Raw genomic sequence first — 107,530 nt, forward strand, 5'->3', positions numbered from 1 at the left:
AGCAGCAGGGACGGATCCTTTTGTTGCCCTCCACCGACCGGCAAGAAAACACCCGCACAACAGGCTGAGACCCCAAGCGCAGACGAGGCACCTGAAAAGAGGGCCGGGAGCCATGGCTGCTGCGGCTGGGGCCAGGCAGATTAACTGCAGGAGGGACCCCGAGCAGCTGAAATGGAAGCAAAAAAGCAGCGGCAGCTCCCTCGCAGCGGCTCCGCTCCTGCAAGATGGAGCAGGGGCTCATTTTGTATGGCAGGGAGCGCGCATGGGAGGCTGGCAGCTCCTCCTGGAGAGCGCTGCCTACACCACCGATAATCCTCTGCCCGCCTTGGCACGGCTGCGGTTCGGTCCTGGAAGCGGCTTCTGCTGCGACACAGCTCGGGACCCGCTGGCTTCCTTCACCTCCCTGCCCGGGTGCCCTCGCTGAAACGCCAAACACAGCCAGGCTCCCCAAATTACACCCTGCGAGACGCAGCGCAGGACACGAGGGACGAGCTGCTCGCAGGGCCCGGCGCCTCCCGTGCCCCAGCACAGGAGAAGTCGCACACGGCCACGGCGCAGCAGCCCCTCTGCCCAGGACCAGCAACCGTCTCCGCGCTACGGACCACACCACAGCTCCCCAACGCGTGCCCGGAGTAACACACGCAGGCGCTGCTTGGATAGAAAGGTTTTATCAAGTTTACAGTTTTAAAAAAAGGATCCAAAAAAAATTATTATTTTTCTTTTTTCACATGTACATTACAAAAAAAAAAAAAAATTTGCAATTGGGATTTTCATCCAGGGGTTACTGAGTTGATTATAAAAAAAAAAGAAGGTGCAGGAAAGCCTGGCTCACACACCAACCGGCGGGGAAAGCCAAGAGAGACATCACAGGGGCAAAGAGAAGGCAGCGAGTCTGCGCCGGGGTGCGCAGGTACGGGACGGAGCGGGCTCCGTCCCCCCCCCCAGCAGCAGCCCCCTGCCCGCTGCACCGCGCACACGAGGCCGCAGAGTCCCGCCGCCAGCGCTTGTTCCGCAGGGGTGAGCAAAGCGATTGAGCCTACGGCATTCTGCTCACGAGGTTGGGTTTTTTTTTTTTCTTTTTTTCTAAGCAGAGTTTCACTGCTGAAACTCCTTTGGTCTGAAGCGGGTAACCCCCCTGCACCCTGAGAGTATCCGTCAAGCATCGCCCTTTCGATCCCCGGCCTGGCTGGGTCCGGCGAGGGCACTTCCCACCTCTCCTCCCACCACGGCTTCTGCTCAGCAATAAACCCCCCAAGATACACGTGGAATAATTACTCTTATAAATATATTTATATCATGTAGGAAAATAAGGCACTTCAGGAGGGTTACAGCTCGTCTAATTCTATGACATTCTAATCAAGAAGAAAAATGGGTTAGTTTTGGAAATGAATTAAAATGAATGTTAATACAGTAATAAAAACATTGGATCCACTTCCCACTTCAAGGCGTTCTTTGGAAAAAAAAAAAAAAAAAAAAAGAAGAGAAGAAAGCACCCCCCCCACTCCAACAGCAACGAAACCTGACCTGGGGCAGCTGCACCCGCCCCGCGCCGGGCCCTGCTCCCCGCCAAGGGCAGGTACTTCCAGAAGCGGCACGTTCAAGAAGTCCACGGACTCAAAAAAAGGAGAAAAAAAAAAAAAAAAAATCCTTTCCCTGAAGCGACACTCGGCAGAGTTTCTCGGCCATTGGGACCTCCAGGAGCCCCCTCCCTCGCTCTGGTGCTTTGGGTCTGATGAGGAGCGGAGAACGCAGCGAAGGTCACCGGCTGCTGCGCCCGGGGAGCTGGGACCAGGCTGTCCCTGCGAGAGCGCGGAGGGGGGCGGCGGGGGAAAGGCTGCGGGGAGCAGCAGCCAAGCACTGCGGGCGAGGACACCGGGAGAATGTTTAACCAGGAGCGCGGCGCCGGCGAGGGGAAGGCAGCGACGGCCTGCCCAAACCTGCACGCCCTGAGCAAACGGCTCGCCGGCCGGGTGAAACGGCCGCTCCGGCTCTGCGTCTCCACACGGACGCGGGTCGGGATGGAATGGAAACATGGGGGCTCCTCTCGGGGAGGACCCCAGCTGCCAGCTCTCGCTTTTGGCTTTGGGAAATGCTCGAGGCTCACCTGCCGTGCTGTACAGCCCAGCCTCACATGGAAAAAAAAGGGGAGGAAGGAGCAAGTTAACGCAAAACGACAACGATGGCCGGGGAGTCCAGCGCAGGCCCGTCGGTCGACGCGGGGCAGCAGCCCTGCAGTTACAGCGCAGCTGCTCTGTCCTGCAAAGGTTGTTTTTGGCACCTCTCCTCCTCCCCGACTGGTTTCAGAAATATTGAGATTATTTGGTGGCCCAGCGCTTTGCGATTTTGCAACGATACTCGAAGATCGCCACTCTACACCAGTTGTTTCTCAGGGATCTCTGCGCTATGCTCATACCACCTCTTCTTGCAATCAGAGGAGATTTTAGGAAAAAACAACCAACCAGGCTTCCCTACCCATCCACAACCGTTCTGTTTAGGATCCAGCAGTTTTGATTCTCACCTGGGGATGCGAGTTTGGAAGCGGAGGGTGGTTGCGGCAGGCTTGCACGGACAGAGCCGCGTCGCTCCCGCTGCCAGGAGGCCCTTGCGAGCAGGCGAGGCAGTCGGAGGAGCCGGCTCCACCCGCAGCCATGCCGCATTGCCCACGCAGCACCCTTGTGCAACAGGCAGAAGGTGGGGCAACGGCAGCCCCGACGCCCCGAGGCATGGCCCTGCCCGACAGACCGTCCAGCTGGGTCACCGAGAATATGGCACTTTTCTGGATTTCACGTGACAGGAATACTCGCTCCCCTTTCCCAGCGGGGGCCAAGTCCAGTTAAGGCAATTTAAAATTAACCCAGGTTTGGCATTTGCGCGCTCCTCGCTTCCCTGTGTGATAATGCTGTCAGGCCGGGTTAGCTTAAAGGTCTGTTTTCCCCAGGAACCCGTCTCCGAGAGACGCCAGAGGAGGATGCTGACCGAAAGAGCAGAAAAAACAAGCAGCAGTGACTCTGGTCTAGCCGCCCTTACCCAGCTTGCAGCAATCATCAGTCTGCATTTCCAAGTCCCTCCGCCGCATGACGGCTCCCTGGCACTCAAGGGGTTTGTTCCCTCTTCCAGAGCCTGGAACTAGCGCTGCTCAGATGTTCCCAGCCCACTGGGATGCTTTGCCGTCTACGCCCTCTGCATCCTGCCTAGCAGCTGCTCTGCAGACAAAATCTGACGGCGTAGCAGTCCAGTAAATCTCTCAGGGTCGCGCTGGATCTCAGCTTGATCCGCACCCCAGAAAAGCCCATCCTCCAGGCCCTCATCTGCTCTTTCAAAGCTTAAAAAATGCAGGCGCACACACACAAGAAATCAGTAAGAACTGGATGGCACAAACCGAAGCCATCGATCAAACCCCAAGGAGGATTTGCAGCGGCCTGGCAGCCTCGGGCTGGGCCTGGTGTTCCAGGTATCCGCAACATCATTAAACGAGGCAAGCCAGAGAAGAAAGAACAGGCACAGGCTGGCAAAATACTACAGGAAAGGCAAAGAGGTTGGAGAGTTGGTCGTAACGGGACAGGCAGCTGGTCCCACCCCACAACAGCTGGACCCACAATCTGCAAAAAGCTTTGGGATTGCTTTCTTGCATGACCCTGACCGAGAGTCACGGCCAAATTAAAACAGACGTCTGTAGCATCGGGGGTATTTGTTTCTCGATTTCCAGGATATGCTTATGTTCTATGTAAGGTAATATAAAACAGCAATAAAACCTAGGTCAGCTAGTTCAAGTTTACCATTTTCTCCCCCTACCAGTACTGTATCCGTAGTGAGCAGCCTGGGAATTTGTAGGGTTAGTGAGGAGAAGAAACGTTTTCTTAAAATTAACTCATGAATTATAACAACAAAATTATGGAAAAAGACGTAGGTTAGGTCTGATGCAACTGATGGGCAACTCAGTTCACACACTAGTTTTTTTTAGGCACACAATCTCCCCTCCTTCGGTGGAAGGGAGGAGGAGGCAAAGGTAATACCAGCATTTTCTGCGTCTCAAGTCCCTGTGTAATAAGTATGGTCACCCCACTAGAAAAAGCACCTCTTCCAACGGACTGCAGCATTGCCCTGAACCGGCCAAAGACCCCCAGAGTGCCTGGTGTTCAGAGAACCCCTCCTCACAGCACCTCCCCGCTTTAGGCACTTGTTTGTTCTTTTTTTAAACACAATCTCAGCATGAATTGGAGAAATCAGCCACGCGGAGTTTCGCCACCGCTCTGCTGACCACACAGATGCATCTCCGTGGGGCAGTGGCTCGGCTCTCCCAGAAGCAGGAAGCCGTGCAACCGTTCTGCCCCGGCTTTGCATCCCTTTGTGCAAGTCTCCTTTGGCGAAGCAGATTTGAGGAAGGTAAAAGGCAGCTTTAAAAATCAAAAAGTCCCTCCTCACATTGCACCCAACGCGCTCCACAGCCCTAGAGCCAGGCAGCGCACCCCACGCAGGGCAGTCTGGAAATAATACTAAGGGGTCAGAGGGGAAAGAACTGTGCATTATTGCCAAAACCTGATTACCTGACAGTGGGATGCAGCAGAGAATAGACATTTAAAGCCCATTTTCTTGCAGCACTACCAGTATTCACTGGAAAGGAAGAGCCATCAGATCAACTGTCTGCTGTTGCAATGAGAAAACCAGCTGAAAATGTCCTTCATCTGAAAGGCCACGCGGCCGTGCCAGGCTCATCCATCTTTACTTTAAAAATCCCTCAGGATGGAGGGTTTATGTGTGCTCTGCCTGGTGGCATCGAGAATCTGGAGGTTTAGCGCTCTCTTAAATAAGCAACCGTTCTACCCCATCCAGCTAAATCCTAACACCACGTCCTCAGTGTCCGTGAGGAGACCTTTCGGAAAGGCAGAGCACAAAGTCCTGCCAAAGCCGGAGGGGGAGGGAGAGGGGAGATATGCTGCTGGTTGTCTGAAAACCCTTGGCACATCTTTGGTTACGGGATGAAAAAAGGAAGTGGTGGAAGGTTTGGCCACCTGATTCTTTAAGATGTTAACCGAGGAGAGAAGGAGAAGAAGGGGACAGGACCGTGGTTAATCCGACCATTCGTCCTCATCAAACTCCGAAGAGTCGTCCTCAGAGTCGCTGTACTCCACAGCGATGCGGCGTGACAGGATTGTTGCCACATCATTGCCCACAACGTCCCGCTTCTCCTGCTCCCGCTGTTCCTCCACCTTGCGGAGTTGGAAGCCTGTTGGGAAGAAGGCAACGAAGGGGATCATGCAAAGGCTTCGGTCACACTAAAATCTCCAAAGCAGCCATCCCTTTGACACAATCCTGTGAGCAAGGCAGCCTGTCCTCTGCCAGCGAGCACTGGGCACGCTGTGGGGTAACACTGGTGAACGACAGCCAAGACGGGCCGGGTGGGCAGGTGGAATGGGAAGCGAATCGTTTCCATGCTGCTTTCAGGGGTTACACCACTGCTGTTCAATCCACCCGCAGACTTGGCCCACACCAATTCCAGCACTCCATCTCCAAAGGTGCAGGTGGAGGCGTAAAACCCAGCGAGGTTGTCACCAGGGTGGGCAGACAAGCAGGGAGCACAAGGGACAGGTCTCAAGCGGCGAGGCAGTCACATCGCTGCTCGTGAGACGGCTCCCGAGTGCTCTCGCTTGGAGACCGTGGGGTTTTTCCAGAGGCAAAGGAGAAAGTCGGTATTGAAACAAAACCTTACCTTGGCGAATAGCTGAAAGCAGATCGCTCCTGGCATCGCTAACCGCAGGCAAGGATGACTTGGGCTTGGAGGCGGAGGTGTCTGAGGGTGGAGGAGGGGGTGGGGGGCCATCCAAGCCACTGGAAGAGGGAGGCGGTGGGCCCGGAGGCGGCGGCGGCGGAGGGGGAGGCGGCGCGCTCCCACCGCCCGGCTGCGGCAGCGGAGGTGGGGGCACGCTGCCATATTCGACTGCTGGAGGGGGCGGTGGCGGCGGTGGGGCAGCAAACTCGGGGTGAGGAGGGAAGGAAGGGGGCGAGGGTGGCGGCGGGGTTCCCGGGGATGGGAAGCCCATGGGAGGTGGTGGAGGGGGGCTGCCTGCCATCAGCGGCGGTGGTGGAGGCGGCGCCGGAGGGGGGGCAAAGCCCGGCCTGGCTGCTGAGGGGGATCCGATCGGAGGAGCTGGCGGCGGGTGACTCGGGCTAACCAGGCTGGATCGTTTGGTCCCTCCAGAACCAGAACCTCTTTGGTTGTCTACAGGATAGCTGTTGCCACAGAGAGAGAAATAAGGCTATTAGCTATGAGGCCAGATTAGACTGTGCAACCTCAATGTTAACGCAAACCGTGTGTGCTTGTTGCAGTCCAGACAAAAATCTAAATTCCAGCTTTAACTGGTGTTTCCATGAGACCTCACTCCTTGGTTTCAGTTCCCTCGCAGTGTTTCTTTTGGCCTACACCACCAGAACAAAGGAAAGCTTCTGGGGCCTGGCAGAAATGCTATCATCCAGCCCATCTCCCGGGCTGACAAGAACATGAGCCATCTCACCTCTCCACCAGAGGCCAGGCGTCACGTCTGAGCTCCGAGCAGCCTCCTGGCTCGAGAGCTCCTGCAGCAATGCGAGCCACTGCCCCTCCACGCTGAGGTCAGACTTACGACACGCCAAGCAGGGATGTCTACCGTGATAAATCGCACAAGGACTGGTGGGTGTGCCAGGAAAGCATATGCTCTGAACACCTGCTAAGAACAGATCTCTTCACCGGATTCCACGGCTCAGAGCCGGAGTGCAGCAGCCATGTCTCATCGCTCGCCGTGGGGAGTGAAGAAGACGAAATGGAAACCCAACGTGCTCTTAAGGAGAACACCGATTCACGAGTGACCGAATCTCCCATTTATGGAAGCTATGTTTATATCAGAGAACACTACTGCCCGTAAGATACGGTAATATCATACATACGTGCAAAGGAAGCCCTAAACCGACATCTCCTTCCATGGTAAAACACAAAAATCAGGTCACAGCTTTTAACAGTGCACAGTGCTGATCCAAGACAGACTACTGGAGATCAAACCTAGCTCCCAGGATTCTTTAAAAACAACCACCAAAACAAAACCAGAGAGGGGAGATCTCTGGCTAGGCAGAGATCTAAGCAACTGCATAAGGCAGCGTAAGCTTCATCTGAGAGCTCGTTTCTGCTCTGCCCTAGAGGAACATGCTGCAGAGCGGAGTGCTTGGTCTCTTTGACACATCAGAAGAGCCTTTTCTGCAGCATTGCTGCCTTTGGATAAGATGGAGACAAGCTAACGCAGTCCTGTCTATCAGACATACTTCCTCCTATTACTCCTGACTCTGTTTTACTGCCTTTAAAAAAAAGCTGCTCTCTTGTTTCACCCTTTCTGTCTTGAGCCACTGCTGGACCGTAATTCTCAGCTCTAGAGGTGACTGGAAGGCACCATTTCATCCGATACAAAGCAGCTGCCTGAGCTTGCACTGAAGTCACTGGGAAGGAGTCAACTGGTGCGCTTAAGTCCTTTCAATTTAACTACATCAACATCTTCAGCACCCACGTCATGCATTTGTCAAAGATCATAGGACAAATGGTAATAAAAAAAGAGGCAAAAAGTCATTCTTTGCAAAGCTCTCTAACAGGAACGTAAGTCTACACGCTCTGGAACAACTGCATTGGAAAATCCGTGCAACGAAGCCAGACCATTCACTCTTTCAGAAAAAGAAATACGCCTGCTCTAGCTCTCGCCCCAGCCCATCGTCCCCTTCCATATGGGAACGATGACAGCGGCTGGGATTGACGGAGAGCTGTGCTGCCTGGGCCTCTGTCCCTGCCTGCAGTTGCGCTTCCCCTCCAGACAGGAGCATTCTGGTTCCCCTACAACAACCGTTAGGAAGTTATGCTGAACTATCTCAGCCTGTCTCATGTCATCCTTTTACACCACCTACTACTCCTTGGTGACAGAAGGGATCCCGTAGGCTTACCTAAATTCCACCGGGGGTGGAGGCAGGCTGTCATCTGGGAATGAAGGAGGTGGTGGCACAATAGAGTCAGTCTGCGGCGGCGGCGGGTAGCAGTTCATGTCCATGCTTTCATTTGAACCGATGCTGCCGTTCTGATACACCATGTTGGAGGGGTACCTGAGCGAAAGCGAGACAAGCAATCTGTTTAAACAGTTCAAGGCAATGTCTAAAGCTCATTTTTTCCCCTCGCTCATAAGAGCTTTGCCTCCTGGAAGGGTTACAACAAACAACTGCGCAGCAGCTCAACCACCGAACGGCAGTCGTATCAACCAAGTGGATGGATCAACCTGCAAGGTTTAGAAACGAGGTTTTCTAGCAGGAATGGCTTTTCCCAGCACAGTGGGACCTGCCTTTAGGTTGGACCTTATCAACCACCACAACAGGACACAGAAAACAAAACCTTAAAGCAATATTTAAAAATAAAAGTCTCTATTTCTCAAAGGATCCTATATGAACAACCACGTACAGCTGTATTCGTTTGCTCTGCATAATTCTTTGGCTAGAATCCGCCCAGATGCGTCCGTGTTTGTTTATTGCTACCACATATCAGAACAGCATGCGTATGTATTTTAGTGAGCAAAAAAACACCACAATAAAAAATATGTTTCTTAACATCTGATTAAAGAAAAAACATTCTTAAGAAGGTACTTTGACTGGTTTGGACTTGCAGGACTCCCTGTTATGCCAGGTGTCATCAGTGGCAAAAAAAGAAGAGGTACTCAAAGATGATAAAAAATAAGCTTGAGAATAGAATGTCAAAAAGAACCCACGAAACAGCAATGCCATCAAAAGCAAGTATCCAGAGCTGCAACAGCACTGCAGGAAGAGATCCCTCTCACCCCCAACTTTCAATGAGCTCATTTCACTGGGGGGTGGTAGAACCTCCCTGTTCTCGGGGGCTCTGGACATGAAATGAATGCAAATGCATGAACACGCTCAGCCGAGAAAACAGAGGAGCAAGGAAATGGTGCTGTTGTGCTGCTCGATTCCTCGGCTAGAAACGAAACCTGTTCTCCTATTAAACTAAAAGCAAGTTTTATTTTTAGCTGGAGAGTGTGATTTAAAGAGAGATTTTTCTTATATGAAAGGAAGCTGCAAGGAGCGAGCAAGTGAGAAGTGCATTGTGGGGAATTCGGTCTGCTTCCAGCCTCGCTGGTGTCAAAAGTTAAATGAATTCCCAAGCCAGAAGTGCTAAAGAGAGATCTGTAGCTTGAAATACTCGGATGGGGACAGCCCCCGCTTCAACTTTCGGGTGTGAAGAGCCGTTTGTGAAGTGTAACAAAGCAATCGCACAATACCAGCAAATGCCACCCCACTCCTCAGCGTAAGGCCCAGAGGCTCGGCGTGACGGGAAGGGCATCGCGACGGCGTCGGGAGCCAAAGCTCTCAACGCTTCTGTGCCCACAAGACACGCAGCCGAGAGCAGACTTGCTGCCGAAGCTGTTCCTGCCACCTTGTTCAAACCGTGTAGCTCCCTGATTTATTTAGCAAATTTGAAATCAGCAGACGGATTTACTTTGGAGAATCTGATTAGTGGCAGTATCGATCCGCGCTGTGCAGCAGATCTGGAGAAGCTGCAGAGCAGGGTGAACTGCATTACAATCGACAACGCCCGCCCGCTCCCCCTCGCTGGGGAGCTGAGCACAGAGCCCCAGACTTGCTTACCCGGCAGGACCGTGTTTGTCCTTCAACTCCACAAATTCTTGTCCCATTTTCAGCTTCTCCCACTCTTCTTTCCGGGTTTTGATTTTCCGCGGATTCACATTTCCTCGGTTCGGGTTCTCCTTTTTCTCTTTCTAAGGGAGGAAGAATCAAACAGAAGCCTTATTTTGCTTTAAACTGACTGGGAATGGGGAGGGATAGGGCAGACCTGCAGCAGCTTCCAGAAGATACATTCTCACAGAGGGCCAGGATTTTTAATTTACTTTCCTGATCGCTGCAAGCTCCAAAGATCTCCCATACAAAGAAGCTGGAGCACAGATAGCATAAATAAAAGAGGAAGACAGCATCAAATTTCCCCAGCGCAGCCCAGACATGATGCCATCATCACTCCCTGGCGTGACCACCTTGAGGGCAGAGTGAAAGCTCAGCTTCCCACATCAATTCAGTTTCTGGCCTCTGTGTCAAGACTGCCAAATCTCACCACCGTCACCTTGCTGGTGTTAAGTGCTTTGGGTGTGCAGTATGGACACTCACCCACAACGAACTGGGCTTTAGCTAGCCTCGCTCTGTATTCTAACACACCCCAAATCTCTCCTTTGTTATTGTAATTGAAAAATCATGATCTGTTTTGATATTTAATACTCCAATTGCTCAAATGCTAAATAAAGTATGCTCAAACTCCACCTTTTACGGCGTGAGTTTCAGTGTTGGTAAACATGGTTCCAAATCCCCAGGCAACCAAACCAGGAACTCTACCTGGCATTTTCAGCTTAAACGGTTTCATTGAGCCTCCCGCTTGCCCCTGATTTAACATTAGGGCCTGGTTTTGCACTCCTGAAGGGACATTTTCTCCTTCCTTTATTTTTCCACAGCAGAATTTATTACACCACTCAACACTGCAGTGCTGGGGCAGTGGGACTTGCACTGCCTCGACAGTGAACAGACCCCTCTGCAACACCAGAAGTGCAGAAAAGACTCTGACACAACTTTCTCCCCTGCTGACTGCACCAGCACTGTGTTTGAGGACTACCACTTAAGCCATTATAACCATACAGAGACAGTGGCATTTGGAAAACAGATTAAGGGTATCTTTGTTTTCTTTGTTTTTTTTAATTAACAAGGATGAGAGTAAACCAGATAAAAACCTCACTGAATTGATCGCTAAAGAATTTAAGAGAGCAAACCTGAATTTTGGGTAGCAACTTTGGAGTCCAAGATTTATTAACACTTCCCACCTCCTATTCTTCCCTGCCACGCCTCTGTTGGCAGAGATCTCCCATTTCCTCACCCTGTGTTTCCGCTTCTCTTTCATAATATCCTTGGTGTCCTGAAGCATTTTCTCTTTCCAAAGGTCAAAGAAATATGAAGGATCAGTGTAGAATTTAAGTGCCTCTTTGCCATCATCCCTAGAACAGTGAGGGGAGGGGGGGAAACAGGGACTAAGTCACACATTTGTTTGAAGCCCAAAGAAAACACAAGGCACAACCCCAGAGGACAGTTTAAATGTCTGCAGTGACAAGATCAAGCACGCTGCTATCGCCCCTGCCCCCCATTTCAGAGCAGGCAGCGGACCCACCGCCTCACTTGTCCTGGCTCTCCCACTTGCCATCGCTTCCGCCCTCACACAAACTCTCCGCTACTCAGCACCCGAAGAGCTCAACTGCTCTGAACAATCACCAAGAGAGCAGCAGGTCTCTCACTTCAACTCCCACTTGTTTGTGTTGTTTTTTTGGTGTGAAAAAAAAAAACCCCAAACATCTCCAGCTCAGGAACCCTAAATCAGACCAGCAGTGTCCTTGAAACTCATGAGTGAGCGGGCACACACACACACTCTCCTCCTACTTCGCAGTGCAGCCGCGTCTGGCAGAAGACAGCTGCCTCCAGCTATCTGTAATTACTTTTTACCTGTTCAAAAGATATTTATGGATGTGGGCTAAGTCTCTGTATTCTGAACCCCTTTACTTCTACAACCTACAATATGAAATCAGAGTGGGACTGCTCACACAGCCAGTGTAGGTCACTTCAGATGTCTTGGACCAGGCACATGAGGCCGCAGAAAGCATCTCCAGATCTACAGGAGCCTGCTGCACCCACCTGGGTGAGAGCCATTTACAGATGTATGCTCTGCAGTTTGCACTGCGGCTTTCTGGAAAGGAGCCACGGGGCTACAGAGAAGCACAAGAAAAATGCATCATCTGCACAACACCTAGCATGTTTATGCAGTGCCAGCCAAGCCTTGCCCCAAGGCAGTCACAAAAGTGACAGCAGGCAACCATATATATAATTATCTAGCTACGCTCATTTCTACAGCCCCAAAAGCAAAGGTTCACGTAATCCAGAGGACGGAGATTTCCTGGTGGATCTCAGTTTAGCAATTCAATTTCCCATTGGAAAGGGCTACTTCAGTACAGCACAGGATGGGCAATGACCTCCTTGGCACTTTGGGAGGAACTCCTCTGCAAGGGAACAAGGGGCCAAGGCAGCATCACAGCCATACCTGTAGGGTGACAGAATGTTGAGAGGTGGAGGGGTATTGCAGGTCTTATAGGTTTCAAGGACAGGCACTGGGAGCGAATCTCTGTCGAAGAGCTTCTGGTCCTGAGTAGTGGAGCTTTTGAAGGCCTTCCTGGTGTTAATGCCTTGCAGGGAGACTGTAAGAAAGAAGAGAGAGCAAGTGAAGAACAGCTTGACCCAGGCCAATGACACTGAAGATCAAGTAGCAAACATCTGATTTCAGTTGGAGTTCTTGGCATGCTTAGCACTTCTTAAGGTCAGGTTCCTTTTCCCACAGATCTCTTGGGAAACCCAGCAGATCTCAGACCGTGCCGTGCCAAGCTCTGTTGCTGTGTAGACACGGCTCTCTTGAGAGCTGTTGATGTGGTTTTGAACCCCTGCGACCAAGACTCAAGAAGTGCACCGCCATCAAACCGCTGGAAAGTGAGATTCCACATGGAGACTTGCTAACGAGCACATCTAGACTCTGCCAGAAAGCCTATGCCCATGAGCAGCATGGTGCTTTTTCAGGAGGGGAGGAAATGGTCCCTCTTAGTCCAAGAGAAGACGTTCCAACACCCATCACAGCATCATGCTCATTTTATGGCCGCGAACCAACGACGCTGACTCAACGAGAATCTTTACCACGCTCAGCCTGCAAGGACTGCGCTCCACTCCATTACCTTCTTCCTCTTTGGGATCCAGCTGAGTGACTTTGACTTGCAAGCGGTCAACTCTCTCGACTAGAACGCTCACCCGAGAGGCAAAGGTGTTGGCTTGAGTAAACAACTCTCCAAATATGTCTTCTGCAAATTTACCTGGAATATTAAAGCGTTCGCATTACCCTTGTGAGCCACAGCAGACCATAGTCAGTCTCCCAGCTTGTTTTCTTGAAGAAAGAATGAACAAACCATGCTTCTTTTCAAGTTCGCAGGGCTGAGTTTAACATCCAGGAAGAAAATGCCCTGTTCCACCAAAACCTGACATTTCCAAGGGATCTTCAAGCAATAAAGAAACAATTGAGACATACTTTCAAGTCGTTATTAAAGTAACGAAACAAAGAGGGCTGACAACACTATACTGGTCCGAATCTGGATGGTTTTGTAGGTCCTTTAAGAATCTCTGCTGTTCTGTTTATTAGACAAGCAAATACAGTTAGGGTTTTTATTGCTCTGGAGAATCTCAAAGGCTCCCAAGTCTCCAGCAGGCCTGCCTCCAGGGTAACTGGCACATATTTACAAGCTCAAAGTACTCTGGAACTAGAGAGCAGACCCAGTCCTTGATCCCAAAGCCTGAGCTGTAACCACAGACGCAAGCACTGACCCTTTTGTTCCTTCAGGTGGCAGTGTCTGAAAAATTGATGCATCCACGTTTATTCTAAATCAAAACCAAGGGGGAACTTCTCAAACGGGGATGTTCGCTCCGTAACAGCTTGGACTGCCCAGCGGGCTGCTATGACAAACATCATCCATCGTTTGGACGGCGAGAGCGCCTAGGGGCTTGGATCAGGAGCTCGCCGCACCATTTACAAGCATAACAAAAAGATGTCCACTGTCCTTAAGAGTTTAAAATCTACGCATGCAACAAGAGATGACCACAGGTAGACAGAGATGGGAGGACTGGAAGAAAACCAAGAACTTGCAGCGAGTACTGTCTTTTTGTTCTGCTCTCAAGCACAACCCCACACAGGGAGCCCTAACCACGCCGAGGACAACACTGATGGGAACAGACTTGGCACTGACAGCAGACACAGGCCCATGGAGTTCCCACTGATGGGAAACATTTCCAGCCACGGCTGTTGAGTACAAGGCTGCTCCCAATAAGCAGTCTGGTTTTGAAATGCATCATCATATGGTCAACAGTTTGTTCTGGAATCTGTTACTCCTAAAGATCCTCTCCGACATTCAGGAAAGGATAACCAGCTGGAAGCCTAACTTTAACAGCGATCTTGGAAAATCTGGTTGTCTGCAACGAGTCACATCAGAAAGACAAGGGCCCCTTGCAACAACGCAATGTGAGGGCATCCCCCAAAGCCCAGCTGCACAAATACTTGCAGCTATCTAAACTGACATATCAGCTGCTTGTTCATACTTCCATGCGGCTCTCCTCACGCTGCCAAGCACGGGGATCAGCCAGGTTAAAAATCAACCTTCTCCACCCCTTTTGGTGGCAATGGCAGCTTGAAGTGCTCGTAGAAAGCAAATGCTGGAAGTTAACTTCAATAAACCTCCTCGATAACACAGACTCCACAAATGTCCATTAACAAGCCCAACCAGTTTTCCTCACGAGACGGATTTTATTTCTGGAGACCTAAGGGCCAGGCAGCGGTTGCTACAGCCAGGTTTCATGAAGCACTCTCCATGTTCAACATCAGCACAAGACCAGCACCCCTAATTTGACCAAAGAGAGTGAACTGTTTATCTGTGGGATAATTTGACACCTCCCAGCAACTGCTCCAAAAAGAGAAGTTGTAATTTGGTTTCCACTTTAACGAGAACTGAACATCAGTGCTGAATTTCACGAGGAACTGCAAGAAGCACCAGGGAAAAAGAATAAAGTTTATGGTTTGCAGTGCTTAGTGGTATGTTTCAAGCATAAAATAATCTATAAACAGCATTGTATATATTGGTCTTGACCCCGGATGGAGGAGGCGGGATGGGCCGTATTCCCTTGCCTGTGGACGTGCACCGGTACAGTTATCCTCCAGCATCTCACATACCGTTCTGTGTTTCAGGTATACTTTCAGATGGGGCAAGGCAGAGATTAATTTTTTGGTTTAGTTACTTTGCCTGCAAAAGTGCAGCTTACAATCAGAATTATCTTTGCCATGCACTGGCAGGAAGACAGACGGCATGATTTAATAGGTCTTTCCATCTTTAGCTTGTGGATTCTATAAAATCACACAGAAACGCACAGTCGACTTACACAAAGTGCTACCAGCTGTGATAGTAACGAAGGGTAAACTCACTGGAATACAAAAGTTTGACAAGATTTATGTTTGCATCTTTGTAAAGAGACTGCGGTGCACTAGGCATGGCTGATTATTCACTTGACAGGGCTGTCACAGCCTACTGAACCTGCTTTGCGTTCCTGCAATATTCAACGTACGAGAAAGGAACGGATTTGTTTTTCAGAAGTGAGAGAAAGGAGAGGGGGCAGGAGTTTGGTCATTTGGGTGAGAGCGTCCTGTAAGCGATTAGTCTAAATATTGCTTCATTTGGAATACTGTTGACCCTAGGGAAGCAGATAAGAGATGGTGCTCAGCATCTCCTCCCCACCTGCCTTGCTCCTCTCACAGACAAGCACGCAAGAGCCACCTCTCCCAGTCTTCCCTCCAGCGCTCTCCCCCAGCTATCTGCGATTGCTCCAGCAGCACGCACCTCCCTCCCCACCTCGCCCAGCGAGGCTCCCGGGGTCCCTTCCCGATAAACAAACAGGGCTGCAGTTTGGCTTCCAGCGCTTCACCCTCTCTGACGAGGTTGAAGCAGAGAAGCTTTGAGTATCTGAGCTGCGCAGAGAAGGTCTAAACCTGACGGCTCTCACCACGGCTCTGCCACACTAACCCACCGCGTGCTGTTGGACTGGGATGAGCTGTCTCTGCAGCTGAGATCTGCACGGCTTTACTGTCTTCTTCCTCACCATTTCACATGCACAAGATGGATTTTACTCGCACTCTGCAACCATCTTGGCTACGAGACCTAACAAATGAACAACAAGGGCCAGTTGAATGTGAGCAGAGAGACTGGTCTTGCCTGTGCAGTGACATTTCTACAACCCGACAGCATGCGATACCGACTGGCAGCAAATGCAGGCCCAGATTTCGGTGACAGCCATGGTTTTCGCTGCTGGAAAGAGACTGCACCTAAACTTTCCCTGCCACATTCACGCTACAGCGGAAGACAAGGAGCTGGCTTTGCAGAGCAAGCAGAAGTGCTTGCAGACACCACAGAGAAGCTAAACAATATATTAATTTGATTATCAAAGTCTTGCTTCAAGGGCAGAGGTGGCTAATCAGAATCCAGAGCGTTTCAACAGACTAAGGAGTCATCCCGGGGAGACCACAATTAACTCTTCGTTTCTCCTACAGCACGTAGGCCCGCATTTTCCCCCCAGCCTTTGCAAGGCTACTGGTCAGCCCGCTGGAGAGCTGAGCTAGGCATCGCTACAGCTCCTGCTGCCATTAGAGCGAGCAGCCCCAAACCTCCAGTACCCCAGGGGCAATGCTTGGCTCGGACTGGGGACTTTGGGTCTTGCAACGCAACAAACAGCAGGGGCAAACAGGAGGCTTCTGCGTGTGCACTTTAATTATCTTTCATTAAAAATCAGACTACTGACACACTGTAGATTCAACACAGTCAAGCTCCATTTTAGCAGCGCGTGCAATTACAGGCACATTCTCTGACACCAGATCCTGGCTGCTGGGAGAGCCTCCCATTTTACAAGCCTGAGTTGCGCTCCATCCTTCCATCTGCAGTTTCGCTGCAGCCTCTCACACATGCACACACACCCCCCCCCTCCCCATTTTCTCTTAGATGGGAAGGCAGTGGGACCAGGGATATGAAATTAGCATCAGATTTCTTTAGGAAAACATTTTAGCATTACCCAGGGAAGGCAGATGGGGGAGAAATAAGAACACGAGAGTAGAAAGGGAGCTAAATAAAGAGCACTAGCGACTCCTGAGGGCAACGCGCAGGCTCGCCATGGTACTCACTCAGGCTGCCCAGCTGTCGAATGACATTTGCCAGGGTGATGTTGGTCATGCATTCCAGCTCGCTTCGAACGCTAGGCAACGTCTGACGGCACAGGTGCCTTGGCTCAATGTTCCTCGTTACTAACGGCATGGTGGACCTGCTTCAGGCACTGTTCTGAAAGATGAAAAACAACCCAAAAAAGAAACAGGAAAGGATTACTCAACCGCAAATTCCAGGCACACCAGAGCCATGGTGTTCGTTTTTCCTGCTCTCAAATGGCTTTATTTATAAGCGTTCTTTCCCCTCTCCCCACCCTTATAAAACTGGCTCATCAGAAATAAAGATCCTGCTGTTCTATGCCTTGCAGTGACAGCAAAGTCCCACCAGCTCAGGTACAGAGGCAGAGATGGAAAACTACACATCTTCGCCCACACGCAAGGTGCTGCTGGCATCACCGCAGCCGTTGTTCCCTTCCTACCCATCCGCCGCCTCTGAGCAGTCTCCTTCCGCCCGCGCTCGTGCACAGCGTCTTTCCACGCTCTTCTTCAGAAATATTTCAACCTCGCAATCAATAGGTTTGCTTAAACCGAGAGGATGAAGGCGGGAGATGTTAAAAAAAAAAAAAAAAAGCCAGCAGCAAAGCACAGCAAAGCACGCGTGGTGCCTCTCTCCTGGTCTCCTGAAACAACAGGAAGCGCTTGCAGCTGACCAGGAAACTTTCTGGTGACTGTTCCTTATCCTGCAGGCTGCACCCCTCTTCCCTTGGGAAATCCCCCGGGGCCGAGGTTTACACTGGACCATTGTTCTCCTGCTACGGCAGCTTAAAGCTGAGGGAGCTGCAATGAGGATGCGGGACCAGAGTGCGCTCTGAAAGAAGTCAAGATTAACTGAACAACGGTCAGGACAAACTTCCAGTTCTTTCTTTAAAAAAATAATTAAAAAAAGAAGAAAACATAACTGTCCGGAAGTTATGCTTTTGACAGAAAACGCTTTTACGTGCAGGTCAGTGCCTTGAGCTAACAAAAATCTCCTTTGCTGACAGGCTGAAACGTTGAAGCAACAAACAGCCCCCTCTCAGATCGTCCGCCTCCAAGCGAGAGGAGGAAACCCGGGCAAACAGAGCTCGGAACAAGGAGCATGATACATGCCTGAAATCTTTAAGCCTAAGTGAAAGCAAATACACCCCAACTTCTTGATTAATTTAGAAGGGGAAAGAATCACTTTTCTAGGTCAGCTGAGGAGCAACCCAAGAGAAGCAGCCAGCTCCCATGTGATAGGCATGCTGATCTGCTGGGGCTGGGTGTAAAAATAAAACAGGAAGCTAACAGCTTGGGGAACATGGCTTCCTGTCACCAACAGCAAAAACCCAAGAACCATAAAAAATCAGCTGTTTGCTCTTGACTTTGAGCCACCCTTTGATAGTCTCTGTGGCAGCTGGCAGCTTATCTTTGAGGTCCAGGAGTCCTTCCTGGATGCTTTTCTATCAGGGTGTTAAGAGGAAGAAGTGGGCATTATCCCTCCTAATTACCTCACAAACCAGATTTTGAATTGCTAAATTTGACCCATTAAGGCAGAGGAGTTCAAGAGCTGCAGCGTACCGGGCACACAGATATCTCCCAGACAAGCAGATGTAGGTTGCCATTTTGCAACGCCTCTGCGTGCGGGATTTCACGTGCTTGCCCCTGCGCAAGAAAAGGGTGCCCAAAACCACACACCTTATAGGAGAGGGGAGCAAGATCTGCATCCAAATAAATAAAAGCAGAGACTCTCCAGGGACCGAAGCCTGCGCTGCTCTTCACTGTGTCCAAGCACTGCAGCAGCCATCGGTAACTGCTGGGATATTTAAAGAACAGGGTGAACCAAGGAAGGACTCTGACCTTGGCTTCTAAACACCCCGTGTTTTATCGATTACAGCCCAAGCCCTACAATCTTTTGTCAGCTTTAGTGCTTTACGCCAAAGTTTCCCAGCTCCCCTCAGACTGCAGTCTGCACCACCAAGCAGCTCTCATAAACAAGGCAGCATTTGCAGGCTGCCTGCATCGAGCTGCTCCCCGGTGCTTCCCCAGGGCTCGGCCAGGGAGCACACACGGTGGGATCTGCGGAGCCAGAGCGGGCAGCCCATCCAGCGAGCCCAGCTGGAAACCTTCCCAGGTGCAGGGCAGACGGAGGGAAAACAGCATGAGGAAAAATCAGCCTGTAAGGGGGATGAGACGTGAGCATGCATGTGCAAAAAAGACAAAAACAACCCAAAAGATGATAGGTATATGCCAGGTTAGACAGATGCAGGTAGCACTAATCTCTACAAGTATGGAGAGAACAGGGCAGAAAATGGACCAGTGCCCCAAATACCCACAAATAAACCAAGGCTCAGAATACGCTGTCTATATACAGCCCCCCAAAAGTGTTTGTCTCCAAAGCATGTTTTGAAACTCAAATCAAGGAATAGTGGCGAGAGTTGATTTTATTTTTTTTTAAAGAAAAATAACAATGGTACAGCATATTATGAATTTGCACCGGTGCAAGACAGCAGCGATAAGGGCTAAGAAAAACACTCCCTTTATAGCCTAGCTCATCCTGCCAGCCACCCCCACCCTCCCAGCACAGCCTGCCACACTCCACTGCAGAATCAAGAGTTTCGCCCTCGTGATTGCTTCGACAGCCCTGTTTGCAGAGAGCATGGCAGCATCGCTTCTTCCCGAGGTGACGGGACGGTTCTGCTCTGCCCCGCTGTTGCTCCCAACACCAGTCAGCATCCAGCAAGAGCAGTCAAACTGAACGAGGAGATTAACCCCGTGGAGCACCGGAGACCAGCAAGGCAGGGAGCACACGACGGGCTGTGGACAACCACTCTTTTGCTCCCACAGCAGCCAGCGGCCTCTGGGATAAAAGGCATTTTAAAGCAAAACTTCCTGTCCTCTGAGCGGAAGGACAAGGAGCTTCAAGGTTCCAAATGTTTTTGCAGGGTGGAGGCAGGCTGATAGGAAATCTGGGACCTACAACCAGAGCTCGGTGCCAACATTAGTGAAAAGAGCAGTCGATGCCCACACAAGAAAGCACTTCGCTGTTCGACCTCGTTTTTCCCGGTGAGTCTTTGGAGGGTAGGTGCAGAGATAACAGCTAATGGGCTCCCGTAAAACCTTCATGCCTCGTGAGTAGGTGGGACAAAGATTAAGAGTCTGGATTGGAAAACAAGTGGTGTATTTCGAAAGCAGCAGTCAGGTGGGGCACAAAATCAAGTGTGGAGAAGGGACAAGGTATGAGAGCAGAGGGAGGAGGAGGAAGCAAAACCCTGCAGACAGCACAAGGCATACAGCTGGGGGCAGGGAGGAGATGCAGCAAACGAAAGAAGGAAGGAACAGATCTGAAAAAGCTTTCCAGGAGGCTCTTGCTTTTATTCTTTAAGCGAATCATTAAGAAGCCGATTGACAGCAATGCTGCCAAGCAAGGGCCATCCAGAACCACTTTACTTTCAGTGGTCAGGCCGTGACAGCACAGCAGTTTTCCACCCCAGCTAGCCAGACTGGTCATCCGGCATTAGTCACTGTCACGTAACTACCGCACACCGTATATTGTAACTAAATCCTACCACTCGGAAGCAAATTCAATGAATCACAAGCCCCAAAATCCTTATCTTTTGGGCAAAGATAAGTGTTTCCACTTGCTTACTAATGCTGAAGACTCGGTTTCTTTCAGCAGTAGAGTTTGGGGAGCACACACTGTTTTTATGAAGCTGCAAGAACGGCCGTCATGGGCACAGAGGACCTGCCCCAATGCCACTGTGACGGGAGAGGAGATCAAGTATGGTAAAAGGCAACTGCCTCCAAGAAACAAAACTGTCTGCAAGAGATTTCTAATGAATACGGAAAACAAAAGGCATTGAACTGAAACACAGCACTAGCTATGCGAGGAGAGCAGGTCCGTGATCTCTGCCGGTTGCAGGGGAACGCTGGTCGGGAGAGCCCTGAGGAAATGGGCCGACGCTGAAGCCAAATCCACAAACACCCACAAATGGCACCGCATCAGTCGCCATTCAGAACACCCATCCTCTCAGTCGCCATGCTTCACACCTTCTTCAAAACAACAAATAAGGGCTTTTGTTACGGTAACAAATGATTTTTCTCTCCCACTTGAATCAGAACCTTCCTACCTGCAAGCATTTCCTCTGCAGTCTCCAAGTCACGGCTTGACTCAAAGAAGGCTCCAAGCCTTGTTATGACGGCGGTGACTAAAAGCCAAACCATCCGAAAAGCCCAGCTTCGCCCTGTAGCTCTTTTCCCCTCGCCTCCCTGCAGCTGTACGCTGCCCCACCTCCAGCCGGGCACTGCCAGAATTCCTCACAGTTTCCCCTCTCCCGAAACGCTTACGCACGCGTTGCCGAGCCCTGGCCCGCTCCACAGCCCCGCGCCGGCCCAGAAAGAGTTTGCTGAGCACGACAAAAGCCCTGGACGCTGAGCTCACCGCTCCTACATTCCTACAGATCTTCCAACCACAACGGGCACCTCTTTTCCAGGATTCACTGGGCTTTTACTCAGCATCCCCCTTCCTACCCTCTGCTTGCTTGCTGCACGCACAGCGGTCCTGGGTGCCTCGTCTGTCTCCAGCAAAGCAGGATCCACGCGTAGCGCTTCTGCACGTGGCTGCTGATCCGACGCCCCGCTCCGTCCACAACCAGCTCACACCCCAAATGCCTTGCTCACCGGTTTTTAAGTGGATTCTGACTTTGACAATCATTTCTGTAAATACTCCTGGGGCACTGGGGAACAAACGTGCCACAACACAGGTCTGTAAAACAGAGGGGGGGGGGGGGGAAGCAACTTGCAATTTTTGCCTTTCCAAATCCAGCACTTTGAGCAAAGCAGAAGGTAAATTCAAGACGAGCGTGCTGCTCTAGGATTTCTTATCAGCAAGTCATCGACCGCTCTCCCCATGAGCTCTGCTGTAGCAGATCACTCCGGAATCCCAGTCCTGGATTAAAATCAAGTACAATTGGTTTGTTCCAAACAAGAACTGCCAGTCTATAAACCCCTCGCACAAAGCTGCGTCTTATTGACTATTTTTAATAAATAGGGCTGGCACGGTAATATTGGACAATTGTTATGAACAATACAGGAGACAGACTTTGATTGCAAGTATTGAGAAGCAATACAGGGACATTTCAGGATTGAGTATTTGCTTTCCAATGTGAGTTCTGTCAAGTGAAAACAGCAACTCGGAGCAAATACTCCTTAACAAGCAGTTTGGAGCGGAGCAGAAAACAGCATTACACAGCAAGAGAGGAACCGGCCTCTTTTTTTTTTTTTGTACGGCAGGCAGAGAACACAGTCAACACCGCGGTGCAGAGGAGAAGGCAGGGAGGAGGACTACAAGGCGAGATGCGCGTATGCAACGCACACAAAGAGCTGTAAATAACAGCCGAGTTGGAGGGAGAGATCTGGCAAGGTTCTTCTCGCTGGTATTTGACCAGCTAGCATAGCGTTACTGGGAGTCACCTGGGTAATTCCCCACTCAATGTGACACACAACCTCTTAGATCAGGGACCATCTGCAAATAAATCTGGACCCCAGCAGTGATATCATCTGTCATAGTGTCTGGTGGAACACAAAGCACCTAAGGAGGACAGAATGCATTTTTGGGGAAGGGGAGAGAAACTAGGCTGGATTTTCCAGTACATCAAGGTGACCAATCACCCTGTCCTCAGCAGGGCTCGTAAAATCCTCTGCCTGGACACAAACAAGCAGCCTAGTCAAGGAGACCAAGCCTTCAGCTCGGCGCCTTGGAGAGCAGCCTTCAGGAGTACCCATCAGGGGATCAGACACACCAGCAGGTTTGGGAATGAGGGAGGAAGGAGATAATCAGATCTGAAATTCCCATCAGTATGAAATGAGACTTAACTCAGTAGCTTGCCAATGCAGACTGACTGTTCTTTCTAATGTCTGTGACAACTCTGCTTCAAATTTCAAGCTTCTCTCAGCAGTAACTACTCCCCCATGTAGCTGTAATGGCCAGAAAGAGACTGGCTTTTATGTAACCCCAAAAGACTAGCAGAAAGGGAAACAGCAGCCACACACACGGAGAACTGAGAGGAAAAAAAAAAATTCAGCAGAAGGCTCTGCTGAGTGCTCAGGGCTATATCCAAGCTCACAATGCAGCCACAGAGAAGTGGGATGCAGCAATCAGAAATGCTACAGTTCCACACTCAGAGAGAGACCTAGCAATCAGTGCTGCATCCGAGCAATAGGGAGTGAAATTATAGAGCAAACTGCTATGTGATGCCACAAACTACTCCATCCCGCCAGCTGTAACAAGTATTCATTCCCAAAAAATGCGTCACAGGCTCATCTGTCATTAACAGCCCAGCCTGCCAGCAGCTGAGCAGGAGTCAGTGGTGAAGGGCAGCTGCAGGGCTGCTTCCCTTCACAGTGGTCTATTCTCCCTAAAAGCCACGGGGGAGATGCACGGGTAAAACCTCCCCTGGGAGCCAGGGAAAACGTTGCCCGCCATCTCTTACCAGCCGCTAAGACGGAAAGCTCAGGCTGCGTTTTCACCCGCCATCGCACAAAAGCTTTCCTGAAGCAGGATCTACCCAAAACACGGGGCCTTCAGGAGAACGTGGTCAGCCAGTCGCAAAAACCCACACACAACCCCTCTGTATATTAATAATCCACTTCAATCCCAAACTCGAGAACTTCGCAGATACGATCTGCCGGCATTACGAAAGAGGTGTTTCGGCAACAGCGTGGGGCAAGAGCTGCACATTTCCCCAGCGATGTTCTGACACGAGGAAACGTCAGCCCTCCTCTCGCAGAAGAACGAAGCATTGTACAGCGCACTGTGGAGTCCTTGAGACAACAAAACATCCAGCCCGCCCAGTTCCCAGAGTAAAAATACTGTTGGGTTTTTTTTCCTCCCGTGGATTTCCCCCCCTCTCCAGTCTGCTGGCTCTGAAAAATGCAAAAGAGGCTTAGAAAGCCATTTTCTGTGGTTTTTTGTCTGGCTCATGCATTATCATCATCATTTACTGCCCTCAAGGGGACTGCACAGGTGTGACTGAAAATTTGGCTCTTCCTTTTAAACTTTTGTTATCAGCTTTGCTGAAGATGATCTTGCTGGAATAAACGCCAGCCTGCTCTCCTGGAGGGGGACTGGCTCAAAGCTGCTGGCAGAAACCAAGCTGGGGGTGGAAGGACGGGGGTGTCACTAATGGGGAACGTACAGATCCTCCCAGCTTCTGTCAGAGTGGAAACACAGTCAGCAGTTTGACCTAGACTCTTTTTTTCATTCCCCAAAACCACACCATTGCCCTAATTAATGTTTCCATTCATTTAGCTGAAAAACAAGGTAAACAAAGATGGTCACCTGGCGTTCCTCTCAATGCCTGACTAGGATACAGGCAGAACAAATGCATTTAAATAAAACTCTAGAAGAGATGCGCGAAGAGAAAGACAGTTTAGCTCAAAGAGAGCTGTCACAGAGATTTGACTCTCAGAATACAGAACTATTGATTAAACATGAATTAGAACTCTGAAACAGAAAGGTTTCAAGGTCTTTGCCAGGAGGAGATACATCAGGAGAGAGGCAGGGCTCGTTCAGCACCAGAAGAGCTCTGGCTTTGCTGCTTCCTAGGAAACAGGAGCAGAAGGCTTTCTGTTAAACCTAGGAATAATTTTGGCAAGGATACAAGGTCAGCGACAACACAGATTAGCATCACGAGCTTCAATCAACAGGTAGCTTTGGCACACTCAGGTACAGAAAACCCACTATAGGTTCTCCAGTATTTTAGGAGCATGTGGGGAGCGGCCTGGTCAGCAGACAGGTTTCAGTCCATCAGCAGGAGGTCTCCAACGACGCCTGGACTGAGCCGGAACCACTGACTGAAGTCAATGACACGATTCAAGGAGTCGGACTCAACCCATCCCAGGAGATGGGTCCCCAGGGCAGTACCAACCACCAGGGTTAGCAGTCACAGAATCACAGACTGGTCGGGGTTGGAAGGGACCTCTGTGGGTCACCCAGCCCAACCCCCTGCCCAAGCAGGGTCACCCAGAGCAGGCTGCACAGCACCGTGTCCAGGCGGGGCTGGAATATCTCCAGAGAAGGAGACTCCACAGCCCCTCTGGGCAACCTGGGCCAGGGCTCCGTCACCCTCAGAGGGAAGAAGTTCTTCCTCGGGTTCAGCTGGAGCTTCCTCTGCTTCAGTTTGTGCCCGTTGCCCCTTGTCCTGTCGCTGGGCACCACTGGAAAGAGTCTGATCCTGTCCTCCTGACCCCCACCCTGCAGATATTTAGAGGCATTTGTAAGGTCCCCTCGCAGCCCTCTCTTCTCCAGGCTGAACAAGCCCAGCTCCCTCAGCCTCTCCTCGTAGGAGAGATGCTCCAGTCCCCTCATCATCCTCATAGCCCTCCACTGGACTCACTCCAGTAGCTCCTCATCTTTTTTGAACTGGGGAGCCCAGTCAGAGCAACCCAAGGGAGAGATGTCTACTAAAACAGGATTGCCACTCCGTCCCAGAAGCCAGTCCTTAAAGGCCATGGCTGAGGAGCTGTCATGGGCAAAGTCACCCATTTCTGTCCCAATCCAGGCAAAACAAGCTCTGGATAAAATCACAAGATTTCATCTTCCAAGCTTCAAAGTGTGTAACAGCACTGAATTCACTTCAAAAAGTCTTGCCTGGAAGAGATGCAATTCAGACGGCAAGACAAGCGGCACCGTTGCCCATGGCTTCGTCTGGAGGTGCTGCAGGTACCCGAGCCCCACGCCGCGGGGATGCCTGCGCAGAACCACACGCCAGCTCCGGCAAATGGTGCGCGGCTGCTAAAGCAAACACCGCTGAATCGCTCATTCCCAGGCTGAATTACTGCTAATGAGGATAGCATGTTTTCTTCCTCTCCTTCACACCAGCCTCCTCCAGCAAGAGGAAAGGCTTGTGCCCGTTAGCACTAACAAAGCGCTCGGTGCAAAGCGCAACTCTCACAATACATCAGCACATTTTCATTCTAGGGCAGCACTCGGTAATTAATACGGAAAGAGAGGGTGTGGTTTTTTTTCTAAATGACTTATTGCTGAAGTCTGAACATACTTTAACCTTCCTTTTCAGCAGATAAACTCTGTCTCATTTGCAGCTAAGCTCAGCCTCCCCTCCTTTAACACACACTAAACTATTTTGATTAATGAAAGAGTAGGAACAAACCAGTTCCAAGTGTTTTCTATACAGCTCAACTGCTCTTTCAGTTTCCACTCACGCCTAGATAATTATATCACAGCTCCGAGTGCCCCCACCCTTCTGCTGCACTTGGGGAATACTGGAAAGATAAGTCTTTTCTTAATTATTAAATGTAAATAGCTCATTAAATATAATCCAATTACTTTAATTGTAAGAAAAAGGAAGTAATTACAATATGTACATGTATTCTTGCCTGAACAGTTTTAGTATCTTAAATGAATCTTTGCAGCATTAATATTTTAAGTTAACCTTTGACACAAGGAAAAAAAATAGACACCGACTCCCTGATATTTTCCAGAAGTGTTAAATCTGTTGGGATTTCTGTCACAAAAAAAACAAGAGAACAGCCTTGAGCATCTAAATTAAAATGGTTGAAGAACAGTGTCTTAATAACTTCAAAATAACACACGGGTTTTCTATTGTGGAGGGAAAAAACCCCGAAGTTACACATGATGCCACAGTAAGACTCTGAAAATGCTTTCTGGATCTCAGGAGTCAAGCAAGGTGGATGCTACTACGAACTTGGGAGAATAGACAGGCTCCCATTCCACCAGTACCAAAAGCCACCACGTATCTGGGGTTTTCCGGGCAGTTCTCCTTCCCCAGGCCTACGGCTCGTCCTGTCCAACGTGGAAAGAGGAACCAGGGCTGGGGGAGAAGGCGCCTGCCCCGCGTCTGGGATTACCCAGTCCTTCCATCGAGGTGCCCAGCGAGGCAGCCCCGCAGAAACGCCCAAGCTGGTGGTTGTGCGTGCAGAAGCCATCTGCGCAACACACGGGCACGGCGCATCATCCCGGGCTGCCGGGCGGGATTCGCAGGCAGAGCTGCAGGAAGCTGCGAGTAGCAGTCTTCTGGTTTTGCTCAACAGCCTGACAATCCCTGGACTCACTTTCTCCACCCGTGCAGCCAGCAGGACCGACCAACCTTCCAGGCAGACTTCAGCAAGGCCCCACGGTTTCAGTCAGCCCCCCTGGTCCGACGGAGCAGGGTCAAATTTCAGCTTGGACGTGGTGACAGATGCCTGTGTAATCTCCTTGGGACGGTCAGAAAAATATTCTTTTTAAGCTGTATTTGTTTCCATTTTGCATGTTCCGAGCTGAGCAGTGATCTCACCTTATGTAATCTACAGTGCAAACTCCAGGCTCTGGACCATCCAAAACTATCTCAGAGTGTCTGAAAGCATCGCTTTACTGAACTGATCTTTTCAAGAGAAGAGAGATTAGACCGTATTAGGGACGCTAAAGATGCAAGTCTTTCTATCAAAGCTCACCACAACGTCTATAATAAGCTGCTTTATGGAAACCTCTCATGTGAAGCCAGACCCTAGATGTAACCTCCTTGATACAATATTGAATTCTCAATAGCAACCAAAAGGCTATTTTGTATAAGTTAATTACAGGCATTTTTAATTTAGCCACCAAAAGGGAAGCGGCCAGTTATTTCATGCTGCCCTAGACAGAAGGTAAAGGTTTTACACAAGCTGTGTTTATAGCTATATGCCTTCCCCCAGCAAAGGATCGGCTCAGCAGCTGTTGGTATTGAAAGAACAGGATCTGGGTGTGTGCACGGTTCTCTCGCCTTTTTTTTTTTTTTTTTTTTTTTGCAGCTGCAAGGCCAAAACCATAAGAGTGTGTGCTTTTTCTTACGGTGCACAAAAGCAGGGTGCCTGAAAGGGAACTTGCTTCCGCTCTGGCAAGCACTCAGCGAACTATTTGCTGGGCTAAGGGGTGGTCGGGGAACTTTCACCCATCCATTCAGCCAGGGCCGCTACTCCCCCTCCCTCCCAATTAAATCCCATTTTTTGCACTCCATGCATGAACCGCAGCTACACCAATACATCAGATATTGTGGCTGATAGCCTTCTCTGAATGCCACTTAAAGCCCTCCAGTGCGGAGCTGCCTGAAAGCAAAGCATCATTCATTCTCTGAGCAACAGCAAAAGACTTTTGCTATACAGAGACTTGAAGACTCCAAGAAGTAGCAAAAGGGCACCCAGTGAAAGAGGAAATGAGAAATTAAAACCACATTCAATCTTATTAGTGATAATACAATAGGTCAACCAAGCACTTCGCAAAACTCCACAGCATGTGAACAACTTCTGCAGAACTCGCTCCGATGCGATCCGTGACAGCAGGCCGTCAGGCTGTTATGGAAAAAAAGCAAAGATTGTCAGCGGCTATTTTAAATAGCCCAGCTGGGAGGGGAGATGGCTGGAGATATTACCCCCGTGCCTTGCAGGAGAGCACGGGTACGAGATGGGAACTGGAGGAATATGCCCCCCTTCTTCTCCATCTGAAACATTTTCTCTCTCTAGGGATTTCCAGCATCTTGCAAGCGAAGCCTCCGTGAAGTACCACGAAGTGGCATTGCTCATCATTTCAGTAATGATAGTAAATAAGCGCCCGTATTTTGTTGATCCCTTTTCCTTTTGCTTTACAAACAAAAGGTCAGAGTCATCAGCCCAGTTTTATGAGCGGGGAGAAATGGAGGCTTGGAAGAGGCAAGTTGCTCTGTAACATCATCGGAAGCGTCAGCAAAGAAATGAGACAAGAAACCCTAAGCCACAGGACTTAAGAACAGCCACGCTAGGTTATCCAGCCTCCAGATAAACCAGCATCCTCTGTCCATCGGCGGCCAGACAGCAGATGCGTAAAGAGAAGAGCCCGAGAACAGGGCAAGCACAGAGTGACAATTCTCCCTGCTGTCCTTTCCCGCGTTGCAGCACCCCACCGCACCTCAAGACCACGTGGAAGCAATCACCACCGTGTAATTGTCCTTTACGGATTTCACTTCCATAAACTGGTCTCATCAGTTCCCGAACTCATCTGAACAGTCAGCATCCATGAAATCCCAGGGCAGCAAGCCCCGCATTTATCATCCGCTAGGTGAAAAGACGCTTCCTTTTATGCCCTCCACTTTACAATTAGGAGATTTTAATCTCGAATCCTTCCTAAAGGAGTTGTTCAAATAAATGCATCACCATCCATATTAAACAAGTAGCTTCCGAGAAGAAGGTTATCTGGCTCCATCAGGCAACACACGAGAAGCTCTCAGTTCTTACTGAGCACTTTCAGCAGGAACCATAATAATAAACTCCTGGTTTAGGTTTGATTTACAGCAGCAGCAAGAACAAATTATTTTTTGTGGAAAGCCTTTTGCATGTTCTCCATCCCGTTCTCGACTGTGCACCACTTCCAACAGTAACGCAGGAGAATCAACACCTCCAAGACAACAGGTCGCTAGCAATCTCAGAGCAACTCCTCTGAAGCCACAGCACAGCAACAGCCTCCCATGCAGAAATTTAAGCTCTCGGGAACAAATGTTAACTGCTGCTCCTTCACAGGCATCTCCTTTTTTCGTCTCTTGACATCACAGCATCCTTTAAACCACCGCTCTCCCCAAAACAGGCCTGGGACACGGCTCTGTAAGAGGAGATGACACAGCAGGCGTCGAAGGAACAGAGCTGGTCGCCACTGATCCCACTCGTGGGAGACCGATCGAGAAGCCTGGTCCTTTAAATTTTCTTCTTCAAAGCCCCTGGCAGACGCATACATGAGATATGTCTGTGCTCCACCACTTCTCCAGTAGCAACATAACACCAGAAAGCTTTACTGCTATTTCAAGAATTAGGGTAGGATCTTGAGGAACTGTTTCCCAGGCCCATTACTGCAGTGAAGGGGAGCTCAGGATGGAGAATGCGATTAACGCTTTGCACTGCCTCTGCGCTGCCTGCTCAACAAAATAACGTGGAAATTCCCATTTCAGTTCCTCTGGGAGGGGGCCTCCTTCCTACCGCCTCCCAGGCAGGGGCAAAAAAACCTCCAGATGGAAGAACTAATCTTATACAAATCAGCATCAGGTCCGAATCCGATAGCCTTCTGTAGAGGCTCCTGTTAGCAAGCACGCCCTTTCGCAGCGAAGCCTGATCGGCAGCACCGGTAGCCTCCCCTCCTCAAAAAGACAACACACAGTCTTCTTGTTACACAGAGTTGCAAAAATACAAAGGAAGTAAATGTCACCAGGGTGGTTCTGTTCTGAGCAGTCATTTGCTTATTACCCAGAAGCCACTTCCACATGCCTTTTTTTAAATCCAATGTTTATAAATACCAAAAAATATTTAAATAAATGTTAATCTGCGGTAACTAGGGGCCCGATCTCACAAATATTTATCCTTGCACAGGGAGCATAAATATTCAAATACACCATTTCTTACTACAGATCCTACTGAAAGCAAGAGTGGTGCTGAAAACAGTAACACACCATGAAACAGGCTGGCAAAGTAGTTGCATTTTGCTTTCCCAGATTTCCGCGTAGTGAAAGTGTCACTTTTGGTTTGCCTCCTGTGCCTTTTGTGCAGCATTACTTCAGAAACTACACAAAGGAGCAAGCCCAGTGATGAGCCATCAGACAGCAGCCTGTTCTGGCTCTTTGAACCCTCAGAAGCAGCTTTTGGGGTGCGTGGTTTTGCCAGGTGCTGGCGTCCCACTGCTTATGGGGACAGCGGGAACTTCATACACGACCCGCGCAAACACAATTGCTATTCAACCCTTTTCCTGGTTTGCGACCGACTCACGCAGCACATGCAGCAAGGTATTTTGCTCAGCTGAATGACCAAGGGCTAAGTATTATCACCAAACCTAGCAGAGACCTTGCATTTAAAGTTATTAAACACCTGAGTCCAGAAAGCCCACAGAGAGAAACTATCTAAAAGGATTACAGCCGAGTCTTACACTTGTTGAAATCCTCCTTATTACAGTCTGTCAAAGAAAACTAACCTGATTTTGTGGAAACATTAAGCCTAACAACCTTCTTTGTTCTTCTATCACCACAAAAAATAATAAAACAGGAGATGGATCTGCAGCTGTAACTGTATGCATGAGGCAATCACTGAAGTTTTAACCCCTCCACCCACACTATGCGATTATCTAAGCTTTGTGAATGAAATCAACTTTTCCTAGACCAGCCCTGAAGAATGAGATATATTCAAAGCATGCTGAGAAACTGGGTTGGTAGTTATCATAAAGGTTGTATTCTTTTTAATGAATCACTGCTCACAACTACCGTCTGAGCTGTAACTTAAAAATATACCATTTCTGTTCGCTGTGTCACATTATTCATAAGGAAACCAGTTTTATACTCTGCTTAAAAGAACTTTACTATTAACTCATTACTTCAAACCCCAGCAGCGATATCTCTAAAGACACAAGGGCTGCAGGTGCCAGCCTCTACCCTTCTTCAGCAAGCCACTCGCTTCACAACGCATTTCAAACAGGACTTTTACAAAATAAAGTACCTAGAAAGACACCATATTTCCTTCTTTTTTTTTCCTGCAGCCTTAGCCTGTCTCTTCCTACCCACCCCCCAGCACAGCATTGTAAAACCAGAGCTGAAAGATTTGAGAGGAATGCAGATGGGCCAGAAGCTGAAGCGAGGAAGGGGGAAGGGGGGTGAGCCCGCAGCCCGAGATCAGGCATTGCGGCTCACCGATGATTTTTTGCGGGGCTGGGGGAATGGTGAAATGATGCAGGGGTCTTGACAGTGTCACGGGGCAGCGGCTTGGAAAAAACTGATCAGTGGCAGACAGCTTGGAACAGTTTTATCTTCACAGCTCTGAGGAGGAAGGAGTCTGACAGGCATGAGCCATCAGAAGGTTGGGGTTTTTTTTAAATAAAAAAAATGGAATTTGGGGCATTTACTTTTTGAACTTCTTGCCAGAGAGATAAAAACATCACATTTCTTTTTAAAAAGCAGTGAAAATACGCAGTTTAGGGAGAAGTTTGCATTCAGCGCACCCCTGGAAGTTTATCCTCTTACAACCCATACTTACAAAGGACAACCAGGCTTCACCTTGTCTCAGCTGAGCTACCCAGCGAGCTGCTAAACCCACTCCTCGCCCCAAAGACAACGCGACTTTTAACCAAGCAGAAACCGATGCTTTGGAAGGCAGAAATCCTGGGTTTGATCCCCACCATCACCAACCCACCCAGGGACAATACCAACAACTGCAGCTTGACCAAAGATCAGCATTAGGTCTAAAAAAAGCTTGGGACAAACTTGAGTAAAGCTCTCTCACTCAAACTTCATGTTTTCAAGCACTATCCTTAAAAAAACCCCAAAATGCCCAGGAGTGGAGTGCCCAGCCTGCTCCACCCCACTTCCTGGACAAAGCTTGTCCTTGACCGTGAATGGAAGTGGATTTTCAAAGTCACTCTATCAACACGCTGTCTGTGTTTTCAGTGGGTAGCTGTTAGCTCTGGTTTGTTTTTAACTAAGTTTTGGATTAAACTCTGTATCGGTTTGTGTGGCAAAAACCCACTCAAGGTCAATAAGGGGCAAATCAGAATGAAAAGTGTCGCAACGCAGCATTTTAAATTCCTGCAGCATTTAGTAGCTACTGCTTCTGCAGCTGTTTAAAATGGGTGGAAAACATAATGATTCCCCTTCCTCATGTGACCAAGCATACAGACTTCAGTACTTCCCATAAAGTAACATTTCACATCAGCTTTGCCACAGGGAAGCCCACGCACACACGCCCCACTGGCTGCTCACATCTTTTACTTTCAACTGTTCCATCTCACAAGTCTTTGGGAAGGACACGCAAGCATGAGGGCTACAGGGAGCTCCATCAGTTCTAACCCTGTCTACAGCAGGTGTACTTAATAGAAGTTTTTTTACTGTTATTAATATAATTTCACATCCACTAACACCTGCAGTGCTGAAAGACTCAATTTCAGTGCTTTCTAGCATCTTATCAAACAGGCCTATGCGTGGCATTAACACATCATGCAGTCCCACCAGTGGTCTAACCTGTGAGAGGTGCCCACTTCTGCTATTGATAGTAACGAAACTGAGAGAGTAATGCCAAATGCGAAACTTTCAGCAGGGAAAAAACCCAAAATCCTACCACGGGAAGGTCCTGGAGGTCAAATAACACCTAACAGGGAGGAGCTGCAGTCGCTTACCTTTTCCCAAAGTACACATGCTATTTGTATCCCAAAGGAGTAACCCCAGCACCAAACCGAAATGCTGGTGAGGTACAACCCCAAGGATACATTCCCTAAAAACTTACTTCTTCTCTGGACAAAATTTGGTCTGAGGTCACGGGCAGGTCAGCGCGTTTGACCAAACTACTGGACCATGTCCCGTTACACCCTTCAAAACTTCCTTCCAGAGAGCGCCTGGGGATTTAATATTGCGGAAAACATTTTCCAAAGCATTCTACAACACCCATACAATCTCACCCCAAGCAGGTTTACATTTTGTGTGCCCACAGTTAACACTCCAGGGGCTTACACACATCCTTAAAGCGTAGCCAGACATACCAAGGGGTGCACCCACTTGTGGGGCGGGGAGACAACTGGGAGGGAGAAGTTGCTTTCAGAGCAACGCTCCATGAGCGCAGTCACCAGAACTGACACCAACCAGGGCAGCCAGCACACACCCGGACAGGCAGACTCTGTACACAGACACGCTCACATTTGCACAAGCGCTCACGCCAAACCTGGACAGCAAAGGCTGCAACCAGCCCGGGAAGGGAGGGACCCCCACCCCAGCACAGCACCACTGCCTATCCCTTAGAGGGGACCCTGCAGCAGCCCCCCCTTCTCCCCAGCTCCCCCGAGCCCTTCCCCACTAAGTCAGACCTCTGTAACGGCCCCGGGAGCGCAGACACCGGCAGGGCCTCGGGAGAGCCCGGCAGACCAGCATTCCCTTGACCCAGCACAGGACCCTGTGCTCTCCTCGGGGCAGGCCGGAGCTCGCCCAGCCCCTCCGGCCAGCCCGGCCCGGCCCGGGGCACACACCCCGCACTGAGCCATGGCCCCTGGGAGGGGCTGGGCAAGTGTCAGCCCAGGGACGAAGCCATTTCCTCCTCCCCGTCCCCGGGCCAGGCCCGCCCCAGCCCCCCCAGCCCGGGGGCACCGGGGCCGACACCAGCCGGGGACTCACTATGTGGCAGGAAACCGTGCCCGGCTCAACCCCATAGCTCACTATTTAGCAAGGGCCTAGCGGCCCACCTCAGCTCCTCCGCCTCTCTGCCCCGGGAAGAGGCGGCCTGGGAGGGCCGGGGGGGTCTCCGCTCTCCCCTCTCGTACTCACCCCTCTCCGCTGCTGTCCCCTCCGGCCCCCTCGGCTCGCTACCACCAGGGCGGGCCAGCCCGGCCGTCCGCCATTCCACAGCTCCCCCTCCCTGCCCTGACTGAGCCTCGCCCCGCCTCCTCCCGGCCGCCGGTCCGCTGCGCCATTGGCCAGCCTGTCAATGACTTTGCCACTCTATTGGCTGCATCTTTCTGTCTATCAAAGCCGCCCTACGCCACTTGCGTACGAAACTGGAGCAACAGAAGGACCCCACCCAAGCCGGCCGCGCAAAGAGAGTAAACAGGGAGGAACGTACCATTAGGTAGAGGTAGACGGGGGGAGCCCTGGGTGGTTTTGAGACAGATTCCAGGGACAGCGGGGAGAACCGCGACAACACACACAACCAAGACATTCTAAAAATGTGCATCTGAGTCTTCGAGGGCCAGACCTCGGTGTTCTTGCAGGCGGCTTTGGAGGAAATGTGGGGCGTCTCTGTCCCTTCCGCCCCCCCCTGCGGGGATCTCCCCTTTGGTGTTGCCTTTCGCCTCTATGGTCTCAGGCCCTGCGAGGAAAGTTCCACCTGGGGGAGCGGGGGTGTCACGCCAGGGCGGGCGGCGGGCAGGGGGGTGTGTGGCAGTGGGGTGTGAGGAGGGGTCAGGGGCAGGGCAGGGGGGTGTGGGGCAGGGAGTGTGGGGAGGGGTCAAGGGCAGGGCTGGGGGTCGGGGCAGGGAGTGTGGGGTGGGGCAGGACTGGGGGGCAGAGGGATGGGGGGCTTGGGGGAGGGGGGGGGTGGCAGTGGGGCAGGGGGGTGCAGGGGACAAGGCGATGGCGGCCAGAGCCTGGCAGCTGCCTGTCCTCCTGCCCCAAACCCAGAGGGCCCCTGCCTGCCTCCGGCCCCCCCAGCCGGGACGGGGGGTCCCCAGCACGGGGGTTCCTGGATCTGGGGGGCACGGGGACACCCAGCCGCCCTCCTCGCAGCCGCGCGGGGCGATGGCTGCTGGGTGACGCTGAGGTTGGCCCCCGCCTGGGTTTCTCCCTGTGGCCCGATGAGGCGGGGAGCGGGGTGACGGCTTCGACGAGGCTGGGTAAACGAGCAGGGGAGGGGGGGATACAGGATGAGTCCCGCTGAGCGGGCATCGCGGCGGCTGGGGGTCACGCCGGGGCTCGGAAAAGCCCCGCTCCCTGCCCGGCCGAGCTCGGCAGCGTCCTCCGGCTCAGCGCGGCCCTCGGCAGAGCCGGGGCGATGCCAGCGGCCCCCTCGGAAACTCCGGGAGCAGAGAATTCATCTCAAATCACCAGCACGCGGCATGCCGCCTTCCCGCCGGCGCACCCGGACGTTAAATCTTTCCTCCCTTGCCTGATTATCAGCGTTGAGCGTCGGGTTCGTTGGTACAGAAGGGGGATGAGGAAGCCGGCGCGAGCAGGACGAAGGGCACCGGGCGCAGCCGTCTTATCTCTTCGGTGCTCGGAGACCTCGGGATTTAGACCGAACCGCAGGGAGTAAATCACTGGTGCTGCACCGGGCAGCAAACAAATCCGCGTCAGCGCTGCCGGGAGCCCCACTGGGCACCCCAGCCACGGGCATCGCCGACGGGAGCAGCCCCGGGGGTCGCTCCGGTGGGTGTCGTGCCCGTTCTGCCCGCCCTGGGCAGCCGCTGCCCGCTCCTGGGGTCTCGCCGCCACCGCCGCCATCTCCTTGGCTGCCCCTGGGCGAGACGGGCATCCGTGCGAGTTGCCGACAGCCATTTCTTGCCCGTTTCGCAGCGCTGCCCTCCATGCGCAGCCACCGTGGGCGCGATGCTCAGCACCTCCCGGTGCCCCCAGCACCCACCAGCCCCCCTGTCCCCCCCAGCGGGTGCCCAGCAAAGGCCAAGGTGCTGCTGGAGGCCGCTCAGCTCCAGGTTTTCCAGGCTGCCAGCGAGCCGTTCCCTTGAAGAAGATCTGCTTCTATCTCAAGGTGTCACAGCCTCAAGGGAACCACCTAATCTGTAGCTGCACTGCAACCTTTCTGTCTCCCCGGCTGGGTGAGAGGCTCTGTTTATGGCTGCCGGATAACGCCTGCTAAATTGCAGGATCCAGCCCCCGCCCCGCGGTACCCCCCGACGCTTGTTTCTCTGCCGGAGGGATGCTGTCGCCTGCCAGGTGCCTCCCTGCGTTTTGCCGGAGGTGAAGGATGCTCCGGCCTCCCACCTCCCTCCCGGGTGGGCTCCAGCCATGTCCAAGCTCCTGATAACCCCGCACAGACCCTGGCACAAATTGCTGTTGCCTCCGGCTTCATTTCGACCCCGCTTCCCTCAGCCTGGGCTTTGCTTCTGCCGAAAATGAGGTGGGATCCAGCACATCCAGCCCCATCCTTTCTCTTCGTGATCCGGGGATGGAGAAGGGAGGAGATGGCAGTTTATCGGAGCCCATGTGCCGCCCCGGGCTTCCACAAGGCCACGGCCACGTGCTTGCCCGGGGATGGTGGCCAAGCACCTCTCTGGAGTCCCCCACCCTGGGTGCCCCTTCCCTGGCCAGCTGCCCCTGCCCCATCCCCACCGTCCTGCTCCCCCAGCATCTCACAAAATGGCCAAGCAGTGGCACGAGGGTAGAGAGGCTCCGGCTGCATCCCTGCTCCCTGCGGGAAAGGAGCCGGGACTGTCAGCACCGGCCGTGCAAGGACGTTCCGGAAACGCGCACCCAACCCCGCGCTCCGGGCTTCCGCATCCCTGATTCCACGACACCCTGGCATCAGTCCGGGCTGCGGCCGTGAGTGGGGGTGCCTGGGTGGATGGGTGTACGGGATGCCCAGGGTGCGTGGAGCACCAGGATGTGCCCCAGGGATGCGTAGGTTGCCCAGGTCATTTGGGGTGCCCAGGTTGTTTGGGGTGCCCAGGTTGTTTGGGGTGCTCAGGGTATTTGGGGTGCCCAGGGCACATGGGATGGGTGGTGCACACAGGATGCAGTGGGGCACGTGGGGTGGACGGGGTGCGCAGGGATGCAGAGGACACATGGGGTGCCGGGGTTGCACGGCATGCACGGGTACCCAGGGCACACAGGACGTATGGGGTGCCTGGGGCACGTGGGGTACCCCGGTCGCATGGGGTGCACGGGGTACCCGGGCTGCTGTGGGGCACACAGGGTGGATGGGGTACACAGGGTGCCAGGGATTCCCAGCGCATATGGGGTTCCCAGTGCACATGTGGTGCCTGGGGTGTGTGGGGTGCCCAGGATGGCCAGCACACATGGGGTGCCCAGGATGCCCAGTGTACATGGGGTGCCCGGAGTTCATGGGGTCCTGGGGTGCCTGGGATGCCCAGCACACGTGGGGTGCCCGGGCTACATGGGGAGCCTGGGATGCCCACTGCAGGTGGGGTGCCCAGGGTGCGTGGGATGCATGGGGTGCCCAGGGTGCGTGGGGTTCCCGGGATGCCCAGTGCATGTGGGGTGCCCGGGGTACCCAGCATGCATGGGATGCCCAGGGTGCTTGGGATGCATGGGGTGCCTGGAATGCCCAGCACACGTGGGGTGCCCGAGGTGCTGGGGTGCATGGGGTACCTGGGATGACCAGTGCACATTTGCTGCCCGGGGTGCGTGGGGTGCCCAGGATGCCCAGCGCACATGGGGTACCCGAGGTGCCCAGCACTCATGGGGTGCCCTGGGGTGCGTGGGGTGCCCAGGATGCCCAGCACACGTGGGGTGCCCGAGGTGCTGGGGTGCTTGGGGTACCTGGGATGACCAGTGCACGTTGGCTGCCCGGGGTGCGTGGGGTGCCCAGGATGCCCAGCGCACATGGGGTGCCCGAGGTGCCCAGCGCACATGGTTTGCCCCAGGGTGCATGGGGTGCCCAGGATGCCCAGCGCACATGGGGTACCCGAGGTGCCCAGCACACATGGTGTGCCCCGGGGTGTGTGGGGTGCCCGGGGCGCCTGCTGCCCGCCGGGTCCCCGCGCCAGCGTGGCGGCGGGCAGTTGCTGCGCCGCTGACATTTACTAATCAGCTCTAACCTCAGCTGCACACCCGCTCCGTCTCGCTTGCTGTCTTGTCTCCATGGAGACTCCGCAACCTTTGCTCACTCGTTAATGGTATCTCAGCAAACGAAACTCCAACGCCACCCAGCCTTCCCCTCCCGGCCCCGGGAGAAATCCTCGCCTCTCACCTCCATCCCCGTCCCCTCCCGCCGATGGGGATAAAAGGGACGAGTCCTTGTTAACGAAGGACCCAGCCACGCTGGGCCGAGCCGGGGGCAAGTTCTGACGGCGGCGCGGGGAGGAGGGAGAGCTGCCATCCTCCGCGCCGCCAAAAAAAACAAGGCCGGGGGATTTTATTGCTGCGGCAGCAAGGATGGGCTCTGGCCACGCGGGATGCCGGCCAGCGGCCCCTTCCCGGCTGATTTATTGAGCCACGAGGCTCGGCGCAAGCTGTTGTGCCCAGGGTTGTGTGAACCCCCATCCCAAACCCACCCATGCCCAGCGGCCGTCACCCACCGAAGCCGCCAGCACCCAAAAATCACCCGACGGCAGCGGCGGCTGCCGGGAGCATGCTCCGTCCCCGGAGTCCTGCTCTCGCCGATCCTGTTTTCAAATTAACATGGGAAAGATGCCCATTACCTGCTCCCAGATAATGACTATGATTAGGCAGAGCTCTGCTGCCAGCCGAGATCTGAAGGATTTCTGCGCACTCCAGCAGCGCTTGCCGGTGCAAAAACAAGAGCAATAAAGTGTAAATAAAAGACTGAAGAAAATAGTGCGCTCCATCCGTGGAAAGGGTGCGCGGAAGCCGCTCTAATGACGGGCTTTCTGTGGCGGTGGTGGCTTCAGCCCCTCTACAGGCAAGGCAAAATTGAGGAGGGGCTGCCCCGTGCCTGCACCCCGTGTTTGAACCTGGCGTGGCCTCCGCTTGCGGGAAACTGGGGGTTTTGAAAGAAAAATTCGAGACGTGCACTGGTAAACTGCAGTGTAACGAGTGAGGCTGTCCCTGGGGGACTCCCAGCCCAGCAGACAGGGTGGGGTGTTAAGAAGGGGGGGAAAAAATAATAGCCTGGTCTCCTGAGATGGCTGCACCAGCTCCCGGAGCACCCGGTGAGGTCCCACACCTCCTCTGCCCCACGGCGTGACCACCCTGGCCTGGCACCCGCCGAGCCAACGGGGAGCAGGGCAGGGCTGACCCCTCCGTGCCGGGTGCCCCGGGGCATCTCCACCCCCAGCCCACTGGGGCCCACCGGGCAGGGGACGCTCGCAGCCCCGTGGGGCTCGGGACAGGCAGGGAGCAGCGCAGGACCCGTGGGCACACGAGGGGACAGGATGGGGCACAGGACCCTGCTGCGAGGGGGGAACCCCAAGACTCTGCTGCTCACCAGTACCTGGCTCAGCTGGACCCTCCTCATCCTCCCGCTTACCAGGAATTGGCGTGGGGCTGGCAGAGCCCACGCTGACTTGCAGGGTCTTCCCTGCGCCCTGGCATGCCAGCATGGCCCGAAGCACCCCGGCTCAGCCCAGCCGCCATCCCCTGCACCCCTGGGGATGCCCCGTGGCATGTCACCCTGTGGCACATCACCCCATGGCACGTTGTCCCGTGGCACATCACCCCGTGGCACGTCACCCCCCTGAGCCACTCATCGCTGAGCTGGCAGCGACATCGCTCACCGCCTGCCATGCAGTGGCTGCAGGAGGAGGGTGAAGGTGGCAGACAAGGGCGAGGAAGGGTGGCCGACACGTCCCAGTGCCGCGGAGGGGAGAGATTTGCCCGGAGGGAGCCCTGGGGCTGCCCAGGCACCCATCTTGGCTCCTCCAGGGGCTCCGTTTCTCACCCTGCGGCTCAGGGCTGGGAGCTGGGGGCGGGGGGGTGAGAGGTTGGAACCACAGCCAAGTTTGTCCCCATCCCCGCAGATGCTGGGATGCTGCTGGGGGCACTCTCCCTCATCCCGATGCCAGCCCTGTGCCAAGGGAGGCACAGACCCCTGCCTGTGCTGCCCAGCTGAGCTCCTGCTCCCCCCGAACCTGCCAAGATCCCCCCGCCGTGGCCAGGGCAGATGGAAAACCATGGCCACAGCCATCGGCTCGCCCTCACCGGCAGCCTTCGAGGTGGCTCTCGCCATCCCCAGGGCAGAGCATCACCCCTGGCTTGCCCTGCACCGAACCATGGGGCCATTCCCCCTGGGCTGGGGTGCCACCGCGCCCATCCGAGGGTGACGGTCCCCACGGTCCCTGGGGGAGGCTGGAAGAGGAGCCGCCATTTCCTCCGCCAACCGCTGCGAGCACTAACCGTCATCTCCAAAATCCGGTCCCACATGTGGCTCGCAGGCGAGGTGGCTCCCTGGGGACCCGGCAGCCTGGTGTCACCCCGCTGGGGTCCCGTCGCCGGCGGGACGGGCACAGAGCAGCCCCCCGGACCCCCATCCCGCGCAGGGACGGCCGCAGTCCCGGTGCCGGTGGGAGCCGTCCCAGCCCGGCCGGGCAGAGGCAGGGAGCTAATCTCTGCTCCGATTAGGCAGAGTTCCCAGCAATGGAGGTTTCTTCTTTATTTTCTCCCCCCTCTGTGATAACAAATAATAATATAATCCCCTTAATCCCTCCCCGAGGAGCCGGCGCGCACACCTGGCCGGGAAGCACCGCGCTTCTGCCGCCGCTGATAACTCGCACCGCCGGGGCCCTCGGAAAAACAAACGCTTCGGCTCACGCTTTGCTCCCCAAAACCCTGTGTACTGCCCCTTGGCTCCCCCCCCCCAACACCCCCAGACCCCCCCAAAGCCCCGCTGCCACCGCTCCCAGCTCCTTCCCGCAGGGCACGGCTGGGCAAGGCCACCATGATCCCCAAGCCCCAGCCAGGGGGGACCCAGCTGCCACCTCCCGGGGGGGGGTCCCCCATCCAGGACCCCCCTGGGGATTTTGGTCCCCCAGGTTCCTGCTCCCTTTGCAGCAGGGAAGCCCCTGGAGGCTGAGCCCCGTGGGTGCCCTCCCCTCGCACCCTTCTGGTCCCCAGCGGGTTAGGGGGGACCCCTGGTTGCCCCCACCCCAGGGGGGTCCGGGGCCACCCCTAACACACCCCAGCTGTGCCCCAGCGCTTCGGTTTGGGAGCATTGGTGCGGAGACCATCGCCCCTCACCCCAGCCGGGGCCCCGCAGGACCCGGGAGCGCTGGCGGGGGTCCGGCACCCCCCACCCCATCCCTGGGTGCCAGGAAGGAACCCAGGTGTCCGGCTGCCAAATCCCCCTCCCTTCACGGGGACCCCAGCCCATCCTTTCCCCACGGGGCGGGCACGCAGCCCACCCCCCTGGTGCCAGCACCCCCCCCTCGCCACCATCAGCCAGCAAATATTAATAACAACCCCTGCAACAGCCTTTGCTTTTATTCCCTCGCTTTCCTGGCCCCCGCTCTGCTGATCTCAGCTCCTCCGGCTCCAAAACACCTTTTAAAATTACCGGAGAGCGGAGACCTCTGCGAACGCTCTGCCCCTGCCTCCCCCCTCCGCGCCGGCACCCACGCCGGGGCCGGCAGCACCCATGTGCCGCGCGGGGAGCGGGGTGCCGACCGCCCCGGTTATTTGAAAGGCGCCAGGCTGGGCTTGATTAAAACCGAGCCAAAGCCAGAGCCAGGGCAGAGAGGGGGATTAGATCGCTCGGGGGAATGTTAATGGACTCCAGAGCTTTCTGCCCGGCCGGCGGCTGGGCCGAATCCAGCGCGGGGTGGCTGGGGACGGGCAGACGCAGCCCTGCGGCGGGTGCAACGAGCGCGCCAGGGCTCAGCTGGACCCCGGCGCAGGGAGCGCATGGGGAGCTGGAGCTGCTGGCGGAGCGGAAGGAGGATGGAGGGGGGGGGGATGGAAACAGCTTCCAAAGGCCTGGCCCTTCCTCTGGGAAAAGCAGGGGTGGTCTGGTTCTCCAGCTGGGCTTCGCACCGCCTCCGCTGCCGGCGCAGGAGGCTGATGCTGCGGCAGGGACGCGGCGCGGCGGCACTGGGGAGCATGGCCATGGGGCGATGGAAAACCATGGCCACGGCCATCAGCTCGCCCTCACCGGCAGCCTTCAAGGCAGCTCTCGCCATCCTCAGGGCAGAGCATCACCCCCGGCTTGCCCTGCACCGAACCACGGGGCCAATCCCCCCAGGGCCGGGGTGCCACCGCGCCCACCCAAGGGTGACAGTCCCCACGGTCCCCGGTGGAGGCTGGAAGAGGAGCCAAGGGAGACGAGGACAGCCCGGGGTGACACCAGCCATGGGGAGCTTCAACAGGGCTGCTGGTGGGAAGGGCGGGTGGCCGGTGTTGGGGCAGGGGTGCTGGCGGCCCCCGCCATGGCGATGCTCCCCACCCCGGCTGCCAGATGCACCGGATTGCAGGTCTGACGTGGGAAATCGCCTCCCTTCCTCGTTAGCTTGTGATTAGCATGTCAAGTGGTTGGAGTTGGTGGGTATAAAGGATGCGAGCTAAGAATAATGGCTTCAATTTTCTTCCCGGCACAGCCATTAATTTGCAGGAGAAGGGGGTGTCCAAACCTCCCCGGCGGCTCCAGGCAGCTCGGCTGGCCCCGGCCCTGCGGGGCGAAGGCAGGGTCCGGCCGCTGCCCCCCGGGGCCAGACCCCAGGGCTGGGGTGGGCGACGCAGCCCTGGCCCCGCTCCGGGTGCCGGTACCGGGGTGAGCTCGGCACAGGCGTGGGCATCCCGCGCGCGTCCCCGCGCCAGGGCGATGGCGCAGCGGCTCTGGGCGTGCAACACGTGCGCGTCGACGCACACCGGCCTCTGCCCCGGCACATCGCCCCTCGCCGCCCCGGGAACCGGGCATTTCCCCCCCCTGGCTCCATCCCCACGCGGTGGGCGGGAGGAGAGGGGGGCAAATTCCCCGCCTGGTTTCCAAGGGGATGGCAGAAGTCGCAATGGCTGCGAAGCCGCCCTCCCCCCGGCGCGTGCCGGATCCCGGCAGCAGCGCCATGAGCCTGCTTGCAGCCGCGCTCCCCATGGCACGCGCGGGCAGAGCGCTGGCTCGGCGGCTGCGGGGTCCGCCCTGGAGCCCTCCGCCCGCGGCGCAGAGCGTCCTTCGTCCCGCCGCATCCCCGCGCTCCCAGCGCCGTCGCCTGCTCCGGCATCGTTAGCACGACGAGAGGCCAGAACCGTCCTCCCCAGCAGAGCTGCTTAATTAAAATCATCATTTCCATCCCGAGGAGGCGGCGTGGCTGAGCGGGGACAAGCAGGACCCCAGGACCAGGCTTCCCTCTCCGGTTCATCCCGTGTCACCCCGGGCACCGCGTGGCATCGTGGCCACGCCGGGCTCACCCCGGGTGCCCCCACGAGCCGCTCCCAGAAACCCTCGACAAACCCACGCCGCACAGATGAAGAAGTAGCAAAACAACCATTTTCCTACCAAAATTTTGAAGCCTTTTCTCTTCCCCCAGCCCCCCCGCCCCCACCCCCAAGCAGCTTCTGCTGGCAAAACCCAGGCGAGCGCCGGGCGCGGCGATGCTGGGCTGTGCTGATAAACCCCCAGCAATCAGCCCAATCACGAGGCTTTTCAGCCGCAGAAACGGCGCACGCTGCTTGATAGATTTAATTGAGCCTTAAAAAAAAAAAAGAAAAATAAAATAAATAAAATCAAGCCGCGCTCCGAGCAGCCGGCTGGGCCCGGTGAGGCTGCGGCCGGCGATGCCTCCCGGCAGGATTCACCTCCCGGGGGGGATTTCTCTCCCGGTGCCACCGCCGAGCTCGTGCTCGTTTGCACCCGCCTTACCTGGGTGCTAATCAGGCCACAGCGGATTTTGTCCTCCTTCGACGCCGCTTTTTAGCTCCCTGGGATGAAAGAGAGGAAAAATGGGGGGAAAAAAGAGTAAATTGGATGCTCGTGGGAAGCATCGTGTTGGAGCCAAGGTGGGGAGTGGTCACGCAACCCCCAAAAACCCCCCAGGAGCGGCTGTGCGGGAGCTGGCCGGGGGGTCCCGGCTCTGCGGGATGGCTGTGGGATGCGGGCGCAGCCGCCGCGTGGGAAGGCGCTCCCCTGCCCTGCTCACGTGCCTCGGTTTCCCCATCGAGCGGTGCCATGGCCGGGGATGTTTGGTGCCCACCCTGGTCAGAGCGCAGCATCGGGGTGACACCCCCCCCAGGGGTCCCCTTTGCCCCCAGCCACAGCACCCACCCTGCACGGTGCACGAGGCCCGTGGGAAGGGGTGCTCCAACCCCCACCCCCTCCCCACCAGCAGCCTCCCAGTGCCGTGGCCACCCCGGGGTGGGGGTGCCGGGGTGGGGGGGACCCCTCAGTTGCACCAGGCAACGAGCAGCATCCCCAAGGCCAGCACCAGCCTGGATGGGGTCAGTGGGTGCCCAGCCAGGACCAGGGACCTCACTGGGTGAAGCTCCGCTGTGGGGCATTAGGGGTGCAAGTGCCACCCTCCCCCCCCCCCAAACCACCCAGCCCTGGGGTCCCATGGGTGCCTGGGGACCCCAGGGCGGAGAGGCAGCACCCTCTGCCGAGTCCCTCACACCGGTAGAACCCCCCCAGCCCTACCATCACCCCCACCCACAGCATCTCCCCCAACCTACCCTGCCCGACGCGAGGGGCAGATGAGGGGGGGGCCACAGAGCAGTAATGCCCCCCCCCCCCAGTTAGGCTCTCGAGGGACCCATCTTGCCCCCAGTGGGGACACCCCATGTACACACAAGGCCCTGGGGAGGGTCCATGACCCACCAGCACCCAGAGACACCCCCCCCCCAAGACCCCACCCTGCAGCACTCTGGGGCACTTGCAGGGCCCTGGGGTGGGGAGGGGTGGAAATACAGCCCCCGCCAAACGCCCAAATGCCTTCACCTGGGGCTCGGGCAATGGCAACTGCCCCCTTCTCCCTCCCAACACCCCGGGGGGGCGGGGGGGGGGTCCCATGAGCCCAGCTCCGTGCCCGGCTGGGTGCTCAGGGTGCCCCTCGCACCCTGTAACGGGGGGGGCTGCATCGACCCCAGGCTCCCCCAGTGCCACCCAGCTGCGTGTCCCAGCACCGGGGGGGGGGGGGTTTGCTGGTCCCCCAGCCCAGCAAGAAAGGGGGGGTCCCCCAGCATCCCCCCCAGCACAGCACCGACATCTTCCCCGGCTGCTGCGGCGCTGGCAGCCCGGCTCCCCCCGCTCCCCCCCCCCCAGCCATCAGTATGCACCGTGTGTTCCTCTCCATAGCAACCTCCTGCCTCCCCCCCCGGCCCCCCCAGCGCCGCACAAGCACTGCGCTGCAGCAGCCCTGACCCCGCCGGGATCGCTCACCTCTCCCACCCACAGGTAGCTGGTGTCCCCCCCCCCCCCTCGACCCCCCCCTCTTCCTCGCCCGGAGGATGCTGCAGCCTTCATCTTCCCAGTCCTGGAAGTTGGTGGATTGATTTGTATTTTTATTTTCTTTTTTTTTTCTTTTCTTTTCTTCTTTCGCTCCTCCGTGGCGTCGGCGCTTTTCCCATCCAGCACCGTGAAGCCCCCCCGCAGCCCTGTGTGTGTCCCCCCCCCCCAGCTGGGTGCAGCCGTGGGTGCCCCATGGGTGCCAGGTAGGGGTGGGCACCCACCCTGCCCAACCAAGAGAAGCCCCCCCCAACAACTCGTGCACCCACAGCCCTGAGCATGGGGTGAGCAGGGAGGGCAGTGGGTCCCCGGCGTGCTCTGGGTGCCACCGACCCCCCCCAGGGACCCCCAGTGGCACCCCATCCTGGGAGGGGAGCAGCAGTGGGGTCCCCAGCGTGCTCTGGGTGCCACCGACTCCCCCCCCAGGACCCCCCCCTGGCACCCCATCCGGGGGGGGGGAGCAGCAGCGGGGTCCCCGGCGTGCTCTGGGTGCCACCGACCCCCCCCAGGGACACCCACTGGCACCCCATCCTGGGGGGGGAGCAGCAGTGGGGTCCCCGGCGTGCTCTGGGTGCCACCAACACCCCCCAGGGACCCCCACTGGCACCCCATCCTGGGGGGGGAGCAGCAGTGGGGTCCCTGGCATGCTCTGGGTGCCACCGACTCCCCCCCCAGGACCCCCCCTGGCACCCCATCCTGGGGTGGGGGGAGCAGCAGCAGGACCCCTCGAGCCATCCCGCACCCCGATTTGCACCAAAATTCACCTTTCTCGCTCCAGTTCCCCCCTTAGGCCGGATCCTGGCATCCCCCCAAGTCCGGGGGGGGGGTCAGCCTCCCTCCAGCCCCCCCCCCGGCACAGCCAGGCCGTGCCACCCCCAAAGAGAAGCCAACAAAGCAGCGGGCGTCGCTCAATATATAGGGGTTCTTTTTTTTAATATCAAAAAAGTGCCTATTAAAAATTTCTTCCTAAAGAACACAAAAAGACCAGGCGAGGGGAAGGGCGGGGGCTGGGGGGGGCCGCTCCGGCCAGGGCTGCGCAGGGCAGCTGGGGGGGCACCACGGGGGGGGGGGGGGGAGCTATTTTGCCCGGGTGGAGGGGTTTTTCCCTTTTTTATTTTTGCATTTCACCTTTTTTTTTTTAATTTCTCTCATTTTTTTTTTCATTTTCTCTCTTTGTTCTTTTTTTTCTTCCTCCCCCCAATCCGCAGAGCTGCACGGAAGTTGCCAAACCCTGGGGGGGGGGCACGCAGGGGACTCGGGGCGGGGGGGAGGTGAGGAACCCAAAGCCCCCCCCCCAGCACCCATGCACGCACCCACACCCTGAGCTCATCGCCACCGCCACGCCGGGGGCTGTGGGCAAGCCGGTGGCCCCCCCCTTTGCCGCAGCCCCCCTTCCCCACCAAGAGGGTGTGTGATTGATTGCTCTTTCTTCCTTTTTTTTTAATTTTTTTTTGCTTATTTTTTTTTTTTAAACTTTTTTTTTTTTAATACAAATTTGGATCTTTGGGTGTGTACCGCCAAAAAAAAAACCAACCCCGCCTCGTTCTTCTTCTTCATAATAATAATAAAAATAAAACTCAAATCATCGTCATCGTCATTAAAAAAAGGCAACGGAAACCCAAGGAACCCATGCGGAAGTTGCACACCACAAAACCACAGCAGATGTACAGAATGCAATATACAAGACACGATTTATAATAAAACATTATATACAATAAATAGGTTATTGTTACTTTTTTTTTTCCATTTTTTTTTTTTTCATCGCTCGATCTGTAAATAAATTTTTCTCAGTGCATACTGGGGGGGTTTTTGCTCTTCTCTCCTGCGTATTCGCCTCTTGGTCGCTTTCGGTCTCTGTTCTCTGTCACTTTTTGCCTCTCCCTCCGGTGCGTGGCTCTCTCTTCTTTGATTTTTTTTTTTTTTTTTGTGAATTTTCAGCGTTTTAAAATTTTTTTTTTCCTTAAACATTTTTTTTTTTCACTTCTTTTCTTCAAAAGTATTTACAATTGCTGGTTTTGTGCAGAAAATGAAAATTAATAAAATAAAAAATAAAAATTAAAGAGTCCCTCTGCTTCTGGCCGGGAGGAGAGAGAACGCGGCGCCGGCGCCACGGCCGAGGTGGGGGCCGGCGGGCGAAGCGGGGGCGACGGGGCCGGGGTACCCCGCTGGCGGTGGCCCCCTCCTCTCCTCTCCCCTCTGCTCCGGTGGCCGGGACGGGTGCGGGGCGCGGGGCCCAGGGTGCTGTGGCTGGCGGACAGGCTGGGGGGAGAGGCAAGAGAGGGGTGAGGGTCCCGCCGCCGCGGCCCCTCGGCACGGCTCGGGGTGTCGGGTGTGAGGTTGGGGCTCGGCACCGCACTGGGGAACCCCCTCGGTGGGGCCTGTGGCAACGGGGTGGCAGGGAGGGAGCAGGGCAGCCTCTGGGGTCCTTCTCCCCCCTGCCTGGCAGCCCCCTACCCAGGGGCCTGGCACCCACATACCGAGGGGGCTGGGGTCCTGCTCACCCCCCATCCGGCACCCATGTACCCGGGGGTTTGGGGTCCAGATCACCCCCCACCCAGCACCCAGACACCCAGGGGTTTGGGGTCGTGATCACCCCAATCTGGCAGTCACCTACCCAGGGGTCTGGGGTCCTGTCCACCCCGCACCTGGCACCCACCTATCCAGGGGTCTGGGGTCCCGATCACCCCAACCTGGCAACCACATACCCAGGGGTCTGGGGTCCTGTTCACACCCCACCCAGCACCTATGTACCCAGGGCTTTGGGGTCCAGATCACCCCTAGTCTGGCACCCATGCACCCAAGGGTCTGGGGTCCTGCTTAACCCCCATCTGGCACCCACGTAGCCAGGGGTTTGGGGTCCTGATCACCCTAATCTGGCACCCACCTACCCAGGGGTTTGGGGTCCGGATCACCCCCCATCCGGCACCCATGTACCCAGGGCTTTGGGGTCCTGATCACCCCAATCTGGCACCCACACACCCAGGAGTCTGGGGTCCTGTCCACCCCCCACCTGGCACCCACATACCCAGGGGTCTGGGGTCCTGATCACCCCCCATCCAGCACTCATGTACTCAGGGGTTTGGGGTCCGGATCACCCCTAGTCTGGCATCCATGCACCCAAGGGTCTGGGGTCCTGCTTATACCCCATTCGGCACCCACCTACCCAGGGGTCTGGGGTCCTGATCACCCCAATCTGGCACCCATATAGCCAGGGGCCTGGCACCCACGTAACCAGGGGTCTGGGGTCCTGCTCGCCCCCCATCCGGCACCCATGTATCCAGTGGTTTGGGGTCTTGCACACCCCCTGTCCGGCACCCATGTACCCAGAGGACTGGCACCCACCTACCCAGGGGTCTGGGGTCCTGGCCACTCCCATCTGGCACCCACCTACCCAGGGGTCTGGGGTCCTGCTCACCCCACATTTGGCACCCACCTACCCAGGGGTCTAGGGTCCTGGCCACCCCCATCTGGCACCCACCTACCCAGGGGTCTGGGGTCCTGCTCACCCCACATTTGGCACCCACCTACCCAGGGGTCTAGGGTCCTGCTCACCCCAATCTCGCACCCCCATACCCAATGTCTGGGGCACCCCACATCCCCCCCGGGCTCCAGCGCCCCGCGCCCCGGGCTCCAGCCACCCCCAGACCCCGGGGCAGACGGCCCCCCCCAGCCTGGTGCTCGCCCACGGAGCAACACCCGGGGCACGTGCTCACAGCCCCTAAGCAGGCAGGGGGCACCCAGTGGGTGAACCCCACTGGAAAGCAGAGGCCACCCAGCGCTTCCCCACTGCCCCACAAGGACCCCGGCCCCCAGCCCCTCACCACCCCCCAGGGTACGAGCTCCGGGTGGGGACGGGGCTCGGGTGGCACTTACCGGGTGATGGTGGCATCTCCGAGCCCCGCTGGCGAAGCTGCCGGAGCCTGGTGGGGGTCACCCATCGGCACCCATCCGGCAAGAAGAACACCCCCGGCAAGCGAGCGGACGGGGAGGGAGAAGGAACACAAAAAAACCCCCAACAATCCCCAAAAAGACCCCCCCGGGGGGGACCGAGGGGCTGCCCTGGCCCCCCGGCCGGGCTGCGGGCAGGGGGCACCCAGCCGCTGACCCCCAGACCCCGCTGCCTGCGCCCTTGGCCCGGGCTCGGCGGGGGCCGTCCAGCCGTCCGTCCGTCCGTCCGTCCGTCCATCTGTCCGTCCGATTGTCCTGCTGCGGGGCGGGAGGTGGGGGCGGCAGTCCGGAAAGCAGAGCCAGGCGGTGGGCAGGCGGAGCGGGGTTGAGTGTGGAGGGGGGAAAAAACCGGGGGGGGGTTTCTCTCTTTGTCCGTTATTATTTTTTCTCTTTTCTTTTTTTTTTTTTTAATTTTTTTTCCTTTTTTTCCTTTTTTTTTCTTTTTCTTTTTTTTTTTTAGAAAACAAACAAACAGTTCCAATCCCAGTTAAATACAGAACTTGAAAAGTGTTCCAGAAAAAAGTGCTGGCTAAATTACCTCTGCAAGAGAAACACAACACGGAGGGGGGGGACATGATGAGAAGGGCCCGGGGGTGCCCCATCACCCCCCCACCGCCTCCCCCCCCCAGCCCCGAGGGGCTCCCCCACCTACCCTGTAACAAAACCTCGCTGTCCGGTTGGCACGTCAGCAGGCACTACAACGAGGTGACCGTAAAAGTGTCCTCGGGGTGCTGTTGCTCTACCATGGGTCCCAAAAACCCGCTCTTCTGGGTGGGGGCCATGACGGGGTGCCCTTGGGGTGCAAAACTGGGGTACCTGTAGTTGTCCTGCAGCTGCAGCATTGAGTCTCTCGGTACGGGGGAGATGTTCAAGTCATTGATCAAGGGACAAGCGTAGGGTCCTCGGTGGTGAGCCCGGGCCATCTCCAAGGGCTCCTTCTCGCCCTTGGAGGGGTGGGTGCCGCTCGGGCTGCTCAAGTGGGGGTTGAGACACGGGGGGTCCGTCCTCCCCATGAAGTCCACCAGCATCCCGGCCCCCGCTTTGCCGTCATACGAGGGGCTCCGGGTGCTGGCGTTGGGGGAATACCAGTACGGGGGGTTTTTGCAACTGGGGGAGTCGTAGTGCGGTTGAGGCATGGGGAGATCGCGGCAAGCCAAGTGGGGGGCGTGCGGCAGGGCCCCCCCCTGCATGCTGTGTTTGAGCGAGTCGCAGGCGGGCAGCTTACGGATGTCGCCCGCCCGGAGGTCCTCCTTGAAGGCCAAGGTCGGGGAGCAGTTGGGCGAGAAGGCTTTCTGCAAGCCGGCCTCGAAGACAGTCTGCTGGCCGGGGGCTGCCAGCTGGGGAGGGAGGGCAGGGAAGTGCTTGCTCTCCAAATCCGGCTGCCCCAAACCGGGGGAGTCGCTCTGAAAACCCTGGACGAAGGTCCCGTCCGAGGGGGTGGAGGGGTTCATGGAGTAGGGGCCGGCGTAGTCGCAGGGGTCCCGCTCGCCCACCCCGAAGCCCCGCGACTGGGAGGGCAGGGGGGACATGCTGCTGTCCCCGCTGTAGTAGTCCAAGCCCAGGTCCGTGCTCTCCTGGAAGAGCGGGTTGACCGCCTGCGACTTGGTGGGGAACTTGGCCTTGCCCGTCCCCCTCTCCTTCTTGGAGGCGCAAGCCCCCCGGGACCCCCGGGGCTGCCGGGGTCCCGTGCTCCTCTTGGAGGGGTACACGGAAGAGGAGGAGGAAGAGGAGGAGAAGTTCAGGTGGGAGGTGTCGAACATGTCCACCTTCTTCCGTCGGCCCCGACCGGGCTTGGAGCTGCTCTGGAAGAGGACGCTCTGGTTCCAGTTGTAGCCCGGGGCGGAGGACGCCTCGTTCCAGTCCATCATCAGCTTCTCCAGGCTGGAGAGACTGGACTGGCCCTCACTGGAGGAGGCCTCGCTGTTGGCGCGCCGGTAGCCGGCCGGCTGGTTGAACTGGGTGCTGTCGGAGGAGGATTCGGAGAAGGTCTCCGAGACCGTCTGCTGCTTGGCTTTCTGCGGGGTGTAGTTGGAGATGTCCAGGATGACGTTGGGCTCGTTGAGGTGGCACTCGAAGCCCGGGTTGTAGAGCTGGCTGAAGGCCTCCGAGCTCCAGTCCAACCCACCGTAGCCTTGCCGGAAGGCCCACGGCGCGGCGCTGGGGAACTGCCGGCAATTCTCGGGCGAGGGCTGGAAGGTGGCCGAACCCTTGGGCACCATGTAGCCGCCGGGCGAGACGGTGCTGGCCCGGCTGTCGCAACGCAACGGGGTGTGCGCCGCGCCGGGGAACTGCCCGCCTTGCTCGGCGCTGTTGAAGAAGGCGGCTTTGCCCAACGGCAGGCTGGGAGCGGCGGTCGGCGGCGCGTAACCGGCGCTGTGGGCGCTGCTGGGGGACGACGGGAGGCTGCTGCCGCTGCCGTAGGCGAAGCTGCAGTCCTTGCTGTTGGGGCAGTCCTGGGCTGACGGGTACTGCTTCCCCGGCGCGAAGACGCCGGCGGGCGCCGCGCTCTGCCCGGTGCCGTAGCCGCCATACGGGGAGTAGCCGCTGGCCGCCGGGTGAGCCGTGGGCGACCGGGACACGGCCGATGGCGGTGCCAGCTTGGGGAAAGCCTCGGCGCCCCGGCACTCCGACGACGCTTGGGCCACGCCGTAGGCGGCGGCGGCGGCGCGGCCGGGTGGGAAGGTCGGCCGGCCCTGCATGGCCGCGTGGAAGGCGGCCTCGGCGCCGGGCGTTGCGGCCGCCACCTTGCCGCCCCGGGTTGGGTAAGCGGCCAAGCCCCGTTGGGCGGCCGGGGTGGCCGCGTAGGCGGCCGCCGACTTGCGGGACTCGGAGCGGGAGGCCGAGAGGGCGAAGTCCAGCAGGTCGGAGGAGTCGTCCGAGTCCAGCAAGGAGCGGAAGTAGCCGGTGAAGAGGCTGTGCCGCTCCGGGCCGGCCTCCGCCTGCGCCGCTGCCGCGCTCCCGGCATAGAAGCCGGCCCGGCCGGAGGAGCCCGACTCCATCCCGGCGGCGTGGAAGGGCCTCGCCTCGGCGCCTTGGTAGCCGCCATTGCGGCCGGGCTGGGCGGCGGGGTGGCCGTGGTGGGGGGCCCAGGGGCCGCCTTTCTCCCCGCCAGACCACTCGGCGGGGCCGTCGGCGAAGCTCTGCCCGGCGTCGGGCTCGGGGAAGAGGGCTCCGTTCTTGCGTGCCCGTCGCTTCCGCTTGGGTTTGCCGATGGGGTCGGGCTCCGGCCGGCCGCGCTTGCGCGGGTGCACGGGGTCGGCATGGAGGGCGGCGGCGGGGACTTTCTTCTTCTTCCCGATGCCCTCAAAGAAATCGCTGAAGGAACAACGGGCGGCGCGGGCGGCATGGCCACCGCCACGCCCGCCGAAGCCCCCCGCTTTGCCGCCGCGCCGGCGGAAGCCCTGGACGCGGTGCAGGAAGTGGGAGATGCTCTGGGTGTCGGGGGCTTGGTGGATGGAGTCGGGCTCGCTGGGGGTCCAGCAGCGGGGCGGCGAGCAGCGCCCCGAGCACTGGCTCTGCCGGTTGAGGAAGGCCAGCTTGGCCAGCACGTCCGAGTAGTCGGCCTTGCTGTCGTTGGTGTCGGCGATGTAGGACGGCTGGGGCGAGGCCAGCTTCTGCTTCCTCCTCCTCCTCTTCTTCACCTCCGGAGCGGGCTCCTTGGGCTTGGCTTGGCCCAGCAGCAGGTTCTTGGGGGGCCTGCCCCGCTTGCGCTTCAAGATGATGGGCATCTCGCCGGGGGGGAAGACCACCACCACGTTGCGCCCGTTGTTCTTCATCTTGAGCAGCGGCGTGGGCTCCATGGAGCTGCTGGCCGCCAGCTCCTTGCCCTCCAGGTTCAGGTTGCTGCTGAGCGATGACACCTTGTAGGTGGTCTTGTTCCTCCTCCCCAGGGACACGGGGATCTTGGCCATCTTCACCACCATCTTCCTCACCCCCCGGCACTTGCTCTTCTTCCCCATCGCGGGGGTCTTGGGCACCTCGTCGGGGTCCAGGGTGGCGGGGGGTGGCGGCGGGGGGGCCAGCAGCGGGGCGCCGGGCTCCTCGGGCCCGGGGGGGACCTCGGCGGGCAGGGCGAGGGGGGACAAGACGCGGGTCTCGGGGGCGATGTCCGCCCGGCGCCCTCGCCCTGCCCTCCTCCGGCGGCACAGCATCTTTGGCTTGTCTGTCCGGCGCAGGGCGTACTTGCGGTGGTCCTCGCCGCACCGCCCGGCCCCCCGGCCCCCGCAGGGACCCCGCTTCACCACGCTGCCCAGGGGACACCCCCCCAGCCGGGGCTGCAGCCCGTGGGCCCGCAGCGGGTCCCCGGCGCCCGGCTGTGCCTCCAGCAGCTCCGAGACGGGCCCCAGCGGCTGAGCCTCCAGCAGCGAGGGCTCGGCGGGCAGCAGCGGCGGCTCCAGCGCCCCGGGCAGCGGCTCCAGCGCCTGCAGCCCCAGCGGCTCCGCCAGCGGCTCCAGCGACTGCAGCTCCAGCGACTCGGAGAGCGGCTCCAGCGACTGCAGCTCCAGCGATTCGGAGAGCGGCTCCAGCGACTGCAACCCCAACGGCTCCAGGTTTTGCAGCTCCAGCGACTCTGGCAGCGGCTCCAGGCTCTGCGAATCCAGCAGCTGCGGCTGCGACTCGAGGGACCGGGAATCCAGCAGCCGGGACTGGGAGTCCAGCTCTTGGGCTGGCAGCAACTGGGGCTGCGGCTCCATCGCCTGCGACTCCAGGAGCTGCGTCCCCGGGCAAGCCAGGGAGGCCAGCTCGTTCAGGATGTCCGCCTCGGCCAGGTCCGAGTAATCGCCGGCGTCAGGCTGGGAGCAACCGGCTTCCTCCGCTTTGGAGGCACCAGGGGGCTGCGGGGCGCTCCCCCCGCCGCCGTCGGCATCTCCATCCCGAGCCGGGGGCCGGGGATGCCGCGGCGGCTCGGTTTTGCAGAGCAACCCCCGTTCCTCGGGGCTGCGGATGCTGTTGGCCAAGGAAGGCGAGGAGAAGAAGCTGTACTGGAGGTCGCGGTCGGCGGGGAGGAGGCGGCTGTCCTCGCGGCCCCCGCCGCCGCGGAGGCTGCCGCAGTCCAGGTGCACCCCGCTGCTCTTGAGGTCCTCGGAGAGGCGGTTGAGGTCCTTCATGATGTCGATGAGCTGCACCACAGGATGGAGATTGATGTGCCCGTTGCCGCACTTGCCGCGGAGCAAGGCGAGGATGCCGTCGACGTTGCAGCGGCCCGAGGCCAGCGTCGCGTTGGGGAAGGTTTTGGGCGCCCGGTCGCGGGCGGCTGCCTCCTCCGCGCTACCCCCCAGGATCCGGGGCTCGCCGGCGCAGCCCAGCAAGTCCTCGGGCGCCTTGGTGCCGCCGCGCACGCTCTGGCACCGGTCGGCCGGGTCGCCGTGCAGCAGCGAGCCTGCCTGGTGCTCCCGGCCGAGCGCGGGACACGAGCCCTCAGGGAAGCTCAGCACGCTGCAGGATAAGGCCTTTTCCGCCGGGCAGGCCGGGGGCCGTTGCGCCGGGTGTCCCGGCGGGTAGAACTTGGGCTCTCGGACGTAGTCGGGTGAGCCGCGCACAACGCTGGTCGTTACCACTGGGCCCGGGGGCTTCACGCGCATCCTGACCTCCTCCTCCCCCGCGTGCCGCTTGGCCGAGCAGTTGCTGACATGGGGGTGGGGGATGGTGAGACCTGCGTGGGGCACAGAGGGGGACAGTGAGGTTCCAAGGAGGGAGGGGGGGCCGAAAGCAGCCGGCAGCGCCTCGCCCCGTCCCCGCAGCCCGCGTTTCCTCATCCCTGTCCCATCACCAGCGAAGAGCCGGCTGGCACGGCGGGAACCTGCCCCCCCCCACACCCCAAGCCCCCTCCCCTGCCCAGCGCAGTGGTGGGGAAATGGGGTCTGGCCCCCTCCCCTGCTCGGGGGGGGCCGGATGCCCTCCCCACGGCAGGACCACCCATGCCAGCCCCCCCTTTCCCCCCAGAGCCACCTCCAAAGTGAAGCGGGGTGGCTGTGCCCGCGGGGGGGTCTGGGCTGCCCTGTCCCCCCCGTGGGGCAGGGCTGGGGAGGGGTCCGGGGGCGTCGCGGGGCTGGGACTTACCCTCGGCTTTGCTGCTGCTCCTGCTATTGCACTTCAGCTCTCTGCAAAGGAAGGGGTGCGGAGGGTCAGCCCCCAGCGGGGGGGGGGATTTGGGTGCCCACCCACGGCAGCACCCATCCCCGCATGGGACGTAGCGGGCCCGATCCTCCCGAGCCGCCGCAGCGCGGGGGGGGAGCCTGCCTGCGATCCGGGGGACAGAGGGGACAGGTTTATCCCCCTACCCCCCCCCAAAGCCCCCCCCAAGCCCCCCGCGGGGGGGCCCGGGGCGAGGCGGGGCCCTGAGGGCGCGTGGCCGCTAGGTGGCCCCGGCGAGCCGCGCGCCGCCCGGCCCCGCTGGGGGGGGGGCGGGGGGGGGGGCACCCGGAGTTGGGGGGGAGGGGGGAGCCCACAAACCCCCACGGGTGGGGAGGGCCGCGCCCACGCACCCGCTGCACACCCCGCCCTGCATCCCGCCATCCCCCCCGCCACCCCCCGGGGGGTTTTGCAGCCCCTTCCCCCCCTCCACCCCACCACCCCCCAGGGTGATTTGCAGACCCCCCCCCAGGGCAGGGATGGGGAGAGCAGAAGCCCCAAGACTCGCTGCCCCTCCCCCCCCGTACCCCCCCGGGGGTACCTGGGCCGGGGGTGCTTGCAGTGGAGATTCACCGTGAAGCTCCCGCCGTCGCTGGGGGGCTGGGGGGGGCCCTGGGACCACTCGGCTGGGGGGCTGGCACCGTTCTCCAGTGCGACGGGCTGGCAGGCGACCCAGCTCCCATCTGCTCGAGCAAGCACAGAGACCCCCCCCCAAACCCCTGCACGTCAGCCCGGTGGACCCCTCCCCGGGGAGCATCCCCCTGCCCACGCTGGCACGGGTGGGCACGCTGCGTGCCCCCCCATTTACACCTCCCCCTCGAAGCCACGGCCCACGGGGACACGCAGGGACCCCCGCTGTCCCCGCGATGCCCGGGCTCAGGGTGGCATTTTGGGGCAGGACGCCCCTTTTCCTCCCCCCCGCCACGCTGCGAGGCACGGACACGCCGCACACGGACCCGCACGTCGCACACGCGTGTGCGTGGCTCCCCCGCACGACGCCGGCGGGGGGGAGGGTCCAGGCACCCGCAGCAGCCGCCCACCCAGCGCAGGGGTACACGCTGGAGCTCCCCCAACCCGCCACTTTCCCCCCATGCCAGCGTGTCCGTCTGTCCCCCCCCCCCCGTTCCCAGCGCGGCGTGCGAATCCCTGCCTGCTGGCTCCCTCCCCCAGCGCCCGCCCGCAGCCGCTCGGCGGGATCCAAGGCTCTTCCCGGTGTCTGGATTAGCGTGACAACTTATCAACCAGGCAGGGAAAGAGAATTCCAACCTGTCAGTCCATCCGCATCCAAACCCCCCCCCCCTGCTCCCTCCCTCGTCTCCCCGGCAGCCTTCGGGCGCAGCGCTGGCACGCGGGCGACGCGGGCACCCTGTCCGGCACGGCGAACGCTGCCGCGTCGCTTGCGCCTCGGTGTAAAGTTACACCAAGGGCGATGTGGAGCAGGAAAATACGCGGTCGAAAGACCGGTCTGGTCTCCGGCGAAGCCGCTGGTGTGCCCGGAGAGCTGGCGGAGGGGAGGCGGGCAGGAAGGAAGCAGCCGGGAGGTTTTCCAGAACCGCCGCCGGGAGCTGCCGCACACGCTGCGCGCGGCTCGACGGGCAGCACCGCGGCGTCGCGGGGCGCAGACCCCCCCAAGTCTCCACGTTGGGGTCCCCCCCGCGTGTCCATGGAGCTGCGGGTGCCTTGGCAAAGCCGGTGGGATGCTCATTGGGTCCCCAACAAGGGGCACGGCACACAGCAGCGGGCACCCACGGGTGCTGGAGGCGCTGGGGATGTCCCCCCACCCTGCCCTGCCCACCCGCCCGCCTCTTACCAGGCTCCAGCCCTCGGACCCGCTGCCGTCCCCGGCGGGGCCACGTGTCCGGTGACAAAGCGGGGGACGCTCCCCTCGCCACGCCACCGCTCCTCCCTCGCCCCGGCCAACCGCCCCCCGCAGCGGGGACCACCTGTGCCCCCCCCACCCACCCAGCACCCACCGCACCGCAGCCGCAGGCAGCACCCACCGTCCCCCACCCCAGCACCCCGCCGCGGGGCGCGGGCGGTGGGCAGGGGGCTGCGGGGGGACGCGGGCGTGCCGGGGTGCTCACTTTCACCTCCGCGCTCAGCCCCAGGCAGCCGCCACATGTTTCGCATTAGGCTCTCCGGACTTCGCCATTCCTGGCTTGCTCGCCAGGGGTAGGGCCTTTTTCCTTCTTTTTTTTTTTTTTTCTTTAATTTTTTTTTTTTTAAATTTTTTTTTTTTTTTTTTCCTCCTCCCTGGTTACAAAACACCAGCCGAGACCACACAAGCGAGGAGGGATGGAGGGGAACGAAAAGAGAAGGAGAGATAGACGGGTGCCGCGGGCGGGGGAGAGGCGGCGAGGCCGGGTGCTGCGGCGGGGCTTGGGGGGGGGGGACACACACTGGGGGGGGGGAGGCGAGATTGCAGTCACCTCCGCTTCCCACCTCCTGACCCCGCAGCCCTGCAAAGATAACAGCCCCCGAAGACTGCTGACTCGCCGCGCAGAAATCCAATATCCTCGCCTGGTGAACTAATCGACTACCTGGGCTCGCCACCTCCCCTGCCCGGCCTTAATCCTGCTGCTGCAAAGCTTTAATTAGTTTAACGGTTTCGGGCTTGATGGAGGTTGGCGGCAAGTGGCGTGGTTCCCCCCACCCCCCACCCCCCCACCTCCATGGACAGGCTGCCGGGGGTCCCGCTTGGGTGGCAGGGGTGCTGCAGGGGGGAGAGGTGGCACCGTGAGGGTGATGGGGGGCTGTAGACCACCCCCCCCCCAGTCCCCTGAGGCTGCTGGCGCTCGGCTTTGGCCCCCAGCGCTGCCGGGGGGGGGACACACACACACAGAAGGGCTCGTTTGGCAGCGGCGTGGCGGCAGCTTGCGGCGGAGGGATGGCCCCCCGCAAGACACGGACGTGGTTTGGTGCCCGGCTCCGAGGCCACCCAGACATCAGGGTGGGGCCGGAGATGCCACCGGGAGACAAGCTGGCGGCGGGGACCCAGATGGGGACACGCCGGCGCGACGCGTCCCACCCCGCCGGGGCACCCTGCTGAGCCGCCCGCGGCCGCAGCGCCCGGGATGGGGGTCCTGCCCGCCGCCCTGCCACCCCCAGGTCCCCGGGGGCCACGGGGAGGGGTCAGGGTGGCCCTAAATACCCCCATGTGGGTGCAGTGGGGTCTGCGGACACCCCCTGTGACCCGAGTTCTGCGCGCGCATCTGCCCCTCGCACGCGCGTGCGCACATCTGGGCACTGCGGAGGTGCCCCCCACCCCCCCTTGCACCCACACATGATGTGTCCCACTCCTGTGTCAAGCCTGGAGCTGCTGTGGCCGTGCCTCTCCCTTGCACACTCATGTGCACACTCACGCATGGCCGGGGCATGGCAGAGATTTGCCCCCCCCCTTTGCACACGCACATCTGGGACACTGCAGAGGTGCTCCCCACCCCTTTGCACCCACACATGATGTGTCCCACACCTGCGTCAAGCCTGGGGCCGCTGTGGCCGTGCCTCTCCCTTGCACACTCGCGTGCACACTCGCGCATGGCTGGGGCACGGCAGAGGTTTGCCCCCCCCCCTTGCACACACACATCTGGGGGCACGGCGGAGGGGCAGCTCCCTTGCACACGCACACGCCCAGGGCACCTCCCTTGTACCCCCCCCCCTCCTGCCACTGTCCCCTGTCCCTTGCACACCCCTCGCTCACTGACAGGCTCCCAGCCTCCCCCCGCTACGTGAGCCCCCCCGGAGCCCGTCCTGCGCCTGCTGACACCAATGGAAAATCCCCTCCAGTGACAGCTTCCTGGCAGGCGCTTTCCGAGGGTTTCCGTGCTCCCCAGCCAGCCCCCCCCCGCCACCACACGTGGGGGCGGGCAGGCAGGAGGACCCCTCGCCTTCACCCCCCGCCACCCCGACCTCCGCTTCCCCCTCGCCTCGGTATCGCAGCCCCCCACCCCAAAGCACGCGGGTCCCCCTCCGTCCTCTTCCTCCCCGCACCCCACGGCACCACCCTGCCCCCCTCCGGAACCAGGGGTGCTTTGGGATCCCACCTCGAAACCCACCCGGGGCACCCACCCGCCTCGGGGACCCACCGCCCGCCATGCCACCGGCGCGTGGGCTGGGAGCAGGGCAAGAGCCGGGGGTCCGGAGCGGTGGGCATGGGTGGGTGCTGGGGCACAGGGTGCTCGCAGGCAAGGGTGCGGGGTGCTCGCAGGCAGCCCTGACCCCTCCTTCGGTTGTCACCCCACTCCCACCCGTCCATCGCCGTGTCCCCCCCCGCCGCCCTGGTAATCAGGAGACGGAGCAGATGGTGCCTGGGTTTCATCTCAGGTAACGGGTCCAGCCGAGCTGCTCGGCCGCCGGTTCCCCTCGCGGGGCCGTCTGTTGCCAGAGCAGAAGGTTTTTGGGGTGTCCCCCCCCCAAAGAGGGAGCTGGTGGGGGAACACGTGCCCCCAGCACGGTGCCGGGATGCGGTGCTGCCGTGGGACGAGACGGTGCTGCCGGGAAGAGCTTGGCTGGCGCATGGGGCAAAGACACCCAGGAGATGTGGCCCTGAGGGAGAGCTGGGGGTGGCAGCCACCTCCCCACAGCACCCTGGGGTGCCAGGTCCCCGGCGCAGGCTCTGCCACCCGCCCTGGCACTGGGGAGGGGGCTGTGGGACCGCTGGGCGGTGAGCAGGGGGTGCCCGCGGGTCTTGGCATCCCCAAAACCACCCAGCTCTGCAGCAAGGCAGGGTGGGAAACTCCTGGCCAAAACGGCTCCGAAATCCCGGCTGGCCCTGGAAGTGGGGACCCCGGGGACCCCGACGCTGCTGGGGACGATGGTGAGTCGGGGGACACAGCCCTTCTCTTGGGCCTGGCCCCACGTGGGCTGCTGCCACCGGGGTCTCCTGCAGCGCAGCCCCCAGCCTGGCTGGTGGCATCCTCCAGGCCGGGTGGTCCCGGAGCTGGTGGGACCCTTGCTGGGTTCAGCCCTCAGCCCCGTAACGCATCACGGTGCCCTGAGGTGGGCAGCGATGGGGGGTGCCTGGACAGGCCCCTATTCCCCCTGCTGCAAGAACCATCTCCCCTGCAGCCATCTCCCCTGCAGTCATCTCCCCCCACAACAACCATCTCCCCTGCAAGAACCACCTCCCCTGCAGTGACCATCTCCCCCACAGTCATCTCCCCTGCAAGAACCATCTCCTCTGCGAGAACCATCTCCCCTGCAAGAACCATCTCCTCTGCGAGAACCATCTCCTCTGCGAGAACCATCTCCCCCTGCAACAACCATCTCTGCTGAAAGAACCATCTCCCCCTGCAAGAGCCATCTACCCTGCAAGAGCCATCTACCCTGAAATGACCACGTCCTCCTGCAAGAACCATCTCCCCCTGCAAGAGCCATCTCCTCTGCAAGAACCATCTCCCCTGCAATGACCATCTCCCCTGCAAGAACCATCTCCCCCTGCAAGAACCATCTTCCCTGAAAGAACCATTTCCCCTGCAACAGCCATCTTCCCTGAAAGAACCATCTGCCCTGCGAGAACCATCTCCCCCTGCAACAACCATCTCCCATGAAAGAACCATCTCCTCTGCGAGAACCATGTCCCCTGCAAGAACTATCTCCTCTAGAAGAACCACCTCCTCTAGAAGAACCATCTCCACCACAAGAACCATCTCCCCCTGCAACAACCATCTCCCATGAAAGAACCATCTCCTCTGCAAGAACCATCTCCCCTGCAGCGACCATCTCCCCCTGCAACAACCATTTTCCCCTGCAGTCATCTCCCCCCGTAAGAATCCATCTCCCCGCGCCAGGACCCCTCTCCCCCCACATCGCAGGCCTGGGTGGCCGCAGCCTCCCGGAGGCACGGCTGCGGGGACCGTGCTCCCCACCCTGCCCAGGTGCCCCCAGCAGCCGCCTCTCCACCCCGAGCCCCTTGGTCCCAGAGGGGCCCGATCCCCTCCCTGGCTGGGGGGGGGGCTGGGGGGGGGATGTGGGGCGGTGAAAGCGCTCGACAGATGGACGCAGCGACGGCGGCACCTCGGCCGGCTGCAGCCCAGCGCCGCAGTTCAGAGCGAGCAGGGAAACGGGCTAAATTTAGCCGCTTTCCTCGGTGCCAGCTTTGTTCCCCCGCCCCGTCGAGCCGGCGCGGGAGGCGAGCAGCCGGCCTGGCCCCCTCCCCTGCCCTCTCCCCGCCGGGGGGGACAGGGGACACCCCAGCAGCCACCCCTCGGGGTGCCAGCTCGGCGTGCCGGGGGTTCCTCGGGGTGCCGGGTATTTCTGCACACGTGGCTCCGTGCCATGGCTGTTCCCCTGCGCTTCGCCCCAGCGCGGCGAGCGTGGCACAGGGTCCCCCCCCGCCTGGCAAAGCATCGCCAGGCCTGAGGCTGCGCAGACGGCCGCGGCCCCCCCCCTCCGGGCTCCCCGTTATAGCCACGGCGTGAGTCACAGCCCCGGTGCGTCCCTGCCCAGCGCCGGCCACGCCGGGTCACGCAACACCCGCGGCCGCCCCGCTCCGTCCCCTGCCCACGCCACCGTGGCACCCAGGGCGGCTCGGCAGCCCCCCGACGCCCCGCTCGGGGGGACGCGGAGGCGATGCTCAGGTGTGGCGTCCCCCCCTCCCCGGTTTTCCGGGCCGGCTGCGAGGCGGCGGTGCGCTGCGGGTTAACGCCGAGGCCGGCAGCGTTTGGAAGGAGCCAGATGGCCGCGTGCCCACGCCGAAGGGCTCGCTCGGCACAGCCATCTTCCCGCGGCGCTGGGGGGCTGCCCAGAGCGGCGATGGGGCTCCCGCCGGGATGGGGGGGGGGACGCCTGGCCACGTACCCACCGCGGGTCCTGGGTCACGCAGCACCCACCCACAGCACCGCCGCCGCTGCCCTCGCTCACAGCCTCGCCGCGGGGAATGGCGGCGGCGGGGGGTCCGGGTGCACCGGCAGCACCGCTGCACCCCTCGGGTGCTGACACCGCAGCGGGGCGGCCGGGGGGGGACCCGGGGGTGGGGGGCCGGGCAGGGGGACAGCGTCCAATTGCCTCCCTCGGCCGATTTTAAAAACTGGCCAGACGAGAAAAGCAGAATGGGCCGGGCAGGATTAACGGCCGGGCTGGTGTCAGGGTGGGTTTTTCTTTTTTTTGTCTTTTTTCCTTCTTTTTTAGTCTTTTTTCCTTCTTTTTTTTTGTCTTTTTTCCTTTTTTTGTCTTTTTTCCTTCTTTTTTTGCCCTTTTTCCTTCTTTTTTAGTCTTTTTCCTTCTTTTTTTACCTTTTTTCCTTTTTTTTGCCTTTTTTCTCCTTTTTTGCCTTTTTTGCCTTTTTTTGGTCTTTTTTCCTTCTTTTTTTGCCTTTTTTCCTTCTTTTTTTTGTCTTTTTTCCCTCTTTTTTTGCCTGTTTTCCTTCTTTTTTTGCCTTTTTTCCTTCCTTTTTTTTGTCTTTTATCCTTTTTTTTTTTGGTCTTTTTTCCTTGTTTTTTTTTTAAAAAAAAAAAAAAATTTTGTGGGAGGCACACATGAGTTGAACGGAAACTCCTGGCTGCGGATCCTGTTTCCTGGGAGATGCGGCGCGGTGCGGGGCCGGCTGGGGCCGAGCTGGGGTGTGGGAGCCATCGGGGACGATGCCAGCGCCGGCGTGGAGGGGCAGGGACGCGGGGAGGGGGCTTGCCCCTGCCCGAGTCCCTGCCCCTCCACGCCGGCAGCCTGGCACCCTGCACATAGGTGGGCACGGAGGGGATGCACCCACCGACGGGGCTGCAGGTGCCCAAGGTGGTTGTGCACACGCGGGAGGGGGAGGATTGTGGGTGCACCCACTGGCGGAGGACTGGGAGGACTGGGCACATGCGGTAGCACCCACGGGGGGAGGATTGTGCAACCGGGGGTGCACCCACAGGGGAAGGATTCTGCACAGGTGAGTGCACCCACAGAAGGAAGATTGTGCACCCATGGCAGCATCCACAGGGAGGATCGCACCCACTCAGGGTACAACGCACCGAGGAGCACCGCTGTTCCCCCGCACCCCCCAGCCGGGGCAGCACCCATGGGCTCCCGCAGCACAGGGACCCCCCTGCACCCCGATACGGCCAGGCTGGCACCGCAGCCCCCCACCCCACGCCCCGGCAGCGACAGAAGCAGAGGCCATTGACGGTTCCTGCCGGGGGGCACGCTGGGTTTTGCCCCAATGGGAGCGGGGTGACCCCAAACCACAATCCTCCCCCCATTTTTGGGAGGCTGTGGCAGCCCCCAAAAAGCCGGAGGGGCAAGGAAAATGCGAGCGGAGGGAAAGCACCTGGCGTCCGACAGCGACACGCAGCTGGGCCGGAGGTGCGGGTGGGGAAACTGAGGCAGGGTGGTCCGCGCCCGGGGTGCGGACAGAAGCGGGGAGCCGCGGCCAACTCTCGCAGAGGACCCAGGCGTCCCGCGCCGCCCCAGCCCCCCGCTCCGCTCCCACCCAGCTGCCCTCCCGGCTCCGGTTACAGCCAGGCTGCGGCATGGCGCGTCCCGGGGGGCCAAGCTCCCCAGAGACGGGGGAGCAGGGCACCCAGCTCTCCCCACACCCACCCACCACCCACCGGCATCACCGATCCAGCCACCCACCAGCCTCAGAGCACACACACCTAGAGCTACGCTTATTTCCCCCCCTCGCCGGGGAGCTTTCCATTAAAATTGGAAGAACGCAACTTGCCGGCAGAGCCCCGGCGCGGATCGTACACAGCCTGTCACTCACACATCACTTTGTAGATGCCCATAAATTGCTTCATTACCTCTTCTAATTGAGGAGAACGCAGCTGCTGTGGGGCGGTGACAGAGAGCCTTCCCTTTGAAGGATGCTCGCTCGCCAAAGACGGGTCCGGCAGAGCCGCAGAGCCCCACCGACATCCCAATAATAATAATAATAATAGTAATAATAGTGATAATAACAGTATCCAACCAGAAATCCCTCAGCAAAGGGCGGCGGGGCTCACGTGCGCTGGAGCCCGCTTGCGGGAGGGGGGATGAAGTGCCCAGTGGGGAAACTGAGGCACGAGGGAGGTCGCACCACGCACAGGGCAGAGGGTGGGGATGCAGCACCTTGCGTCGCACTGGGGCCCTGGGAGGGCCCTGAAGGATTCTGCGCAGGTGGGTGCACCCACAGAGGGAAGATTGTGCACACGAGGGTGCGCCCAGGGGGAGGAATGGGCACCCATGGTAGGACCCACGGGGAAAGGATTGTGTACGGGTGGGTGCACCCGCAAAGGGAGGACTGCGCACCCACGGCAGCATCCCAGCATCCCCGGGAGGGACCCCGGCAGTGACAGGGCTTGGGGACAACCCCACGCTCAGGGGGCACAGAGCACGCAGCATCACCCCGGCCCGCGGCGGCGATTCGGGGTGGCGAGGGGGATCCCCGGGGCCCGGCGCACCCCAAACTCCCCGGGGAACTCGCTCAGCGGGCTACGTCCTCCCGGCTTCACCGGCACCCAGGGGTGCCCGCCACCCTCCCGCGTCCCCCGCGCCCGTCCCCGCCCGGGCGCTGTCTGGCAGGCGGCGCGCGGCTGCGGCTGGGCTCGGTCCCCTCGCAGGATGCTGCAGAAGGATTTACTGTATTGCAGCTCGCGCTGGCTGCAGCCCAGCGCACAATAGATTTCGCCGTAGCCCAGGGCAGCACGTTGCGGGGGAAGGAAGGTGGGATTCGTTCGGCTGCAGATTGCAGGGCATTTGCTGCAGTATACTGCAGGATCCGGCCCCTCGCTCCGGACCCCCCCCCCCGCCCCCGCCAACCCAGCCCTGGCAGAGGGGGCTTCGAGGGGCTCGCGCGTCCCCTCCCCGGCCCCGCGCCGTCGCCCTCGATGAATTTTATGGCACGGATGGTTGCTGCGGTCGTGGGTGCCCACGCGGGTCGGGGGACGCCCCGCTTGTCCCCTGTCCCCATCGCGGGGGGTCCGGAGGGGCTGCGGTCCCTGACGGCACTGGGGGGCCCCCCTCGCTGGGCGCGACGGCGCAAAGCTGGTGCAGGGAGGGAGCCGGGGACTGCAAGCAGCACTAATTGATCGCGATTAATTCAGCTCCTACCTCCCCGGGTGGCGGGGAGAGAGATGCTGAGACGCAAACCCAGCCCACGGAGCTCCCCGAACCGGCTCCGCTCTCCCCCGCGCCCACCCCTTCCCCCAGCGCCGGCACCCAGGCCTGGGGGACCCACGCTGCCCGTCCCCAGCGATGTGGGGGGGTCTGGTGGGTGCCCGGCTCCCACTGCTGCCCCAGGGGTGTTGGGTGCCCATGCAGGGGGTTTGGGGATGGGTCCTTGGGGTGGACCCACCTGCCCAGGGTGCTTTTGGCTGCTGGGTGGGGGGTTGGGGGTGTCCCGTGGGCACCCCACACCCCTCCGGGATGGTGGCACACTGGGAGATGATGCTCAGGCAGTGGGAGATGACGGTCAGGTAACGGCACGGGGGGAGCAGGGGTTCTGGGGTCCCCGCCAGCCTCACGGTGACACCGCGGCACCCTCGGCAGCGTCACCAGCCGGCGGGCACAAACCAGGGGACCCAGGAGCGCGGCTGCCACCTCCTCCAGCACCCACCCCCCCTACTCCGGCAGGCGCGGGCAGCACCGCCGTGGGCACCGCGGCCAGGGGGGCTGGCAGGGTGGGCGAGCGAGGGGGCACCCCGGTGACCGTCTGGATTTCGAGGGGAGTTCGGAGCCGGCGAATTCAGGCTCCGTAATCCTCCGTGGGATGCAGTTTCCACAGCAACGGCGGGTCAGAGGGCAGCGAGGGGAGCCGGCTGCTCCGCGCGGGACTGTAATTGTGCCGGGCGCTGCCGAAAAGGCGGCAGGGCGAGGCGGCGGGGCGAGGCGAGGCGGCGGGGCCGGACGGCGGGGCGAGGCGAGGTGGCGGCGCGGGGGCCGCGCGGGGCGCGGGGGCAGCCAGGCTGGTGCTGCCGGGGAGGCGGCGAGCGGCTCAGTGTGGCGTTGTCAGCAAAGATGTCACTAATTGTCTGCAGGAGCAGCAAACTCTCGTTAACCCTTGGGCAGCCGGTGGCGGGCGCTCTGCCGAGGCCGGGGGGCACCCAGGGACCCGTTGACGAGCACCCTGGGTCAGCCCCACCTCTGCCACCGCCCCGCTTGCGTGTCCCTGGGCAAATCACCGCGCTGCTCCCGCAACCACCTTCCCCCAGTGCGGCTGCCGGCACCCCAGCACGTCCCAGTTGGTGACCCCAGCCAGTGGGGTGACCCCGGGCAGCCCCTCTCCTTGCTCTGGCTTTGCCCCCACAGCCTGAGGTTGCGATAGGACTTGGCCAAGCGGGAGCACGGCGGCAAACACCGGCAGTGCCAGGACCACCGGGACAGAGCCATCTCCATTCCCAGTTCCCTCCATCCCCAGCCACCATCCCCACGGGCACACCCGGTGAGTGCAGCGGGGTGCAGGCGGGCACAGCACCCATGCCGTGGCCACCACCCAACCCACACCTCGCCACCGCTCCGTCCCCGTGGGAAAAGGCCACGCGGCCCCACGGCGACGCCGGGGGATGAGGCACGAGGCACCCACCCCGCCCCAGGAGGCTTGGCAGAAATGGCTTTTCCACCTCCCAGCCCACCTCTACCTGGGAGCGCTGCCGGGAAGCGCTGACGTGGGCAGGAGCGGGTGGGGGGTGGCGGGGGGAGGCCGGGGCAGCGGGAGCAGGGTCAGCAGAAAGCCTCCGGCTCCGCTCGCCCCTGCCAGCCGCCCCGCAGACCTTTTGTTCCCATTCAGCACCTTTCCCGGCACCTCCCGGCTCCCGCTGCCTCCCAGGGCTCCTCTCCGGGGGGAGCCAGGGCAGGGTGTCCCCCCACCCAGTACCATGGGTTTCGGGGAGCAGATGTCCCCTGGCCGAGGCAGGAGGGGCCCGGTGGGATGGGGACCCATGCGGTGATGGGGATGTGGGCGCATCCCGCCCCAAGGTGGGGTGAACTGGGGGCAGTGGGTGCTCTGTGGGGGGGATCTGAACCTGAACCCGAAAACCTGACCCCCCCTGACAGCACTGGGATGCAGCGGAGGGAGGGGGTGAGTGGAGGAAGGCAGCACAGCCCGTGTCCCTGAGCATCACTTGGGTCCCCAGCCACTGCCCCGACATGCTGCCAGCCCGCCGAGCCCAGGGAGGGGACGGATCCTGCACTGCACTGGGAAACTGGTACAAAACCAGTGCTCCCACTGCAGACAGCCACGGGGACTGGGAGGACGTGGGGCACAGCCCGCTACCCCCACTCCCTACCTCCCAGCACCCCGGCAGCACGGCAGGGGGACACACCGAACTGCCACCCCCAGCAAAGCCCACCCGCAGGGTGACAGCAGCGGGGACCCCAGGGGAGCCGGGGGGGGTGCGGCTCTGCCGTCCCCCCCGCAGCCCCCGCCGGTGCCCCGGGAGGAGCCGGGGCTGGGCAGGTCTGTACAAGGCCAGGGACTCTCCCAGCCTCCAAGGACTTTCGGCTGGGATTTCCTGCGCGGGACGCCGGTTTGCGGATGTCGCAACGCTCCGCGATTTCTGCTCCGCCAGCTCCGCAGCTGGTGGCCCCCACGGGCACCCATCGGCGAGGAGTCCCGGGGGTCGCACCCGCAGCCGCCTCGCTGAACGCCCAGCCCGGCACGCTGCCGGTGCTCGGCGAGCACCAGCCCCAAACTGGCTGCTGGGGCCTTGCAGAGCTCCCAGGGCAGCGCTGCCAGACGGGGCTGCGCCAGCAACACCCTGCCCAGTACGGCTTACTGGTCATACTGGGCATCCTACAGCTGGCGCCAGCCCTAAGCAGCTCCCCCAGTCTCAGTGTTGCTTGGGGACCTCCTGTCCCCCGGCATCCCACCATGCACCCTCCAGCCAGGGTGCAAACCCACCCCTGGGACCAAATCCATCTCTGGGAGCAAACCCACCCCTGGGACCAAATCCATCTCTGGGTGCAAACCCATCCCTGGGACCAAATCCATCCCTGGGTGCAAACCCACCCCGGGACCAAACCCACCCCTGCGACCAAATCCATCTCTGGGAGCAAACCCACCCCTGGGACCAGTTCCACCCCTGGGTGCAAACCTGGCCCCAGGGTGCTGCACCCCATCACATCACCTTTCAGCCAAGCCCCGGAACCCTTCTCCTTCCCCGGCTGCCCCAGCTCATCCCAGTGCCACCCCGTCCCCCCTCGCAGTGCCGCAGGTCCCCCCCCCCCGCTGCCAGCCTCGCCCTCCGGATACAGCAGACAGGTCTCTTCCCCCCCAGGCTCCCTGCTCGGCGTCTGGCTGAGCTAAGCGTATTTAGCGCTTTTAATTGTTCTTAATAAATCAATCCCGCCAGCCCCTTAAATCATTTTTGTGGCTTCCCTCTCAGCCATCCCCGCGGCCGTGCTGGTGTGGAGCCTGCTGTCTGCAGCGCTGCCGGGGGGGGCTGGCCGGCGCGGGGGGGGCCGGGACGCATCCCTGCTCGCCCCAGCACCCGCCTCGCTGCTCCCCACCCGTGGGTGCAGCCCGGGGGCGGCTGCGAGGCCCCAGCAAGCAGAGCACCCACCCAGGAGCGGGGGGATGGGGTGCTCTGCCTGCCCGGTGGGTGCTCGTGCCTCAGTTTCCCTCCACGCGTGGGCTGTTTTAGGGGTGCGCCGGCTGCTCGCCCCCTCCCTGCTCTGTGTGTTCAGTCACCCCGATATCGCCGTGTTCTGGGGGAGACTGCGGAGGCACAAGTCCCTTCTCTGGCCGTGTCTGTGGCTCCACACTCCACGCCCCGCAAGGCTGGATGCAGTGGGAGCAGCACCCCGTTGGTCCCCCACCCCGGCACCGCCTGCCTCAGTTTCCCCAAAAGGCACAGCCCTGATGTGACGAGCACTGGGGCTGAGCAGGGGCTGGGGGCGGGGGAGGAACGCAGCACGGGGGGACCCCAGCGAGTCCCTCGCCGAAGCTGAACCTGTACCCAGAAGGTGACAGTGGATGCCACCGATGTGGCACTTCCGTCCCAAGCCAGCGCACGGTGGTGCCAGGCTTTGCCAGGATGGGTGGATGTGAGACCCCCCCCCTCCGAGCCCCCCGGTGCCGCCGCGGAGCCCAGGGACACGTGCTGTGCCCAGCCATGGGAGCACCGAGGGCACGGCTGAGGCTGGCCCCGCTCGTGACACCCCAGGTGGGACCACCGCAGCCCCCAACCACCTCCCGCTCGGCACCGCGCCGGGGCGACCGTGACCCCTCAGCCGCACGACACCACTCCTATTCTTCCCCACGCACCCAACGCCATCCCCACCACCCCGCAGCGTCCCCCGCCACCCAACCCCGCACCCCATCCACCGCCCCACCAACCGCCCCAACCCCACCGGCGGTTTTCGCCGACAGGACGAACGCACACCCGAGGCGGCTGCCGGTGGGGACACACACGTCACCCCGCAGCCCGCTCTGGCTCTGGGCGAAAAACAACCCCGGCAGGGCTTGGAGGGAGAGAGCTAACCTTGACACAGTTGCAGCAGTCACTAATCGCAGGCAATGCGCCTGTTCTTGGGGGACTGTTGCAGTTGCTAAGATACTGGCAGCCGTGTGAATGGAAATGGGTCAGTAAACCTGTGGAGAGATAGTGTGACACTGTCACCGGCACAGCTGTTGCAGCCTACATCGAAATCCCACCCTTTCAATATTTATCGCTCGCCGCCTTCGGTTTCTTCCTCCCAGCGATTTTCCGCCGTGGTTGCGCCCGGGGTTGGTGAAAGCACCCCCGAAGGCTTGAATGGGCAGAGAGGTGGCGGGAGGTGGGAGATGGGGTGGGAAAGGCGACTTGGGGTGGATGGGGAGGGGGATTAAAGCCCCCCCCGTTGGGTGGGTGTCCCCCCTCCCTGCCCCGTGAGCAGGATGGAGCCAGTTCTTGGAGAGATTGAACAGGAAACAGGCTATAATCCCCCTGGTAGGAAAACGGGTTAAAAGGTCAATTTACTTCTGTCCCTCCTTTAGGCACTGTGGTGAAATTACACACTCGCTGCGCACGGTTGGGAGAGAGCGGCGGTGGCCGTCCCCATCTGGCCGGCCGTCCGTCCGTCCGTCCGTCCCGGCCTTCCCGAGGTGCCCCGGGAGCGCGTTGCCGGGAAGGTGCTCACGCCGGAGCGGGAGCGGCATCCCCGCAAGCGGCATCCCCGCGGCCCGGCGTCTCGCCACGCGTGGCCCGGCGCACGCCTTGCACACGCACACGCACGCCGCGTCCCGACCCGTCTGCCCGCAGCGCTGCCGGCCCGGGAGTTCGGCTCTGCTGCCCGCCCCGGCGCTGGGGCAGGTGTCCGGCAGCAAGGAGCACCGTGCGGCCCCAAAATGCTCCAGCATCCCCCCCAGTGCCCCAGCACCCCCACCCCAAACACTCCAGCATCCCCCCCAATGCCCCAGCACCCCCACCCCAAATGCCAAAGCACCTCCCTAAATGCTCCAGCACCCCCAGCTCAAACACTCCAGCATCCCCCCAAACACTCCAGCAACCCCCCAATGTCCCAGAAACCCCACCCCAAACACTCCAGCATCCCCCCAAATACCCCAGCATCCCCCCATGCCCCAGCATCCCCCCCAACACTGCAGCATCCCCCCTTAACGCTCCAGCATCCCCCTAGTGACCCAGCACCCCCACCTCAAACACTCCAGCATCCCCCCAACATTCCAGCATCCCCCAATGCTCCAGCACCCCCACCCCAAACACTCCATCATTGCCCCTAACGCTCCAGCATCCCCCCAAGGCCTCAGCATCCCCACCTCAAACACTCCAGCATCCCCCCAAATGCTCCAGCACCCCCCCAAACACTCCAGAACCCCCACTCCAAACACTCCAGCATCCCCCCTAATGCTCCAGCATCCCCCTAGTGACCCAGCACCCTCACCTCAAACAGTCCAGCACCCCCCCAAATACTCCAGCACCCCCCAAATACTCCAGCATCCCCCTCAAACACTCCAGCATCCTCCCTAACGCCCCAGCATCCCCCCAAATAGCCCAGCATCCCCCTAAATGCTCCAGCATCCCCCCATGTCCCAGCACCCCCCCCTAATGCTCCAGCATCCCCCTAGTGACCCAGCACCCTCACCTCAAACAGTCCAGCACCCCCCCAAATACTCCAGCACCCCCCAAATACTCCAGCATCCCCCTCAAACACTCCAGCATCCCCCCAAACACTCCAGCACCCTCACCCCATAAACTCCAGCGTCCCCCCTAAATGCTCCAGCATCCCCGCCAATGACCCAGCACCCCCATCTAATGCTCCAGCACCCCTCCAGATGCCCCAGCACCCCCACCTAATGCCCCAGCACCCCCCAGATGCCCCAGCACCCCCCCAGATGCCCCAGCACCCCCCAGATTCCCCAGCACCCCCCCAGATGCCCCAGCACCCCCCCAGATACACAGCCCTGGCGCTGCTGTCCCGTCCCCGCCGCGCAGCCCCACGCACACACGGGACCGAGCAGCCCCGGCCGGGCCCAGCCCCCCCGCTGTGTTTGGGACTGTCGCAGCCTGACTGGGACGGGACCAGTTGCTAACTGGGAAGCGCTGGGAGCTGGGACACCGGTTCCCTGTCCCCAGCCACCGGCCACGTGCGGGGCAGGAGGAGGATGGCGGCAGGCGGTGGCCATCCCAGTGCGGCCGCAGCGAGCTGGCTCTGGCCGGGACCCCCCCGGGGAGCGAGGGCGAGAACATCTGGTCTCGGGGAAGGGGGACAGGCCGGGGGAACGCGCCGAGCTGTGGGAAGAGGCCCTGGCCGTGGCGGCTGGGGTGGAGCGAGCCCCGGCACCCCTCCTGCGCCGCAGCTGCGCCGGGGCTCGGCGGGGAGCGGAGGCGGCCGGCGGGTGCGGGGGTACCGGCCCAGGTAGGGGCTCACTGCCCCCCAACCCCTCCAATGTGGTGAGGGGAAACTGAGGCACGGCGGAGCCGGACGACGCGATTCGGGGTTTTGCAAGCCGCCAGCGCCGGGGTCCCCCCCTCGTCTCCCAAGCCCATCCCGGGTGGCTGGGGGAGCATCCCTGTGCCCCGCGCCATGATTTACGGTCTGGGGTCTGGCAGCCCAGGGGCGAGCAGGGAGGGGAGAGGGAGGCTGCGGCGAGCTCGGTCGCTCTCCTCCTCCCCAAAGGCGCTCCCTGCCACCCCCCCGCAGGTGGCTGGAGCAGAACGGTTGATATGGAGACAGGGAAGCACAGACTGTCTGGGTAAGGTGACATTCGACAGATGCCAGGTTCAGACTCGCTCCAGCCAGTATCCCCCCCCCCCCCCCGCCTTCCCCAGCATCGCCTGCGTCCAGCCTCCCCCCCAAGCAAAGGCAGGCAGTGGGGGGCCAGGGTGGGCAGAGGGAGCTGGGGAGACCAGGGCACCGGTGGGGTTTGGCACGGTGAAATCCCACCCCGTCCCCACGGCCGAGGGCAGGTCCCGGCACCCTGCCTGTCCCCCCCCCAGCATGCTCCGGCCAAAGGGGCGGTGGAGGAGCGTGCCCGGACCCCACGGCGCAAGCGAAGGTGCCACGGGCAGCCCACGGGGCATTTAGAGGGGGCACCCACCCAAAACGATGGGGGACCCCGCCCCATGCCAGGGATGGGGCAGGTCCAGGGTAAGGGACCCCCGCACGCTGCACACCTTCGCAGAGGGGCCAATTAGCAGCCGACACCTAACGAAAGACGCCCCATGAAAGACTCCCCGACCTTGGGGTGAGCACAGGCTCCGCGTCTCCCGCCCAGGCAGGGTGACACTGGGCAATGGCAGCCCCTCGTCCCCAGGTTTGTCACCCGGGGGGGGTTTTGGGGTGCCCGACCCCCCCCAGCCGGGCCCCTCTCGCCCCTGCCATGCTGGAGATCAAAGGGCCGCTGCCGGCTTGGCGAGCAGGGCCAGGAGAGATTCCTGGCACGCAACGGCCCGGGAGACACCCTGCTCCGTGCCAGGCACCGAGGGACAGGGGACCGGCACGCCGGGGGGGCACAGACACCCACCCACCCACCCTGCCCCCAGAGCAAGAGCTGCAATGAAGGAAACTGGGTGCTTGGTGGGGGGAAAAACCACAGCGGGGTGCAGCGCTGGGTGGGGGGTGCCCATAGGGACCCCCCCGGCACCGCAGCCACTGCCACTTTAGGGTCCCCAGCCCTGGGGACAAGCGCCACGGAACCAGGACAGCTCGCAGGGGTCGGCGAGCGGGTTGGCGGGGGCCGGTAGCCCCCCTCAAAGCGCCTCCAGCCGCGCTCCCCACGCCCCCCGCCCCGGGCTGCTGCTCCCTGACCCCCTGCGCTGGGGAGGCTGGAGCCTGCTAATGAGCTCAGCCCTTCGTCAGCATCCCCGTCCCGGTGGGCCCCGGCAGGTGGGGGTCACCGCTTGCCCCCGGCACGGGGAAATCGGTGGAAACGGGAGGCACCCGGCGAGGGGGGCTGCAGAGCCTTCGGCATCGCCCGGCCGGGCTCCAGCGCTCGCTCAGGGGCTGCTGCCTGCTCTTCATCCTCCTTTCGTCCCCCCAAAAGCCCGATGCCTGACTGATGCGATGCTCGGCAGAGCCCCAGCGCCACATCATCTACCTGGGGACACCCAGAGCCCCAAGACGGGGGGACGCAGCCCCTCTCCCTCCTGCTCCCTTCACTGCATCCTTCCCCCCTCCTCCTCCTCCTCCTCCTCTCTGCCCTAAAGCCAGACGGATCTCACCGCTCTGCTAAGCTCCAAACTCCACTTCCAGATTTTCAGTGCGACCTTCTGGCTACCTGGATCCGGCACTGCAAGATGCCCCCTCTGATCTCCCCCCCCCTCCGGCCCCCCAGCATCCCCGGGGGAGCTGGGGCTGGAGGCAGCCAGGAGCTGGATGCAGGGGGGAGCCGGGGGTGGCCGAGGAGGAGGAGGGAGAGGTCGGGCTGCACCTGGATGCAGCTCCGGCCTCGGGGGCTCGCAGCCTGCCTGGGGATTTTGGGTTGTTGTGTTTAACCCAGCGTGGCGCAGGGAGAAGCAGCAGCGCGGCCAAAAGGCGACTGGCAAACTCGTTGCACGTGTGGGAGCCGCTGCCATGGCTCCGTCGCCCTCGCCGCCCGCACGGCGGGTCCCCCACCGAGGGCCCCCGCTCTCCCGTGACGCCGTCCCGCAGGGATGTGCCCCTTCTCCAGGCTGCTCCCTGCTCCCCGAGCCGGGATCCGGGCCCGTGGGAGAGGCAGGGGTCTGCGGGACCCCACGCCCCTCTGCCACTGACCCCGCGTCCCCCGGCACCGCGCCAGCTAACCCGGGGGGGGGGAAGCAGGGAGGAAAGGCATCAGCCCCGCAAAACAGCGCGGGCAGGGAGCGGGCAGGAGGGAGAGGGGCCCGCGGGCGGCAGGCAGCACCGCGGGGCACCTCCTTCCAAAAAAAAGCAGCAAAAAAACCCCAATAAAGGCAAAGAGATGGAAAAAAACCCCCAAAGCGCCAGGTTCGCCCCCCACCCCGCCGCCCTCTCTGCTCTCCCCGCCGGGTTATTCCAAGCCCTCCACACCCCCCCCCCCCAAACCCCCTCTTCTCCCTCGCTCCCTCCCGGCACCCTGCTCTTCTCCTCCGCTCGCTCTGGCGTGCTGGTATTTGGTGTGTTCCTCAGCTGCAGGAAATTCCTGATGCTCTCCATCATGCAGCCCGCGCTCGCATCCCCCGCCCTGCCGCGGCTCCCCTCCAACGGACGGCCATGTGCTGGACAGCCAGCCCCGCCGCCGGCGAGCTCACGCTCCCTCCTTCGCCTTCTCTTTCTCCTTCAGCCTTTTTTTTTTTTTTTTTTCCATTTTTTAGATATTAAACTCTAACCCTGCAAAACAAGCTCCCTCCTTCCCCGCCGGGGTCTGCAGCCGCCCAGCCCCGGCCGTTCCCCTGCCTGCCTTTCCCTCTTCGCTTTCCTCTCTTCGCGAGACCGCTCCTGATCTTATTTTAATTCGTCTCAGACGGTGTTGGAGTGTTATTTTAAGAGAGAGGATATGCACAGACATTGTGTTTTCTGCTTTTTCCTGGCCCCAAGCCAGGCTCTCTGGGCTGTCAGCTACCCACTGTGTTGCAGTCACGTGTGGGAAGAGGCAGCCAGAGCCAGCCTCACAACTCCTGGTAGCAACATGGAAATCAAGTGTGCACTTTCTTCCCTCTGTATGTGTCTGTATTATTAATAGCGTCTCTCTCTGCGAGTTATCCATAATGTATCTTAATACCTGTCCGGCTGTAAATGATGTATCACGGCGCGCGCGCGCGATGGCGGCGCTGCCCGCACCCACGGCTCCGCGTGCTGCAGGCAGGGGAGAGGTGTCGCGACGGTGCTGGTGTCGCGACGGTGCCGGCGTCGCCCCCGGGGTGCGGCGCGGGGATGGGGGACGGGAGAGAGGGATGGGTGCTGGGATCCCGTAGCCGTCAGCATTTCCGGCCGTGCCCCAGCCCCGCCGGGAGCGCGGTGAAATCGGCTTGCGGGGAGCGGTGGGATGCTGCAGGGAGGAGGAGGGGGCATGGAGCAATGCCCATCACCGGCTGGGACGTACTGGGGGACCCCGATGTCCCCCCCCATGGATGCCAGCTCCCGGGAGCTCACGTGGGAACCCAACGTGCCACCGCGCACCCGAGGGACCCCGGCGTCCGGCTCGCACACGCGTGTGCCAGGCGAGTGCATGCGTGCAGGAGGCCGGTGGGCAGCGGGGACGGCGCAAGCTGGATGGACACGGCGGGGGGCTCCCAGCCCCTGGGGGGTCACACAGGGCCTCTGCCCATAGCCACCTGCCTGGGTTTGTGTGCAGCGCCCAGGTCCCCGTGGGCAGGGGTCCCCCGTCCCCTCCGCGTCCTGGGGATGGGGACATCATGGCAGGGATGGAACTGGGAAACACCAGGGGACTGGGGTCCTCCCAGTGCACACCAGTAACACTGAACCTCCAGACCACACGCTATGGACACACGCTGTGCCTACACCCCCTCTCCCACGGCGCGTGGACGTGCACATCCCCCCCCCACCCCTGTGCACCCTCCAGACGCACAGATGTGCACAGATGTTGTCCGAACTTCCCTGCGCACGGGGCTGCCGGCGCTGCCCCCCGTGCTACCCCCCACCATGGTACCCCCCCCCCCCGCCCGACGCTGCTGTGCGCACCCTGCACCCCCCCACGCCGTGCCAGGACGGGGGTGCGCCCCGAACCCCGCGGGGTGCCCAGGAGGGCCGGCCCCGCACCCCGACACGGCGCGAGCAGCGCGGGTGCCCCGTGGCCAGCACCCGGCCGGGTTCCCGGGGCGGCGGGGGAGCGGGAATCCAGGAAGGCGAACGAACGGGAGCTCGAGGCTTCGCGTTTCTGGATTCTGGTTCCCCGTTTCTGCTCCCGGCTGTTTCCATGGAAACTGGCGTCGGACCTGGGAAAATAAGGTTAGGGTTTGCAGAGGAGGCCCTCCGCCAGCGCCCGCCTGCCTCCGCGCCCCGCCGGCGCCCACCCGGGCACCCCCTGCCCCCTCGCCCACCGGCGATGCTCGCGTTCGGGGGCCGAGCGGCACCGGCACCCGCCGGCATCCCCCGACCTTCCGCCCGGAGACCCCCGCAAGCGCGGCACACGCTGGGCGATTTGGAAACCGGCACCCGCCATGCCGCTCCCTGGCACCCCGGCGAGGGGCACGGCTCTCCCCGGGTGCAGCCCCCTCCCCACCACCCCGCTCCCCTCCCTGGCGCTCCGAACCTCGACGGGAACTTTCCAACAACGCCCATGTGCCCGCGATGCCCCGCCGGCCCCGCCGGGATGGGGAACGCCGGGACGCCCTCCAAAATCCCCGCTGCCACCTCCTCGGGTTCCGCAAGCACCGGCAGCGTCACCCTCTCTGTCCCCAGCGCGGGATCCCCGCTTGCTCCGGGGAAGGTGGGGAGTCGGAGCTGGGGGGGGGAAGAGAACCAGGACACGACACCTCGGGGGAGCCGTGAAGACTAATGAATGGAGGCTTTTAAAAAGCACTTGGAGTGAGAAGTGCTGGAGTAGGAACTAATTATTCCTCCCGCCCGCGCGCGCGCCCGTACGCAGGCGCGCGTCCCGCTCTCTGCCGGAGTCACAGCTGCAAAATCCCAGCCAGCCCCGGCACCCAGCACCGCGGCAGCCGCCGCCTCGCCGACCTCCTCCTGCCCCCGCGTCCCTGTCCCCCCCGGCACGGCCATGCACCCCGCTCTGCTGCTTCCCCCCACCCCCGGCACAGCCGGCGGCCGCGAGTCGGGGTGCGGGCGATGCTCCCCCTCCTCCTCGCGCCGAGGTTTTGGGGAGGGTTGGCTTTTTTATTAAAAAGCCGCCATTTTACGGCGATGGAAGGCCACCTGGCATGGCGGGGAGGGGGGCAGAGCCGGCGCAGACCCCCCGGCCCCTCGCAGGTGCGACCCCCAGCCCCGGCACAGCCCAGGCCAGCGGGACCGGCCCTTCGCCGGTGCCATGAGGGGCTGGCTTGGAGCGGAGCCCAGCTCCCGGCAGCGATCGCAGGCAGCAGGCGGGCACGGGGGCTGAGCCCGCTCCCCACCCCAAATCCTCAGCCCCGCCGAACCCTGATGGTCCCCGCGTTCCCAACCCGCGGAGCCCAGAGCTCCGGGGTGGCGGCTGCCATCGCTCCCCGTCCCTCTCCGGTCCTCGAGCGGGACCCGGCGCGAGCGCGTCCCGCCGGCGCGGCTCTGCCCGCTGCACCATTTTGCATTCTGGTGCTGGCCGGCCCCGCTGCCCCCCCACTCCCACCCCCACCCCGGGCTGCGTTTCAGCTGTTCTTGAAATCTGTCCAGGCTGGATTCATCACAAGAGCCCTCAAGCGGCTGCAAACAAACAGGGAAAAAAAAAAAAGCGAGCGGGAGCGAGCGGAGCGATCGATGGGAGCCGTGGGGGCCCGAGTCCCTTCAGCGACGCCGAACCAGCCCCCGATTTCCCGCTTCGAAGGGAAAAAGGGGCTGGGGGATGAGGGGCAGGGAGAGGGGGATGGAGAGCGCAACTGCCGCCGCCGCCGGGACCGCGCCGGCGAAGCCCCCCGGTCGCGGTGCTGCGGTGATGGGCGGCAGCGTCACGGTGGCAATCGCTTCCCGGGCTCATACCGCTCCGAAACTTCCCTCTTGTGGTTACTGCAGTTAAAAAAGCAAACAGGAGGCTCGGGCTCATTAAGAAAGAAATAGGAAATTGTGCTGGGAGGATAGGGTCAAAGGGTGGGGGTGCCCGCGGCGATGGGGTTTGCCCAGCGCCCGCGGCACCGGGATGGGTGCGGGGTCAGGGTGCCCGTCCCCGGGGCTGGGGAAGGAGTGAGCCCGCGCCCCGCAGAGCGGAGGGGAAGGCGAGGGGGGTCACCTCGCCTGGGACCAGGCGGTGGGGACACGGTGGCACACGCATGGCGGCCATGGCCCCCCGCATCCCGGTCCGGGAGCGGATGGCGACGGCGAGGGAAGCGAATGCCGACTCCGCTCCCGTGGGAACTGCCGCCACCGGAGCCCGCGGGGTCGGGTTGCTGCGCCTGGGTTTTTAAGAGGGGCTGGATAATTTTTACCAGCGCTAACGATCCCATCTGTGTCTGACACGCTCCAGCTCCGAGCCCGGCGCCCCACCTCCCCGCCCGGCCGTGCCGATTCGCCTCCCCCCGCCTCGACCGCCGCCGGCTCGCGGCACGGACATGGCCCGCGCACGGTGCCGGTGGCTGGGCTGAGCACCGACACGGCAACGGGCTGGGTGCTGGGTGCGAGGGCGGCTGCAAAGCTGCCTTCAACCAGCATCCTCCCCGCCGGGCGCGCCGAGCCCAGCTCCCGCGAGCCGACGAGCGGAGACGCGCACGGAGATTGACTGCTGATCACTGGCACCGCGGCCGTGCTCGCAGGCCTGGGCAGGATCAGGGCATGGTGGGGCTGGGGGAGGCATGAGCCCCCGGCCGGGCACGCCGTGCCGCTGGCATCTCCTGGTGCCACCACCATGCTCCCAGGGATGGCGGGTGACAGTGGGACCAGTGGGGTGGCCGTGAGGCGTGCGGGGTCCAGCACGGACAGGGTCGTGGCACCGCTTGGGGACACCAAGGGACCTCTCCGGGTGAGAAGCAGCTCGCAGGGTCCCTCTTGGCGGCGGTCCCTTGCAGAGTTCCGCAACCCACTCCCGAGGGGCTGCTCAGGGCCCGATCCTGCCCCCTCCCACGGCCAGCCCTGCGCCGTGGCTCTGCCCGCACCGGGCGCGGGGGCCATGAGCTGCCCCGAGACGCGCTGGCACCGGTGCTGCCCTCCTCCCCGCTCCGAACAAAGCCCTGCCGGCGAACGCTGACTTTGGGGAGGGGGTCTGCAGCATCCTGCAACCCACCCTCCCCGTAGGACCCCCCACTCCCCAGGCAGGAGCAGAGGGGCGCGGGGCCGGCGCCTGCGGCGCGGGGCTCCTCTCCCCTGCAATGTCAACCTGCTGCTCCGCAGCCGCCAAGGCTGCCCTTGGAAACGCTGTCGGCTGCGCCGGCTGCTTTGCCAAGCCCAGGACAAGCTCTTTAGCTCGACTCTGCCAGAACAGATGCCTGGGCGACTGTAATTCTTCCCAGCGCGGACTCGAGGGGGGGTGGAAAAAAACCCCCTCAACCTCATTTAAGCGTCGCAGCGTCTGCTCCTCCCAAGCCCAAGCGCCGCAGCGTCGCGGCCCCGCAGAGGGTCCTCCAAAAAAACGGGGAGGAGAGAGCGACCCGCCGCAAGGACAAGTGGGAAGCGGCGGCTCCGCGTGCCACCGGCGTCCTCGCAGCCGCTCGCCCGCCTCGCGTCGACGCTCCCCGCGGAACAACGATCCCGTTCTCACGGGGGTGCCGTGCTCGGGAGGGTCCACGCTCCTTCTCACGCTCGCTACGAGTTTCTCCTGACGCCCCAAGTCTCCCTCTGAACCCGAAATCCCCCGAAGCCACCCGGCCGCCGGGGCAGGAGCTCGCAGCCCTGCCGGCCCCGAAGCAGCCATTGCACAGCGCGGAGGAGGCCAGCAGCATTTCCACACTGATATTTTTCTTCCATTGGCCGCAGTTTGGGGCTGCCAAAAGCCAAAACAAGAATGGAAACATCCCATTTTTTTGGCAAAAATTCAATGCAGGGGTTTGTTGGGTTGTTTTTTTTTTTTTGGTTTTGGTTCTTTCTTTCTTTTTTTTCTCTTGTCTTTGGTTAGGAACGGAAATTCCCTGCGACGAAAACATGACGAAACCCCAAACCAAAACACAGCTCAGACCGAAACCTTCACTCGATTCCCCGGGGATCCCGCGCAGGGCAGGTCCCGGGGCGGGGGCTCACCCCAACACAGCCCCGGGACACGGGACCGAGCCCGGACCCCACCGCTGGCGCTGGCCACGCGCGAGGCAAGGGGCACTTCGTACTTGGGGGATCTCTCGGGCGACCCGATGTGGTTCCCCCTTTGGGATGCGTCACGTCCAGCCCCGCTCTGCACCGCCCGGCCTCGCCGATGGCACACGGGAGCCGGCATCAGCCCCGGCACGGTGCCGGTTTCCCTGCGGAGAACCCAGCGCCTACACACGGGGCCAGGCAGGGACCAGGCTCACCGCGCCGGCAGCTCCGAGCACAGCGTTACGGGAGCATTGATCCCGGGAAGGTGCCAGTATCTGCCCGCACTGAGCTCGCTGTGGGTCCTGGAGACCTCTGGGCTCCTTTGCAAGAGCAGCCACTGGGAACGGCCTCATCCAGCCCATCCCAGGAGTCCAGATCCGGTCGAGCCCCAGGGCTCATCCCTGCGGAACCCCCGGCGTTCCCCCCTCCCCAACCCTGCTTTCCACCAGATGTTGGGGCTGGAGGACGAAATGGCTCTTTCCCACCCCAGTCCCTGCCGTGTCTCTCTCCGGCTCCCGTTCCGGAGGCTGGATCCGACCAGGCAGGCTGAAAGGCTCTGCCTTTGTCCGGCTCCCCCCGCCGCGCTTCCCCTTATCTGGCCGAGCCGCCTTGCCAAGAGCAGGCAGGAGGACGGCGGCAGCGAGAGCCGGCGAGGGAGAGGCCATTAACTCTTCTTTGGCTTCTGCAGAGTGCCACCAGCACCTCTCCACCACCCCTGCCCGCCCTCCGAAACCGGGGAACCCCCCCCATCGCTCAGTGCTGCACCCCAAAATGCCCAGCTGGGCACAGCAGCACATCCATCCGCTTCTCTGCCCCCCCCCAGCATCCCCGGGGGTCCGAGCATCCTCGGAGGGGTCCGAGCATCCCCGGGGGGGCTGCAGCCAATGCGGGGACTGGGCAAGGCGGGCATCCCGGGGGGCAGCGGGGGAGCTGGGCTATCTGTCTGCAGAGCTCGGCGCAGCAATTAACCTCGAGAGAGCAGCCGCGGCTCCTGCCAAGAACCACATTAGGTGTGTGTGGCAGCGTCTAGACATGCGAGAGACCAGAGGCCTTGATCTGGAGGAAGGCGGCTCCATCCCTTCCCCTCGCCTCGCCCGCCACCCCCCCCAGGGACCCCACGCAGGGGTCCGGCCAGCCCCGGGGCTGGATCGAGGGATGTGGGGATGGGAGGGATGCGGGGATGGGAGCACGAGGCTGAGCTCGGCCCCTTATCCCGCTGTGCGGGTCGGAATAGCTCCGTGCTGGGATTTTCAGCTGGGGGCTCTGCCGCTGGGCACGGTACGGAGTGGCACAGCACGGCACGGCATGGCTGCACCACCGCACACTGCATCCCCACGGATGCCGAACCCCCGTGTCCCCAGCCATCGGCGGGAGGAGGAGGAGGAGGAAGGTGGCTGCAAGCGGTGCCCGAGCCAGCTCCCAGCCAGGAGGTGCCACGACCACCCCGGCAAACCCCTGGACCAGCCCCGCAGCTGGGGACGGAGGGGAAGAGACCCAGCTCGCCGCCTCCCCATGCCCGTCCTGGCGAGCGGGTGGGTGCCGTCAGCCTGTTTGCCCAGGCAGGTCGGCGGAGCCAGGTGGGCACCGTGGGGGCTGGGCACCCTCCCTGCCAGTGCCCCCCATGCCCGTGACCCCCCCTTGCTCTCGCCTCCCAGGTACAGGCACCCCAGACGGCTGCAGGATGCTCGGGAGAAGAGATTTTCCCGACATTAATTAATTAAAATAAACAGCGAATTAAATACAGCAAAATTAAAATAGCTCCGGAAATTAATTTTCAACAAAACCCACCTGGAAAGGCTGGATATTTAAAGAATTAATGGAGCCCTCTGAGACCATAAAGAACCGCCAAGCTCCCGGCATCCACCAGCCCCCTCCGCACCCCCCCGGGGACCCAGGGCCGTGGGGAAGCCAGGATGGGACCCCCGCCCGAGCCCAGCTCCCACATCCCCACGCCGGCCGCCTCCTCCCCGCTCGCAGCCGCCTCGCCGTGCCGCTGCCCGCACGTGCCCGCATGCTGCCAGCGATGCAGGCGCGAAGGATGCGGGCGCGCTCGCTGCGGTCCCGCCGCGGGCACGGCTCGGCGGGGGGCTGCCAGCACCCTGCCCGGCGAGGCTCTGCGGGGACGCCGGGCTCCGGCTTCGCCCCACGGACCACTGGTCCCGGGGTCGGGGGGACCCGCTCCGGCGCAAGGATGTCCCCGTCACCCTCCCAGCCGAAACCTGACGGACACCCCGACCTCCAAACGCTGGCTGCCAGCCCCTGGGCGCTCCGGACCCCCCACAGCTCTCCCCACGTGTAATCCCCCCCCAACCGAAGCAGGATTACTGGGTGAGCAGGCTGCGGGGAAAGCTCCTTACCAAGCGCGGCGGGCGGGTCGATGGGGTCCCGAGGGGCCCGGCGGGGCGCGGGCAGAGTGCCGGGAGGGCAGCGGACGGGGCGCGGGGCCGGGGAGCATCGCTGCGCCCGGCCGGGCTCTGGCCCGAGACCAGGCACAACTCGTCGCACGGTTGGGGCGTGCCGAACCGACCGCGGCGGGAAGTCCCGTCCCGGCGCGCGCCAGCCCTCCCACGGCACCGTCGGCGTTTCCTCTGCGCTGCGCACAGGCGCAGCGACAGAGACACCGGCGAGCGCAGAAAGGCTCCGGAAGGAAATGGAGAAAGCGAGAAGAAGCCGGGCAGGTGGAGAGCAGGAGGGGCCGCGGCCGCCCCGGCGCGGGGTGCGAAGGGGTACCCAGGGTTCCCCACCGCCCCGGGGTGCCCCGTGGGCAAACCCCCACTTGGGGAAACTGAGGCACGGCGGCAGGCGGGGAGCAGCTCCGCACGCCGTGGTCCGCTCGGGGCCCCCCACCCTCCCGGGGAGGGAAACGCTCCCCGCCGGGGCGGCCGGGATGACACCAGCTCCCCGGCCTCCTCCCGCTCCACCCTGTTCCCGCAGGAACCCGGGCGTCCGGGCCGCGGGCAGGCAGCCAGCCCTCCCTCCCGCCCGCGCTCCCGCCCTGCCTGCGCCGCCGGTGCCCTCGCCGCCCGCGTCCCCAGCCCGGCTCGCGCCGGCCTCCCTCCCCGGGCACGCACCTTCCGCGGCGTGTCACGGCGACCTTGGCGCGGTGCCGCGGCCGCTCCGTGCCAAACTTCGGCGGCGATGCCCGCGGCGGAGCTGGGGGTGACGGAACGGGTGGGCAGGGAGGCTTTTTTCCCCCATTTATTTATTCGCTGGGTGGGTTGGTTGGTGGTTTTTTTTTTTATCCTTGCCAGAGACAAAGGCAGCCGGCGTGCCCGGCCGCGGGGTTCGGAGCGTGCCGGCGGCGCCGGGACCCGGCGGCGGTGCCGGAGCCAACCACGCCGGGGGCTCTGGGTGGCCGGTTTCCTCCGCACACAGATGGCTGTTTCGACTCAGTCGAGCGCTTGACCTAAATCTCCTCCTGATCCACGGGAGCTGCAGTCCCTCGGCAGCGCAGCTCAAGGCGAGGAGGAGGAGGAGGATGAAGGCGGGGGGGGGGGGGAACCACGGCCAGCTGTGGACCGGCGGGAGGGTCGTGCCGAAGGGGCCCCCCCACCCCGAGCTTGGCAGCAGGGATGGCGGAGGCGGCGGTGGAGGGAAAGAAAGGGGGGGGGAAATATCTCCCACGCTTCAACCTCTGCCCGCGCCTGCGTGCTGCGCCCGCCGAGGCCAGGGCACCCGCCCCGCCGGGCTCGACGCCCCGGCAGACCACTTCCTCGGAGAGGGGCCCCGCCGCAGGAAGCTCCAACGGCTCGAAAGTTTCGGCTCTGACTCAACCGCTGGCTGGGGCGACCGAGCCGGCCCCGGCAAAGCGAGGGGAACCCACGGGACCCCGGGGGGGTTTGGGGCGCCGAGGTGGGGGATTTTGTATTTTTTTTTTTTTTGGGTTCCCCAGCCGAGGGTTGTCTGCGAGGCATGGCACTCCACCCCCAGCGCCGGAGCAGCCCAAACCGGCTTCCCAGCGACAGCAGAAAGCTTTTAAAATCCCCTACGCGCGGCATGACTCACTCCAGAGCCAGTGCCCAAAACAAGCTCCGACACGGAGAGGAATGGCGAGCGAGCAGAGATGCTGGGGGCGGGCAGGAGGGGCTGGCGAGGGCCGCCGAGGGGGAAAGGGGGAGACAGAAGGAGGGAGAGAAAAGAGAAGAGGCAGAAATAACAGCATCTGAAACTCTGCCTGCTGGAGGCTAATTGGTTCCGGCACAGCCTGGTTTGTTTGGCAATGTTTCCTCTAATCCTTCAGGCTCCCAGCCCCAGGGACACGGGGACATCTCCTCGCCCGGCACCGACACCCGGCCAGCGCCTCTGCGGCACCCCCAGCTCGGGTCCCCCGTCGTCCCCCCAGCCTCGCGATGCAGAGGGGTGATGCCGGGACAGGCTCTGCCCACCCTGGGGTCCCCCCACCTTGGGCTGCACCCCGCCATGGGGACGTCCAAGGGTTGGTGTCCCCCGATCCGGTGCCCGGGACAGGCTCTGCCCACCCTGGGGTCCCCCCACCTTGGGCTGCACCCCGCCATGGGGACGTCCAAGGGTTGGTGTCCCCCGATCCGGCACCCGGGACAGGCTCTGCCCACCCTGGGGTCCCCCCACCTTGGGCTGCACCCCGCCATGGGGACGTCCAAGGGTTGGTGTCCCCCGATCTGGCGCCCGCTGCAAGGATGCTGGGAGGAACCGGGGCGGCGGAGGGAAGGGAGGGGAAGGGACGGGGTTGGAGGGGAAGGGGAGAAGGGGGGGGCCCCACGGCCCAGCATGGCCGAGCCAGAGCACTAGCCAAGAGTCGGCAGCTTTGTTCCAGGTGCCGGCTCCCTTTTTTTCATTAGGCTAATGGGATGCGGATGCATTATTCCATTCCACATGCTGCTAATGAACCACTCAGGCCAGTGCATTTGCATTAATGTGCAAAGCACTGGAGGAGGGTGGAGTGGCTGCATCTGGCCAAGGCTGACCTTCCCCGGCGCGCGGCCCCGCAGCCCCCCGAGCCCCGCCGCGCTCCCGCAGCTCCGCCGGACCCTTGATCTCCCCGGGACGGCTCGGACGCGCATTCCAGGACACATTAACCAGCCCTGAGCGAGCCCCAAGCCCAACCACCCCAAGCTCGCCGCCCACGCCGTGCCCTGTTGGGTTCCCCACCCCTCCCCAGCTGGGTCCCAGATGATGCCCCGCTGCCAGCACCCCCGTCCACACCCCAGCCCTGACACCCCACGAGCAGAGGGGACCGCAGCATCCCTCCCGCGCTCCCCAAAAAGCGATCGCTCCCACCTCCTGCGAGGAAACCTGCTCGGCGTGTGCCCCCTCCCCAGTTATTTTACTGGGACCTCCCAGCACCACCCCAAAGCTCCCCTCCGGCACCCCAGGGCCGTCCCCCGGGCCCCCTCCCGGGGTGCTGGCAGGGAGCGGCGGGCGCGGGCGTCATCGGAGCCCTTGGGTTGTTTGTCACGGCTCCCAACTGCCTCCGTCCCCGGAGAGGTTTCGAAGGCGAGTGACCCACGAACTGGAATGCGCAAAGCCTCCAGCAAACAGAGCCAGCTGGGAGGGGGGGGTTGGGGGGGGGGGGGAGAGCGGCGAGGGGAGAGCAGCCGGCCCCACGGCACGGCTTCGCGCGCGGGCACCGATATGGACGCACGGCTCCGACGTGTTCTCCCGGGCTGGGCTGGGATGAGAGCGGTCCACCAGCCTCGTCGTGTCCCCCAGCATCGCCAGCCATCGCGACAGGGCTCCCAAACCCTCGTGTTCCCCTTCCCAGCATCCTCCCAGCCCTGTTTTTTTCAGCAGCGGGCGACCTCCCGGCACAGCTCGCCCGCAGCCCGGTACGGTGCCGTACGGCACCGTACCGGGCTGCGGGCGAGCTGTGCCGGGAGGATGCTTCACCCCTCGCCCAGCCTCAAGACCCGAATCCTCACGTGGCCGCAGGACACCACACTGGTATCCCCAGGTCCCCCCGCCATGGCCGATGCCACCCCCCCAGTGCCAGGAGGGCTCCCAACCGGCGGCAGCGGCGACGGGCATGGGTCTGCTGCACCGGGGGGGGCACGGCGGGGTCTCTGTGCCCGGCGTTACGAAGCCCCCCACGCCCGAGCGCGCGCGCACGCGGGTGTCTGGGTTTGTCACAGCCTGGTGAGCAAGTTAATCTCGGGCTCCCTGACACGTGGAATAAAATCGCGATCCCGTAATGGAATTCATTCGTCTTCCTGTCCAGGCGGAGAACGAGCCCCCCGCCGGGACCGGGGCCGGGGCCGGGGCAAGGGAGCCAGTGGGTCAGCACCCAGTTGGGGGCCCTGCCTGCACCCACCCCCCTCCCCGCCATGGGACCCAGCCAGATCCGTCCTGAGCCCAGGGATGTGTAAAACACCGGGTGCTGCGATGTGTCCCCTTCCCAGGGGACCTCGGCCACGTCCACCGGGGTCACTAACATGGGTTGGACCCCCCCCCCCCTACCCAGGGCGATCAGGGGTCCCGCCATGCTGGACGGGCAGCTCACGAGGTGGGAAAGGGAAACTGAGGCAGGCAGCGGCGCTGGGGAAGGGGCAATCACAGTGGCAGGAAGAGAACAAGGCAAAATGTCCCTCTGTCCCCACGGTTCCTTCCCCTCTCCCGGAGCCTCGGGCAGCCCCGGCGCGGAGGACCCACCCCAGGGACCCTGCAGGGACGTCACCGCCTGGGGCACCCATGGGTGAGCCCAGCATGTCCCCAGGGACTGGCTCACCCGCAGCGCGTGGCCCCTGCCGATGCCACGGGTGTACGCGACGGAGAAAAGCCCTTACGGGGCTAAAGCCAAGCAGGACAGGAGGCCGTGGGGCCGCCGTGCTGCCCCGTGCCTCAGTTTCCCCCTGACACCCACAGCAAGGCCAGCCCCAGGCGGGAAAGCGGCCTCGTGGCTGGGGAGGAGGAGAAGGAGGAGGAGGAGGAGAAAAAGGAGGAGGGCTGCTCCTTCCCGGGCACACAAAGCCCCTTTCATAGGGGCCGAGTTTGGATTTCCTCCGCCAGCCCAGCACCTCGCTGCCTCCCGCCCTGCCAGCAACGCTGCGGTCGGAGCCGGGGGCTGGCGGGTCGGACGCCTGAGGGGACACGGGGGACATTCGGGTGGCTTCAGCCCTCGCCCCGACCATCCCCTTGATTTTCCCCTCCTGTCAGCTTTTAATTATACCCCTAATAAAAGTCGCTTTGCAGGGAAACGGGAGCTTTGTTGCTCAGGAGCTCATCTGCTCCCGCTGCTCCTTCCCCGCTTTAAACCGTAATCCTCAGCTGGGGACACTGCAATTAGCCACCGCGGAGCCGGGCACCGTGTCACGGAGGATTAGGGCTCCCTTCGGCGGGGAGAGGGTCGATGGCTCTGTGCCCCCCCGCAGCCCCCAAAGGAGGGGGACGAGCCTAAGGACCCCCCCCCAGCCAGGCAGCCCCCAGCCCACCTCCTCTGGGGTACCCACAGCCCCGCACCCCTGCACTGCATCAGTGCCACCGGGGTATTTTCGGGGTGCAGGGGAGCTACAGAGCATCAACCGTCCCCCCCAGAGCCCCCCGAGCAGAGAGACCCATGAAGGCCTTCCCAGGGGTCAGGTGGCTTCGCACGATGCGACTGCAGGGACAAATATGGGGTCTGGGGGACCAACATGAGCCTCAACCCACATCCCTGCGTGCCTGCCACCCCCCAACGCCTACCCCCAGGAGGGGAAACTGAGGCACCGGGCCCCATGACGCACGTCCCGCAGCAGCCCCGCGCCGAGGAGAGCTGCGACACTGCCAGGGAGGAAGGCGACAGCCCCCAGCCCTCTCCCCGGGCACGATGCTCCGCTGCGGGGTCAGGCTGGCTGCAGGCAGGGAGCTGCCGCGCTGCCGGACCCCCCCGCTCGCCAGCCCCCCGACAACGGAGCACGAGGGGTGCAGGAACCATCGGCGCTCCCCGGCACCGAGCTGGCGGACCACCCAGCTCTGGCGCGGTGACACGGGACCCCCACCCACGGTGCAAAGGCCACATCCGCGGCGTGGCAAAGGGGTCACTCGACCCCTTCAAGCCCCCCAAAAGCAGCCCGTGAACAGCTCCGGGGTGCCCGCTCGCCCATCAGCCTCTCCCCGGGGTTGGGGAGGCGAGCGGGGAGCACAGGCGCTCGTTAGCGGCCGCTCATTAAGAACTCTCTGGGAGGAGGAAGGTACCCGGGGGCACCTGCACCTCCGTTTAATGAGCTGCAGCGCCATTAAACCGGCCACAGCGCGGGATTTGGGCACGGCGGGGCTGCTGGCGCGGGGGGCTGACCCCCACCCGGACCCCCACCCAAGCCCCGGGGTGCGGGTGTCCACGCTGGCGTGGGTGGGGGAATGGGAGGGACGCAGGGAGTGGAGTCACGGTGACAACCGCAGGCAGCGACAGTGGCAGGGCTGGGTGGCGGCTGCTGCCCCGAGCTCCCCGACAGCCCCGGGGGGCACCCGGCCGCCGCTGCACCCCCCCACGCCTGTGCCCATGGGTGCTGCATGGAGAGGGCGATGGTGGCTGGGGAGCGGTGCCGCACGCCGCACCGGTGCCCGCGCAGAGGGGGGGACAGGACCCCCGGGTCCTCGGGGTCGGTGGGGACCCTCCCACCACGGGTGCCCCCGACCAGGGAAGGGGACCCAGGTGTCCTGCTCTATCCCAGCACCCAGAGCTCCCAGTCTGACCATTAAAACACAGCCCCACCAGCACCCAGGCGTCCGGGACGATGCTCCCGGGTGCACCCTAAGACCCCACGGACGGGCTCATGACCCCCACCCCGACCCCCGGTCCGGCAGGACGCCTGGGTCCCCGCGGCCCCCCCACCCTGCCACCCAACCCACCCGGCGTGGGGCTCTCCCTCGTTAATGTTTACTCGGGTTCGTTAGCGGCACATCGCCACGGCAACCGCGCAAGCTGCGCGCCACCGCCGCGAGGACGTCCCCGCGCGTGGGGTCACCGCGGGCACCCGCCACCGCCGCCACCCCCCCCCCCGGGCGCGCGGGGCTGGGGGACGGCGCGGGGAGCAAAGGGGTGCGGGGACAGCGGGGTTCGCCCCCTCCCCGCCGGGGTGGCGTGGCCCGGTGTCACCCGGGCGGGGGGTGACAGCCCCCGAAGCGCCCGCCGCCAGGGCGCTGCATTATTTATAAATCAGAGGAGCGGAGGGGGCTCGGTGGCAGCTGCAGAGCCCCCGCGGGCCACCCTGCCCGGCGTCACGCAGCCACGGAGCCCGCTGGCACCCAGGAGGGACGACGGGGACGCGGCTGCCCGCGGGGCTTGGCAGAGCCACGGGGTGCCCAGATGCCACCCTGCCGTCCCCTCGGACGTGGGGGACGGCCGGCGTGTCCCCGTGTCCCCCCGCACCGCCCGACGCTGCCTCCTGCCACCGCGAGCCCACCGCAGATGGGTGATGGCCAAGAGAGGGGTGCCCCCACCCACGACGCAGCCAGCCCCCCTCACCCCCCGGCACACGGCAGGGTCCTGGCCGTACCACAGCATCCTCAGCCCAGAGCAGGATGCGGCCCCGGCTCCGCTTGCTACGGCAAACAGGTTTTCCTTCAGCTTGGCAGAATCCTCCCACCTCCTCCCCGCCGCGAGTCCCACCTCCGGGCTGAGGAGGGGGGGGGGGGGGGGAAGGCTGAGCTTTTAATTTTTCATTATTAATTTCCCATCGATGCCGAGAGGCGCCGGGGCTCAGCCGCCCCCAGCATCGCCCCCCCGCGCGCTCCCTCGCCGCCCTCCCGGAGCTCAGCACCGGCTGAAGCCGAGCCAGGCTGCCGAGAGGATTAATTCTGCATGACTGCCCATCTCCGCGGGGGGACCCGAGACCCTCAGGCCTGCAGCAATCTTGAAAATTCCTCCAGCCCAACTTAATTCCCTCTTCCTGCAGAGCTGGCGCATCTGCTGCAGTCAGGCACGGCGAGAGGGGGACGGTGGGAGAGGGGGGGACGCTGGCACCCATGACCGCCGTCGGCTCCGGCACTGGGCGGTGGCCCCGCCGCGGTGGTCGCCTTGTCACTGCAGGGTCACCCGAAGGCACGCCGGTCACCCACCCCGGCTGCCCGGGCGGTGGCACGGGGAGAGGGGGCTGCGGTGGGGGTGGGGGAAACTGAGGCACGCCGGGGCAGCCCTGGGGACGGTGGCTGGGTTCAGCCCCCCCCGCATCACAGCGCCGGCGTGTTGCCACCCCCCCCGCCAAGGCTGAGACTCCCCAAAACCAGGAGGCTGACTTAAAAATGGGGCTTTTCAAACCCCTACGGGCTCTGTCTCCCCGGGGGGGAGCTTATTCAGACCCCCCCACGCCGCTCGCGTCCTTTGCAGCCCCGAGGGACAGACCCCCCCCCAGCCGAACGTCACCCAGGGACGCTCGGGGTCTGGGGTCCCTGGATTTTGGGGTGGGTTACGGAACCTCAGCTGCTGCTTGGGAAACAGCCCCGCATCAGAGTGCAGCCCCCCCCCCCCCCCAGCCCCCTCTCCCCGTGGACAAGGACCCCAGCGTCACCGGGGGGGCTGTGCACACCCAGAGCTCTCACCGTAGGACCCCCCAGCCACGCGAGCCACCCCGAAACAGGGCAGGAAGCCTGGCCAAACCGGAGGGGGGGGGGGTGCACCCCCCCAAACCCCCGCCACGCAACCCCGGGGGACGGCAGCGTGTCCCTGCGCTTCGCAGGCTCCGCAGCCGCCGCTGAGCGGGCAGAGCTCACCTTTGGGGTGGTGGGGAGGAGAAACAACACCCGGGGGGGGGGGGGGGGGGGGGAAATGCAGCCTCCAGACCCCAACCCTTGCTTGCACCCAGCCACCCTCCCGAGGCGTCGACAGCAGCCGGACCCCCGAGAGCCATCCCTCTGCCTCCTTGCCTGCAAGTGGCGGCCGGGAGGAAGATGAGGAGCGCAGCCCGGCCCAGCTGCGGATACACGCATTTAAATCACTTTATATCTTTACTTTCTCCTGCTCTGGCTGCGAGATGGGCTCTTTTTTTTTTTTTTTTTTGCATGCGTAATTAGGGGGTGGAACAGATGGCGGAGGGTTCGTTTAAAGTAATGCATCCATTAAAATAACCTTCGCTGTCGGGGACTGCGCTCCGACGGGGGCCTTGCTTCACCGGGGGCGGTGGGGGAGCAGCGGAGGGGGGGGTTTGTTCCGCGGGGAAGGGGGTGTCGGACTCTGGCTCCCGCTGGGACGCAGCATCCCGGATGGCGGGGCGGATTACGCCGACCCATCTCATCGCGGGGGCCAAACTGGGACCGAACTGGGGCCAAGCCGAGGTGGAAGCGGTCCTCTCCGGGGTTCGGTTTCCATAGCGATGTGATGGCAGCGAGATGGCGGGGAGGTAAAACCCAGCCAAAGGCCAGCGGCCAACCCTCCGGCATCTCCCAGCTTGGGGGGGGGATGCAACGGGCATCGTCCCCGCGGTCGCCGTGGGGGGCAGCTCCGGCCGGGGGGGGTACCCCCCCCGGCCGGAGCTGCCCCCCACGGCGACCGCGGGGACGATGCCCGCCGCTGTCCCCCCACCCACCGTAAAAACCCAAAATAGGCTGGAGGAGGACATTTCGCCTCGCCGGCCGCCTCCGGCTTTCCAAACCCCGGGTTCCCGGGAGAGGCTTTGTTCAGGCACCGGAGGAGCGGAGGCCAGAGAAAGCAGGAGTGCCCTGCCAGCTCTTGTGTTTCACTCCCGAGGAATGCCGGGGAGGGGAACGCTGTTCCCCCCCCACCACCACCACACCCCCCCTTCCGCCTCCCCAACAGGCGCGCGGCCAGGCTGCAGGGTGCCGAAGCTGGGAGGAAGAGGAGGGGAGGGCGCGTGGGGATGAAGGATGGGGAGGCGGGCGTCGCGCGGGTGCCGCGGTACCACCGCGTGCGGCCGGGGCTGGCAGAGGGTGGGCTGGGGGGGGGACACGCGATGACACAGACCCCGGGGTGGCACGGCAACGCCGAGCACCGCGCTGGCTCGCTCGGAGCGGAGCAAATAATTCCGCGCGGATACGACACCCCTGTCTTGGAAAAGAGGAGAACCTCCCATGCTTACCCCCCCCCAAAAAAAAAAATTGGGGGGCTGCAGAGAGGCAGACGCCGGGGACGGGGCTGGGGAAGGGCGAGAGCAGCAGCAAACTCCAACCCAGCCATGCGTGTGCAAATATTTCGTGTGCACTTGCGAAGGTGCTTCTGCTGCCTTCAGGGCATCGCTGCGTTTGAAGCATCAGAGAGGTGGGAACTGGGGGGGGCGCGGATGGGGAGCCAAGGCCAGGGCTGCGCTGGAGGGGGGCGGGGGGGGGGTCTCTGCTTTCCAGCTGGGCTGGGGGGCCCAAGGCTGGCCCCCGGCCACAGCGCGGGGAGGGCTGGGACGAGCTCAGCTTCGCCCCGAGCCGTGCAAATGCTGGCTCCCGCCTCACCGCCCCCTCCCCGACCACAGCCCCCAGACCCCCTGGGCTTGTGCATCTCTCCTCCTCCTCCTCCTCCTCCTCCCCCGGCATGCCTCGCTGCTCCCCTGCGCTCCCGCTCTCCAGCACCCCGGGGTGTCCCCGAGCACCCCGGGGTGTCCCCGAGCGCCGGTGCAGCCCGGGGGACAGCCGGCAGCTGCGGCACCGCGGCGGCTGACGCCAGGAGCGGGACGGGGCCGCGGCTCTCGCCAACGCCTCCGTGCCCGGTGCCGAGATGCCGACGGCTGGGGCGGCGATGGCAGGCGTGAGGGACCGAGGGGACACGCGGCGTGGCGGCGACGGGCTGGGGAGACGCCAACGGCCAAGGGGCGATCGCAGCAGGACCCGGACTGCGGGGTGACGGGGGGTCCCCGGGCCAACAAGGGGAGAAGCCCCTCCGGTTTGCCCTCCCCAGCCCCACGCACGCATCGAGGAGAAGCCGCCGCGCCTGCCAGCCGAGGGACACCGGGTTCTGCCCCGTCCCCACGCCGTCCCCCCGGCCACCAAGCCACCCTGCCGCTCGCCGGTCCGAACCCCCCCGGCTCATCCCTGTCCTCCCCCCAGCTCGCCGGCCATCACGCCCGCCCCGCCGCCCCTTCGCCTCCCCCGGCGTTTCGGCCGCTCCCTTTGGTGCACCCCAACACCGTGAGCTCTTCCCGCTCCCCCAGCCGCCAATCCGCCGGGAAAACTGGTCCCAGTTCCCGCGCCGGCTCCGCCAGCTCCGCGGGTCTGGGGGGCCGCGGGCCGGCCCCCCGCTCACCACGAACAATGGAGCCTTGTTCCAGCCGGGCTCTGTCCGCTGCGACCCGGGCTGCGACACCTCCCTGGGCAACGCGCTGGCCACTCTCACCTCTACGTCTCTCTCGCTGTTTCCCAGCTCCCTCCTGACAACTCCCCGTTCCCGATCGCTTCTCCTCCCCGCGGGTCCATGTTAAGCTACATTCTCCTTTCAGCTGGGTGGAAAACAGCGGTAATAACCATGTGGAGAGAGCCGTGCCCCCCACCTCCACTTCCCTCCCACTTTGGGGTTCAGATTTCATTTCAGCAAAGCAGCTTCCCCCGCCTCCAATTTCTTCCCCCAAACCGAGTCGCTGTCGTCTCGTCTGATCTCGGCAGGGGCCGGGTGGATGCTCAGCTCCTCCTGGCTCAGGATCTGCTGCCAATCTGGACCTCGCAAACTGGTTCTCACACGGCTCCCGCCTAGCACCTCCCTCTCGGCATTTATTGTCCCTCCTCAGCCACCCAGACCCAGCTTGCTCCTTGCCACCCTGCTCCCCATGCCACCCTGACACCCTGCTCCCTGCCACCCTGCTCTCCATGCCATCCTGCTCCCCGTCACCCTCCTCGCTGTCACCCTGCTCCCCATGCCACCCTGCTCCCCATGCCATCCTGTCACCCTGCTCCCCATGCCACCATGCTCCTTGCCACCCTGCTCCCTGTCACCCTGCCACCATGCCACTCTGCCACCCTGTCACCCTGCTCCCCATGCCACCCTGCTCCCCATGCCACCATGCTCCCCATGCCACCCTGTCACCCTACTCCCCTGCCACTCCATCACTCTGCTCCCTACCACCTTGGTCCATGCCACCCTGTCACCCCGCTCCCCACGCCGCCTCGCCCAGCGACGCGCCGGGTGCCACGCTCCGCTCCCGTCCCTGCTTCTGCTCAGGCACCTCCAACCCCAGGCCAAACCACCGAGCTCGCCGGGCGAGATTTATTCCCGGAAAATTCCCGAGGGCCCCAGCGGGGCCGGCAGCCGGCGGGGAGCGGAGCAGCCCCGCAGCCTCCCTTCCTCGCGCAGCCGAGGAGCTCGTCTCCCTCGCCCAAGGCGCTCCGTCCTCCTCCAGATATTTTAGGCCCAGGTTTTGCGAGGAATGTACAGGCACCAAGCCCGAGCCGAGGCGCTGAAGTCAGCAGGAGGTGAAGAGCGTACGTGGGGCTCGGGGCCCCGGGGGCGGCCGCGGCGCGGGGACGGGATGGGGTGGGATGGGGTGGGATGGGGTGGGATGGGGTGGGATGCTGCTCCCTCCGCCTGGAGCTCGTTTAGCGGCGGGAAGGGCAGAGGTTGGAGCCGGCGGATGCCAGAACTGCTTCGCTCTCCCTCCGAGAGGATCAATACCACATTTCGCCGCTCCCCCCCCCCTCCCCGTCTCCCCGCATCGCGCCAGGCCAGGCTGCATCAGCGCTCGCCCGCGTGCACGCCTGCGCGGGGTGGGCTTCGGCATGGGGAGGGGGGGGTCCCCGCCGCTGCCTGTCCCTGTCCCCTCCACTGAGGAGGGGAAGGTCCAGGGCGAAGCTCCCAGGGCGGCGTGTCCCCTGCCAGCACCGACCCAGACCCCCCTGCACCCCCCCAGCTCCGCTTGCCGCCCCCATCCCCGCTCACCAAACCGCGCACGTGCCGACCCCTCCCGCCAGCGCCCCGCCGACCCCCCCGCGCCCCATCCCCGCAGCCCCCCACCCCACGGCGGCTCGTCACCCCCCCGCAGCCCAGGCCGGCGTCCCCGGGGGGGCTTCGCCGTGCCGTGGCGGGAGTCCCAACGCGCGCCAGCCCTTGTCACGGCCCCGCTGGCACGAAGGCAGCCGGCGTGCTCCGACAGGCGAGCCCCCGGGGCAGCGTTCCTGCCTGGGCCGGGAACCCCAACTGTCCCCACCGGGCAGCCGGTTCGCAGGCATGTTCCTTCCCAGCACGTCCCTCCCTCCTTCCCCTCCGTCTCCAGCCTCCCTCGGCCGGCGAAAAGAGGGGAGCCGGCGGATTTTAATGAGCTCCCCGGAGGCATCGCTCTGCGCACCCCCTCCCGCTCCCGCCCTCTTCCCGCGCCCGGGAACCGATGCTCTGAAACACAACCCTCGGTGGCAAGCCTGGAAAAAAACCACAGGGCACATTTTCCTCCCCCCCACGCCCCCCCCTTTCCCTTTCCCTCCTCGCCTCCCCCAGCTTTTTGCTCTCCTGCCGATGCCAAAGACCCAGCCGGGCTCTTGTGCTTTCACTCGCAGCTGCAGCTGCCGATTTTCGCTGTAAGCCCTTGTGCCTAGAAGGCCCAGAGCGAGGGATTCTGGGACGCGGTGATTGAAGACAGCACCAGCGCGGAGACCATTGCTCAGACTTTCCCTGTCTGTCGCCCCAACGCTCAACCCACAGCGAGGGAGGGAAGGGGAAAAAAAAAGAAAAGAAAAAAATTTAAAAAAGGAAAGAAAGGGGGGGGAAAAAGGAAAGAAAGGGGGGGCGGAAGGAAAGAAAGGGGGGGAAAAAAAGGAAAGAAAGGGGGGGAAAAAAAGGAAAGAAAGGGGGGGAAAAAAAAGGAAAGAAAGGGGGGGAAGGAAAGAAAGGGGGGGAAGGAAAGAAAGAAAAGGGGGGGAAAAAAAGGAAAGAAGGGGGAAAAGGAAAGAAAGGGGGGAAAAAAAGGAAAGAAAGGGGGGAAAAAAGGACAGAAAGGGGGGGAAAAAAAGGACAGAAAGGGGGGAAAAAAGGACAGAAAGGGGGGAAAAAAGGACAGAAAGGGGGGAAAAAAGGACAGAAAGGGGGGGAAAAAGGACAGAAAGGGGGGGGAAAAGGACAGAAAGGGGGGAAAAAAGGACAGAAAGGGGAAAAAAAGGAAAGGAAAGGGGGAATAAAAAAGGAAAGAAGGGGAGGGGGGAAAAGATGGAGAGGAAAAAAAAAATATGGAGGAGAAAAAAAAAACCCAAACTGGACTGGCGCTCGCCCCTTGCCTCCCACGCAGAGCGGCACGCTCCGCTGCGCCGGCACCCAGCACCCCAGCCTTCGCCCGGGTCGGTCAGCCCGAGCTCCCCAGCCCCGCAACGCCCCGGTGAACTCCTGGCTGCTCGGCTTCGCCACGCCAAACCCCACCGCGAGCACGCCGGATCCCTCCCACCGCGCCGTACGTTGCCTTAAAAACTCGCAGCGGGCACCTGAGCGGCACCCTGGCTGTCTCCCTTCTGTGTCATTTCAGAGGAAAAATAATAATAACGCAGCTCTCGAGCCACTCTTCGCGGCACAGGGTAAATACCGGGGCGCGGGCGCGACGGGAGGCGACGCCGCACACGACGCCGGGTCCTCGCGCGAAGCCGAAAGGCTCCCCGGCGGCGGTGGGACCCTCGGGACGCACCCGGAGCCACGCAAACACCCCGGGCACAGGTCGCCACGTCCCTCCCGCATGCGAAAGCCCCCCGAGCGAGGGGGTCCCCGGTGTGCGGGCGCGCCTGGGGAAGGTCCTGCGGGACCGAATACCGGCCGGGCCAGGGCATCGCTCAGCTTGTGCCCCTGGGGCAGGGCAGGAACAGCTCCAGCCCGGACAGACGGACGGATGCGCGGTGGGGAAACCAGGCTGCGACCCCACGGACCCCCGCGCCGGCGAGAGGAGGGGGCTGCCGAGCATCTCCCGGCCAGCCGAGCCCTTGCGCCCCGAGAAGCGTCCCCGGCATCGCCGGCTCCCCGAGGACCGCGGTCGGACCGTGCGGCGCATCCCAGCCCCGAAGTTCGTCGCGCTGCGGGGCCGAGGAGGGGACGGCGGGGAGCGGGGGGGGGGGGACATGACACATCTGCGACGCGTTCGGAGGCCATCCCGCATCCGGGCAGCCCGGCCACAGGCCAGCGTCCAGCCGGCCGGCCCCGGGGGGCGGGGGGGGGGGGCAGCCCTGTCCTGTCGCCAGGCAAAAATCCCCCTTCCCCGTCCCCTCCAAGCCCGCTCCCGTTAACGAGCCCGGAAGAAGGAAACAGCCCTCCCCAGCGCTGCCCTGTTTACCAAGAGCTGGTTCCAAGCGCTCGGGAGAATAGCAGGAGCATTTCAAGGCCCTGTTTCCACTCGGCTGACACACACTATTTATAGAAGCCCACAATTCTCCCAGAGCTTTCCTCGGGATCTCAGCAGAAATAGCCCGCCCCGGGTCTCTGCCGCCTGCTCGAAGGAGGCCAGGGCAGCGCTGGCCCCCCCCCAACCCCCCCAAGGCTTCCCGTAACCTTCCACGGGCTTCCATCGCTTCTCCTCCGCCGGCCGCCCCGCTCCCGGCGTGTCCTTGGCTCCTCCATCCCCGCCACGCCGCCAACCCTTCGCCTCTCCCCCCGCCGCCAGCTCGGTTTTCCCGGTGGGTGCGCGGGGCCGGACGGCGGAGCGAGGGACGGAACCGGACGGCGGATGACGGGGGGCTATGGGGTGTGGGGGGGGTGTGGGGGGGGCTGGGGAAAGCCACCTCCCCGCCCGACTGCATCGGAGCGCGGCGCGGCCCCCCGGGACTCGCGCCGGGGATGGAGTTGGCCTATTCAGGTTACAGAGCCATGGCAGAGCGGAATTTGGCGCCGCGCCATCCCTTCTCCAGCCCCCCCCCACCCCCCTCCCCACCACCACCACCACCACCACCACCACCACCGCCGCCCTCCCCTGCAAATTCCTCAGCCCAGCAGGAGAAGCCAACGTAAGGGGACACCTGGGGGGGGGAGAGGAAAAGGGGGGGGGGGGGAGGAAGACGACGACACCCCGATTCGGACCGCGTGCCCCCCCATTGCCCACCAGCGCCTGGGTCGAGGGCGAGCAGGCAGGATCGGCGCCCAGCGCCCCGGGGGGGGTTCGCTCCTGCTCTCCGTCACGCCAGGATCAATCCGGAGCGACGCTGAGCACACAACGAGCTCAGCCCGCGGCTTTCGGTGGCCGTTTGGGCCACCACGGGCCGTGGGACTGGGGGCACGAGGCCACCGAGCCACGGCCGGGACCGCGGCCTCCCCCCGGCACGTAAACACGTGGGGGGACCCCGGCGTCCCCACCTGCCCCGGCCTTGGGGACACCAAACGCGTCCCCCCCGGGGTGGGCAGAGGGTCCGGCGTTAGCGTGACCCCGCGGGGTGCCGCTCAGCCCCCCCACCGAAGCCACTGGTCCCCCCGTGGTCCCCATCGCCGCGCGAGCACCGGGGGGGTGGGGGTTGGATTGAAATCAGCTGATCGATAAAAACAAATCAGAGGGGGGATGACAGGCACCGAAGCGACAACCGCTCGCCGAGCCCCGCGCCGCGGACCACGCAACTTCGCCGGCGGGGCTGGGGCGAGCCCCCCGCAGCCCCCCACTCCCCCCGGGTTGCCCCCCGCGGGGCAGCCCGCCGCTGCCCGGGGAAAAGGGAGGGGGGGGATGCTGTGCCCCGGGGGGGCCCCCCCACGACCCCCGGGAAGCCCGGCTTAGCCCCACACGCCCGGCCCGCTCTGACAGCTGTCACTCAGCGCTCAGCCCGGGGGGGGGGGGGAAAGGCCGGGGGGGGGGATGTGTGTGTGTGGACACACACGGGACGGGGGCCGGCCAGGGGGAGGGGGCCGAACTCGTGGAGATCGCAGCCCCCTCCTCCCCTCCCTCCCCGCCGGGGGCTCCCCCCCGGCTCTCCCCCCCCCCCCGCACGCCCCTCCCCGCCCCAAGTGCCATTAAACTCCCGCAATTTGGCACCAACTCGCCGCGCAACTTCAGCAGAGGGGACGGCGCCGGGGGGGGGGGGGGGGGGGGAACACACGACGACACACGCCTCCTCCTCCCGCCCCCCCCCCTCCCCGCTCTACCCAAAGGGGGTGTCCCGTCTGTCCCCCCCCCTCCCACCTCCCAGCCCCACACAAAGGCAGGGGGGGGTCCCCCGCTACTCACCCGCCGGCTCCTGCGCTCCGAGCCCCTCGGAGCCCACCCGTCCGGGGGGGCTCCTGCCGTCGGGGGGGGCTGCCTCCTGCCCGGCCGCGGGGGTCCCGGAGCCCTCGGCACCGCTCGCCACCTTCAACGAGAGCATTTCCAGCGCCTCCTGCTCACATTCTCCCCAGGCAACTCCGCTCCTGCCAGCCCGCCCCCTCCTCCGTCCCCTGCCTGCTCTTTCCTCGCCGCTTTCCTCCTTTCCCCCCCCACCGCCCCTCTATTTTATATATATATATTTTTTTCGGGGCTTTTCTCTCCCCTCTGCCTCTCAGCTTTGGCTTTCCCCCCCCCCCCCTCGATTGTTTTTTTTCCCCCCTCGTTTTTTTTCCCCCCCCGCTCTATTTTTTTCCCCCTCCTCTTATTTTTTCTTTTGCCCCCCCCCTCCTCCGCCTCTCACACACACACACACACACACACAAAAGGCAGCGGAGCGGGAGGCGGAGGGGAACCGACCTCCCCTCTGCGCCTCCGCCGCTCGCCGCCTGCGGAAAGCAAAGAAAGACACAGCGCAGCAGAGCCCTGGCTTGCCGCTGCCTCCCCCCTTCCTCCTCCTCCTCCTCCTCCTCCTCTTCCCTCCTCCTCCTCCACCTCCTCCTCCCTCTCTCTTGCCTTCTGCCGCTCCCGGCTTTGTGGGGGCTGGGATAAAAAAGAAGCGGGGGGGTGAGGTGGTGGGGGGGGGGAGAGCCGGCGGCGAGGCGCGCCCTTCCCCTCTCTCCCTCTCCGTTCTCGGCGGGGACCGCGGCTCCGCTTCGCTCCGCTGTCAGCGGCACGGCCAGCATCCGGCACCCCGGGGAGCCGTGCAGCATGCCGGGCCTTGTAGTCCTTCCTTCCCCCCCCCCCCCCCTTTTTTTTTTCCCCTCCTTTTCCTCCTCCCCCCCCCCCTTCTCCGCCCGTCTTTCTCCTCCCCGTCGCTGCGAAGCGCGCAGGGAGGGGCGCAAACGGGCGCGCAGCCGTTGCGCGCTGCTTAAGGACGGGGAGAAGTGGGTGGGGGGGGCAACCCGGGGGGGGGGGGGGCAAACCACCGAAGGTGGTTTGCCCCCCCCCCCCGGAGTGCCCCCCCCCGAGGTCCCAGTGGGATGCGCGGGGCATTGCTGCCCTCTCCTGGGTTACACCCGCACTGCGCACCCCCCCGCACCGTTGAGACGGGGACCCCCCTAATCCGGGGTGCTCATCACCTTCTCCCCCTCAGCACCCGCGTGCCCTGATGCGGCCCCTACGGAGCCACCCATGAACACCCCCCTCCCCTTTTTCCCTCCTCACCCTTTTCCCCTCCCAACCCCACTTTTAATTCTTATTATTTTATTCCCCCCCCCCCCCCCCAGCAAAACCTCTGTGCGGGGTCTGGAAACTTCCTCACAGTTCGGTACCACCCCACTCCTCCACGTTTTTCGGGGTACGGCGCTGCGTCCCCTCCCGGCCCGGGTGGGATGCCAGGAGGGCGAGCGGTGACCAAGGCCCCTTGGGACAGCGGGGAGATGCCCCCCAGCTCCCTGAGCCCCCCCCCTGCGCTGAACCCCCCTCCCCACAGCTCCGCCGAGCATCGCCCCAGCACCTTCCCCCCGAGTCTCCGCCGACGTTAATGTTCCCGGGTAGCTACAATCTAATTAAAGCAGATAATGCCGCTGCTGTTTGTTGTGACACGGTGTTTTGGGGAGCGCTGAGTGAAGGGTTCACCCCAGGGAATCGGGAATATCGCTCGGCTGCTAATAACACGTGAGTCATCATCGATGGAGGAGCACATGGGTGCAGGGAGAGACGCAGCACCTGGCGTGACGGCAGCCCTCCGCCTCGCCCGCGCGCTGCGGGTCGGGGTTCGGCGCGGGCGCAGCAGGCAGCCAGCGGTGAGTCTGCGCCCAGGGGACGCGCTGGGCACCCCAGCTTCGTTGCCAGACTGGGGTGAGCTGGTGAGCCATGGCCAAGCTGAGAGCTGTCTTCCAGCGGGGACCTATCGCACCCGAAACGCCGGCAGCTCCGTCACCGGGGTCCGCGCACCCCGGGGCGATCGGCGGGGACGGATCGGGGACGGGCTGGGCTCTGCGCACCCCGGATAAGGATGGGGACCGATCCCCGTCGCTCCTGGAAGCGACGCGGAGAGGAGGCCTGGGCTGCAGCCCGGTCAGCAGAGGAATCTGCACACGCAGACAGGATCGCTGCGACTGCCGGCGGCTGAGTGAGCAACTTCGCAGCCTTCCTCGTCCCCTCGCCCTGAATGTCAGCTTTGAAATTTTCTTGCTATTTTTAGGGACGGGTCAGCGAACGAGGAGGATCCCTCCCTCCTTGCCTCGCAGGGCTTTGCGCCCCATGAGCGTCGCGGATCTCGGTGCCGCTGTACCTGCGCGCGCCGGGGGAGTGGGACGCGGGGACGGGTCGGGGAGAGGAGGAGGTCGCACGAAAAACATCCCACTGCAAGCGGAACGGCTTCGACTGTAAAAGATTTATTAATTTAATCCAAAGCATTAAAAGGTCATGTATTAATCAAAGAGATGCTTAAAACTGTCAAAGTCCTTTGTCAGGTTTGAAGTGCATCTCTATAGTTATCATAAAATATATATATCCGTCTGGCACGGAGCCCTCAGCTGGGCCGGGAGCGGGGGCGAGGAGCAAAGCGAGGCGCTTCGCAGCGGAGGGGCACCCGCCCCGGGTGGGTGCCGAGCTGGGCGCTGTGGGGGTCACCCTGCTTGTCCCCAGGCCGGGGTTTGGCCCCCCTCGAGCCAGGCTTGTGCCCCGCGGTCGGTGCCGGCTCGGCTGCGTGGGGTGGGGTGGGGAGTGGAGGTGGGGAGATGGGTGCGATGGGTTTGGGAGCGGGGTGCCCCCGTTGCCCCCCAGTTCGGACACCCAACGGCGGGCACGGGCAGCTCCCGGCTGAGGCGGGCGGCGTTGGGGAGGGGGAGCCGTGCCCACGCCACTCGTGTCACAACCCCGCGGGTGCTCAGCCCCGCCAGCATCTCGTTTTGCCGGGGGAGGGGGCTGGCGGAGGGGGGGTCCCCGGGGCCACCCGGGTCACCCGGGCACCCTGTCCCCTCTCCCAGCCAAATGCTGTGTCAGCAGCCTTGGCGTGGACCTACGCTACCATCTAGTGGCTGCTTCGCCGGGCCGGGGCCACCGCTGTCCCCTGCTCTCAGCCCGGGTCCCCGCACCCCGCGGGTGGCTGCCCCTGGGGGGGGGCCAGTGCCCCCCTCCCCAACGCCGGGGGGGCAAAGCCCCCCCCCCGCCACCACCCTTGCCAGGATCAGGCAAACCCGGCTGGGTTTGTCCCCCGAGGGCTCAGCTTGACTCGGCTTGGGGTGGCGGCGGTCGGCACCCCGAAAGCCACCAGGTCCCCAGGGTGGGAGCAAGGGGGTCTGGAGGCAGCGGGGTGCTGCGGGGGAGAGCTGGGGTGCGCGGGCACGGGGCGGCGAGGGGGACGGCGGGAGGTGGTGGATGCATCGCCGCGATGCTGGAGCTGCCTTTGTGGGAGACCCCGGCTGGGTTTTGGGGGGCTCCTGCCCCTCAGCGTCTGCGGAGGGTTGGGCCAGCCAGATGTTACCCCGATAAATCTTACCCAGCCACCCCAGAATTCCAGCCCCGTGCTGCCCCGGTGCAGCGGCAAAACCACCCCGGATTTCTCCCCGGCGCAACCGTTTCTGAGCAGCCCCCAGCATCACCGCACCCCGGGGCAGAGGACGGCCCCCGCTGTGCCCCCTCCCCACCCACAGCTGCGCTGGCACCCAGCCGTCCCCGCACCTCGCTTCGTCCAGGACCCCTCCGTCCCCAGACCCTGCTGCTCCCCGCTTGCTGTCACAGACGCTGCTGTGGCCGGTGCACGGCTCTTCCCAAACCACGGTTGGTTTTTCCATGGAAAAATGCGTCCCCGTCCCAGCGACTGGTGCTGAGCTGCTGGGCGACTGCGGGTAAGTCCCCCCGTGCCTCAGTTTCCCCTGTGGAGACACAGCCCCTGAAGGCCTGGACTAGCATTCCCCAGCCTGCTCGAGCCTAAAGCCGCGTTGTTGGCCATCTTCCACTGTTGTCTGGCCATCCCCACCGCGGGGACGCGGCTCCGATCCGTGACCCAGGAGCTGCGCGGGCTCTGCCAGCCCTCGGGGAGCCTGGGCCAAAGGGGACAGGGACAGACGCGGTCCCCAGGCCTGTTTTGGGTGGGGATGGCTCCTTCCCGGCCACGATGGAGACGCGGCTCCAGCAGCAGCTCCCGACGAGGGGACCCCCCCCTTCCCGGGGACGGCGGCAGTGCCACGGCTCCCTCGTGCCAGGGTCCGCAGCGCCGGCCATCTGCAGCGGTCTCACACCTGCGCCCACCGCGCGCTTGGCACCGGGTGGGCACGCTCGCTCCAGAAGCCCCCCCCTCCGCCCGCCAGCTCCTGCGGACCGAAGCTGGCACCGCGCGGGCAGAGCGGGCAGCTGGAGCGGGACCGCGTGGGCTCGGGTTTGCGGGCAGGAGCAGGGGAAGGCAGGTCTGGGGACGGTGGGGGTCCCGGGGACCCCACGCCGCAGCAGTGCCGGATTCGGCCCTCGGCTGCAGGCAGGGCGGGGGCAGGGGAGGTGACGCTGAGCTGCTTTTGCCTCCTCTCCAGACGATGCTGCAGCCAAGGGCTCTGCGGCGCTGCCTGCCATGCTGCCGGCACCGCTCAGCCGAGAGGGGAAGGGGCTGGAAGCCCCCGGGTCTGGATGCTGAGCTTCGCCCTCCCCAGCACCCACAGCTCTGTTCGCTTCAAGCGCCCGACCCAGGCTCTGCAGAACAAATGAGCCCTGCAGCACCTTTGGGGGGGGGTCCCAACCTCCCCCCCACCTCCCTGTTGCTCCTGGTTGGCAGCACCCCGGGGTGGACCCTGCCCTGGGCTGCCGGGACCCCCCCCCCTCCCTCCATCCCTGGTCGATGCAGCCCAGCGTTAACATAAAATCGATGCCCCCTCCCCTGCCCGGCCTCTGGTCACCCCAAGGCGAAATTCTTTAACCCCTTTGCCCCTGGCTGGGGGCACCCGCGGGGAGGGGGGGGAAGGAGGACGGACAGAAGGACGGAGGCCAGGACAGGGGTCCCTCCCTTCAGCCCCTTCACGCAGGTCCCCGTGGCCTTGGACCCCACTCCCTGTCCCCAAGAGCTTCCGCGCTTACAACGCGACGGGGACAGACGCGGTGACATGACCGTGGTCGCGCAGGGATTGCTGTGGCACAGCCATGTTGAAAAGCACGTGGCCAAATCCGTGCAGGTCCCCGGGGCACGGCACGGCCAGCGCGAACTCGGAGCGGAGCAGGGAGCGCCCACCCGCTCCTGCCACCAGCACCGCTGGGGACGGGGGTCCTCGGCTGGGGACACGGGGGGTGGCATTGCTCCCCAGCAGGAGGGCAGGATCCGGCCCAGGCTGCGGGAAGGCGAACGCGGAGCGTTGGGAGCCCGCATCGCCCGCCTGCTCCTCTGCGCCAGCCTGGGCCCAACTCCCCTGGATTTACATTTTTATTCCTTTTTAAGTGAATTTTGCGCTGGAGGGAATTGCCACGCTGGCAGCCCGGCCGAGCGAGGGCCTGATCCTGCTCGCTCTGCCCCGGTGTGACCCTGCCAGGTGGCGGGCTCGGCCCCCCCGAATGCCCAGGCAGGCAGGGAGGGGGATGGAGTTGGACCCCAGCACCCCGGGGTCCCTCCGGCAGCGTCCGGCAGTCCGTCCCACGCTGGACGGGGGCGAAGCGAAGGCGATGGCGAGCCTTCCTCCCCGCCCAGCTGCCCCCTCTTCCCAGAGGTGCCCACCATGGCTGTGCAGCCCCATCCGTCCCCCCCTCCGAGCCGGGACCCAGCAGCCGTGGCTGGAGGCTGGTGCTTGGCCCCCCCCCCGGGTGTTGGGGTCCCCATGACCCTCCCGAGCCAGCCCTGTGAAACCTCCAGCTGCAATTAAGCGGGAGACGTTAATTACTGAGGCTGAGCTGCGGATGGACCCTGCCCAGTGCCTGTGTCGGGGGGCACCGGGGGGGTCCCCAACCGGGCTTTGTTTCCCCGAGCGGGGCTGTGCTCAGCTTGGAGAGCGGGGAGGGGTGAAGCGGGGTGCTCCCCCCGTCTGGGGGGCTCTGCAGGGGGACAGCACACGCGTCCCCGTGGGGCTGGGGACACGGGGGGCATCCTGTGGGGCCCTCACACAAAGGCAGAGTGGTTTTGGGGTGCTGGGTGTGGGTCAGAGCCTGGGTGCAGTGAAAGTTGGGGGGGGGGTTTGCACACACGTGCACAGAGCCGCGGGCAGGGCTGCACCGAGTGCACGCGTGTGCGCACCCAGGACACGCAGCACACGCATGTACACGTGTGCACTGAACACACACGTGTGCACGCCGAGCACGGGGGTCACACGAGGCTGGGGACAGCCTTGGGGGGGGTGACACAGCCCCAAGACCCAGAGCTGAATGGGGGGGTCACCAGATGCTGCCCTGACTGTGGGGTGCCCCCCAGCCCCCCCAGCCCCACACCCCCGTGTGCTCCGGGGTCCCCAGCCCCAGGCGTGGGGCAGCTGGAGCCGGTGGCTGCAATTCGGTAGCTGGGGGGGGGGTCTGCAATCTGCTCCCCTCGCCCGGCCCCCCCGGCACTGGGCACTGTGCCACCCTGCCCAGCCAAGCCTGGCCGGGGGCCTGGCCCTTCCCGGGGGGATTCCGCCCCGCCCCCCCCCCCCCCCGGGATGGGGAAGGGGAGCGGTCGCATCCTGCTCTGCCCCAAGCCCCTCTGCCCCGGGGGTCTGCAGCCCTCGGAGGATGCTGGGGTGAAGCTGGGGGGGTCCTGGCAATGCTCAGGGACAGCAGCATGTCCCCAAGCCTCCTGGCATGTCCCCAGACCCACTGGCATTGGCCCTGTGCCCCCTCCCCACCTGCCTGGGGCCCCCCCCAACCCTGAGCCCCCTTGGATGAGGCCTGGGGCCAGTCCCCCCCCCCCCCCCCTTCCCACCAGTGCTGGGGAATTCATTAGCTGGCCACAGCTGGGCCCTGCTGGGGAGGCCAAGCTGCGAGGAAAATTAACCCCTTCCTCCCCAGCCCCCAATCACGGGACTCCCACCCCCTCCGGCACGCCTGCCCTCAGAGAGAGGAGGGGGCCAGCAGCTCCCCCCGGCCACACTCTGCCCAGGGACCCCCCCCCCCGCTAATTAAACCCAGGCTGCTGCCTCGTTAATGTCTGGGAGGCAGCAGGAGGGGATGGACCCCCCCACTGTGGGGCTGCTGGGCGCAGGGGGGGTTGCGGGCTGCCCAGCGTGGGGGCAACTTTACAAACCCAAATCCTTCCCGACCCCGCTTCTCCAGGCTTTTATTCTCTAGGGGAGCTGGTGCTGCACCCCCAAATTTCCAGGGGGGGGCTGGGGGGGGCCCTCCTCTGCTCTGACCCGCTGAGGTGGCCCCCCCAGCCCGGGGGTGTCTGTGCGCTGGGGCTGGAGGGGGGGAGGATACAGCCCTCAGCCCTGGCTTGACTCAACCCGGGAGCCCCCTGGGTGAGGATGGGTGCCCCCACCCCAAATCTTGCGTTCCAGCGTTGTCCCCCCAGCTCTAGTACTGGATCAGCCCCCCCCAGCCGGTGCCTATCCCCCACTGGGGCAGCCCCTCTCCCCAGGGTGGGCAGAAGGACCCACACTCCCCCCCACTTGTTAGAAAGGTTTTATTTCTCTCTATTTACAGACTGGATTTAAAAAAAAATAAACAACAAACTCCCCCCCCCCCCCCCCCTTCCCTTTCCTGATCCCCCCCAGGACAGCACTGCCCACCCACAGCCCTGCCCCAGGGGTGCAGGGGGGCTTTTGGCCATGGGGAGCAGGGCTGGGGCCAAGCCTGGGACTACAGACACACACCCCCCCCCCCCAGGAAAGGGGGTGCCAGGGGGCAGCCGGCCCCCAGGAGCCAGCTGGCAGGGGGGCATCCC

The 107,530-nt window shown here is 62.4% G+C and overlaps 2 protein-coding genes across 7 annotated transcripts; both read right to left on the minus strand.

Moving 5' to 3' along the window:
- Positions 1 to 670: 670 nt before the first annotated feature.
- Positions 671 to 34,238, minus strand: WASF2 (WASP family member 2). 2 transcript variants are annotated; one of them, XM_075437959.1, is made up of 9 exons: positions 34,153 to 34,238; positions 16,856 to 17,009; positions 12,828 to 12,962; positions 12,149 to 12,302; positions 10,940 to 11,057; positions 9,655 to 9,785; positions 7,951 to 8,106; positions 5,708 to 6,228; positions 671 to 5,224 (listed from the first exon to the last, which is right to left on the minus strand). In XM_075437959.1, the coding sequence occupies exons 2-9, from the start codon at positions 16,983 to 16,985 to the stop codon at positions 5,067 to 5,069; spliced, it is 1,503 nt and encodes a 500-aa protein (XP_075294074.1). In that variant the 5' UTR covers positions 16,986 to 17,009; positions 34,153 to 34,238; the 3' UTR covers positions 671 to 5,066. The 2 variants fall into 2 exon arrangements, with proteins under 2 accessions (XP_075294074.1, XP_075294075.1); XM_075437960.1 differs by lacking the exon at positions 34,153 to 34,238 and adding an exon at positions 17,314 to 17,375.
- Positions 34,239 to 46,200: 11,962 nt separating this feature from the next.
- Positions 46,201 to 100,439, minus strand: AHDC1 (AT-hook DNA binding motif containing 1). 5 transcript variants are annotated; one of them, XM_075438069.1, is made up of 7 exons: positions 100,273 to 100,439; positions 99,625 to 99,745; positions 56,025 to 56,166; positions 55,412 to 55,452; positions 50,004 to 55,004; positions 49,277 to 49,891; positions 46,201 to 47,662 (listed from the first exon to the last, which is right to left on the minus strand). In XM_075438069.1, exon 5 carries the CDS (start codon positions 54,931 to 54,933, stop codon positions 50,047 to 50,049), a length of 4,887 nt encoding a protein of 1,628 aa, XP_075294184.1. In that variant the 5' UTR covers positions 54,934 to 55,004; positions 55,412 to 55,452; positions 56,025 to 56,166; positions 99,625 to 99,745; positions 100,273 to 100,439; the 3' UTR covers positions 46,201 to 47,662; positions 49,277 to 49,891; positions 50,004 to 50,046. The 5 variants fall into 5 exon arrangements, with proteins under 5 accessions (XP_075294184.1, XP_075294185.1, XP_075294183.1 ...); XM_075438070.1 differs by lacking the exon at positions 100,273 to 100,439 and adding an exon at positions 100,117 to 100,161; XM_075438068.1 differs by lacking the exon at positions 100,273 to 100,439 and having other exon boundaries at positions 99,625 to 99,823.
- Positions 100,440 to 107,530: the final 7,091 nt, after the last annotated feature.

This window comes from Opisthocomus hoazin, chromosome 17 (genome assembly GCF_030867145.1).
Source record: "Opisthocomus hoazin isolate bOpiHoa1 chromosome 17, bOpiHoa1.hap1, whole genome shotgun sequence".
Taxonomy (NCBI): domain Eukaryota; kingdom Metazoa; phylum Chordata; class Aves; order Opisthocomiformes; family Opisthocomidae; genus Opisthocomus; species Opisthocomus hoazin.

Bases quoted from the DNA above. Each gene is read 5' to 3' on its own strand.
- WASF2 (XM_075437959.1), bottom strand. From the start codon at position 16,985: ATGCCGTTAGTAACGAGGAACATTGAGCCAAGGCACCTGTGCCGTCAG. The intron at 12,303-12,827 runs GTAATGGAGTGG...TCTTTCTTACAG, and splicing joins GGATCCCAAAGAGGAAGAAG to TCTCCCTGCAAGGCATTAAC. The intron at 11,058-12,148 runs GTATGGCTGTGA...TCACTGTTCTAG, and splicing joins AACATTCTGTCACCCTACAG to GGATGATGGCAAAGAGGCAC.
- AHDC1 (XM_075438068.1), bottom strand. From the start codon at position 99,760: ATGCTCTCGTTGAAGGTGGCGAGCGGTGCCGAGGGCTCCGGGACCCCC. The intron at 55,453-56,024 runs GTACCCCCGGGG...CTTCCTTTGCAG, and splicing joins TGCAAGCACCCCCGGCCCAG to AGAGCTGAAGTGCAATAGCA. The intron at 55,005-55,411 runs GTAAGTCCCAGC...TGCCCCACGCAG, and splicing joins GAGCAGCAGCAAAGCCGAGG to GTCTCACCATCCCCCACCCC.